The sequence below is a fragment of the Nothoprocta perdicaria genome, unplaced genomic scaffold (assembly GCF_003342845.1).
Source record: "Nothoprocta perdicaria isolate Ctin4 unplaced genomic scaffold, notPer1 scaffold_125, whole genome shotgun sequence".
In the NCBI taxonomy this organism is placed as follows: Eukaryota; Metazoa; Chordata; class Aves; order Tinamiformes; family Tinamidae; genus Nothoprocta; species Nothoprocta perdicaria.
In genome coordinates this window covers 628101-734673 of record NW_020454372.1, presented here as the reverse complement: position 1 = coordinate 734673, position 106573 = coordinate 628101, and the positions used below count along the sequence as shown (strand labels likewise).

General features: G+C 39.7%; 1 protein-coding gene across 1 annotated transcript; it reads left to right on the top strand.

Moving 5' to 3' along the window:
- The first annotated feature begins 18548 nt into the window (after positions 1-18548).
- On the top strand, positions 18549-83603 carry MET (MET proto-oncogene, receptor tyrosine kinase). The gene is made up of 20 exons (XM_026033229.1): positions 18549-19760; positions 31027-31218; positions 42634-42768; positions 44113-44286; positions 50188-50348; positions 51196-51298; positions 51539-51675; positions 52612-52776; positions 53644-53743; positions 62262-62480; positions 69185-69331; positions 71403-71559; positions 72321-72461; positions 74623-74853; positions 77116-77196; positions 77852-78033; positions 79576-79685; positions 81596-81761; positions 82669-82805; positions 82955-83603. The coding sequence occupies exons 1-20, from the start codon at positions 18555-18557 to the stop codon at positions 83163-83165; spliced, it is 4155 nt and encodes a 1384-aa protein (XP_025889014.1). The 5' UTR covers positions 18549-18554; the 3' UTR covers positions 83166-83603.
- The last annotated feature ends 22970 nt before the right edge of the window (positions 83604-106573 follow it).

The window sequence follows — 106573 nt, the reverse complement described above, 5'->3', positions numbered from 1 at the left end:
GCAAGTTCCAACCGCGGGCGGCCGCGGAGCTCCGCGCTGGGCTGCGAGGCCGGCGGCGCGGCGCGGTGCCCGCGCCAACTTCTGCTTTTCGCGCTTGGTGCCTCTTCAGCGTTTATGGCCGTTCTTGCAATCATGTTGCCTTTTTTTTTCTTCTTTTTTTTTTTCATTTTCCCCCCTCTTTTTCTTTTTTTTTTTCTTTCGCATTTTTAAAAGCAGATTTTACTTGAAATGATGAATGATTCCCACCATATAGTGACATTCCACCAGTGTTTCTGTGTCAGTGTTAAAACAAACGGTCTTGGGCTTTATAAATATTGCATGTCCTCCTTAGGAATTGTAAGTTTCATACATACATCCTAAAATGGGGATTAATAATTGAGTGACAGTAGTGCTTAACAACCTGTGCTTTTGTAATCTGCAGGAGGTTATTCGAGCTACCAAGCATTTTCTTTTCCTAAAGAACCTTTGCTGTGTGTGGTAGTTCATTTGCTTTCATCCAGAAGGTACTTCTTGCATTGCCCATCAGTCCACCAGCAAAAATAGGATGGTGCTTTTCTTTTTTTTAGATCTGAGCAGTTGAGATTCATAATCAGACACGATAAAGTGTCTCACATGTTTCTCTAAGAGTTGGGTCAATGTTTACAGACCATACACTGTGAGAGCACAAAGCTGGCCTTTGGCAGGAGCTGCATATTGAAACTTAGAGGGAGAATGACGGTATCACTTGTTCTTTGTGTGCCCAAATCCTCCTTCAGGAATCTATGATTCTTTTCCAACTGTCTCCTGATACAGTCTGAATCGTTTGAAGAAAAAAATTATATTGTAAAACATTCATCTCTATTTCTAGAAGATAGAGTCACTTTCTTTCCCTTGTTGGTGGGAAGTGAATTGTCTTTCTGTATTGTTCTATAGGGTGTTTTCTTTCTCCATAGGATGACCACTGCCTAGCAGTTCTTTATCTGAGGGCAGAGGTGCACTTGCTGTGGGCTGTTCCGTGGCGGTGTTAGTGTTGTTAGCTCAGGGCAGATGGCAGTGCAGCCTGTGGATGGATGAGAGAGGCTCAGGGCAAGGCAGCCAGAACCCAGCAGTCAGCAGAGCTTCKCTGAACAGCTCACAGTTGCAGAGCTGAGTGGCAAATGCTTTCCTCCCACAAATGCCTTCCCCATACTSACTTTCCTGCACTTGGAGTTTTTTCGGCTTCTCGGCTGCTGACCTGCAACCCYCTCCTGCTGGTCCAGTGCAATAGAAGGGGCCAACCCACCTATTCTCGTTCTTCTGTGATCTGCAAGAGCCTGCTCTGTGTTTTCTCAATCCGGAGGAGAAAGCTAGAGCCCTGTGCCTCCCAAATGTGCCCTCCAGGAGTGGGGCGAGCAGCTCGCACYGCAGGCTGCCGGCTGCAGCAGAGCTCCCACCTTCACAGCAGCCAGGGGAGCCTGATGCCAGCAGCCACACACTGCACCAGGTAGCCAGAGAGCCAGCCTCTAGCAGGGGGAGCCCCAGGGGATCAGTCGCTRCATGATCCATTTTGTACCAAGATTCCTTCTGGGTGCTTTGGTGTCCAGGCTGCCCTCACTTCAGATAGAAAATAAAGAGGGGCTGCATCTTCATAGGTGTTTCTGCATTATTTAGTGTCATGGAAATCCTGCTCAGGCTCTGCAGAAGCACACACCACTCCTGATGTGCARGAAGGTGATAGAGTAGCTGGAGAGCATTCTCTGAAACTCCCTGGTCAGGAACATAAAACACCAGAAAGGAGGTCAGGGACCCCAGTCTCAAGATCTGTTTGGTGCAACAGAGAAGRCAGCGTTTGCAGGGTGATAGATCTGTTTTTGGCTTGCACTCGCACCTTTGTGGCCAGTTCCTGTGAAAACCTGGCCACCCTGCTTCCCACCCCCTCCTCCTCGTTATTACCTGTCTGCCTGGCCTTGAAGCCACTGCCACAATTGCATTTTTCATGGCCTGTTACATCAGTGGAGCCGTTGACCGGTGCTTCTTGTCTGCAGTGGCCACAGCCAGTGGTTGCCTCCCACACAGASTTCATAGCCAGTAATTCAACCCATGTAACTCATGGCTGCTGGGTTTGACACTGTGGGTCCTGCCACTGGTCCTGAGCCACCAGCAAGGAGATGGAGCYGTGGCTCCAAGGTGGGCCCTACCCAAAGAGGGTGTCCCCTCTTCGTCCATTCCTCCCTGCATGAACAAGCCAGAAGGGCTTGGGCTGCTCTCACCTTGTAAAAATGTTGTGTTTCTCTTGGCAAAGGTTTTAGCCAACCTCTCTCTCATACATAGCAACTGGTGCAAGCAGAAGCCATTTTTAAATCAGTTTCCTCACCCAGGGGAAATGTAGTATAGACAGGGCCTTCAGGAAACGAATAATTAGGTGACCTTTTTCCCCCCAGAATATCAGGTCTGTTTTATGTAGAGCTGTTTGAAGTCACACAAATTCTCATTACTCTCAAAATCTCTAACCTTGCCTTGTTTAAGATACCTTTTAGGAAATCAAATCAGTGTTTCAATCTAATTTCTAAAGGCATTCAAACACATGGTATGTGTGCTAACTTGTTTCCTCTAGCATTAACAAATCTAGCAAATTGCCAAGCTATTTGCCTTCAGGAAAACTATTATGTTGTATATGAGGATAAAATATTTTTTCTTCCCATTTTAAGCATGAAAAAAAAATAAAGAAAAGGTGGTTATTGGACCATATTATTGTGGAGTATAACTGCTTTGAAGGAAGCAGTGTCACCAAGCAGATCAGAATTTTCAGGTGTCTGCTTTTTGATATGATCTGAGATGTTTTAGTTGCACTGTGATCTTTTTCAGTCACTTAATGTGACTAAGTGATGACCAAGTCCCCTGGGCTCAAGTGGGCCTTTCTTGCATTGGTTGCCATTGCCCACATCAAATGCCAGAGATGGAAACAGAGATGGGGACTGGCAGCCCTAGAATTGATGGTCCCAAAGCCCATTGTGGCAGTGGCATGGACAGAGGAGCGAGGAAGGAGAAGCAACAACCTTGAGAGCCCTCTGCTCTGCCTCTCGCCCCCGGCGTTACCCTCTCCAGGGACATCAGTGCCTGCAAACATTTCATTTTTCAAGAAGATGTCAATAACATAACATGTTTTGTAAGGCTGAGGTGTATAAAGCTCAAAATACTTAACAAAAAGCCTTTTTTTTTTTTTGGTGATTCCTACAGCCATATGATAGTCTCTTCTGCTTGTCCCAAGAAAATTAACACAAAAGACAGCTTTTGTATGGAAGGTAACAGAAGGGATCTTATTTGAATTCATGATAAATTCCATTGCAAATACATGTGAAAGGAAAATTGCCTAGTGCTTTCAGAAGATTTTCATTTTGCTCAAGTGTTCACACCATGGCCATCACCATGGTATTTGATAGCTATCCATTTTATTGTGTATGTTGCAGCTTTAACCTCTGTTTTAAGGGTCACACTGGCATATTTTTTCCCCATAGTCACAGAAGAATAACAATTTCTATGTAAGTTGCTTTTCTGTACCGTAGCTCCTTCATTTTGACGTTCATCCAAGTAAACAGTATTAGAATCTTTTTGACATGGACTAGAATCATTTCTGCTAAGGATCAGTGACCTAGCTTGATAAATTTTAAAAATAAGCAATGTAACTAAATATGTGACATTTATTGAAATTCATTCTTTGCCAKGGAGCTACTTTCTTTCAAAAATATTGAGAATAGTAAGGGATTGCAGATGCAATTTGATTAAATCTACAGTTGTTACCATTTGCCTCCTGAAAATTGATTCCCTCCCCCCTCAGCTTGACAAGCTTATTGATTAAAAACTCTGCCCTGGCCTAAGACAGCATTTGTTTGGGCTTGGGTGCCTCCTATGCAAGTTGCAACAGGCTTCCAACTCTAAGCTCACGATTCTCCTAAGCTATTGGCATGGCAATGTTACTTAGCAATTGTTTTAAACTATATGATGACACATCTTTGAACCCCATTGTATGAAAGAAAAATACCTTCTGAGTGGAGAGAGATTTCCTGTTTATGTGTGTGTTTGCTGGAATTAAGCCTTCCTCTGTGTGTTGGCTGAGTATTTTTTTGTAATCCAAAATGGTAACAGGGCAAGTTACCTACAGAGTTTACTTTTTGGACAGGATATGGGTCTTTTTTTAATTTTGTTTTTTCAAAATAGCATTGCTTTAGAGTTGATGATGAGGCCTAGGGGCCACTCAATTACACTTCTGCAAGCACTCTCATTTAAGTGAAGCTGCATAGTTACAAAGAGAGATTTGGGCAACAAGTAGATATTTTGATATTTCTATGTAATGTAAGTTGATCACTTCCCACACAGAAAATTTTTGACTGTAGGCAGATGTTCTTGCAGCATAGGGATACAAGATTTGCCAAACATATAGTTTATATCATTAAAATAATGGCATTCATAGTTGGTTGTGACTGAAGAGAATCCCTTACGTTCTTTAGGTTCTCTTTTTGTACAGAGAAGGGTATCCCAACTAGTGGCCTCTGTGCAAGAGTCAGAGGGCAGGAGGATTGTGCCCAGTACCTGAGATGTTCTCAGCTGTGCAGGATCGTACAGGCAGGTGCCCACAAGGCAGAGCAGCTATGACAGTCCTGCAAAGCAGCTGTGACACTCCTGCCACCTGCTCCAGGGACCCAAGGTTGGCCATGACCTTGGTGCTCGTCCCTGTACCCTAGAGCCGCAGCCAGACCCCCTTGAGATGCACTGATCTAGATGGGGAAAGAGCTGCTGCCGTGAGACTCAAAATGGACCTTACAGTTGTCCATGGCTGGACCAGMCAGAACCCATGCAGTAAAGTTATGGCTATTTATTAAGCAGCACTCTAAGATTTCTGGTTTACTTSGCATGAAGATTTAAACAGTTGTGCAGGACTGGCAGGGACCTGGGCATGTGAACTGAYTGTGCTGAGGGATTGTGCGGGCTGAGAGCCACCAGCCTGTGAGGGACATGTGGCAGAGCAGACCATGTTTGCCCCAGCAGAAGTCCGCTCCCTGTGACTTCCGCTACAGCGGCAACAACCTACAACACAGACACGTGCTCACTTTAAGCAACTTACTTTTTATTCCCTATTAGTTACAGTAAGAATTCCAGAATTACTCTGGAATTTTATGTTTTTTATTTTTTTTAAATTTATTTTAGGAAGTATTATTTTCTTTGATTTTACCTTTTTTTTTTYAGATTGAACTAGATGTTGAACCTTATATTTGCATTGTTTTTTTCATATTAAAAATATTCTCTCTTATCTATCTTTCAGCCTTAGTATAGAACCATTGTGCATGTGAATTATTAGTGGCATAATCTTTTACTATTTCTTTTCTTTGAATTTGTCATGAATAAAGTGTTTTTTTTGATTACTTGGCCTTACGCTAATCACCACAATTTCAAGATCATTAAAAATATTTGTTGAGAAATTGAGTTTTACTCTTTCCTCCATGAATGATCCTATGAAGATAAAGGTTTCTGAGTAGTCCAGACTTTGAGAAAATTGCTATATCTGTAGGTTGTCCCAAATGCAGGGCTAGAGAAGAACATGTTTTGCTCTGTAAAGCTGAAAAAACTTCACACGCTTTTGCAGGCTTCAGAGGTATGTTGTTGTATCTGAATCTTGGATTCATCTGTATCTTTAAGACCACCTCTGGGAAACAGGGATAAAGAACAGAGAGAAAGTTTTCTTAAAGGCAGTGCTAGGTGTCACTAGTAGAATTCATGTCAGAAGTAGATTAATTTCTCTTTCATAATGTCATTGAAAATGTTAAATGCATTACTGGACTTGCATTCAGTTTTCCTGTCTACTTCTAGAAAGTGATTACTAATTTTAAATATAATTCACTGTCCCTGCAGAGCCTTTGTTAAACTCTTTAGGTTCTTTTCTGTTTGGACTAGAGGTTTTCAATTAATATGCAGTATTTAATGTCATTCTTAGAGATGCCCAAAGCTGTAGTTAAAAAAATAAATAAATAAAAGACCATAATCAAATTATTAATAATGCTTTAGAAAGTAGGTAGAATGCATGCAATATTGGACTCCAGTCAAGCAGTGAGCCAGTGTGGAGCTCACTACGTGATTAAGGACTTCTGCATCAGAGAATATAATTCAAATTTCACCCTTGAAAAATGTGCTTGCCTCTCATCCAAATCACTGAGATGATTGTGCATATCTGAGGATGCAATTTAGCCACAAATTTTATCTTAACTGCTGTTTAACCCTTCTGAGGAAGGCAAAATTTGCAATGGACTTGCAGTTACTTTCCTGTGCACGTTCACGGACAGTGTTATGTGACAGTGGGTTTTGTCCTTGTCTGTGCATGCAGTGCTTCAAACCAGTAAACTGGTGCRTTCATCTCACCAGGATGTAGGTTTCCTTATTTAAATTCAGGGTGCCTGGATACACCCATCCATCACTTTCAGTGCAAATTATGCAAGTGCTGAGACCAAGTAGAAGACCCACACACTTGTATAAATGCTTTATTTCTACATACAGTTTTGCTTTCCCTATTTCTATAAGTTTGTTTTTATCTAGCATTTTTTTCTAGTCAGAATCTGAAYTTCCTGAGTGTCTGTCTTTCCTAGTATTGTAAGTACTGGATTTACAAGGGAATTGCCAGAGAAGACCAGACATAGACAGCATTTCATGTGTCCTTTTGCTTCCTCAGAGGATCCAGCAGCTCTTCCATGGTGGATGTCCACTGCTGTGGTGTCCCCCCGATCCCACCAGGGCTCACCCTTGGCTCATCAGYCAGATTACCATGGTGGGAAATCCCTCGTGAAGCTACTCAAAATGGGAATATTACTCAAGTTATAGGYATCATTTACCTGTATCCTATATAATCCTATATTATATCATCATCATAATACTGAATCCATTCTTGCCTTAGAATTGCAATAGGATAGAAACCCATTAGATTGTGTATCCCATTAAATCCCACAATCCTAATCCTATACGTATGAAGGTGACAGATTGCTGGACATGTCCATTTGTGAGAAAAGAATGATTCGTGYCACGTTCTTGTGAAGTTCAGAAAGACCTGAACAACAGCAACAACTGTCTTTTTTTCCTGGATGACTCTGGCACTTTGTACCAGAGGAGGAGCTCTGGATTCAGAGTATACTCACAGGAGCTGGGAAAGGTGAGGGCCAGACAGGAGGTATGTCAAGTCAGCACAGAGTACATGAAATCACGTAATTCCTAAATGACCTTCTAATTGCAAGACAGAATGCCAGGTTTTTCCTGCAGGGCTAAAATGAAAAAACATGGTGCATTGTCATTATCAGTCCGAAGGACTGTTTCCCAGTTCTGAATGTTCTCAGAGGTTTTGTTCATTCTGAAAACATATTTACAAAAATAAGTATATGTTTGTTCCTTTTAAAATGTAAGCTGCCACGATAAAAACAGCATGTGGATAACTCAGCAACATCTTTGCTGTTTCCTGAAAATTATTGTGTGTTTCTCTGTTTGTTTACAGAATGAGAGGTTTTTGCATAACATGCTCTGAAATAATTATATTTATGCAAATAATACCACATTTCTCTTGTAAATTAAGCCCAAGCAGGGYCAAATTCTGCCTGCAGATAAGCACACACGGCTTCCAAAGTTCCCCTGACTTCAGTGAGGCTCTTCCTGCTTATCTGAGTATTTAGTCTGAAATCCCTTCAGGGCACAAAAAAAGGTAATACAACCAGTGAATTGTTTTCACAGTACAAAAAGCCTTTCAGGAAACGCTGCCGAGTGCTGAGATGGCTGAGGAATAAGGAAGTACCTGTGTTCTTTCTGGGGTGTTGGTGCACCTCTGGYATTTCTTTAAGGAAAATCTCAACATAGATTATTTCTTGAGACCTGCATTGCTTGGTATTATTGGGTGTAAAAGCCTATCAAATAGGGCATCATCAAACAGGCAAAACCAGGCATCATTTATGGATCATTTATAGGGATTTCAAAGACATATGAAAAGATAATGCCCATGTCCATTAGCTAGTTACTTAGAAACACAGTGTCTTTTTGTTTCAGACTTTCTTTAAAGAGTAATGATTTTCTTCATTAACAATATATAAGATTTTTAAAGATTTACTCCTCTGCACCTATCATCCCTGTTAAGTTATGCCTTGTACATCTCAGTATTTATCTTGTATAATCCATTGCTCATTTTAAATGAGGTAATATCGAGATTCTGTCATGTCAACAGTTCTTCTGCCTTTCAGGCTGTTTCAAGCAACCACGTTTTCTAGTTCTTACTCAGCTAAACTATCATAGGAATCAATAAGAATATTGTTTGCAAAGGGGCTGAGAAGTCAAGTCATTGCTACCTGGAAAAGGTGGCAACTTTGCAGTAAAGGAATGTAACTTATCCAGACAAACATTAGTTCCAGAAAAAAAGCTTTTTTTTTGTGAAAATCGAGGTGCATAAAAATTTAGACAACAGCTATATCCTGTTCAAGTTTAAATTGCTCAAGTGAGTAGTTCTTCATCTCATGAGTAGTTCAGTTTTCTTATCTGCACATGGCATACAGGGTACTGGAATATCTTAATGTAATGTCTTAAGCAGGAACAAGGATATAAAAAATAACAATTTTCTTACATGGAAGTGATCTTTGGTCAGTGCCTGAATTTGATGGTGTCAACTAGTTAAGCAAACCTTATGCTCAAGAGTAAATTGTTTTAATATGAATTCCTAAATTAAAAACATGCATTAAAGTGCATTTCCAATTTTGCCACCACCATTTTATTTTCCTTTTGGATAAGCAAACTATTTTTTAAATTATGACAAAGATCCAGAGAGGCTACTTTGGCATCTGAAATGGGGTTTCGAGYGAGTTCAGGGCAGAAGTCCAAGAATGAGATCCAGAAAACTAATGTGCTGTGGCCACAAAGCTCTCAGGTGCTTACATTAACTGGTGTCTGCATTTTGTTCTGAATATTCCCTAGATTTCACCTGAGCTTAAGCTCTGCAGAAGGGGAAAAAAAAAAAAAAAAAGCATGTGGAGCAATAAGAGGCCTTAGTCCTGGCCAAGTTAAAGCTCCAAGTTGAACTCCTTTACAATCCAGACATAGGCAGACTTTTAAACTGCATGATCTGCTTAAGAGGATTCATTCCTCCACCTTCCATTTACTAGATCTTAATGCTGTAAAATTGGAGGAGAGAAACAGAGAGGAAAGATGTGTGGATTGGGACCTCTCCGGTGATGTCTCCCATCTGCAACCACGAATTCATCTCAGAGAAGGCGGCAGTGGGGCGAAGGGTAGAAACCTGTCTGCACCCCTGTAGTAAGAGTATCTAGTTGAGAACTGGGATAGCTAACATATATTCCCATATTTAGTCCTAAGCTGCTCACAAGGGAGTGAAGCTCAAGGTTTTAAACCATATCCTTTACAAAAACTTTCTTAAAGCACCATCTTAAAGCTCAGCATTGCTGTTGGTTGTCACAGATAGCCCGGTTTTGCTGTTGCAAACCTTTGTATTTTCAAGCGACTCTACAAAAATGAGCTAATTTATCCTCATGTCACCTTTATGAGATAGGTAAAYACAACCTGAAGTTTGGAAATAGCCACTTTGCTTATCTTAAAGACTTATGAGACCTGGCTGTCTAGCTCCAGATTTCCACAGGAGACATGCTGGAGTCTAAACAAGGAATCTGAACACATGTGAAACGCAGTCCAAGGCATTTTATAAGTTACCACTGAGAGCAGTGCATGCATCCAAGGGATAAAAAAGGATGAAAGAAAGAGAAGCCTCTGAAAAAAAAAAATCCATTCAGCAGAAAGACCCCTTTAGCAAGGAAAAACTCAGACCACAACCATCCCAGAAAACCCTCTTCACACCACTGAGCTCTTCAACATCTTTTGAAGGYCAGCACAGTATTTCAGAATAAAAGCCATAACGGATGGACCCTCACTGAGGGAGATTTGCCAGAGAGGGACTGAGGCTGCTCCAGATCAACCACTCTGCTGATGGCAGCCGTGACACTGTTGCCTCTGGTGAGAGCTGGTGTGTCAGATAGGCTGGTCCCAGGCCATTTCAGGATTTATGAATACCAGTACTGTGAAGTCCTTGGAARCAGCTCATGAATCACAGGTTCACAGCAAGGCAGCAGTCTAGCCAATGAGCTACCATTAACTCAGTTTCTAAACTGAGTGAAAGTAGGGCATCTGTTAAAGTGCATTGCAATAACATAATCTCATAGTGACAAAAGCGAGGTCAGCATTAAAAAGAAAGGGTCATAACCTCCTAACCAAACACAGATGTGAAATGCACACTACCCTTGACATTGCTCTTGCTTGATTATCAAAAAACTTCTAGAAAGCTAASTAGGCCTTCGAATTACTAACTTTGGTATCAGATAAAGGATGTGCTTGGTAAGTTAAGACATAAATATAGACTTTATTACTGCCATTGGCTGTTTTACAAATATAGTCAATTCAGCTCTCTCTGTAGCTGTTCTGTGGGTTCCATCACATTTTTTTGCATGGGATAAACACCACCAAGCTAATTTTGCATAGAGGCAGTTTGTGTTTGGCAGGGCTACTTATCGCAGATGCAGCATTGCATTACCGTAGCTATACTGCTTTTAGAGCCAGCCTGAGCATCATCGGAGGTCAATCTACTTTATAGCACTGTGATAAATATAATAGATATGATATCAGCAGAAGAGCCCATGCCAGACCAGACTGGTGTCTGGAGCCTTGCAAAAATTCCCAGAATCCAGGARCAGGCTTGGAGGCACCTGAAGGTGCCTGTGCAGCACCAGGACAGGACTATAAGCAGTATTTTTTTTTCCTTTTTTTTTTTTTTTTTCTATGATCAAATAGGCCAGCTCCTGCTAGGGTAGGTAAAGGAAATCTGACTGTCTCATTCCAGCCTTAGGCAAGCTATCTGAATCAGGCGACCAGCCCATTCCTTGAGATGTGCTGATCTCACTGGGACCCTGAACAAAGCTTGACCATGACATCTTGGCTTGCTGAGACATGTATTAAGCAGGATGTCAGCAACCTTGACCCTAGGTTTTGTCTCTAATTTGCCTCAGGGTTCCCTGAGACCCATTGACTGAGAAGGGTGAAGTCATGGTACCCAGTGGCATGCTTTATGGGAGCCYATGGAGCAGAAAAACATCTGCCTGACATTATCCTGCCAGCTCTCTCCGGGAAAAGAACAGAGCCAGCACAATTTCTTTTGCTTTGTATCCTAGATATTTGTATTACACCTTGGAGGAATTCAGGGAATGGTGGGGTTTTGTTGCTATTATTATTATACTTGCTATGACATCAAAAGAAAACATGATTGTTTGATATGCATGTAGTACGCTCTTCAGCTATGATCACTCTTATTGATGCAGAGAACTTTTTATTTTTCCTTTTTACAGATTAATGTTGGCTACAAGAAGTTATGTCTCAGGGACTGCTAAGAACCATTAGCACCAAATGACAACTAAACTGCAGGAAATGCCCTGCATCAAGATCATTTATAATTGCTGTGAGAACATTTAGATCAAATCTGTATGCTGTCTTGGTTACTCATAGCTATCTGCCTTTTAATCTTTTTTCATTTTATGACCCATGCCATTCCTTTAATTATCACACTATGGAAGRCTGTTAGCTTTACTACAAGACAGGAAAAGCTTCCAAAATCTGCTCTGCATTTCAATCCAAGAATTCAGGTAGATGTTATAACCATAAAGTAAAAAATCTAAATAAGTGCGCAGAGTAGTTAAATGAATAAAGATAAAACTGTGCTAACAGCCAGGTTTGCCAACTTGGCTCTTTAAGAAAGGAAGACCTACATTCCAGGAAAATTACACTGTCCCCATTCTTTACAGACAACCGCAAAATGTTTAAACTCATGCAAGAAGTTGATGAGCAGCTCGGAAGTACAAGGAAACACCTTTCTCCTACTGTAAGGTGATTTTATATGTACCAAAAAAGGACTTAAATTTTTATCTGATRTTGTATAACTTCCTTAGTAACCAGGGCATATGTCTATACTTATGTTAACTGCCTAGAGTCAGTAACATCTTTGTTTTCCATAAACAGTAAAAAGACACCGAGAGGTGAATTAATCTATCCAAGCATATGAAAAATTGGGCATGAAACCCCAATTTCTCTACATTCAGTCACCTGAAACTGAAGACCAATCATTGCATCATTATCCATGACACATAAAAGAAGAAGTATAACTTGCTGTGTTGTCTCCCATAGCAGCTCTTTTTCTGTTGGGACTGAACACTTGGACTGAATAAGATGTCTGCATGTCAGTTGTCTCACTGAATTATTTGCTGCAGAGGCAGTTTAAGTCTGTGTTTAGAGATAGATTTATTTTACTGCTGATGATAATGGTAAAGAGCCACAATAGCACCACAGGTATTTTCTTAATGAATGTCCACAAATGCTGAGTCGCATTTCAAATGAATTGAGTGGATCAATAGTGTTATGTTGTTCAAAGTCTACCTTCTGTTTTCCCACTACTGCTGAACAGTAACATCTTCTAAAAAAATCCTCCCATCCTTATGCATCCAGAGGTGGAAAGCTGTTCTCCTTTATTTACAAATCCAAATCCATCTGGAAAYATAAGCATAAATGAACAGTGAAGAACTACCTCATTATGTGTATATCTCCACTGATTTTCAGTTATTTTTGTATATTTTGAACTTCTTTTCTAGGCCCGGTTCCTTGTGGAACTAATTCCTCAGCCTTTAGAGTGAGTGAGACTCCCTCAAATGATGTCATTGAACCCCAACAAATACTATATACCACCTTTTAAATTAGACTTTTTTGAACAATGTATAGCTCTTGATCTGCTCCACTCATTTGTAATATATCAGTGAGTGTTTGCTGAGGTTCATTATGAAAAAGCCTGTAGTGCCATTGTAGCCCATCACAACAAAAAGCAATTAAATAAACCCAATTGTGCTATAGACCCAAGACACAAGTTGGCTTGAGGATGCCAGGATCTGCAGCAGGTTTCAAACAGCAGGTTTTCAAAGAAAACACTACACAGTGTTTCACTGCAGGACACCTACAGGAAATTAATGCTAAATGAGTATAAGAATAACATTTTCTCCATTGCAAAGGATACACTAATGTTCTTCTGTTTTAATGCCTGTTAAAAATAACCCTGGCAGACAATAAAAATGCTTCCATTGTAAGCTGCTKTGAATCACAATAGTATATTGGACCCAAGGATGGGTGTGCATATTAAAGAGTATACTTTATGCACTGAGATTTTAGATTCTTTTTTTATGTTTGAACATTGTAAGAAAGAGCATACAGATCCACTGAGCATGCTAATGAAAGCAATTTCTACTGACACAGGCTACTGCACCAGGGACATAGAAAATTTATTTAACAGTAGATCCTCCAACAATYGGCCAGACTGTGCCCTGCTCACCAGTTCTTCATTGTAATATATACTCTGCCCCATAAGCATGCATCTGCATGCATGCACACACTTAACTACCTCTTAGCATAGGATAGAAACCTCCTAGTTCCCTTGCAAATGTATTTACTACCTAAATCAATGAGATGATGCATAATAGTAGYGTGTATTATACTGCAGAAAAGTTATGTTCTTATCCTGCTCAGGATGAGTGGCCTAAACTGGGAAATATACATTGGAATAGTTCTGAAGACAAGGAAGCATGGGTTTTAACTCATGTTAGCCGTTTGATTTCAATCCAAAGATCCCTCGTATGATTGATCTTGAGTTACAGACCCAAATTTCCTTGTTTTTTTGTGTTTTAACACCAGACAGATAATTCAGGTTAGCAATCCCAAATTAAGAACATTTTTAATTTTGTGGACATAAGTCTGGAAAATAGGTTACTCTCAGTAAGTGTTTTAAATATAACTGATCTTGTCTACAGATGCAATCAGATAATTAAAAAGCCTGATGAAAACAAGTCCACTGTGAGCTCRGTCTGTCGAAGCTGATGCCAAGGCTATGACAAGCTTGTGACAACAGATTCAAATYGAATGGCTGAAGCTGTTATCATCTTCTCCCTCCATTTGCCCTCGTCTGTTAAATGACCCTGCTGTCTCCATGACAGGGTGTCTGATCTACAGAGAATTAGGTCCTGAATTGCCAAGGTTTTCAGTCCAGGATAGTAAGGCAAACCAAACTCTCCAGAGCATTAATTGCTATGGCCGTCCTCTTCAAATCTGCCCTACGAGTCTGTCAGAGGCTGTGTTAATGAGAAGACATACCAGGGTATTGGGAAAAAAAAAAAGGAGAGAACACCACTATCAAATATTTCCTAAAAAAAAAAATGGGAAAAGCTACTATTTGTTGTGCACTTGCTGATCACAGGGCTTGTGAACTATGAATAATATGGCTTTATTGTATCTAACCTGAAATGACCATTCTGAAGCCTAAATATATTCTTGTATAAACATATTGCTGTATACTGCATGTAGTAATGGACAGGACTCTAGCTCCTTTTAGGTAATAAAGTAAGGAAAAAGGAGATTTGCTAGACAACGTGCCAGAGCATTTCTTTTGTGTCTGTGGGCTCTCTCAACCTGTGCTGTTCTGTGGTGTGCTTTGTGGTGAGGCTTTAAGGAAGGACCCATGTTGTCAAACAAGGGCTAGAAAAACAAACATAACTGTATTTTTTGGCTTCCTTGCACACAATATCTTCAACATTATTCCACAATGGGGCTAGGCCTAACTTGTCAGTGCAATGGCAAACAACAACGTGGAGTGACATGATGTTCAGTATTTACAAATTGTTGTGCAGACCACAATTAGGAGAGTGAAACCTGGTTAAAATTTAAAGTTGCCATGAAGAAGTCATTACCAGTTGTTAGCCACTGGTATACAAACACTCAAGACCAAACCTGATGGGCAAGTATCAGCCATAACACTTGAGGCTGCTAGACTCACTTGATTGACACTGGCAATGGCTGGCCAATATCAATTTTCTTATCATACAAGGTAGAGTCTGCTGAGGAATGGAAAAATGAGTGCATCGTGATACAGACTTTGAAAATGCCTCACACAAAAGACATAATCCATTTACAGCTATAGCTTGATAATAGTCATCACAGACCAAAGCTCACAGCTCTTCTTTAGACACATGAAAGAGATAAAGACACACAAGTCAGGAAGGTCACAAAACCAGGAACAGCATCCATCATTCAAATCAAGTAAAGAAACAAAGACATTACTTGTTTTTCTTTAGCAACTGAAAGCTAGCAACTAGTCCTTTGACCTGTATTCAAAAGGAAAAATGTAGTTATAGCTCAGGTATTTTGATTCTAATTCAGCAAAACTCTTAAGTTCTTAAGTTCAACTGAAATTATGCTTGWGTATGTGCTTAGTAGAACTGCAACTATGAGACCTCCAAAGAGACACAGGATTGAATTTTTTATTCTCTAAAGTTTTCAAATGCTTCTTCAAGATACATTCCAGTGAAGTGYTCTGCAATGACCTGGTTTGGATGTTACAAAAAAGCAACTCTGGGCTGGAGGCTGCCACAGTGGAAGAGAGAAAGACTCTGGGTCAAATGCAGATAAAAAGAAGCATTGAACACCACTGGCGCCTCACTGGGCAGTAGTGGTGCTTATATGATTTGAGGACAGTGAAAAAAYGAACACCTCAAAAGAGCAGGGGCACACTGTACTTTTCAGGTAACTACTGTGTCCTCCCTAAGTTATAACCCTACGCTATATATGTCTCCCTGCAGAGCACGTCCTCTGATTGCTCTGATTCCCGACCTCGTAAGGAAGGGTTCCCAGCAGGCTGGAGACACGCACTGTGGAGAATCACCTTCCCTAGCAGCCATCCATAAACACTGAGCCTGAGATTCRCATAGGTGGGAATCAGTAGGTTTCTGTTCCGATGGCTGCTTCACACACAATAAATGCATACAATCGGAGGCACAATGTTATGCTACAGTTAAGACAGCCAAGATGACTTCGTTTTCACTTATGACCTTTTGTTTTAACTTTCTCTGAAAAATGAAATGTGCATATTATTCCTGGCRTCTGTTGCATTATACTGAGTCCTCTCTTACTGTTGATCCAAAGCTCTTCTCTTTGGATTTCATTTGTTAAAACAGTAAGGAGGATTTTTTTCTGTCTCAAGAGCCCAGATTCAGATGAGTGCTCTCTCACCAAGTGAATGCAAGCAGAGTAGTCTACCTGAGGGTACTGGCCTCACATCTCAAGACATCAGTTGTTGAAGAGAATGTCAGTCTCTATTTATGGCTCTGCAGTTCCCACTAGTGCTTAGTCTTGGACAGTTAGGGAACCTGACTGTCAAGTAACCTTGCATCTTTATTCCTGTAATGGTGATCGATCATCCTCATCTTGATCTAACTATTGYCCTGCTTGTTATTTCATCTCTTGACTGTAAAGCTCCTCCGTCATTTGGATTTAAACTCATTGCAGCAGAGAATATACCTGCCTCTGTGTAGTGTCAGAAATAGAGTGCTTCAGGAATTCTGTGCTTAAACTAGTATTTGTCAGAACATGTTGACTTGTCAGAGTTGATTCTTGCAGGAACGTATCAGTTTTAACAAAACTTCTCAGGGTGGAAGTGCTGGCTCTAAGGAGTCAGAGAGGCTGACTTGCTTTGCACTAGTGCAAAGGCTAGGGCACTCACTCAGCTCACTTGAACCTGGTTGACCAGGGACTTGAGAACCTTTGTTGTTAGATGGAGGTATCTTTTGGGTGCTTCACTCACACTTCAGTAAGTGTTGGGTTCATCTCAGTACAGAGCAGGGAAATCTTTGTAAAAGCAAGTTTCTTGGGATGAGAAAACTATCTCCACTCCTATAAGATACAGAAACATTTTTCTATGTTGTGACTATTTTTTGATTGTAACAATAGCTGTGTTTGTTTGGGTTTTGTGTGTGTATGTGTGTGTGTGTGTGTGTGTGTGTTTGTTGGGTTTTTTTTTTGGACTTAAATCCATGTTCTTACTAGGTAATACCTGCAAACAGCCCATGTTCTGATTTTTATCCTTTGGCCTTGTTCATGATTCTTATCAGGTAACTGGAAGACTAACCTTTTGTTTCCAAAATCTATTCTTTTGTGTAGATCACAGAAGTGAGCCACAGAAAGAATTCAGTAGACTCTGAAATAAAAAGTCACCGAGAATGTAGAATTGTCGATGCATTGTTTTAAAAGATTTCACTGATAATATTGAATTTACATAGAATTGTTGCATTACTGGTTTGCAGTTATCCTTTAATGTTGCCTAAAATCTTGCTTATATAAAAAGTTGAAACAGAGTTCCTGATTACTGTTATTCATTTGCATTTTCCAAGGTTGTTTATTTTAAATCCATGTCATCATAAGCATTTCTGTATTAGCAAAAAAATTCTTAAATATAGCCAAACTCTAAGTAGTTTCCCAATGTGATCATATTGCTGTTTGACTGTATAATTGTTTTCTCTGTAAAGAATCTGAATTGAACTTAACAACAACCATGTCATGGCATTAACACAAAATGCATCCTGTGATAGGGCACTGTGTGGACACTGCACCAAAATACTCACAACCACAGATCATTTAATTGATCTTCCAGGGGGGTTAAATATCACACTAGTCATTCACCCTTGGTTTTTAAAGCCACATCAAACAATTGTATGGAAAGGAAAGCACTAGGTTTTTTGATTTCATCAGTTGGTGGTTCAAGGTCACTTAATACCCCTTTGTTTACAATACAGTGATATGTCTGTATCTTCTAAAGGTTCACCAGAGTGACTTATTGCTGTGGTACAAGACCTAAAATTAAACTTGCCAGGCACATGCCAGGCACCACATGATGCATAAAATATTCTAACAATATATTACAAAACTTGTCAACACTGGAGAAAATGACTATTCCAAGAACTGGAGCTGGCCTGAAAAAAAACATTCTTTTTCCAAAATGGGCACTTATGAAGAACAGTGATTTCAGGAGCTAGAGGAAGAGAAAGAGGGGTTTATTCCTTTTTTTTCTTATGGAGGAAAAAGATCTTCCTTGATTAATGAAAATAAAAGACAACAGAATAAAAGAGATGTCAATTTTCAGTTGGAATATTCACTTTTTTCACATCTTTTCCATTTCTCATTTTTGAACAGCTATGCTAAGAACCACTCCAGCCCCTTAGAGTGCCTGCCAAATATCTCATATCTGGACTCTAAAGTGCTAGAACTGTTTTGTTTGTGTTGTGAGAGTGTCCTGAGCGGACTTGCTTTCAGCTCCCTATGCATGATCTTGTTCTAAACCCAGATCAGCCTGAGTGCCAGTGTGGAAGTAGTTTAAAACAGTCTCTCTACTACTGTCATACAATACAACAAGGGGTCTTGCAAAATTCAGCATAATAAAATCCTTCTGTGGTTTGTTCTCCAAGCAGGGAAATCAGAACCCACAAAKAACAGTAATAGTAGCAATTTTTAGCACGAGAGTGTTAAGGACACCAAGCAAGATTACAACACTTCTCAAACTGAAAGAGTTTAGCTAACACATGCAGCCTAGAAACAGATATTTGTCTGATAAATTGATGCTTTTATATCTGAAATATAATAACTCTTTATCTATATTTTGACAGGTTAAATCTATGACAATGAAGCCTATTACTGCATATCCTTCTGGGATTATCATATTCCTATTTGCATTGTTGCAGAGGAGCCACGAACAATGCAAAGAAGCAGCTAAAAAGTCAGAGATGAATCTGAGTGTAAAATATGATCTTCCTAGCTTCATTACAGAAACACCAATTCAGAATGTAGTTTTATACAACCATCATGTTTATATTGGAGCCGTCAACAAAATTTACGTATTAAATGAAGCACTTCAGAACATTTCTGTGTACAAGACAGGGCCCGTGTTGGAGAACCCTGGCTGCACACCATGTGAAGAYTGCAAAGACAAAGCCAATTTATCTAACAGTGTATGGAAGGATAATGTCAACATGGCACTGCTCRTGGAAACCTACTATGATGATCAGCTCATCAGCTGTGGTAGCGTGTCTGGAGGCATTTGCCACCGTCACATCATTCATCCTGACAACCCCGCTGATATAGAAAGCGAGGTGCACTGCATGTATTCTACACAGATGGATGGAGAAGCAAATAATTGTCCTGACTGTGTTGTAAGCACTTTAGGAACCAAAGTCTTGGTGACAGAAAAGGACAGGTTTGTCAACTTCTTTGTTGGAAATACTGTGACATCTGCATTTCAACCACCATACGTACTGCATTCAATATCAGTTCGAAGGCTAAAAGAAACACAGGATGGTTTTGAATTTCTCATGGATCAGTCGTACATTGATGTTCTCCCTCAGTTTCGTGATTCTTATCCAATTAGGTATGTCCATGCCTTCGAAAATAATCAGTTTGTCTATTTTCTGACTGTCCAGAGAGAATCTCTCGACTCCCAGACTTTTCACACCAGAATTATCCGGTTCTGCACTGTCGGTTCGGGGATGCGCTCTTACATGGAAATGCCTCTTGAGTGCATTTTTACGGAAAAGCGGAGGAAAAGATCCATTCGGAAGGAGGTGTTCAATATCTTGCAGGCTGCCTACGTAAGCAAGCCGGGCGCAGCCCTCGCCCATGAAATGGGCCTTGGCTTGAACGACGATATTCTCTACGGCATCTTTGCACAAAGCAAGCCAGATTCCTCTGAGCCAACAAACAGGTCTGCTGTCTGTGCTGTCTCTGTGCGAACTATCAATGAGTTCTTCAACAAGATTGTCGACAAGCAAAACATGAAATGTCTTCAGCACTTTTACGGAAAAGATAGCAAATACTGTGTGAACAGGGTAAGTGACAATTATTTCTGTGGTGTTTGGGGGTGGCCTCTGCATTTTTTCCTTTGCCTACTCCACTGTCAGGTAGCTGTCCCCTCAGTTACACTTATGTAATATAAGTAAGTCCCTAATCATTTCAGATTATTTAGCATTGCTGATGATTCATCCTTGTAAGAACTAGTTCCTGTAAATTGACTGTGAAAATCACTAATGTCCTTATGGTCGTAAGAAAGTACTAACAGAACCAGAAAAAAAAAAATCCATTTTTTCAACAAATAATTGTTTTTCTTTTCTATTGAGAGTCTGTGATGTAGATAAATGGAGCATTTAGAAAGTTATTTCTCTCAATGTCATAAAAAACTGTTTGTTAACATTTGTATCCTTGTGCACAGAGGAGTCCCTGAAAATATCACTCATATTTTAAACTGTTACTGCTGAATCACTGCCCTCTTTAGAAAAATGAAAGAGCTGCTTTGGAGCATGCCATGAAGAGCCAGATTGTAATACAATTACTCATGCTTAACACATAAACGGCCCCACTGAAACCAGTTTTCTTAATGAAAGAGCATCTATTAAAAGTGTCCTGCGAACTAGGATAATGGAAGTTTCAGCTGAGGAGAGTTGCCTCTCTGTACACCACACGTTCAGGTGATAGCTGTTCTCCAGCCACCTGGAATTCTGTTGAGYGGAGGAAGCACAGAAATCACTTCTTCCATCCTGCTCAGTGCCCAAGCGGATGTCAGCACTTGCAAAGGGAATAGAGGATCTGGGAAAGAAGTACTTTCCTAATTTGTTTTGGAACATTAGATAGAATAACTTCGAAATTACCTACTTTTGCCTCAAGGCTTAAGTGTGCTCTCTTTGGAGCCTTTTCTTTTTTTCAAGTAAGGAGCTGGGAGGTGGCTGGCTGCCTGGCTCACAAGGCAGGGCCAGAGCTGCTGTTGGGAGCAGTAGCTCCCCTCACTTTGGRGCTGGAGGGACCTGATGTGATTTTTTGGGGTGTAGGAAGGGCAACTTTCAAGAACTAAAAGCAAGTTAGAAACCACTCATAAAGTAACTTCTTTGTATCCTATCTCACTGCATTATTATTCTCTTCTCTTAATTTTTCATTTCAGGTCTCAAGGCCTTTTTTTTTTCATTTTTCATTTTGTTTTTCACAGTGAACCTTGTTTTTCTCTGAAAGTGTTTTTCTTTTCCTTGTTTTTGTATTTCCTTTGTGAGTGAATATGTTTAAAGCTTGTGGCCTTATCTCACGCTGTTCTTGCTTATAWATTATATATACATTATATCTACTATTTCCTAAGTAGATTTTTTCATAGCAAAGTATACCATTAAAATATTGACAGAATAATTTGCCACTTTTCACGTGCTGGGAAGTACTTTCCTCTTGCAAAAGCCTTCCCAGACTCTKCTGCTGCTTTGCATATCAGAACTGAATGTCTTACGCTGCAGACGGTTTATTATAGCTGTCCATTTGCAAGAAATGTCATCAGAACTCTGATTTCTGCTACTTTAAATTCATATAGGGAAAACATGTTTCTGTGATTTTTATGTGTGTGTGCTTCGTTTAAATGCCATAACAGCAATCAGAAACTTTGTCATGATTGTTTCACACCAAAATATCCAGACTGTCAAGCTTTGCAATTCTATTTTCTTTGCTTTATTCCAGAGGAATCATGAAGAGTCCTCTAAAGTGTCTTGAAAGCTTTTTCTGCTTTCAACAGGCCAAATAGATTGGCAAAAGTTTGTCAGACCTTCTTTATATACCTGTTTTTTTTTCAGATGTGCAAAATAGACCTGCAAGTTTGGAGGACAGAGGGAGCAAAAGAGCAGGCAGAAGTGTATTATTTCTTCTGCTTATGTTTGTGTCAGRGATGTCAAATCCAATCTTCCTTGGAATTACTGTAGATCAAAAATACAGTCCCAGCATCCTGAAGTCTTCTTGTACCCCTTTTTGTACATATTAAAATGTACCTGAGGTCATGACTCGATTTTTCCTATTTGTAATTCACCTTCAACTTGGAAGAAAGCTTCCTATGAATGGCTAGAATTTGTCACAGTTTATTTTGGCAAAATTCAAAAGTTAATTTTTGTAAGGGAGCCAAGATGATCTTCCTCTTTGTTGTTATGAGGGAATGAAACCGCAGATCACTGATGCAAGTGAAAGGTACTGACCGCTGTGGGATTAAGTCATAGGACAGTGAATAGGACAGTGAAAATGGTCCAGCAGTGAATATGGCATGTGGGTAACTTCCTCCTTTTATTTTAAATGAGTTTTAAGCAATATTTTCAAGAGAGTGATATGGTATCTGAGAATTTACAGTTAGAGTCTGATTGATGAAGGCCATTCCATGTTATCAACAGGAGTCACAGCATCAAATTGTTGCATGATTTCATGCAACTTCAGTCTATCTTTTTTTGAGTGAGTGTCCCTCAGTTTAGTCTAAGGCTGATGAAGTTAGGAACAGACTAAAATAAACCAGAATAAGCCCCACAAAACATCAACCACTCCATCTCAGGTTTTGAGCATTTAAATAAAAATATTTCTTCTCATCTTGACAAAAGATGTTAGTTTTCAGCCTTATTTTCTAGAGGAATTGGGTTTCTGTGGTTGTGCTGATGACTACCTGTCTTTCTGTTAGCTCAGCAATGAGATATCTTGTAGCTAGGAATCCAGATGTGAATCTAGAGACAGCTCCAATATCTGCTCAGGCTGTACAAACTGAAGAAGTGTGAAAATGCTCTTTATAATCTTCAGAGAATCCACACAGGCTAAAGCAGGGACCATAGTTACCCATGGRAAGTGTCTTTTTCAAAACTTAACTTGGACAGCTAAGTCAATCGAACGCAACATATAAATCCCAACAACAATGTGTTTTACTCATTCCAGTGCTTGTGAAAAGCCTTATAAAGTTAAAACAAAATATTTCCAGTTGTGTTTAAGTGAAACACTTAAGAAGCCAAAGCCTGGGCTCGTTAAAGCCGGGGTTAGGAAAAGTCAATCAAATGGTACATCTGATTGATCTCAGATGTGCTTCAGTGGAGCTGTGCCCGGTTAGCACTTCCTGAGAATTTCCTTCAGTGAAGCGCTGGCTGTCACTTCAATGGCAATAAGGAGAAAGTTGATTTTTTCTTTTGATTTAAAACCAGAAGAAAAAATGTGGAGTAGTAGAGTTTTATTGCCCAAGTCAGGACAGAGAGGTAGCTGCTGTGAAGGGTTTCGGATCACTCTTCAGGAATCTCTTCACCCGCATCAAAGTGGGAACTGGATATAGGCTTTTAGCAAATTTTATTTGGTGGCAATTACTCACTTTCAGTCATCGTCTTAGAATGGAGGAATACTTAAAGAGGCAAATGCAGCAAAGTTCATTTGCAGAATTGATTTAAATAGAATTTTCCAAGCGAGCAAGGTGGGTTGAGTTTGGCTTTGACAATCCCAACTATGCAGAGTAACCATCTTAGGTAGACTCTGGTCTTATGGGCTTTGTTTTTTTTCCTAAATCTGTGGTCCTTATGCAGCAACAACTGTGTGGCAATTTCTCCTTTGATACCCAGCTTTGATCCCAATTGACTTCCATGGAGAGGTGTCTCTAGAACCACTCTATTGTTTTAGAGTTCCTCTAAAGATCTAGAGTTTCTCTAAAGTTCCTGTGGTTTGGTTCTTTCTGTAAGAAAGTTMGTAAGTCCTCCTTTCCATTTACAGGAAAACAGAGAAACCACAGGCAGGCCTTTGCTACTATATTTCCAACAAGTGTCTTCAGGCAAGACAAACTGATCGCCAGTCCTGTCAAATGAAAGGCTCACACAGATAAAAATCAAATCGGAGAACTATGAAATGAAAACAGAAGATCACCAATACAAAAGATAAAGTGACAGTAAAATAAACACATGGTGATGCTTCTTTATTACCATTACATAGATGATAGATGGATAAAATTGTGTTATGCTTATATTGTAATGGAAGAAAATAATTGCTGCCTTCTATTAGGAAACCACAAAAGCCCTTATTGATCTGTCATCCTAAGGGTATGTCTAGGAATATTTAATAAAATAAATAGAGACAAGTAATTCTTTTGAGACCCTGTAACTATAATCTCCCACACCATTTGCCTTAAAAAATTTTGGCAAGAATAAAAATAACACCACAACTCCTCTGATTATGAAGGTTTGATGTGGCTCATTTAGATAATCTTGCACCATGGAAGAAATGCTTTTTATACTGTGAGTACAATGTGCCTGAATATTTTCCCTCAAAGTCAGGCAACAGAAACCATCTGATTGGTTCAGTCATTTCCTCTGGAAATAGTATATCAAATGGCATAAAGAACTCTGCCTGGGCACGAAGCCTGCTCCCATCCATACAGATTTTGTGAAAGCTTCTGCATGGGTTCTGATATCTCAGAAGAATGCACAGGCAGAAACTGGGCAAGGGGGAATGTGCACCAACTGATTGTAGAGGACTCTAAAGTAGGCTTGAGCCATAGCAGTAAGGTAATAGGCTGCATCTACATTCGTGTTCAGCACTCACTGCCTGTTCTTACTGCAGTCTGAACTCCTGGCAAGCCTCATGGAAGGAAAGGCTGGGTAGGTTCAGCAGTATCGGTGGATGTGGGACCAGGTTGGACCATGTTCAGCAGACAGCTCTAGCAGCAAGGTCTATGTTCTTGTCCTGGGACTTGCCACATGGGCATGATCACAAGGAAGTTCCCAAGGCAAGGGAAGAAAAGACAGATTGGGAGAGTTATTTAGCTGTTATCACAATGCCCTGAGTGGGAGATGTCTTCAGAGACTCCTCTGAGCCCCAAGAGCTACAGAGCTTGGGGGCTAACCGKTCATTCTCTGAGTGCTGCAAGAAACAGAGGCAGTTTTCCATCGCCTGAGCTCCTGCTAGGGGCATGTCTCTGTCCCACAGTTCTGCTTGTTGATGCTTTATCATTTTCTTGACGAAAGCTGTATTTCTCTGTGAAAAAGCGGTACTGTTAAAGTACCATTTTCTGGAAAGGGCACTGCTTTATCAGCGAGAGCTACTAATAATGCTCCATTTCCAGACTTTTAAATCAAATTCCTCCACTTAAGACAGGGTTCCCTATTGGTTATTAGTCTGGGAGACTGACTGTGCTGTATTCTCTGGAATTGCACAGAAATCATTTCAAGCAGAAAATATTTCYTTTTTTCTTTATTATTAATAGCTGGATTATCTGGTCATGTGTTTTTTATTTCTCAGAATATCTGAAGACCCTTAAGTTACTCCAAGTACTCCAAGAACTGGGCAGAGAATAATTTTCTCATCCTGTATAAATTTGCAAAATTTGAAGAACTTTTCTGTCCCAAAACAGGAGAGCTGCAAAATGTAGGCTAGCAGATTAGCAGCTATGAGAACTTTCATTCACAAATGCATAAGGTTCATGTCTGTGACACTGTTCCTGGGTTCAAACTGAAGTCTGTCTCGTTTCAGACCAGTTTAGATTTTGCTCTGCTCTACTCATGGTTTTGTGCAATGGGACTCAGCCCCTCTTGAGAGAACTGTTCAGATTGCTTTTTTATATATAATTCCATTCTCCAGCACTCCATGTAGATCTTCCCAGCTTTRGTAGAGTTGAGAGAGCTGAGACATCTAAGCTAGGAACTGATTTGTCTCAGATTCAGATATAAAATTATAGAGTTATCTCCAGAGGGAGATATCTCCAGAGGGAGATCTCAAACACTGTATTATGTTCAGGGTCTTACAGGCTTTCCTTTTTGGTCAGTGCATGACTCCTTTTCACCCATTTTTTACCCCGATGTAAATCCTGACAAAACTGCCTTTCAGCTCACTCAACACCAACCTAACCTCAGCAGTTTCTTTGCTTACAGTTTGATCTGACTCAGGCCCCTGTCCCACCTTCCTTATTGCTCACTAAAACAACAGCAGGGAATTAGTATCCAAGAGACAGTTGTGCTGCTTGCACTTTCTAGGTGACATGTGGGTTTCTGATCTCATGCTTTTACATCAGAGTGGCATTACTCCTGATTTCCAGGGACAGAATTAAATCCAGAGTCAAATCACATGCTAAATAAAAAATGACGTTAAGAAAGAAGGCCCATGGCATAAATGGTTCAGCAAGTAAATGTAGGTAACAAAAAAAAAATTAAGTAGAGCAACATATGCAACAAGGAAAATAAGGAAAAGGAGGAATGATCTTGGGGAAAGCAAGTGACACCTTAAGGCAGATGTCACTCACCTTGTATATAAAATGATATAAATTAGGGCAAATTACATGATTTCCTCCTACCTTCTGGCCTCCTTTCTATTTCACATGTCTCTTGCACCACTGTTTTGGCTAGACATGCAGCTGTTGTGCAATGTTATCCTGGAATAAGAGTCTCCCCACTTGGCATTATGACACAGCCTCTCTTTTTCCACCACAGCTTCCATGCAAATAAGGACTTCTGTGAAAAAAGTACTTTGTGTACAGTACAACTGTACAGCAAAACTGGTTTATCAGCACCTCCTATGCCTTATTTTATTTCATCAAACTGAATAATTAATCAACACCTCTCCTTTGATAATCTGTACACTGAGTTAAATGTTAAATTAATATAAGGGAAATGGGGAAAATACAAAGATTACTTAGGTCCATTTTATCCACTGAATCAATAGGATTTACTTAGTGCTAATGCACTAACCAGATTATGAAAACTAATGCACCACTGCTCAATGACAAAAGCAAATAACTCTTTGAATCATCTTGACAATAGAACATGTAATCATTTTAATTTGTATTAACTAATTACATTTAACATGGATGTCTTTTACCTTATTACCTTAAGTGAAGTTTCCTCCAGGAGCCTCCTTCCCCACCTCATTTGAGCAGCGAAGTAGATCAAAGCAACAATTAATAGGAGTAAGTGGGATGACACTGTGTSAAATTTTACATCAGTGGAGTTCTTTGAAAGAATTCTATTTCTCTGGGCATCAGAATTGCTCATGGAATCTTTCCGTTGACTTGGAAAGTGAGTTTTGGGCCAAGTCCTTAAAGCTGAAAGSGTAGCTTAAAGCTAATTATTTCCTCAATAATTTCAGCTAATTTCTTCCTTGTTTTGCAACACATACTATTTTGAAGCGTTGGTTTTCCTGTGTCAGACTATGTGCAGGCAGTAGCAACATCTAGTAGGGGCTACTGTGTGATTAGGATTGTCTGACTGTTTCCATCTGAAAGGATTCTTTCTACTGCTTGTTTTTTCTTCAAGTCTTTTACTTTGCAGCTCAGATGTGAAAAGTTTTTTTTTCCTCAAGAGTAAGATATCTAATTCCTCACCTTCACCCAACAGGACACACTCAAGAAAACTGTATTTTATTATTAATACCAATTCAGATCAATATCTCTGCAACAGAAGAGATTAAAAAAAAAACATTCCAGGGATTGCCTAAATGTCTTCTCCATTTTAAATTGGCTTGGAAACCTACCTGATTTGTAGAATCAGCTATTCATTCAGTCTGTGCCACTATCATTCTTTCATAATGGATGTTTGTCATTTGTGGATCTCAGAAACCAGCCCATTTGGCATTAGCTCATGCCCCTGGTGCATTTTATGCCATAGGAGTGCTCAAAGGAGAAGTGTTCTGTGATCTACTTTTTGGGTGTCCATTTGTCTTGAGGGAGTCATGTCTTTGAGCTAGAGCCAGGATCTGTAACAGAAAACAAGAGTGATACTTAGGAATGTGATTCCTGAAAACCTAAGCTAAGAAGAGRATATATGTTGTAAGAAGTGATACTCCTACTTATTCTTGTTTTYACTTGAGTTCTCCCTCCAAACTGGATTATTCTGTTCTTGATATTAGTAAACTCTGTCTAGCTACATTCAGCCTATTTCTTCAATCTGTCAAATCAATTTTAAAATCTAATGCTGTCCTCCAAATTGCTTGCAGGACAGCATAAGATGTAGTGCAGTGATAAGAAGTCATTAATTGCCAGTTTATTCAAGACATTAAACTTAATTTCACTTTCTAATTGAGCATGGCACTTAATTAGAAAGAGCAGTTTTTGGCCAGCTCTGGAAAAAGCAGCCTGGAGGAATGCTTACTGAACTGTTTCTTCAAATTGCAGGCCCTTCAAATATCAGAAAATCTCACCAAAAAATCCTTAGTTAAACTTTCTGATTTTCCCCCAGTGTCTAGTTATTCATACCAGCTATGTTCAGTTCTGACACTTACCTACCTTGGTTTCACTTGAGCTTTTTGTTTTGCATTAAGATTTGCTCCCTGCTTTGCACTTTTGATTTCACCTGTGCAACTCTGTCAGAAATCCTATTTTTCTGCCAACTGAACAGGATGCATCAGTTAACTCCTAAGCCATGACAGCTCCTGATTGAGATACCTCAAACCTCTTTTTTGATATGTTTGTCTTCCATGGACTGGATCCAGGCTAAATCACCACAACTTCCCCTATGAACAAATCCGAGAGCATGTGTTATCTCTGCCCCTTCTTGGCACGGGCAGTCCTTGCCCACACCTCGCTGCATTCCTGTGGCTCACCTGCCCCCGAGCAYGAGCCTCCCCGGTGAATCACCCGCACAACTGGCACCTCGAGTCGCACCAGAGCACCCAGCCCTAGCCCTCACCCATCCTCTCGTTGCCCGTTGCAATATTTGTGTGATTTGTCACTGGAACTTGGCGTAATATCCAGCCTGCATCATCTGACATCAGTTATTTTTCCACACTGACAGCCAAATGGATACTTATGTGTGTACTGGGGTGGAGGGAAGAAGGAAAGAGAGAGAGAGAGAGACTCAGACTTCAAAGAGTTAATTTATAGCAGCTTCTTTTCCCAACTGCTTTCTGTGTTATCAATCTTTCTTTAGTTTTCTGAGTAGCCTTTTAATCTCTGTATTCTTTCTCTTAGATCAAAGCATTCATATTTCTGAGATAACTAACCTTACATTATAGTTAATCCATGAAGCATCAGGTTTTGTAAGAAAGCCATATGTGGAACAGTTTGTGGGTCCTTGGGCAGATACCCAAAATTACAACATCTCTGAGGAAGGCTGCTCTGACTTTGAGGAAGCTGGGAAAGGTGTGAGGGCAAGGAGGATAATCTAGCCACTTACTAGAAAAAGATTGAACGGAGATTCATGATGACTATCAGGATGTTCAAACCATTTTAACATGACTACATAGGAGAAAGTACTTWAAAAAAAAAAAAGTTAAACACAGAAACATGTTTGCTTAYTGGAGAAAAGGACTTAGGGTGAAGAGCAGAGGTCTCAAGTTGGGGGAGGATGAAATGAGAGCTCTGCCTCCTTTCAAAAAGTATGAAAACTGTATATCTTTCTGCACTTGAACTGTACATACTCACTGTATGAGTAATCTTTGTGCAGATGTTTCACAAATACTTTTCGACTGGATAGGATATGAGTGTGAAAGAATAACACTTTGAGCTTGTTTGGTGGCCAAAATGGAGAAAAGCTAAATTTGTGCTCTGTTTATGTGTTAGCCAAATACTGGACTAAGAATATTTCAAGTATATGCAATGATTATTAGTGGGCTTCATGTATAGTACTATGTCAGTTCCTGCCAAGCAAGACATCCATACAGTAACAGTTAATATCAAAACTAATACAGCAACATTTTAGCAGATAGGTAATCACACCATTAAGTCCCTGCTATATGAGTTTTAATATGGTAGCTGTCTTTTTTTTTTTTTTTTTTTTTTTTTTTGTATCAGTAGATAATGTAAAGAGATCTCAGTTGTTCTTGTTAGATCTTATACCACATTCTACCTAAATGACACAGTTGAAGCACTTTGACAGGGCATCAGGACAAAAGCTGGCACCACTGCTGACTTCTAAGGAGCATTTGGCAGAGCTATTGCTGTGCTCAGTTCAGAGGCATTATGATTCAAGAGCAAAGGATTGAGATATTAGGTTGAATATTTTGTTAATAGCGTTTTCAATGTCTCTGATTTTTTTCCAAAGTTCACCAAATTAAAATAGCAAGAACTTCTTTAATTAATTTATTATTTTTATTGCTTTCTCTCTCATACTACTTTGATTATAAGTCATAGAAGGAAAACCAAAATCAGAAAATAAGAAAACAAAAATTTAGTCCTGCTTATTCTTTAAGAGCGTGATCCAGATCTATTGAATTTAATGGAAAGATTATGATTTTCTTCAAAAGGCTTGATTCAAGCTTTTAAAAAKATTTTTTAAAATATATTTATAATAATAATCAATAAAAAGCAGGAAAAAATTAAGCTCTATATTGATTTTGTCAGAGGAAGTCATCATAAGATCCCTTATACCCCTCCCTAYGTATTTATTTATAAAGTGTGTTACAGGGGGAACATACTAGATGACTTCCAAATTTAAACTGGTTARAGACCCTTTAGGGGGTTCCTGGCTATTATCTGTGCAGTCTCACCAAAACAGATGATGTAGTATCAATAGTAATGGAATTATCAATTAATAGATTACTATTGAATCATCAGGACAGCAGGTCATAATCTTCTCTAGGGATAACTTAAAGTGTATTGTTTAAGAACTGTTAAGAATTATTCCAATGAAAATTAAAAACATGTATTTTCTATTCCCAAAATGAAAAAGAAAAACCTGCAAATGCAGCAAATATTAGAGTGCACTCAAAGTACATACAGATTGGCCAAAATAGTGCATAAGCAATAGCTGATCTATATAACAGCCTAATAAATTGCAAAGAGCTAGCTTCCCAATAGTGTCATTAAAATACACATTCAGAAACTTGTATTTTTCTTGTTTTATCTCCCTTTTCTCTTTCTCCATCTTTTTTTTTCCTCTTTTCTCTACTGTCACTGAAAAAAAAAAAAAAAGTGGTGACAAAGAATAGAAAAAAAAGAGGATTGGAAAATTATATTTTTGTGCAAAAAAGGTGAGGGGGAAAAAAAAGCAAGTTTTAGGGAATTGCTTTTCCAAGCACAGGAGCAAAGAGATTGCTGTGCAAGCTTTGAGGTTAAAGAATTCTGAGGCTCTTGGAGGCAAAGCAATACGGAAGTTCCTAAAAATCCCTTATAGGTATATCCTTTGGTTAAGTAAGTTGCTATAGTCTCATTCCTAATGACAGAATAAAAAAGGAAAAAGAAAGCATTCCTRTAACATTAAGAAGTCATTGCCTTATTTTTGGAATATCATAACTGATGAAACAATTAAGTTTGAAACATTTTAAAATACTTTTGGTCGAATGCATTTGTACTAAACGACTTCACTCTGACAAAGATCTATTCCTACTCATAAAGGGATCACTCATCTGTATTTCATTTTCAAACAGGCTTTTTCAAGAAATGCTTCATACTGCAGAGCGCAAGATGATGAATATCGCTTAGAAGTCACAACTCCTTTGCAGCGGGTCGACTTGTTCATGGGCCAGTTCAACAACGTCCTGTTAACTTCGATATCTGTCTTCACCAAAGGGAACCTTACTGTTGCTAATCTGGGAACATCAGAGGGCCGCTTCATGCAGGTAAATGTTACTTGCAATCAGAAACACGCTGTATTTCATCAGAGTGGTGAAAAGTGAGGGGCAGTATAACCTCAGATTAACAGAGCATTGTAAAATCGGAGTTGCTGTGCATGGGGTATTCGAGGTGTTTTCAAAAGCCTTGTGTTTTGAAGCAAAATCCTCTGATCACCACTCGCTGTAGGCTRGTTCTGCTCATAGAGAAGTTTTGGTGAATACAGGCTAGATATTGCCTGCAAAGGAAAMAAAACCGAGTGCTCCATCCTGAGTTCCTATCAAACACCAGCTGGGGCAGACAGGCGACTGCTTCCATAAACAGCTTCAAATATGAGCTTGCTTYGGTAATGATCATATGTCTTGAGAATAATGACTTCTGAGTTAAATAAAAGCTARTCCAAAGTCAAATGTCCAGACAGGTTATAGTGAAGATGCAGAAGCCTCAGCATGAGTTTTTTCTGTCCACTGATCCATTCCTGTGGCACCAAATTRTTTATTAACATACTCGTGTTAAGCTGTGAAATTGAGAAGATCTCCTCCTTATATTTTCTTTTGAATTACTCTAAGTGCATCTTATATCCGACGTCTCTTGCTCATTCTTTTCTCACTCTGTCCTTTCAGATAGCAACTCACTGTCCTCCGACAAGATTTCTGTAGGTGGTTAAATCACACTCTGGAGAAGTTTGTCTCCCCACATTGAGTACACTACTAACTTAGTTAGATTATACTAGATTCTTTCTTTACAGGAGACTAAAGAAATACATCCAACCCATAAGGCCAACAGTCTTTTGAAAATTACGCAGGCAAAAAACAACATTTGAAGATAAAATCTTTTGAAAGCAACAAGGGTTCTTTCTATCCACCCACTGTATTTCAAGCACCGTCATCCTGCAGTGACCTTGGAGGTCCTGGCTTCTCCAGCTGCTGCAGAGACAGGTCTTAGTATATGCCTCAAATTGGATCCCTTGAGCACCCAACAAACTGTGCCCTTTTAAATTCTTTGTCCTTTTTTCTGCCAGTGGGTTCTCTCGAGTTTTGAGCAATCTTTGGCCCTTCCTGGTCTGAAGGCAGCCGAGTTATGAAAATTAGCAGTGTTATCCCTTAACCGTCRTCAGCAGCAACCTGATCAGAAGGCCATCATGAGTTGCTGTGCCCTTCCACGTTTTTCATTTCTGGTAATCCTCCATTAGAAAAACACTTGGCCATATGTATCTTTTCACAGACATCTTTGTATTTTGTAAGTCATCATATAGGAACAGAAAACAAGCTTTCGTTTTTTTTCTTTTCTTACCATCGTTCTCTGTATGTAGGGTATGGGAACATACTGCTGAGTATAGGAGCAACTGATTCTTTGTTCTTGAACGTAGCTGTTTCACACAGTGACTATGAGCAACAYTTTTAATCCTTCTAAAGCCATTTCCTTATCTATGAAATACAGTTAATAACAGTTGCTGTCTTTTTCATAGCATTTGTTCTGAACTGGGACAAAGCTTTCAGAGATCTTTGGTAGAAAGAGCAAGGCAGCATTATTTTTATTAGTAACTTTCTTTGAATTATTCATTCAAGTCCTGCACCAGACGTTTCATTGAGACTTTTGTCCAACTCTTGAAACAATTAAAATATTTCCAGGATACATTTCCCATTCTAGGCTCAGTTACAGATCAAAAGAAAGGCTATTGTGTGAATTGCACATTGCCATTAGCAGAAATATTCTCATCATTGAATTAGATTGGCTTGAGCTACAGAGGGAAGTTAGCATTGGGCTCATATTGTAATAAGTATGAGCCTACTGACTACATTTAATGACATTATTTCCAACTAAAAAACTCTGGAGGGGGATGTCTCCCCTTTTCTTTTTCCTTTTTTTTKGGGGGGGGGGGGGGGGGGGGGGCGGAGGCTCAAAATCACTTTGGAAAAGAYCCTACAGGAGACAACTGACTCCTCCAGAATTTCATATTCACTTATATTAAGTCTTTTTTTTACACTCATCTAGGAAATGCTTTCAAACATGTTCATTAGGAAATGCCCAACTAAAGCAGATTTGCAATAGAGTTTCTATGGAAATACAGCTATTAACTGCAATGAGATGTAGATCATTAAAGATGGAGCTACTAAATTAGCATTACTGAGTTTTAATGGTTTTAAAAAAAATCAGGATAATCTAACGATGACTTAATTTATCAAAACAATATCCCCAACCCCTTCTGCATATTTCTTCACAAAGAAATCTAGTACTGTTTTACTTTGTTTTATTCACAAATTGACTATTGCATAATGCAAAGRAGCCTCAGTTTGTATCCTTTCGAATGCCCAAGTTTTACACAATTCGTTTACACTTGTATTCTTAGCTCATTGTTATTTATACATGGAAAAGGTTGAGTTTTTATGTGCAATCTACTTGTAACTATCCATAGTTGATTATTTCCCTTCAGTGATAGAATTGCTTGCGGAGGTAATTAGTAGCAAAATTATATTCCTCAGGGCCCTCTTTTAAATCCTATTTTATTGTGCTAATATCTTAATAAGACCATATTTTCATAGCAATTATTTAAAAGCAAAATAACAAAATATTCACATATAGATTCATAAAGTTAGAAACTCAGTTTAGCCCTTGAAGTGTATCCAGGTGCCTAGTTCCTCTTGTATTTACACCCTCAGACAGATATATTTGAAAATGTTTCTTATATTCTCCTTGTATACTTGCTTATACTTGTTTAGCAAGCAACTACTTGGTTCCTTCTTTCCTTGTTCTTGCTTTCTTTCCATACCCATTTTTCTTCTGCTTATTAATTGCTGCCTTCCTACCAGTCCCTCGTCTCTGATAAAATCTAGTTTTCTCTGTAAATCACACAGTTACAGCAAAGTCAACAGAAAATTTAATACGTAGTTTTTAAGACCAGAATTTTTTATTCTTTAAATGATGGATAGATTATTTTGGCTTTTGATGTATCTAGAAGTRAATCCCAATGAATAGTCCCTATCTTTACAAGTGATTTCATTGAAGCTCATGGCATACCCATCACAACTGTCATAATGACCCAAATCATATTTGAATATAGCCTGTATTTTGCTTCTTTAATAAAAGCCTTTGAGGAGACAATATTTGGAATGCAAAAGCAGGTATGTTTTATCTGTCCGGTGAATAAATCACCTGTTATTTKCTGCTAGTTCTTTTAGTTAGAATGAATAGAATTATTCATTTTAACAGATCTGGAAAGCACTAACACTGGAAAGAAAACAGAACCTGTTTCACTAAATGCTTATATTTTTCAGCAGAAAATCTAAAACTAATATCATATTGATCTTCCAAATACAGAAGATTCATGAGCTCTTYTAAAGAGGATAATTGGGGCCAGGAGGTAAATTCCAGAGATCTCCTGGAAAGTAATTGCAGCCCATTGACATACTGAGCATGTTTTGGCTGAATCAGAAGTGTTAAACCTGTTTTTGGCCATGAAAAGATTGAAGTTTTCAGTTTACTAAATACTGTGGAGTTTCTGTTACAAAACAGAGCAGTAATCATTTTTCTAAGACAGCTAACATGCATGAGACGGATAAGAAAAATGGTTTTACTTCCTTCCTAACCTAGAGCTTGACAACAAGTTTTTCTCTCTCCCTTTCTTTTTTTTTTTTTTCTGTTGAAAAGTTGCAGCTGTTTCAGCCCTTCTTATTGTGCTCATTTTCAGAGTGTGACTGGGAACATAGGCTAAAAGTACAGCTGTTGGGTGCAAAGTGAATCAGGTATTTCACAGTAATTATTTGACTAGAAAATAGCACATAGTCACACTGCTATAGCTATGGAATCAGATTCTCAGTCAGTGTAAATCAGTGTTACTCCACTCAAGTCAAAAAGGCTGCACTTAGAATATTGTTCATTACTGGTAGACACTTCCATTACCACCYATTATTTTGGAGAAACTATAGTTTATCACAAAAGCCCCATAAAATACTGAGCTAAAATACTTTTTGCTTCTGCTCAATTCCAACATGTAACTTTCTTAAGGTTTTTTTTTTTTTTTTTCAGAGAGTGATTTCTGGGTGATTAAGAAAAGGGCAATGTTCTCCGGGAAGGAGAAATCTTCCTGATGGCTCTGGAGAGAGTGGGAAAACAAGATTTGTTCTGAAAAGCTCATTTGTTTTTCTCTCTATAAGCAAGAGGTTAATGCTTCTAGTGTAAGCAGAAACTAGTTTTTGGTAGAATACTACCAAAATGTGTGAAAGCAGAGTACTGWACATGCTCTCATGACTGAACATGGCCTCAGTAAGGCAAAGTCCAAGCAAATATGTTGCTTGCTGGTGACCTACCTTAGGACAAAGGAAATAGGATTTTTTTCTTTTTAAGTTTTACAATTATTTTAGGCAGATGCTCTCTTCAGATGAAATTTTGCATGAGAGTCCTATCACGCAGAGACCTTGTGACTATACCAGGGAAACTGAGCATGCAGCCCTGGCAGCGCTGTTTTGGGAGCTGCTCGTGGAGTGAGAAGCTGCCCCATGGATCTGCTCATCTTCATGGTGCAGGAGGAGATCCGTTCTGTTGCTCCTGGACAATAGCAGAATCTTTTCCTTAGAGGTATGCAGGCACCCTGAGGCTGAGTCAGCCACATACTGGCTTCAGCCCTGTCCGATCTGCCTGGATATGAGCCAGCTCTAGTTGAGAAGCCAAGAGTTTGCAAAACATGGGCACACACTGTCTTGTCTGAGCTGCTCTTGGACTAAAAATTGCTTGGAGCACAAGGACTGAAGCATGAGCTGGGACACATGATGGCATAGATATGCCTCACTGCCTTGCAGCGTGTCTCACTAAATGGGGCACTCATCCTCCTTGGGACCTCTCTGCACATCTTTGCCCAAAGCTTTATTCACAGTGCTCATTCTATCCCAGTATTTTTAAACAGATTTTTCACATGAAAAGGTGTGTATGGGGTTAGAATTAAGGTTCAAGGAGCCAGATGTGCTATCTGTGGCAGGGGCCAGGCTGGTTAAGGGAGGAACGTGGGCAGRCAAACACAGAGACACTTCTCCCAGTGCCCTTCTGCTTCTGGCACTGTTCAGCCCAGAGATTTCCTGAGCTGGACATTGTATCCACATCTGGTGTTTAATAGACCTTGATGGACTTCATTTCCATGGATTTCGCTTACTGCTTTTTGAAATTATTTGTTCTTTTGTCCTCCACAGTATCCTGTGACAATGAGTCCTATAATTTCATTATGCTCTGAATGATGAAGAGCTTCCTTGGGGGTTTTCTTAGCCTGCTGCCTTATCATTTCATTTGGTCCCCCTACTTCTTTATGACAAGGTATAGGGACTAGACTCTCCCAAATCCGTGATCTGGGAAATTTTCACAGGCGGAACACAAATCTATCAGCTTTCATATTTCAATGGACCCCACACTTAATAGCCACACTGATTTTCCAGGAATACTCGTGATTAAAAACAAACAAAAGCAAGAGCAAACTGTAAGACATACATCTCATTTCCCTGACAAGGGATAAATTAGCATGTGTCATAGCTGCTTTCAGAGGTTAGATTCCAGGGAATATAATACATGTTGCTGAAATGAGTATGGACAAAGATAATCACATCTGCTTTTCATTTGGTAACTGCACTCAGAGCCTGGCAAGCTACGTCCCAGCATCCAGTAAGAAGAGAGCCAACTCTTCAGTGTTGCTCTGCTCTTGCAGACAACTAAGTGGCAAGGCCTTGCTGCTTCAGGAGTGGAGGTTTGTGCCCACAGTGACTGTTAACACCATGAGCTGACTCAGTGCGAAGCAGCACTGAGCTTTGCATCTTTCAGCACAGTAATTCAAACCCAGTTCCTACCACTGCATACTGGAAGTCATTTCTGSCATCAGATTGATCAGGCTCCTTTTGATCTAGTTCATTTCCTACTAGACAAATATAGTCATAACAAAACTCACTAGTGTAAATAGCAAGCCACACTGGAAGCAAGTGCGAGGAAGCCAAGAAATAAATGAGCGTGGTGCTTCATTCTGACAGGGCTGGAAGGAGGAAAGGGCAACGGGGTAATGGTGAAGTCATCAAAAAGGCTTGCAGTGCCTGTTTCTGCCTRCCCTCTGTGGACCAGTTACCAACCTGGCTTTTCAGTACTGGCAGTCTGAGCTATTTATGGCTAAATGCAAAATAAAAACACATGATTTACTGGAATGTGCAATTCTTTCCCCTTTACTATTTTAAACCATCAGATATCAGTGTCAAAATCTACATAAATAACATTTTTGTATATAAGGTTCACTATTGAACATGTTTTAAAATAGCAATTCTTGCCTTTGCAGTAACGAACATGTCTTCACACTCCCAGAATAAAATATCAAATATTGCTTATTGCTAAATCTATAGAGTCAAATTAAAATTAACACTTGGTCCTGAATAACTGTTTTGAAAGCACACACACATTTTAATATTCACTTCCAGCAGAAAAGCTTACACACTTCAGAGCAGATCCCTTGTTCTCTCGATGGATTAGGATGATATACAGTGTTCAGCAAGCTACATATGTGCCCTTTGCAAGGCTATGCTGCATATCCTGAGGCATTTGAGGCGTTACACAATAAAGTTAACCCTGAGCCTATCTCTGCTGGGTAATGGCCTCCACCTGCCAGACATCTAGGGAAAAAAATAACAATATGATACTTAGATGGAATTGCTTTAAGAAGGCCTATCATTTTTGCAGAAGATATTTCAACATGCACACACTAACATTTGTAATTCAATCCTGCCGACTAGCAGGACTGAGCATCAGCATGATTAAAGAAAAAAAAGGTAAGAAAAAGAGCTGTTGCATGCTGCTTTTTAACTGAAATTATTACAGTCTTAATTTGCAAAATTATCTATAAATTAACCTTCAGTCAAGTCTTCTGACTGATGCATCAGATTGACTGATGATAATGAAAGAATATTTAAATTAATTAATGTGATGTTCATGGACCTAAGTGATCACAGACTTCCATTATAAAGAATATATTAATTAATCTGTTTAYTCATGGAAGTGTTCTAAGCTACAGTGAAAGATTTTATATATATATATAYACACACGTGAAAGATGGTATGTGTGTGTTTTTAATATATATGTATATATATGTTTTAGTGCCTATTATGTGCCTTTTTTCTGAGCATCAAGAGTAAACATATGCTAGTAAGTTAAGTCATCTTCTTAGTGTTTGACTTGAGTACCTACATTCTTCTTAGACAGAAGACTTAAATAGTTTCTTGCTTTGGGAATGATGTATGCGGTTGTAGTTACTGATCTTGAATATACTTTTCAGCAAGGTTATTTGTAAGAACATAAGAAGAGTCATACTGGTTCAGATTACGGGTCCATCCAGCTCAATGCTTTSTCTCCAACTGTGGTGACAAGTGGATGCGTAGGGATGAGGGAAAACATATGTAATACTCCTACTCCAAACTCTCAACTATTTTCAGTTCTGGGGATTTCCTAAGCTATTGGGTATTGTCAGTTTTGTAAACTCCAGTGGAGCTCTTCTCCATTTGTGGAGTTTCTCTTGAATATCCAGTCACCTCACATTCACATCCTTTGGCAAGGATTTCCATAGGCCCAGYATATACTGCTAAGGAGTCTTCCCTTTCTGCTTTTAACTTGACTCTCACTTTTGTCTTTTGATGATATTCAGGGTTTTTTTATTATTACCATTATTTATTGGATGAGACACTAGGTGGCCAGTCTGTCCACTACCATTTGGTAGGGAGGTTCTGTATGCTGCATGCTTTTATCATATCCCCTGAATAAAGTCAGCTTTCCTACTCAGTCATTCTTCATGAGGCATCCATTTCAGCATTTCATGACTACTGTTGTCCTTCTCTGAATATTTTCCTGTTTTAACATGTTCTTTGTGTGACGGAGCAACAAGAAAATTCCAAGAGTCCGTAGATTTATCCATGGATTTATACAATGACAGAAGAAATTTTGTGATTTTTTTTCTGTAATTCTTTTCTAATAATGCCTAACTTTTGATTCATCTTTTTTTTTTTTTTTTTTTTTTTTTTTTTTGATTGATGCTGAACAGTGAGATGATACTTTCATGGAACTATCTATCATGTACCACCTTACATTTATCTTCTCTGTCTTCTTTGTTGTATTTCATCTGCCGTTTTCTTGCCTTGACACTTTGTCTTGTAAAGTCTTTCTGCCGCTCTGCATAGTTTGTCTTCTTCACCTTGTATATCTTCAGAACATCAACAAACTTTGTTCCTGGATTGCTCACTCACTTTTTCAACTCAGTTACGAATATATTTAATAGCACAGATCCCAGCACCAACCATTGCAGAAAACACCTCTGGCAACTTTTTTGTTCTCTTTTAGTCAATTATTATCTCCACAAGACCTTACCTCTCTCCTATCTGCTAGAGTTCAGACACACAGGTATCCTTTAACTGATTGTAGGCACTGGAGAGATGACTGAATTCTCACTAGCCTGCAAAACAAAACAAAACAAAACAAAACAAAAAAGGATGATTAGCTTTATAGACTTTGTAAAGAGAAATTCCATGGAATTGCACTTCCATGAACTCCATAGAGTCATGTCACACATCAGACATGCCAGCCCAGCCCCAGGAGATAACAGGTTTCTGAAAACAATACTTGAGTCCTAGGTAGTTGCCTCTTCCTACTGTAGAACTCATCTTAAAATTGCCTTTTCTTCAGAATTACGTCAGATACGTGAATACAGAATTTCAAGGACTAGTCTGATGCGTGCAAAAGCYGCAGAGGTTATATAGGCCAGAGGGAGTATTTCTGCATCTTAGATCTTTTGCTACAACACTGTAGGCTAATATATCAGTTCTAAGCAAACTGTAAAGTCAAAAGACTGTAAAGACAAAAGATTCCACGGTTCCAAGTGAGTTAGGAGTTCTAATTCAAGCTTCCTGTATGTCATGAGGTCAAAGTCTATTCCCTTGGGCTTTGAGCAGGTGACTTTATATCAGCCTCAGTAAAATAAAGGTCAGGCAGTGCTTAAAGCACCAAATAATTCTCCAGAATTGTAGAAGTGGGATCCAAATTTTCAAGTGTTGTTCTGAGGTTGCAACTCAGGCAGGTTTAAAGGGTTAACTCTGTGGCTCAAACAGAAAGAATGTTTGGCAATAAGAGGAAGCCTGGATTAATGATAGAAAAGAATTCTTAGCATTTTATAGCAGTGGGTATTCGAGATGAGACATAGCTAATGATCAACTAAAAAGGTATTTGCAGCTGTGGTACTACCTCTCTCCATAATGCCAACATTAATCAAGCTTTTTCATGCAGCTTTGCAGTTCATTTTATTTTACATTGTCCTGAACATAAAATCTCATTCCCTAATACTGTGTGTCAGAGATCATTCCTCTGTGTCATCAAAAATGATCAGACCCTATTGATTTTTAAAAGCTGTATTTTCTGTAATATAAGACAAACCTATAGTAAATACTTTTATACATCCAGTTTTGTCCTAAAGGAAAAAAAGCCTCTGTAACTTCAAACTAAAAAGACCTCTGGGATGTGAAGCACTTATCACCATGAATTACCTGCTCATATATTTTATTTAAGTTTTGAATTACAGCAAAACATCAGCTGTAATTTCAGCATCCTTAAATCTAGCTTTGGAGTCAGCCATCTTGTTGAAAGACCTTGGCAGTGTGGAAAGCCAGTGAAACTGTGTAAGTCAATGTCCTAGCTGTTCTAATGCTAGTTTAGGAGTCAGAAGAAAAGCTTCATTATAGCAAAAAATTAAACATTAGACATGCAAGTTATTCCCAGAATGACTTCTATCTTTTTAAATAATGAACTCCATTGAATCTCAACTTCTCAACAAATGTTGATTATCTAAATTCCTTAAGTAAACTACACGTGGTGCAGCTTTTGAAACATGAACATGATCTTCTCTTATGTAAACAATCCTCTGCCTTTGTTGCTTGACGCTATCACATTTGGGAGCACGTCCTTCTGGATCACAGACTCAAGCCTATAAAATCTTGCTATCGAATATCCACCCCAATCTGCAGATGCTTTATGCCTATGCTTAACAGCCATGACTCATCCCGTTAAAGTCAACAAAGTTACAGTAGTAAAGTTAAGCATGTGTTCGCCGGAATAGGCCCAAATTCTCAGAAGTATTTAGGTAACTCAAGATGCAGAGAGATGACTAGTGGGGGATTTTCATACTAGTGTGACTAATCTTCCTAAGATCTCTTAAAATCAATAGACAGAGAGAGGGCAGTTGTGAGGGAGCTTCAGGACATCTAAATTAGGCTCCTGTTTTGGAACATCTCCTGAGGGAGCTTCTGGCTCTCCCTGTTGTTGAAGGAGCCCCTGGATGCCCAGTTGTACAGAAATCAGGAAGAGCATCATCCAGAACAGCAAGCTTGCGATATTGTAATACTACCAGCAGCAAAAATCTGCACCTCCTGGCAGCCATAGCTTTGCAGTCCGGTGGCCTCCCTTTACTCATATGGGATCAGAACCGTACGGACACAGAGATGGGGAGGAAGAACAGGGAAGGAAGCAGGAAGCACATCTTAACCTCAGACACATGCATAGGCTTTTTTGGAGGCATCAGATTTGTCTCTGAAAGATCAAACTTTCCAAAATTTCCAAAGAGAAAAGRGGATCTGTCTCCTTTGTAGATATTAGCAATTCCCTTGGAGCTTGTCCTACCAATTAAGCCTCTTTGACTTCATACAGGCAAAAGACTATATAGTATTGAATCCATGACASTGCCTTTTTCTCTCTGGCAGATGCTATTTAGGGCCCTAAAGACAGAGGTGATATTGGCAACTCCTAACTCTTCCTTCCCCCCACCCCGCCCCCCAACTGCTTAAATGTTCATTTCAAAAGCAATTTCATGCTATAAAATTCATAGCACTATAACACTGCAGCAAATCTAGTGGGTACTCCATGCTCCCTGTCTGCCTCTCCCCACCTTGAAATTCATAAGTATCAAACACCCAAGGAAAATTTTACTTCCAGACTGAAGGATCAACATGAAAATAAATGGAAATATCTTTGACCTTCTAAGACCTGGAGTCTAAGATTCTTTAAAATAAACATTGTAGATAAAATTGTTTTTCTCTTAAATGTAGCAAGGTTAACTAAATGACCCAGCTTTATTTTTCACAGATGACTTATAAATTCTTGAAAGTAAAGGACTAGAAAGCATGCAATGATTCCTTCATATTTTTATAATATGATGTATTTTGAAGATCTTCCAACAGACACGACTTTTGCTGTATTAAATAAACTGGATTTTATAAAGGTTTAATCAAATCATGATGGAACACTATACAAAATATTATGCAATGTAATGCAAAGTAATTAATGCAAGCAGAAAAGCAGCAGGCATATAAGAACACTGAGCAGTACGCATGTGCCACACCCTGCCTGCTGATTTTAAGGGTTTCTTTCTTTTTTAGATAGTGATTTCTCGTTCAGAAGCAACAGCTCCACATGTCAATTTTCAGCTAGATTCCCACCCCGTCTCTCCCCAAGTCGTTGTGGAGCAATCGTTAGTAGCAGATGGTTATACGCTGGTAGTGACTGGAAAAAAGGTGAGTGGTTCATAATCTAATCATGTTGTGTGCTATGTAAAGCCCCATTCAGAGCAGCAACTTTCAATAAGAGCAACTATTCAGAAGGTTGCTTTATGCTCTGCAACCTCTCAGCCTTAGCATTCCCTTGGGAATGTTGGAGGGGTTTTCCTTGGACAAACCAACAGATTAATATTAAACAAACCAACAGATAATATTGAGAAATGTTTAAATAATGTGTGAACAGTGCTATAAACCAACAAAAGCCAGGAAATGTAAATTTAAGGCTGAAACCCTGTCCTTAATTCAAGTGCTTGCAAAGAAAAACACACAATGGCATAAGGAAAGAATGGTGTTCAGCATTTCCTGGCTTTTGTCGGTTTGTGTCATAATATTATAACTATTTAAATAGGGATGTATGTGTGCAACTGTATTTAAAGATGGAGTTCATAGTTTTAAGATTACTTTAACATCTAGTTTACAAAGAACTAAAAAAAGATGAAGAGATGTCATAAATATGCTACTATCGTAAATAGGCTGTACGTTATAGATGCTTAGAACATGATTGCATTAGCAGATAATATTATAGATAATCCTGAACTATAACTGTAAGCAATAACTTGACCCCTTGAGTCCTATAAGAATTTATAGAAATACATCAGCCATCAGTAAAGATAGCTTTTACTCATTTACTAGAAATGTGTGAGCTATTTATCAGAATAATCTTGAAACACATTCAGAATACATTTAACAATGGTATTGATATATAGGGAAGTATGATATACTTGCATAGTAACATAACTAATATTAAAATTCTGAGTAAAATAATTATCACATTTTGAAGGTAACTATTATAATCATTATTTTAATACTTTAAGGAATTATTAAATAATAAGGTTACTGATGGTAGTTGTTACAGAACAGCACTTGCAGTCATGTGCTCTAAGTGTGTCATAGACACTAACACAGCTTCTCCATAGCTGAAGTAGCTATCATCCCTATTTTACAGATGCATGAACGAAGAGACACCGACACACACTGTTTGTCCAAGAATTAGTGCAGAATTGGGAGATTCACATTGCTGTTTTCATTTTCCACCAGCCAAAAGTGCTATCTTGCTGTAAACACCAGATGCTGGTAGTAGCTGTATATAACATTAAGATGCCTTTAGGGTTTCTCCCAAGAGAATTTGAAATCATGTCAGTTAAATTACATACAAGATCTTATAATTACTATCTAAGGAGAAGGAGAACCACGACTTACACATTTCAGATCTGAGCAGTATCACAGCATGTTGCATAAATAGAGACTCTCCTTGCCATTTTGTATATGTGTTATCTATGCATCATTTATTTCCATCAACAGATAACTAAGATCCCACTGAACGGACCAGGCTGTGAGCATTTCAAGTCCTGCAGTCAGTGCCTTCTGGCACCTCCCTTCATGCAGTGTGGCTGGTGCAGCACGCGGTGTGCAAGGTCTCAAGAGTGTGTTGAAGGCACATGGACCCAGGAGACATGCTTGCCTAGAGTTTATGAGGTAAAATGATGTGTTTCGCATATTCGTCTCAGACATAAGAATGCATAGATTATTTCATATATATATATGCTATGCAGGAGACTGTAGCAATGCCTCCTGCACCTGCTGGAGGTGTGTGGAGGTTCTCCTGGGAACTGGCCACCCCCTGCAGTCTGCCTTCTTCCTCTCATAAATCCTGAGGTTGCAAAGCCCATCATGAAAAGCAGAGCTCACGTTGTAGTTGTTTGTGATTGCTGCTTTAATCTTGCATTGTGACACTATTGAGATTGGAGGTGACCAATCTCTTGAGGAAAAGGTAACCTCAGATGTTGTCAGTCACCAAGCATAAATGAAACGTGGGAAGCAAAGGAGGGAAATTTCCACACTTGTTCCTTTAGAGGTATTTTCTGTTCATTTTTATGCAATTGAGATAAGTGATGTGTTCCCTCACCTTCCCTTTGGCCTCACTGTCCATAAGTAGCTGCTGGTCTCACCTGACACTTACCCCTCCTCCATAAGGGGTGCCAGCTTAGGCGCTTGCCGCAGACTAGTCCAGCTAACCATTACCCCAGCACTCTRTGGGAAAGCCCAGCTCTGCAAAACTCCACAGTGTGAAAACATACCAGGTCACAGCTAGCTGGGCTAAGGGAAAAGCAGAGTGACAAGAAGGAGCATCCTCCCTGTCAATCCCCTCTCCCAGGGGAGRCTCCTTGTGCCCGTGCCAGGCTGACCTGGTGCTGCCTCCAGCAGCAGGGGAAGGAATCCTGTTTAACCATTTGGGAGAGCCCCCCTTTCCCTTACTCAAGCTCTGCAGCAGAGCTGTCAACCAAAATGTTGCCCTGTTGGAGGTGACATTTCCCCCCATTTGACTCCCCATTCCCTCAGGTCTGATTGCCACAGACACAGCAAGCAGCCTCGAGGAAAGCGGACAACCAAGGGCTTCTCTCAGTTGATAAAAGCCCCTAAAGGATGAAAAACGTGCAAGAAAAAATCTACATAGAGGAGCAAAGACCCAGGCTAGCTCWTTGCTGTTTCCATTTAGCTATGGTTAGTGCAGGATTTGTCCTGGCTGACTGTGCATTTAACCAGATCATTTTATGTTAAGTGTGACATAACGATGAAGGTCTAGCTTTATGGAACAGTTTGTGGACTGGTAAACAGAGAGAAGAACAAACATAAAACTTTCTGGTAGCACTTATATTCATTTGCTTTTATTAATGCATTTAAACTATCCTGTGTAGTTTAAAATACATTTACTGTTTATGGTCATCCATCTTATAAACAGAGATGAAACTTTGAATGTTAAACTCTAGGAGAGAGCCTGAGACAGAAATTCCTTTGAAATAAAATAATGTTTTCCTTAAATGAGGCACATGATTTCATGTACAACAACTTTTTWAAGAATAGCCAGGCAAAACTGCTGAAAGACATTCAGATTATGTTAGTAATCTAAAAACACATGTTAACAGGATTTTGKTTTTTTTCTTTTCATATTCATGTTTCAAATACAAAAATTAGGGCCAACACAGGCCAACTGCAATGAACAAAGAATGAAATGTTAATAKAAATCAAATCAAAACCTAATCAGASCCAAAATGGATRTAAAGATGTGAGTGTGTGTATGTGTGTGTGTGTTTGTCTTGTCTTCTGTTGTCGTTTACAGCTGGGCAAATRACATAAAAATTACTAAACCAGAAAGAGATTAGTTTGCATTTACTTTATGCAAGAACACCGTTCTTCCAAAAAGACTATAATAGTTAAGTAGTCCTTTCTCTTCCTAGCTTTTATGAATCTGTGAATCTCAAATACAAAGGGAAACACTGCCCTGAAACATTTCCCCACACTATTTCTGCAAGACCAAACTACTCACAACTCTATTTCATAGTTTATTCCATTTTTCCTAGAGCACGAGCAGCATTTTTCCTTGGCAAAACTTCAGTGCTGTGGTTATATGTTGCCGTGCATCCAAAAAGATTTCTAAGGCTCTGCTTATTTTCTCATTTTCAGATGTGCTAAGCTCTTGCAGTCCTCTCTAATTTCAATGAGAGGAGTGTGTGTGTGTGTGCTCAGCAGTTTAAAGAGGCAAATGTCTGGACCCCACGTGAGATGCTTGCGCCGAGTGATGCCACCTCGAGGCAGTTGTCCCTCCAGAGTGACTAGAAGGCCTTGCCTGAGGGACCTGTGTCCATGTGCCCAGTATTGGGGAGCAGCGCAGAGCAAGGAGCCGCATCACCCAGGCTTCCCCTTTGCTGCASGCAGCTCAGCCCTGCGTGCTCGGGCTCATGTGTCTCCTGCCCCTGGAACAAATATGGAGCTGTGGCTCTGGCAGATCTCAAAGTGAATCTCCTGCAGTTTTGAATTACAGCATGCCCACGTTTGTGAAAGTTGTTTCTAGAAGGCCTGTAAGGAAAAAAAATGCAGCTGAGTACTTAAATCCCTTTGGATTGCTAGCTGTTAAGACAGATTTCATGCTCTGCTGGACCATGACATTTAACATTATTACTGAAAAAAATATAAAACAGATTATTCATCATCTTCTGATCTGTCTTTAAACCCATATGCATAAAATATGAGGAACAAGCCTGTTTTGTTTCCAACAAACAGAGGATGACCTGCTTCRATGGTGTCTGAAATTCAGCCCTAACCTCCCCTAAATATTCTGTAGATTTYAGAGGGCCAGCTTATTTAATATATGTCATATGATAGCTTTAACCTGAAGGGGATACATGGATTCTGTGAGGGTCTGATCCAAAGGTCTTCAATAAAGTTTCCCAGACTATTACATGGAGTAGTGTTTAACAGTAAAAAAAAATTTAAAAAAGTAAAAAATAAAGAGAGATTTCCTTCTTATGAGGAATACTGGAGAAATCCAGCATGGCCCTGTTGATCCTTCAGTCCTTTTACCTGCTTTAAGCACTTTGGATCCTTGATCATGGCTGCTTGTCCCCTCGCAGGGCTCTACAGGGTGTAGGACTCTACAGGACTCTATAGGGTGTAGGACTCTACACTTGCCCAAGGCCCCACATCCATCTGAGTGCCCACTGCTGGCCAGCAYGATCCCCCTCTATACTGTGGGCAATGTGGCACTTTGGGACCACATCTCCAAGGCCAAGAGGCCTCGTTCCCGTAGAGAACCCCCTGTCCTGCACTCATCCCTGCCCGCTTGGCACGACGGCCCTCTCCGGAGGCCTCGCAATTACGGCCCGCGCCAGCAGCGCCGTGCGCTCTGTCCACCCGCGCGGGCAGCGCTGAAGGGAAGCCGGGCGCTCGCACGAGGCTCATCAGAGCTCGCTCAGTAATGAAACAAATTGCAGTCATCTGCATGTGGAATTCAGGTCACTCCGAAAGGTGAACTGCGTAAAAGGGAAAATAAATTGCTCTGCCGTTTGGTGCTTTATTGTGGTGTTAAAACCTGACATGGTTTGTTGTTGTTTTTAAAAGTGAGTCATTTTAGCTAACTTTTATCTGAGAAATATCAAGAACATCGAGCGTTCTGCTGCCTGTTTAGATTGGAGGTTTTGCTGGAAATTTCAAGTGTGAACATGTTCTGGCCTCTTAATTAAAATGAATGGGCTGTCGAAACTTTAATAAATAGATACTTTCTTCCAACAATTTATAAAGTATGTGAGTAGATGTTAACATAAAAGCTGTCAACATAAACAAAGGAAAAATATATCGTATTAAATTTAAAAAAAAAAAAGATGAAGACAGCTTTGCCTCCTTTAACCTAAAGTGCAGAAAACACAAGGATCAGGCAGAGCTTCAGGTCTTGCAAAAGGACTTACTCCGTGTTATCAGTGGAGATTCCCTGCTATAGAGAATTTTCAAGACAGTTCCAATTTACAGTTCTTGATTTTTGGAGCATTTATAACTGAGTCGGGTCTTGTTTATCCTCTGCCACTGTCTGTAACCTGTGTGCCATGTGCACACTGTATAAAAGACATGGGCACAGATGAACACTTCAGTTCCAAGTTCAGGCCGTTCTCTCTTCRTTCTTGCTCAGCCTTCCATGAAAAAGTCTGGGAAACAAGATTTGACTTTTAGTATTTTCATGGTACAGAACAAATGTAATAAAAATAGTAAAATGAATGAAAACCTTAGCATGGACTTTTTGTGGAGCTTAAAAACAACAGTATAAGAACTCATTTATTTTTCGCCCTCTTCTTGAAAGTCTTACCTCCTACATTTGCTGGCAGAATGCAATAAATGCATTCATTCTCYGTCAGCTAAGGCACATGGGCTGCTATCACAAGTCTCTTTTGGCAGATAAGATCATTTAAAATGAGTTGAGTTCCTCAGTTTATAATTCTGTATGGCTTTGTAAGGCCTGATGTTAATGCCTCTGTTTTGCGAAAGCAGGGACTAAGACTCAGACTCTTCAAACGCCACAGATTAGGGCATTATTGTACAGCTTGTACCCCCACAGAGCGGCTTCAGTTTGTGTTTGGGTGTTGTTACACAAAAATAGATGCTCTCTTACTAAGTAGAGTGGCAAACTGTGATCTGAAAGTCAATGCAGACTTTGAAGATATAAAAATAAAGAAGTACTAGAAATGTAAACTTGGGAATGAGACAGTTTCCCCACAAGGCAGTGCAGCTCCCCACTGCTGGCCACAGCCTTGCATGGGCAGCAGGCTGGGGGGCGTTTCTCCTTTTTATTCTGGGATTTGTGCAAAAAAGGACTATTTCTGCAYAGGTTCCATCTTCTTTGCTCATTGAGAGCTGTTTCAGAGCTCATTAAAGTAGGAAAGATTCCTACTGACTTCAGTACACTTTAGATCAGACTCTTTGTCTGGTTTCTAATGGAGGTAGTAAATTTTCCCATATAGAATATATGGCATAATTCTTTTGAAGTATTCTTCAGCTGCCTTTCTATCCACAATAGTTCATTTGTGAAAGTCTTCAAGTATAGCAGCAGCAAGTTGAAAAGAAATGTGGCTGTCTTACTGGATTTCCAGATGAAATAATAGCCAAGGATCTCTCAAATACTTTCCTTTCAGCTTGAAAAGGAAGTAGGGTCCTTTGAAAGGCACAGCTGTGATGCATTTTAGGGGCAAAATTATTATCACTAAAGCATTAAGTCCAAAACACTAAGACAGTATGATCACATATATAAATTGTCCTCATTCTCTGCTGTTTGCCAGTAGTACTGGTATGTTTTGCAGGTACTGATACTGGCAGTTTTAAAGTCTTAAAAGTCCCCATAAACTGTGTGCCAGCATCTTTTGATTTTTTTTACTGGCAGTACTGACCAGTACTTTTACTGAGTTTTGTAAGACCTCTATAATGTTCCTACATTTTTCCCACCATTGTTATATTTTACAGCACAATTTACAATATACAGAAAAAAAAGCATTTCCTTTGTAGATTGTCTCTGTTTCTGGGGGATGTTTTATTTTTAACTCAGTATTAGAGGTGGCCAAATGTAAAAGATTTAAGGAAAGAATAGCAGAAGTCATATTAACTTTATCACAACCGATGCGGTATCTGATTCTGGTGCCTTTGAAGCTTCTTCACTCTGAACCTGACTTTCATCAAGCTGACAAAAAAATGGTCATTTTGGGGCTCTTTTGTGTCCAGTGTTCAGCTTCTAAAAAAATAAGCACATTGTATGTTTAACATGCTAGAAATAAGATGTGAACGACAAGAACGGCAGGATTTAAAAGACAATTACAATGCACAGCTTGCTCAGTGCCCCTAAACACTGTCCTTCAAAGCTTTCGAGTATGGGTTTTGTTATTTATTGCTACTGTCAGAGAATGCTCATAATGTGACAAATGAAAGGTGAAGAACAATTAAGATGAATGGTAGGATATACCCTACCAGAAGAAATGCTTTTTAAACATTATTCCTTTGCACATTCTTTAGCTCCATTTGAAGTTCTAGAAAGCCTACTGAAACCAATACAATGTTTTCTAACAGATTCTCCCAAGCAGCGCTCCATTAGAAGGTGGTACAAAACTGACAGTCTGTGGATGGGACTTTGGATTCAGCAAAAATAATAGATTTGAATTAAAAAACACGGTAGTCCATATTGGAGGACAAGCTTGTGCACTGGAAGCAAAATCTAGCAACAAGAACAAGTAAGAAACTTGAAGTTCAAAGTTAGCCTTGTACAGATATTCTTTATGTGCTGTGAATTTTTAATGATATAAACAGTTGGTTATTAGTTTATTTTAATTAAGTTTTAATTCTTAATTTTCAGATAGAGAACAGGATAGAGAATAGAGCAAACTCAGGAGCAAAGCTCCACCTAGGAGAGGTGTATAAGACAGAAGAGTAGTAGCTTAAATGACTATTTAAGCTAAGATGACTGTCTAGTAGCAAAGCAATGTGTGAATCATGACCATGGCTATTCTCATTTGTAGCAGCAATAATGTCACTGTCTGAAAGCAGTGAGCTGTCTCCTAGCTGCTGCTCTGAGCAGTTATGATTCAAGCAAAATGACTTAAGGAGAACAGCTCATATATGAGACTGTATACATGTAATGTCAGTCATTGACACATTATAAACATCAATTTTGGTGATATTTAATTGTATTCAATACATTTTTTTTATGATGCATTTTTCCTTATCCTGCTTTTTCTTGCCAAAATTTGGCACTTAAGGAGCATTCCAAAAATCAAGTCAACCATTATATGAATAGGAGGTATTTGTTTTCTTTAGCATGCTTCTTTTTTCAGAAATACATTTGATACATCAAAATTATTTTCTCTGGCTAAGTATAAGCATTATAGTGTTTATATTTGGTATGATAATAGAAGATCACAGTTCTTTTAGCTGTTATTTTTGAAGTGCCCATGAGGCGCACAGATTGATGATATGTTTAGTATGGATCCTTCATTATTATGAGTTAATATGGTTCTATTTTATTACAAAATAACTGAGGCAGAAAAAAATAAAACACATTTTTTATTTTGTTTTTCAAAGGCTGGAGTGTACAGTTCCTGCTGCAAAAAACACAAGTTTTAACATATCCAGTAGTGTTTCTGTTGGACATGGGAAAACGTTGTTCAATACCTTTTCTTACGTGGTAAGCATTATCATTAGAATTTTAATATCTTTATATCAAACTTAGCTTCATTATTTATTAGGAGAAGATACAGAATAGGATCCCATGAGCCTAAACCTGTATGGTAATTCTATGTTCTTGCTTGCTTTACTATTACTTCATCAAAGTGCTAGCAACTGTATTAGAATTTTTCTTTTTCATGTTTTGAAAATATGGAAATGTAATTTAATAATCCACTGTTCTTCTTTTTATTCCCTCCAGAATCCTATAATAACAAGTATTTCTCCCACTTATGGCCCCAAGTCTGGTGGAACATTACTAACTTTAGCTGGAAAATATCTAAACAGTGGAAAATCTCAAAGGATTTTTGTGGGTGAGAAGCCATGCACCTTGAAAAGGTAAAGTGATCACAAGAACTGTTTCCTTCARTATCGAAAGAGCTTGATTAAATATCTTGTGCAAAAGGAAAAAAGAAAAAACAGTAAGAACCAGAGGGGTTCTTCTGTAGGAAAGTGGAGCAAGGGGAAGTGTCGCTGCTCTGGTATTGCCTCTAAACCAGAAGCAGTATCAATCTGGTTCTTTTCTTGGTGTGTGTAATATGTTTTGAAATTGGTGTGTGTAATATGTTTCAAAAATTAATTACTTAATTTCTATACTGGACTCAGCAAACATAGTAGCTCATTCAGGAATCCTTTACATGCTCTGTGTGGTCATAATTTGATTCTTACCTGAGTATAAATGTTAAACAATAAGCACAGATCCTCTGTTCAGCACACAGAGATGTTTGGGATTTGCTAGCCAGTTTCCCACAGCTCAAATCCTGCCTGGTCCTGCTCTTGGTTACGACAGGGTGACACGTCTCCTCACTGCCTGCCCTTCCGCAGGTGCAGAATGCATCCGAAGCGCAAGTGCATCCCCACTTGCCTCCTTCCTTGGGGTTTGCAATGCGGGGGAAAAGCCCGTGTTACAGATAGAGGAGTTACCCTTGGCAGCTGGGGCCCCAAACGCCAGTCCCTAWTCCCAGAGCTGCTCCCATCCTTGCTGGCTGGCAGCTCCCTTTGCTCTATACTGGGGCCGAGGTGGCCGGCCTGGGAGAAACTCCTTCCACTTGGCAAGGTGCAAACAACCCAGATAAGAAGAATCCTGAGCCTGAGCAGCATCCCCACTGCTTCTGCATCCTGCCRTGCTTATTTTGTTCTGTGTATGAGCAAACACCGTGGGACCCGATGACATTTTCCCGAGGGGGCCCATACGCAGGGCTGGGGCTCGCTGCAGGGCTGGCGTTTGGAAGGGAGAAGGTGCTTGCAGTGCTGAGCCCTTGCGTGTGCTTGCAGCGTGGCGGCGGGCTCGGCGCAGTGCTACACGCCGGCGCAGCGCATCCCGCAGCAGTACCGCGTGCGGCTGGCCATCGACGACGCCCTTCGAGACGCCCAGGGCCTTTTCACCTACAGAGAAGACCCCGTTGTTCTGAAAATCCACCCAGCCAAATCTTTCCTCAGGTGAGTAGMGGGTTTCCCGTGGGGATAGAAAAGCGGTGGGTGACGGAAGAGTGGCTGTGCTGCACGCCGAGCTACCAGAAGAAATTGCCTTTTTATCGCTATYTGCCGTAGCAATTGCTTCTATTATGATGGAGTTGCAGAGGGCAGATCATTTCCTTCCAGAGGTGAAGGCAAAGGGGGGAAGGGGCCCTCTGTATTTTACTTCATTTAACTCCTAGCTGCTGCTGAGTGTACCTGCAATGTCCTGCTGAGATCGACCTACTGTAGTGCTCAATGTGTCACTGCTCCCATGTCCGCRTGTTACACTGATTTGTGAGGAAAATCATTTAACATGACAAGGCAGCGGTACTCAGGAGAGCAAATGGATTTTAAAACAGCCTAAATCCAGCATACATAAATATTATGAATATATATGTACGGTCGTATATGCATGTGTGTGTTTTTAAGTGACATATTTATGATCTTATTACCTATAATCCAAACCATCTGCCTTTGCCAAAAAAATGTCAACAGTAAAAAAGACACYTTTTTCAGTACCAGTGAAAGCAAGAAGTTAAATAAGTTAGCAAATGCTGAGGACGAGTTTACGTCATCCTTTTAAAAGTACCCTTTTATATCCAACATGCCATATTTCTTTAATTTTTTATATTGTTGGTTGTTAATTCAAGTGTGAAATTTTTTTGGAAGAAAAATATCAGAAAAAAAAATCCCATTGTTCAGAGCAATGCATTTGGCATTCACCCAATTTTATCCCCAATTTTGCTTTTATATATCCATTTATTCTGAAATATTATTTGTAATTAGCTTATTAGGGAAGCGGTATCGTTATTCTACACTTTTTTAAAATTTATTTTTATTTTTTCCTAGTGGYGGGAGCACAATCACAGCTCAGGGAATCAACTTGAATTCCGTGTGCTTTCCTCAGATGGTGATTACTGTACCTACACTGGGAATGAACTTCTCTGTGGTGAGTCAGCCTTGGAGAAGACAATCTATTATCTTGTCATCTTTGCATCCAGAATGGCACAGAATTTTTGGCGAAAACACTTTGGTTTTGCCTGAAGCTTAGAGTCTTCCACAGACATTTTGCTATTTTCTTCGCAGCCTGTTTCACAGAACARGCGAAACTCAGCAATGAATTAGAAATCGTATTTTACCTGTTGGAGTCTATTCCAAGGAAAACAGGCTTTCACAGAATCAGATAACAATAAAAGAATTGAAATTCAATGAGTAAACAAAGAATAATGCAACATACACGTGCCAGATTTACCAGACGTGGCAAATTCAAGTGGAATATATGTAATAGGAACTGTATGTTGATGGTGACTGTGGCTAYAGAAAGAAGATGGAACAAACATCAAAGAGGAAAAGTATGATGCAAAATTGGAGCAAGTTTTATCTTAAAGAATTGCTTACTGTTAAATTACTTGTCAGGGCAAATCTTTTCTAACTTAGCAAAGTGCAGCAACTAAGTTTTAGGAAAGGCTTGAGCACTTGCTGCTGGGAATCTCTGAGTAAACATAGACTCACGGGACAGACAGGAAACTGCCAGACATCTCCTGCAATGTTTATAGGGCAAAGATGGCATTTATTGGCTCCTCGGGGCTGGAACTGCTTCAGCTTTTGCCTACACCTTTGTCTTGCACCTCTGACATTTCCTGTAAGGTCCGCTTAGTTTAACTGAAGCTAAATTTACCTACACTCCTTATAACATACTATGCTACTGCTCATGTGCTTAGCTAATTACTAATGATATTCATACACGGTTTCCTGTATTATTGAATTCTAAGCATTAGACTAAGGTCTGCTCAAAGCATTTAAATGGTATGTGTACAATTTTGCAGTCTTTTGTAGCTTCAAGGTCATAATATTCTTCACGATCTTATTTTTTATTACGAGTGGTGGGACCTGATTTTCAGATGGATCTGTTCATGGCTTGCAATTTAATGGGTACAGATTTTAATCTGAAAATCAGGGCCCTGCAGTCAGTTTTGGTGTTCAGTGTTACGGCTGGGCAACAAAACATTTTAGTGAAGTCAACCAAACACAGAATTTTTTATTAGATTATTAGATTTCAGCACTGCAGACATGGTACAAAACAATTACAAAGTGACAGATTATTGCTGAAAACAGCTCTCTAGATTGTGTTTTGTCTAGATTTTAGCTTTCTTTCAAAKATTTGTTTTGTTTTTTTGCCCAGGGAGAACATGCAGAATTGCTCCTCTTCAGGTGCTGATTGTTTGCTTAGCAAATGCCATGTCAGTGAATGCAGACAATATTTGGTACTTACTGGAATTCACAACTTAGAATTTGAATCTTATGAATACATATTAGAGAAAACCTAACAACATCATAGTTTTCAAATTCAGTGAAAACATTACATACAGAGGCTTCCTCAAGATTTTCACAGATGAGAAAGGATCTGAATTTTTAAAGAACTAAGTCTGCTGCTCAGAAATGGCTGAAACAATCAGTCAATGCAAACTGTAGAATTTTCTCTCTCTTACCAACTTCTTGCTCCCCAGATACTGGAGAGCAACCTTTCCTTCAAACAGTGATTTGCAGCCATCCTGCCTTTTAATTTGTTCTTGAAAAGTGACATGCCCGTAGATAACCAGAATTATCTTCCTAGTTGTTCTTTGTTTGCATTTCATAGTTCCTTGCAGTGTGCATGATATTTGCCAATACCCAAGAAGAGGCAAGTGTGACCCTYGGTTTCCAGAAGGATATTGGTCGCTATATTCCACAAAGATATCACTGTTGTTCTCACACCTGTAAGAATATGATCTGGTGTAAAAGCACCTGTACACATGTTCGTTCCCYCCCATGAAGGGATAGAATATACCCTTAAGTAGATTATTTTAAAAAATGACTTTATACTTTAACGCTGCCCAAGTAATATATTTGCTGGATTGAATCTAAATGCTTCTGACACTCAGTGGCTTTCCCTGCCTCTGTGGCAGCCSAGATCTACTTGCCATTTTTTCTGTCGTTAGTCTTGACCTCAGGCTTATTTCTCAAGGAAAATTATTTGCTCTGAGAGAGAAGAGGAGGATTCAATAGTGACAAAACAAGATTACACCATATTCCTGAAGCAATTGCTGGTGGAGGCTGCCCATGGTGCAGCGTTCCTCATCCAGCATTGGTGAGACTTGTGCCTAAATGCTAGGACATCCAAAAAGCAGGCTTTCTTCCCATCATTACAAAAATAAACAGTGATGAGAAACTATTGCTCTTTTCTCAATGCATATCCAGAGCAATGCAATGCTCAACCATTACATGAGCAAAGGAGACAAGAGGTTGGGGCCTGGACAGACCAAACCTAGATGAACAAAGCAATACAAAATGATTAAGTCCTGCAGCTGAAGTTACATACCCTTCTCGCCTGCTTAGTTTGTTTTGGGAGAGAAGAGTTAACTGAGTCATATTTTACTGTAATTTAAAGCTCTTTTTCATAGTTTTCTCTCACCAGCGTCATGCAAGAAGCTGCTTTTGTCAGCATTCAGAATCTCTGGCTCTTGGGAAAGCTGAGGCCAGCACTGAAGCACATCCTAGAGCATCAAAGGGAAGTACAGCTGGGAGGAGCACAAAGACTGGCCTGCTTCCCTGTGGCAGGACCAATTGTGCCCACACCATTGCCCAGCAGATATTTGTCTAGGGAGATTTACATGTTTTTAAAGCTTGTTGTGAAAGAATTTTCACAGCCTCCCTTAAGCTTTGGAGAGAGCTGCTCTACCTGCTTACCTAGTGGTTTGGAAAGATTTCTTTTTAATAATTAACCCAAATCCCAGCTGCTAATTAGCCATTTTGTTGTTTAACTTTCACTGGACTCAACAAACTGATCACCTAACCCTCCTGTTAATTTTACATCCTTGCACTAAGTTATGATTCAGCCTTTCTCATTTCCAGCTAAAACAAAACTCCCAATGTGTTATTTCCTAGAGATCTGCCCATTCTTCCTACTGCCTCCATGATCTTCTCCCRTTTGTCTAAACTGAAGTGATGTAAAAGAGCTGACCTCTTTTCCTGTCAGGTCTCAGTCCCCACGCCTCTAATTAGCAAGGTCAGGCTTAATTGGGGCACAGAGCCATGCAAGGGAGGGCTGCTCTCCCAAGCAGCGGGATCCCCAAGCAGGGATCTCATCAGGCTGACAAGCCTTGGAGGGGGTTGCTCTTCTTGGCCTCTTTTCTTCCCATCCTTATAAGAGAAGTTAATGGTAGAATGGGCAAAAGATGTTCTATGGAATGACTCCCCATGAAAAGTGTAGTTGCACTGAAACTGAAGATTTTGGGGCCAACATGCCAGTCTTGTATAGGACAAACGTTTAAACGGATCTTTTCAATTTTCTTGCTTCAAATTCAGCATTTCTGATTTTTAAGGTAAAAGTATCTTGCTTCTACTTTAACATTTTTAGTTCATATTACTTAAATTTCATTAGAATAATAATTTAATGCTGTGCACACATTAATTATATTTATATTGCATTCTGCGTTAGCACTAGCAAAATAATAGATTTTGCCTTATTAAAATTCAGTGGATCAAACATGAGTGAAACAAGATGCTCTAAAGTTACTGAACCGTATGTTTCAATATTTGCCATGTATTTCTTTTTAATTATTTTGTGAGTTCTTCTGACTTTATTTTCTGACATGAACAAAAAATATGAATTTAGGGAGTTCTGCATGAATTCTGCTTCCTGACAGCTCTTGATATTGCCTAAATATACACTCACCCTGTCAATTCCACTCACATGGGCAGTTCTTGTGTGTGGCACACAAGGGGGGAAGCAGCTCTTTCCATCTTTTCACTTTGTATTGTGCTTGTATTAAACCTTTGCACAACTTGGATTGGTATTTGAGTGCAAGTGCCTGTTTGCAAAATAAGTATTTTCTAATCTCTGATGTAAGTCCTGCTAAATGTCTTCTGTCCCCATASCACTTGAGGTCTTTGGAAGCCTATACTTTTCATTGACTCCAAAATTGCAAACAGGTGGTCATTTGGAGATCATTTGTTGCAACAATATTCTAACTATTAATTTGGATATATATTGCCATTGCTTAATGGGAATGCTTAATAGTCCCAAAATGTCCAAGGTTGCAAAATTAGGGAGAAGCACATTTTAAAATATATATGCTCCAACAACTGACCCTATAACTTTACAAGATCTCCTTCCACCAATTTTAAATTGTCTATTCAATGACATAGTCACATGAATAATCCTCAGTATTTTTTAACTCTTCAAATGTTGCAGTTGATTAATTACAGCCTTTACTGCTGTATGTTGAGAGATTTTTTAAATATATCAGTGTTCTTTCAAGATCTAAATTCTGCCAAAAATCCATACACATGATACCCACTAAACTGCTTCAGTTGATTAAATAATGATGAAAGAAAATCCCTAGAAATGGTGAATGGTGAGTGTGTGATTATGAAAGATTTTCCTGACTATGCCTCCAAAGGCACTCAGGGTCGGATCCTCTAGCTGAGTTGTCACAGTGACATAAAGCTGGCACAAAAGCCTAGCAAAGAGTTTGGGTCATGAAGAGGAACTGTGGGCCTTTCCTTTTGTGCTGAATCTGAACATCTCTGGACAGGAAAGGAGCGTTCTGGGTGGTGATCAGGGAAGGCCCATGCTGCTAACTCACCGCTACCACATACGGCCTGCACGGCAATTAATGCCATCTCTCGCACCACCTGCAGTGGTAGCAAAAGCCAATGAGTTCTCTGAGCAATCTTCAAGATACCCTGCTTTGTAACCAGATCTGAGTTTCTCACCCACATTGAAAACCCTTCTGAATGGGCTTTCCTCAGTAGTAACTGAATTCTTATATTTTTCTAGTGAGAAATCATTCCTTGGCAAAGATGCTTAGAAAGTCTCCCAGTCTGCCTTAGAGCTCATCCATCTTTCATTCCTCACAGGAACTCCAAAAGTTTAGACTTTTTATGAAAGGATTAATTGGCTCTTTTCTCCCATCTGACTGCTGCAGATCCTGTAACACACATCAAACTGCCCCAGTCTTATCTGGGTCAGCTGCTGGGGGACCTTTGGAGCTCAGAGATCCTCCCTCATACTTTTCCTGTTGTGCCAGATGAAAAAAAAAAATTGAATTGGGCACCGAAGTTCAGATTCTGTAGGTCAAGTTTGAATTAATTGCCTCAAGGGTCATATTTTACAAATGAAACAAGAATGCATACCTTTAAGTGATGAGTCATATGCATTGTGCAATGGACTATTATTCCCTATGGGGTATATTATTTATTTATGCTTGTGAAATGCTTCATAATTTTGACATCTTTTCTTACTTATTGTCTTCAGATGTAGATTATAGTAAAAAAAAAAGGAGTTCAGCTTTTAAAGTGAATGTATTTTAAAGCCTAATCAAATAAAAGTTAAAGGTGCTGGTTAATAGGCAGTATCTTAATTGAGTAGGCAATAGATTAAATTAGTTTTTTTCTCCTATGGATTCTCAATCCAATATTTCTTGAAAACTAAACCATCATATTCCTCAATTGCTAAAACCAATTTCAAGGTAAAAATGTCATGTCAAATCATGTACCAATAAGGGCATTGCAAATAAGATTTCTCTTGACCTTACCAATCAGTCACATTGCATCCCCTCCAAAGAGTAGTATTAGATTTTTATCATTGTCTGAGAGCATCCTCTTCAGAAACCAGCCTGATAAAGTAAACTATCTGATTCTAATAGATAGCCACAAACAAAGTTATGAATACCACTGCTATTCATTTAAGGGACATCACTACAGTAGATAAAACGTCTAATGAATTTACATTAATCAAATAAGTATAATGATTGCCTAAGACATACTTGGTTTTATGATTAAATATATTTTATGATCCCTTTTTAGAATCAACACAGTGTTATAGGTATCTTTACAWGAAAATTCATATAGTATTGAAAAATATGGCTTGATCATATATTAGACTAATGAGGCATCTTATTACTCTACTGATTCAAATGAATTTTTAGATCCATATTATATAGGAAAACTTAAGATATGATAAATGCCCTGTAACAAGACATTCAGAAGAGCAAGAAGAACAACAGTTCAATACTATGGTCTCGCCAAGGCAAATTCTGCTTTGCTTTGTGTCCCATGGACTGCCTTCTTGCCATGGGGGATGCTCAGACACTCCTTAATTTGTGCTAGGAGCCTAACAGGCTCTTCGTTTCAGGGGTGCACCCTCCACTAGCATCACAGAGAGCTGTGCCCATTTAGCTAAGCACAGACCTTGGCTCATAGCTCACAGATGACTGAACCTTGCAGTGGAACTCTAAAACTCTAATGTTCAGTTTCAGAGCCTTAAAAGTGCTTTTACTGGCAGATTTAAGACTTCCTTATATTATGTATGAAAGCATGATTTGCTGTGATGATTAGAAAAAGTGCTGATTTGGAGATAGATAATTTAATCCCACTTTTCAAGTTAATGTGACTGAATAGCAGATACAGCTCAAACCATTATGTTACTGATTTGAAATACGCAATACATTGAATCAATTTAGCTTATTAGAGACAAATGTAAACTATTTTCACAGCTCCTTCAGACAGCATTTTAAAATGAGAACCAATTTAATTTGAAAGTTCAAAGAAAACAAAAAATATTTTTGCCCTTTTGAGATGCACAAAGATTTTCAATTCAAGCACTATTAGTTTTCCATGGAAAGAAAAATGGGAGCTAGCTAGAAGCTAAGCCCTATTCTTATTGTGCAACATGTCAACCACTCTATTAAAAAATAAAATAAAATAAAATAAAATAAAATAAAATAAAATAAAATAAAATAAAATAAAATAAAATAAAATAAAATAAAATAAAATAANAAAATAAAATAAAATAAAATAAAATAAAATAAAATAAAATAAAATAAAATAAAATAAAATAAAATAAAATAAAATAAAATAAAATAACTATTGTAAGGGATTTGCAGTATACAGGTAACTACTTAGAGAAAGTTTATAGAGAAGTGCTTTTCTGGAATTGAAGCAACTTGATTTGGACCAGAAGTCCTTCAGCCATGTCCACTGTAAGCCGCATAAAGAGGAGGTACATTACGGGAGCGCAGAACAAAAATAAAAAAAACTGAGCTGCTCTGCCATTCTTGTGATGCTGCACCCACCATTCCTCCCATGTGTGTTTGTAGATGTGTCGTTAACTTCTGTAGTCAAAATTAGCTGTTCAGAAACCTTTGTAGTGAGCAGAAAGAAGCAGACACTCCTAGAGCACCATGAATCTAATCAAGGCTGAAGTCTGAAACAGGTTTCCCTCTTTCAACTACAAAGAGAGTTTAGACAACTAGCTCAGATACAGATGTCCAAACTTAGATTGAATTAATTCTTTCTTATAGAATTCATTATAATTCTTATAGAAATACAGACTTACAGAATTAGAATCTTATAGGATTCATATTATCTGAAGTCTAAACTTTGGATTAGGCTGCCTGTAAATCTCAGCTGACCTTGCTGCTTGCAGCACAGAAAKACATTTAGGTCTGTTTTCTTTGTCTCATGCATCCTTGACCCAAGGCCAGATGGATAGATGGAGGCAGCCTGCCTAGACACTGCATACAGGCTCCCAGCCTTACAGCAGGTCCCAGCAGGTCTTCTGGAGGGTGAGAGGTGCTGGAACACTGCTTGGTACGGGGCAGGCTCTGGCAGAGGGTGAAGGTGAAGTGAGGGGCAAACTTGGCTGTATGCTGGTTGAACCTAAGAGATATAGGGTAGAGGATATAATGCAGCAAATACCCAAGATGTGCATATGTTGCATCAGTATACGTAAGCACTGTGCCACGTGCCTGGAACTTACGTGCGTGTTTTCAAAAAGAAGACACTCTTTCCTGAGCGTCCATGGCCCAACGTCCCAGAGTGACTTTGACTTCAAGGTGTTGTTTTKCCTGTAGATTCTGTTTCCATTCCTGGAAACATACTGGATTAGCTACTTTGTGGGTAAATGGTGTTTTTCTTTTGTTTGCCTCTATTTTTAGTTAGATTCATTAGCCCTAGTTTTCACTTATCCTTTGATCCTTTGCTATTGCCTTGRTAGTATGAAGAGAAGAGAAATGCACGTGGCAGTCACTCTGACATAGGCTGAATTGTGRCTGCTTTGTGTCACAGTATAGGCCAGCCAAAGGATAGTATCCTGATGGTCCTTGGCTTTGGAAATAATTTTCCATGAATTATCTGCAAAATATTTACTTTAAAGCTGCTGTGAACAATCAGGCCAGGAAGCTTGTTTACTAGAACATTTCCTCAACAAGAGTGCAAACACCATTGACATGAAGTTTTTACACTTTTCTTCCAGCTCTAAATAAACGTTGTGTAGCACTGATGGGGATTTTGCTTTGGTTGAAGAAGAATAAGACCTCTGGTGTTTATTTTCTCATAATGTGTGTATTGTTAAAGAACAACTATATTCATCGGTTACTTCCCATGCACACTCTCACTCATTTACCTCTTTCTTTCTCTTATAGGCATGTAGCCACCGCTCTAGCTCAGAAATAATCTGCTGTACAACTCCTTCATTGAAAGCCTTCAATCTCCATCCACCCTTTGTAACCAAAGTGTTCTTTATTTTTGATGGTGTAAGCTCCTTGTACTTCGATTTTGATTATGTAAATAATCCTGTATTTAAGCATTTTGAAAAGCCAGTGTTCATCTCAAGAGGCAACCGGAACGTTCTGGAAATTAAGGTAAGAAATGCTGAAGTATATTTTTAAATCATTTTTCTTCTAATTTACTCTACATCAATTAACTAGAAATAGGAATATTTGTAAATGCACTRAAAGCTACCTTAGCAAATAGTCTGTGAAGCACCCATCTACAGTCAAACACTTAAGCATAGGCTGGAACGGACTTTTTTGAAAGAATGAAGACATATAAAGGAAACCTCGTGGTAACAGAGGCAGAAAAAGAGATAGAGAGCACTGTGTTAAATAACATATCCTGCTGAGGCCCCAGTTGTCATGACTTAAAGATGAAGAGCTGAAATCGAAGATTTATCAGGGCAGCTCTTGGCATCAGCTGGTAGCAAAGAGAGGCTTCTTCCTTCTTGCACAAGTCAATGTGGGGACTATGATGCTCCAGCTTTTATCTAACTAGTACAAACTGCTTCATCAGTTTAGGATTAAACATGGCCAACAGCCTGGAATCCGAAATATGTAGTCTGCATGAGTCCTCCATCTCTTTCTGTCATATTTTTTGTGTCCCTTTGCATGCAAGAAGTGGAATTGCTTTTCAAAAGTGGCCCAACAGCTTAGGCTCTCTAGAGCAGGGTGAAATTCTGGTCTGTGCACAAAGTCACTCAAGAGGATCAGTGACCACTGTAGCCTAAAAACTTATGGATCCATGAAAAATGCAAAGCTGATGCTGAGTGCTCATTAAAAGAGCACTGAGAATAACCTACACAGCACAGAGAAACATCTTGCARAAATGGAGGGCCTTTGCAGGCACAKTCTATTTGTATAAAAGTGTACAAAGGAAAGTAAATGAATTTTGCAAAAGARTGATTTTCTGAAATTTACTGCTGCTTTGGTTTAGATTATACAGTACAAAAAGTATATATACACATATTCATAATTTATAGTGAATATTCATGTCAATTTTTTATGCATGTGTAATTCATGCAGAATGTTTATAATTTCTATAGAGTATAATATATAGAAAAAAAGTATTTACAGAAGAAAATCAGCCTTAAACCTGGGGTCATGTTACTGCTGCTCCATACAGACCTGTAAGCCAAAAGTCTTTTACTCTGAGTGATAAAATTTGGAAGTCCTGAGATCTTTGACCCCAAGATGGTCCAGAGGGTCAGCTCCTGAAGTTACTAGAAAATCAGACAGGGTTCCCTCAGAGCTTCCCTCTGTCGGTTATGCTGACTTTCAGTCAAACTCCCTGAAAATTGTACTGCTTCCACAAATGTTTTTGTCAAATTTCGAAGAATAATTAATCGGATATTTTTTCCTCTTGCTTGAAACTCCTTGTTCCACAATCATTCCTTTCTCAAAGGAAGACTCCTTCCTCAAAGTYAGAAATAAGGAAATTCATAAGAATTATAGATTGGAGGGAGTCTCTGATGGTCAGTGTAGGTTAACCCCCTCACTTAAAGCAGAGCTAACTTAAAGATTAGGTCAAGCTGCTTATGGCCTTGTCCAGATGACCTTGGAAATTCTCCAAGGATTAAGATTTCCTGATTTGAACAAATTCAGCYCCCATCCTGTCATTATGCATCATGTGCTTCAGCTCCTGACCCATCTCAGCGGGACTCTGATGTCCCTGATGCCCTYGTTTCCAGTTTGTAATCATCTCAACTGTAGGGACCTCAAAACTTGACACAGTACACCAAATTTGGCCTCAGAAGTGCTGAAGAGAGGACAATAATCACCTCCTTCAAGCTGCTGKCAATGCTGTTGCTCATGCATGTGGTTGGCCTTCCTCACCCCCATGGCACACTGTTGCCTCATTTTACCTTATAGTTCCCATGACCCCTAAATCCTTTTCTACAGAGTTATTTTCTACTCTGCTCTCCCCAGCCTGTGCTGTGGCATGGGATTATTCTATCTCAAGTTTGCCCAACTTTGTTTACAATCAACTTTGTTGATTGTTCTTGATTGCCCAACTTTGCAATTGGCTTTGTTGAGGTTATGAGGCTCTGATGTCCCTCTCCTCTAGCTTATCATGGTCCCTCTAAACATTAGGCATACTTTCCAGCGTATCAGTCTTTTCCACAATAAGATGTCATCTGAAAATCTGATGACCATACTTTCTATCCCATCATCCAGTCTGTTGATGAAGATTTTAAACAGTATTGGTTCCAATATCAGAACTTGAGGAATGCCACTTCTTAGACTTCTACCCCTTTAACTAATGACTCAAATATTTTTTGACTACCTTACTGTCCACCCCTTCAGTCCATATCATTGCAGTTTGTCTTCAAAGATGCTAAGACAGACTGTGTTGCAGGCCTTGCTAACATCAAGGTAAATGTTGTCCACTGCTCTGCCCTCATCTACAGAGCCAATCTTCTCATCATAAAAGGCAATCACGCTGTTTGGGCAAAATTTACCCATAGGAAACCTGTGTTGAATGTTCCCAATCACTTTCTTATCCTTCATGTGCCTGGAAATGGTTTTCATAAGAGCTTTCTTCATAACCTTCCCAAGGGAATGGGAAGCGTGAGGTCAAAAATTAAGTGGTTTCCAATCACTCATCTTTCTTCTAGGCCTTTTATTCACCATTAAGGAGATATTGCTAGTGCCATGTATTTATGTGAAACAACACAGTTGAGAAGAAGCCATTCAGATGGCACAGTCTGGCTGAGGACCATCCCACTGAAGACTTACCATAGTAATAACTTTGTAGCTTTGGTGTCACTTGTAGTCATGGCACCCATGGCAGATGTCTACCCAAGCGCTGATTATTTCCTGGCAACCWACTGGAGAATGACATTAGCGAAAGCTGGTCTCTTAGAACAAAGCATGAACAAGCACCAATTTAATGTCTTCTTCTAAATAGAATTAATTATAGTGGATGCTTCTATCAAAACAGTGTGGCAACTTTCAGAAATTATATTCGTAGCCAAAAGATCATTACAAGCCATATTGGCAACACTTTCCCCTGACCCCATACAAAAACATATGCACACAAGTTTACATGCCTCATGGTCATATTCTGTGCAGTAATTAAGCAAGACCAGCATGAAATTAAATGGCAACTTGCTTCAGTGAACAAACTGTTCTACCAAACCAAAGTTCTTTTATCTTTCCCTTAATTAGTTTTAGAGGGGTGGAAGGAGCTTTTATCACAAGTTTTTCAATCAAACTAATCTAGTGTGACATATTTGGCTACATTAAATGACAGTAGGTACTGATTGAAAGGTTCTGTTTGGTTTTGCCTGATGACCACAACATGTTTTTATAAGAAAATGTTACACAAAAAAACATTAGGTCTTCTATCTAAAACACAGTCAGGGCACTGTGTGCCAGGAATGCCAGTCTCTCTTGTCTTCAGTGACATCCTTGTTGTCTTCCACACTATCGAGTCTGTSAAGGTCCCACATCATCACTGTCTTCCTTTGCCAAGTATGTGACTCTTTGAAGTCTCTCAGTGCCCACCATACCCCAGTCAGAGGGGTCACAGCAGTGACTTGCTGCACTTTCCTGCTCCAGCACCACAAAGACACCACTTCAGAAGTACTCTCATCCCCTGCCAACTTTGGAAGCACTCAGGGTATGAGAAATTCTAGTGTTTCACAGTTACGGACAACCAAACACCGACAACTCAGTCTGCTCAAGGGAACGTATTCCTTGTATCTCATAGGAGCCTGTGACCAGTACCTGTAAACTGACACACTAATAGCCCAATTGCTGTCCTAGATTTTCCCATCCTAAATGAAGAAAAATGAGTAGCCTCTAACCTCAATCTGCCCATAATATTCCCAAATTACAAAAGAAATAGATAGTGTGCCCATAGGACAACATTGTTTTTTGAATTCTTCTGTACTCAGAAAGCTGAAATATTATTTCCACAATACACACACCTGGCAACAGATGTTCTGTCTTCCTGGAAGTACCACCATGGTGTCTGCTACAGCCTAGGATATTCACAGAGAAACTCATGGACAAGTCTCCTTTAGAGCCTCAGTCCAGCCACTTCACATAATTGGGAACTTTCACTGCAGCTTAGGTCGAAGAAAACAGTCTGTTCTTTAGTATGACAAGTGATGATATGCTTCAGGGACAGGATTACCCGTATCAGAAACACTTGGCGGCCTCTMCTTGCAGTGAGGGTGCTTGTCTTACCCTACTGTGACCATCGCTTTGGAGGCTCTTGAAAATGCCCTTCAATGCCTTCTTGGTGCAAAACAGCTCTTTGAAGTGTAGCAGCATCTGTCAGTTTTTGGGACTGTGCACCAAGCTGACTGCCTGACTCTCTCAGAAGCTGCAGCAGCTCTTCCAGCTTCTTCCTTCTGTGAGTCAGAAAGGAGGTCATTACTCCTGTTTTGTCTTTTTCCTTTTTCTTCTGTGGAGTAACCCTCTGCTTTGCAAAGGTAACATACTGCTGGTGGTGTCCCACCACTAGCATAAACTCTTTTTACGTTATCCATGGACTGTTTCCAGTCATTTCCTAAGCGGAGATCCAACTGTATCCCCTACTTTGTCTGATCAGTGGTTGTACATCAGTTGTTTGCACGCCAAACCAGTACTAAATTTCTGTACATTCTTCAAGCAGAAACCTAGATATGAATCTCTACTTGAATTAAATATATTTATAAATATAAATCCTTTCACTAGAGAACTAAGTTATTCCATGTTACACAGTCACATTTGGATCTTCACTGTTCTGTGACATACCGGTCCCAAAACTAAAAGACAAGACGTAAACATATTAAGCTGGATGAGACAAGTCTATTTCTAAAGCAGAAAAACACATTCTTTATAAAATAATCTTAAGGAACTCTCCTTGTCTATTTATAAATGATTCTTTTTTTTCATCTTTTCCACATTACATAGAAAAACATTTACCTTAGCATCTGGGCCCAGACAGTGCCATAGAGAAACCCTAACAGTGGTGAGCAAACTAAAGTGGAGGCTCTATAGCTGCTGTAACCCCTCATTCTTTCCAGATTAATCTCTTCAGACATCTCAGAAATTCTCTTTCCCATATTATCTTTCTATAGGCCCAAATTATCTTTCTATAGCTACTCAGACTAGCAGTTAGTACTCCAACTTGTATGCAAGGGATTCTTCTCAGTAAGTGGAGTATGTAAAATGTATTTGAAAATTGTTTCCCAATTGTCACAATAATTAATTTCCACCTGTTCTTAGAACCAGAGACAAATGCTATTCATAGGGGACCCCACTAAGAGAGTTTTGAAAGTATGTAATATTAATTTGTAAAATTAATATGAATGGTAATATTATTAATGTTAATAACTAAAATGTGTGATCCTCACTGTAACTGGTTAAAGACCAGCTTATAATGACAGAATGTTTTTTTTTTCCTTTGAGAAAGCATCGCTTTGGTGGAAAAAAAWATCTAAGGTTTGCTGTAGAAGGAGAAAGACATTCACCCATAGTTCCCCGAGTAACATATTTATCTTGGAGATGGGAGACACAAATTCAAATTTTTGAAGATACGTGTTTCAAAGGAAAGTTTTGAACGTGACTGTCTCTCAGTTTTCAGTAAATCCTCTTACTAATAAGTAAGAGTAGATCACTCACATGCTCTCTTACCCATTGACTATTTACTTAATGTTAAACAGAGTGGCTCCAAGAAGAGAGAACAGGGCGGACAACACAGACTTTGTTGACCGGTGATTAAAAGTGGCTCCGCTGGGATGCAGGTTTGCTAGGGTCGTGATAGGACATTAAACGGGCTCTCCCGTGTTTTTATGCACATTTTCCCAGGGCTCAGTTTAATTCTGCAGCAAACCTAAAATGTATTCCAAAGTAACAATTTTCGCTTGAAAAGGGATTCTTGTTTGCTTTTCAGCACACAAGGCCTCATGGCCGTGTCAGGCGTTACGTGTTCATCTGTCCTCCCTTCTCATGAAAAGCTCCCAGATCAAGAGCACATAAGGAGCCTGTAGCACTCTGGCACCATCACTCCCCTTCCTCCCTTCTTTCTTTCCTCCCAGCTTAATATGCTCGCTCTTTCATCTTATCTTGCGCGGGACTGTACACTCCTGAGGGCAGAACCACAGCTCCTACAACACTGATACATCCCTGGCACAAACGATCCTGAACTTGGCCTTTGGGCTCTACTCACACTCTAATAATATTTCATCCAAGCCTGCAATGTGAAGGCAGGTCTCTAAGTAAGCAGCGCCCTCCTAACACTGTCACYATTACAAGAGCATCTTCCTCTTGGATCTGTACAACATGATTCCACTTAACAGATCTGTCCATTTTTACGTTTACAGTTCACTTGTTCTCTTTCGAAAGCTTCTCTCCCTTCACCACAAACACTTGCAAAACAAAAATGTTTGAGGTGTCTCTGGATAGCATATGCTAGTTCTGTACAAACTGCAGGGTTGTGTAATGCTTCCTTTCTCATGCAAATTATGCAAAAAATTAAACAAAATCAACAGAATTTATTCCTTGGAAATCTACAGTTTTAGAAGACTTTAGGGACTGTATGGATGCTAATGAGTGTTAGCGACAGCAGACTTTATCCTTAAAAGTTATAATCCCCTCCGACCTTTCTGTCAAACTTCCATTTAAAAGAATAAATAAAAGAATATTCATATTGACGGGGCAACATAATTTTCGGTTATTTCTTGTCTTATTTCACAACTGTTTTTCCATTAAGATAATRTTTTCCAAGGTAATAAAAGGACTTCTCCTTAACTTTTATGAGATGGTTATGTAATGTAAAATTGATTTTTTTTTCCAAGGGAAATTATATTGATTCAGAAGCTGTTAAAGGAGAGGTGCTAAAAGTTGGAAATAAAAGCTGTGAAAACCTCCTCTTGCAGTCAGAATCAATTCTGTGTACGGTTCCAAGAGATCTGCTGAAATCCAACAGGGAGCTAAATATAGAGGTGAGGTGACTACTCTGCACTGTGATATTAAGGTGATTTTTAGTATCAGTCCCAGTGTCACTATGGAGCCCACAAACCTTAAATATAAGCCTAAACCTAAGTTTACATGGATTTTAATATCCTTGTTCATTTGAGATTGATATTCAAAATAATACTAATTATTAACATTATTAATTAATTTTTAATATTGTTGTTGTGATTGTTGTTGTTGTCATCTGTTTGTATGGAGACTTTTTGGATTCTTAAGCACAGAGTAGAACCTACACTAAGCACAGAAATAAAAAGATATTACTTAATCCAAATACAAGAGGCAACATATGGGAAGAATGTGAACTATAATGAGTTAGCTTTGCTTTGAGCTCACAGCTCCTTTTTTCAGAAAAAAAACATATCCGCTGAGGTTCTGATCCTTTCTGATCCTCCTCTTTTTTTTTTTTTTTTTTTTTTTGCACAGATATGTAGGCCAAATTTATGAGATATTGTATCTGTTCCCCTAGATGTGACTTCCGTAGTCATTCAGAATGCTCCTGTAGATTAAGTGGTAGACAATTTTGACTAACCAATTCACAAAATAGAKTAAGTGGTAGACAACTTTGACTAAACAATTCCTAATATATGACAGAAGTCTTTCAAAATCTTTACATATATACATACAAGAATATATATACATATATATACATACAAGAATAGAAAACCACAGAAGGTTGAAATTTTTGTTTTTTATGTTTATGCCAAGTTTGCTGATTACAGACTCTGAATGTGCAATATTGGTAATTTTGCCAGACATCTAAGCGTGAGTCTGTGTAATGATTTTTGGTTCAGATTGTAAACTCTTTGGAGCAGAGACCGTCTTTCTTTTCTGAATCTTTATGACACTCATCTCAGTAGGATCCTGGGCCATAAATGGCCTTTCTATGTGCTGCTGCAGTCTAACGAAATAATAACAACCTATTAACTTTATCCACACAATAGATATTATTTTAATAATTTATGTAAAATAGACTTAATTTGTTCTAAGTAGTACAAATTCCATTTCTTGGATGTATAACTATAAAATTAGACTTAGCCCTGTACATCTCCTTATGGCAAATCTGTTTCCCAAATCCCTAAAACATAGTTTCATATAATATTTGTGCATGCATTATATTTATCCCTGCTCATATTTTTAAATAGGCATGTGGGAGTGGAACTTTATTGAATTGCTATTGCCTTAACCTCTAAGAAGGAGATATGGATGACTATTTCATACAATAAGAGAGAATAAAGGGGTTAAACAAGGTTTCTGCTTGTTTACTGGCAAAGAGACTCAGAAAGTGCAGGCTGCCCAGCGAGGAAGAAAATTTGCTCTTTTGACGGGCAAATCCATCATTACAGTACCCAAAGGAATGAATTCCACAGAAAGAAGAGGAGAGATGGCCAAAAGCATTCCGGCTGACTGGGCCGGCCCACGTGGCCCGAAAGAGCCTTTCCCCGTTAGCCGCTCCGGGTTTGCTTCGCTGTTGGTTTTGGGGCACTTTCGTTGTGTTTTGTTCCTTTAAGCTGTGGACAAGCGAGCGCCTGGCAAGGGACGGCGTCACATGGGCCTGGGAACCCAAACGCAGGCACGCTGTCCGCAGAAAGGGAGCTTGGCATGGCAGCCTGTTTATGCCAAACGGGCGCACGTTAAAAACATTTGGGCTGCTTGCTAGGCAAAGCCTCAGCCCCACTTTGCTTGCGTGATTTGAGTAGAAGGTTTTTATTTAGCCCTGGGAATTAGCAGCCCGGTGGCAGCAGGACCCTGGTGTCCAACGCGCGTGCGAGGGGGTGCTGTGAGCAGGGAGTACATGTGTGTGGCTGTGTCAGCACCAGGGCTCCTGAAAGCCTGTAGTGTCTCAGTTGAAGGTAGATCTGATTTCACATGCAGCAATAAAAACATTGCTCCACGCCARGTTTTGTCTCCCAATGGAGCATTTAGAAATCAAGATTTAACTCACATGGGGCATTTCCAGCCCATTCTTTAGTGCTAAGAGTGTAATTCTTATTTGCCCTTTAAAACCTTCATGATATCTACTTTTTCTTCATTTTTTTCYAGTGGAAGCAAGAGGTTTTGTCAACGGTTATTGGAAAAGTGCTGATTCGGCAAGATCAGAACTTCGCGGGACTGATTGCTGGAGCTGTTTCAACATCAGTTTTAATTTTGGTCTGTTTGGTGGTTTTCCTCTGGAGGAGGAAGAAGCAACAAATTAAAGGTCCATCATAGTCAATTCCATCAAATAATTCAGTTATTATAKTTTGTAGTGTAAAAACTTATCTTAATTCATGCTGTGCTGAAATTGCATGCAACACTCTTCTGCAGTCTGTTAGCCTAAATTTCACAATCTGGTCCAATTTTTAGTTACATTTCAGCAGCTTTGACTGCTGCCTGAGCTGTGTGAAGGGCCACAGTATATATAAATGAGGAAGTAGGAGGAACTCTGAACCAGAAAGTTAATGGCTTCTCTTCCCCAACCAGCCTTGGAAGAGGGAATTAGTAAAATGATGAAGCTGGAACCAAACATTTCTCAGCTTCATCCAGTGGCTCCACAGTCCTTTGGGCTGTAGCTGGACTATGCAAGACGCAGACCCTGTGATGCACCCATCTCATGCTCCCTCTGGCCCCATGTCTGGCTTTCCTCCACACAGGAACCATGCACCAAGCAAGGAAGAAGGAGGAGAGGAACTAGCATAAAACCAGTTCTTTTACAAAGTGGTATCATGTTCAGGTCATCAACCTGGCTCTGGAAGCTTTGAAGCTTTCTTTTATCTTGCCACACAGCCATAGCCCAGCAGCTTGGATAGGGCTTTACCATGAGTTACAGCAAATCTCATGCTGTTTAAATCAGTAAAGCTCGGATTTTGTGCATGTCTATCTTAGCAACTCCCCAAACTTTTCCTTAGCAGAGCAGAAAAGCCTAACTTAAATTAATTCCATGGGAGGGCTTCATAATCTTTCTTTCTTGTCCCCACTCAGACCTGGGAAGCGATCTAGTGCGCTATGATGGCAGAGTCCACACTCCTCACCTGGACAGGCTGGTGAGCGCCCGGAGCGTAAGTCCAACCACTGAAATGGTTTCAAGTGAATCCGTAGACTACAGATCAACTTTCCTAGAAGGTTAGTGTCTTCTATGAATCTATACAGATGAGGCCTTTTTAAACACCCTGCTTTTCAGCTGTCATCAGGGGGTACCTATTTTGACTAAAACTTGATTACAATTTTTTATCTGTGTATTCACTGTTTGGGACATTGATGTTGACAGAACAGTCATGGGTGCTTTCCAAGGTCAAGGTGCAAAGGATTCTTTTTAACTTTTTTTTTTTTTCCTGTTGGAGAAGCTGCTGGATATGAGGAATTTGTATTATTTTTGTATGAGGTCCATACTATGGGCAAATCCAGCCTGCAAAAGTGATTTTAAGGATGGTGACGTGAAGTGGTATCTGATTTAGTGTGTCCCTGCAAGTTCATATACAGTCATTATAAATCTGTTCTGTCAGCCCTCGATGGGAAATGAAGTTGTGTAAACTGCTACCTTCTCTTCTCTTCATGCCTCTCTTAGAAATGCAGCAAAGTAGCATCTGTATGACCCAGAAATATTCATTTTAAAAATTAAACTAATGGGGCTATAAAAACTGTCCCACTTTGGCTGAGGTTTGTGTGTCCTGGGAGGCCTGCTCAGAAAACACATTGTTTCACTTTCAGGTCTTTGAGCATGAGGGAAGAATACTTTTCTGCTGGATATATTTTTATCCTTATTGCACCTTTCTTCTTAGTCTTGGTATAGTCTGTACTATTTCAGGTGCAGTGGTATGTAACTTAATAGAAACCACCCAAATCAGGCCAGTTTCCAGTTTCCTTTATGATTCGTTAATTGCAGCAGTCAGCTTGCACAGGATGTTTCCTGATTGAAGGATTCCCAGTGGAAAAGGGAAGCCTGTGCCAGTGGTTAGAAGGGAAAGTGCTTGAGAAGTTACAAGAGACAAAACTATGCAAAAATCCTTAGTGGAGGGTAAGTCTCCAGTGATCCTGAGGCCACTGTGCACTGCCAAAGTAGAGCAGGGAATGCACCAGAGAAGTGGATTCATTTACTGAATATTCCTGAATGAATATTCACTTTAATTACTGTAAAAGGATAAAATATTAGCAGCATATAGAAAACTTGCAGGCTTACATGTAGCAACTGTAAAAACTGCTTTGCAACCGCAGCTAAAGTATTTTGCTGTACTTATTAAATAGGTGTTTGCCTTTGGTAACATAAATATGGCATGGTAAATGGAGGAGTTTGTATTTTTGCTTCTAGATACAGCAACACTGTGTTTTTCTCAGCACCTGAAGCAAGAGCARTAATGTTATATGAAAACTTCCAAGGTTTTATTCATAAATATATATAAAGCATGTCAGTACAACAACTCTCTGATAAAATATGTGATAATTTATGTTGTTAAATTTCCCCTCACACCTTTTTTTTTGTCCTTCAGCAAAATTCTGCCTCTTAACTCCACTGTAATGATTCAAGATTAAAACTGTGATAATATAAATTTAGCTTCTTAAGCCTACTGCACAAAATATTAGGAAGAAGATTTAAATAAAAGCAATTTAAAATACCTGAAGAACATGTTGTTGACAAAAATAATTTTCTCAGATAAAATGCTCCTTGCTTAACAGAAACAGTTTAATTTCTGCTCTTTTAAATTAGCTGGCTCATGTTATTTGCATGTGTAGCACCAACTGTATTATCTTCAGCAGCTACAGGATATGAATCACCTCGAGGCATTTCCCTGGTTGAATATTTACCATTGGATAAATATAGCTAGTCACCAGCAGTTTGGAAATTTTCATGAAATGTAAGGTTCCCTACYAAATTAGAACCTGCCAATAATAAAAGTTTCATATTTTTAATTGTTTACTACTTCCTCTTCTCATATTGCTGTCATCTTCCATTTGACTCTTGGTACTCCTAATCACTAGAAATCCCACAAGCTACGCTTGGCAAGAGACATCAAGGCCTCATTCCATCCCCTCAGAAAAGCAGAAGTTTTGCCACTTACTTCCATAAAATCAGGGCTGAGATTAGCATAAGTTTCTAGTGACATGCTTTCCCTCGAGTTTGGCAGATTAGTAATGCATTTTTTCATTTTCCCTTTGTGACTGAAACTTYTGCAAAGCCAAGCCACTTCCAAACTGCTAAACTCAAACACTTGATCACCAGTGAAAGAAAGCTGTTTTCCAAGGAGAATTCTGTCTGACAGGATTATAACTGTTTCTGTTTGCCTTGCAGACCAGTTTCCGAGCATGTCGCAGAACGGCTCGTGCCGACCGGCGCAGTATCCTCATTCTGACCTCTCCCCAATTCTGTCCAGTGGGGAYTCAGATTTAGCCAGTCCACTGCTCCAAACTAATGTCCACATTGATATCAGTGCCTTAAATCCAGACTTGGTCAAGGAAGTCCAGCATGTGGTCATCGGGGCTGACAGCCTCATCGTGCACTTCAGCGAAGTAATAGGACGAGGTGGGTACCAGGCCTCTCACCCAGCAAACTTGTGTTCCATTCGCACAACTGTTCATTATAAAATGGTCTGAATATGGTGACTATGTGGAACTTTCTTGYATTTACCTCTTTCAGCATCCCCTCCACCAAATCAAGGGTAGAGTAAAGGTCATGCGGCCTTCTAAGACAGACAAAGAGTTGTGTTGGAGACAACAGCAGAGMGGGGAAGGAGTCTGCTATTTATTGGGACTCCTTTGAACTGAGAGACCTGTAGGTCCCCCTAGGCCACCTCACTCCCATTCCATAGCTTTGTCATTCACTGAAGAGGACGGCCAGGGCCACCACTCCTGGGGGTGCTGGGGAGACTTCAGCAGCATCACAGGAGCCTGAGGCCCTCAAGGCAGAGATCTTGTGAACAGTACGCACGAGAGCCGGGAGGCTACATGACATTGAAACCTCTCCATAAAAGTAAATGAGGGGCAGGTGAAGAGCATGTGCCAGTTCTTTTCTGAAGGTTCCTTCTGTGCTGCTTTGCCCCACTCTAAGGTCAGGAATTTCCTTCACCACAAGCTCTCTGGTGCCTCTCATTCCTCTCTGCAGCTCAAGAACAGTCCAGTGTAACTCCCTATTCTCTTCCCTGCTTTTGTCCCTGGCACAGCAAGTCGCCTTTTTCTTGACCTTATCATCATCCTTATTCCTTTACCTCTCTTTCAGCAGGTTCCTTTCTTTTTTTCCCAACTCAAGCAAATATTTATGTCAGTGGCATTTTCTAAAAGCTATGCTAAGAACCTATCATAACCCAAGTGGGAACTGTGGGTTTCCAGTACTTCTACAGATTACACAGAAGAGGTGTCCTGTTGAATGTTAGRAACATGATTTAAAAATTGGCTGTAAATGATATTCCTAATGCATCTTCTGCAGAAAAAGAGCCACGAATCAAATAAACAATCACTGTTTCCCATCCACATATTACACTTCTTCATCCCCAAAGCAAGGGTGGGCCCTTTTCTTTCTTGTTTGAGAAGGCCAAGCTCTTCCCATTTTTAAATGCTGAAAAAAAAATGACACTAATATAATTAACTTTTTTAAATTTTCTCCTAGAAACTAGAAATGAGCCAAAATCAAAAATATTTCAGACACACCCGATTTAGGATTTGTGCCCAGGTTCCAAATGATCTGTAGTCTGAAGGGATTTTAGCTGCTTTTAAAAAACAAACATTGTGTTAATTTTACCCCAAGCCAAATTCAAAGCCAATTGGGCTCTGACCAATGCTTATGACTGGAACCTAAGTAAAATGATTGAAATAGACTTGTTCTCTGCGCTGAGCTCATACTTTACAAAATTATTTTGCTAACTGCATATATTAATATTTTTAAATGCCCAGTAAATGGTCCGTTTGTGAAGGAAAACAAAATTATTTGTAAATAATTTGATCCAATTAATTCAATGCTTATGCCTGGAGTTCCAATTTCTCTGTGTTTCCCAAAGCGGCCAAAGTAAGCTCCCATATGGAGCTTCCCCACTCTGCAAACTACTCCAATTGCATGACAGGAAAGCACAGTAATGTTAAGGATTTCTCTGTCCCCAATAATTTATTTTTATCAGCAAGAAGGCAAGTTGTCCACGGCATTTTTAGTGYTATTTCCCACTAGGAATGAGACCACCGCAGAGATTTTAGACTCATTGAGACCACAAACTGCCACTTAGTGATGCAGTCAACCTGTGATCAGCCTCAGTGGTTCCCTAAGGTTTTTGACTAGCACGCCACTCAACACTCTCCGTGGCAGATCAAGGAAGACCATAAGTCCACTCTGGCCTCCTTGTATAGCTGAAGACACATAAAGGCTGTACAGTTTTGAGGACCACGTAGCAGAGGCCTGGGAACCATTAGTGCAGTGGTCACAGTCAGTTCCTTATAACTCCTCCCTATGGCCTTCCCATGTCCTCCTGTGACCTATAACCAAGAGGAGAGTATGCTGGGAAGAGGCTGATATGTTTTTTTGTGTGCRTGGTCATTATAAGAATATGAAGCAGTTGTGGCGCCAGCCTTGTCATTATTTATACTTTCCATCTAGGTCAGGAAATCTCAATTATGCTGCAAATAGAGTTTTCATTTTATGTAATGATGGTTTTATGTAATTTTGCTTTTATGTGTGCAAGTGTTGGGAATTGGACAAAAAGTGGAGTGTGATCACTTTGTAAAAGCATAATCATTACACAGAGGAAAATACCAGAAAGCTAATTTTACTCATTAAAGTTAATCTTACTCACTTTTTACACAGGACATTTTGGGTGTGTGTACCATGGGACGTTGCTGGATAACGACGGCAGGAAAATTCATTGTGCTGTGAAGTCACTGAATAGTGAGTTACATGTTTAATAGTGAAACATTACCGTAACTTCAAAAATAACTAGAGTGCCTAATTAATTACAGTAAAGTATACTTTCAAAATAAAAAATCATATTTGCAGATGGATTTATCTCTGGAGCAACTGGCTTTAGATTGACAKGAGGCATTGCTGTATCCTTGTTCTTCAAATGAAATGTCTATGTCTTCTTTCCACAAAGAAAGAGATTGAAGAAAATTAGGGAAAGGTAGTGTAAGAAAATGAAGGAAAGGCAGTGTCATTTCCTTTTTTACTGAGGGCAGCATCATTTCCTATTCTATCAATTATTTAAGTTTATTTTTGTAAGTTGAATTGCTAAACATCAAGCAAAACTGCTGGAAAAGCAGGAAGATACTATATCAGAATTTATTCAAGACTTTCCTCAAGTTTGCTTTTCAATTCTAAATAATTTACACTAAGAAAAGGAGAAAGGGAGTTAACATTACTAACAAACAGTGTATTTGGTCATTGTAAGAAAACCTATGTACATACCGTAGTTGTAACCAGGGAAGTGGGAAGTTTGATTGTAGTTTGTAGCAGTTCTGCTACATTATGATTTGCTCTAAAGAAATGAACTGTAGTTTGAATTTTTTTTCTTAATTTTACTTCATTTTGATTTTGAATTTCTCAGGGATTACAGACCTGGAAGAAGTAGCTCAGTTTCTGAAAGAAGGAATAATCATGAAAGATTTCACTCATCCCAATGTGCTGTCCCTCCTGGGAATCTGCTTGCCCAGTGAAGGATCCCCCCTAGTCGTCCTTCCATACATGAAACACGGCGATCTCCGAAACTTCATTAGGAATGAGACACATGTAAGTACATAGTGAGGTCTACCAAATAGTAATGTAAGTTGAGCCACTCCCTGTTCCAACACCACACAACTCCAATAATTACATTACATATATAACATGTTGCTCTTACTCTCCCTTAACCTTGGGCACTTGCTAGGTTGGCACTSAGCCAGACCACAGCACTGCCACTCCTTCCCTTCCCCCTCCACATTCCTTTCTAGAATGTTTCCCAGAAATTATCAGCAATAAGTATTTTTCATTTCCCATCCATAAACCTCTTTATAAACAAATGTGTTTATTAGGTTTAAGTCAAGGGGCCCAACCATCTGCTAGTGTAAACTGGCATCTCTCTGTTGAMCCCAGTACAGCTATGCCAGGCATCACCATCTGCTCTTCTATCTCTGTACGTCACCTAGATAAGAGATCTTCGTGTCCAGATAAATACTGTTACAACTCCTGTTACTATCAAGATTTTTCTTATTATATTAAAAAACAAAAACAGCAATTGCTGTACAAATTATGAGTACTCTGTTATCAGAGATTTTCCCAATTTCTTTAAAAGACTACGGATTTCTCAAATGTGCCTCACTGCTTCTCCCAAGTATGAAACCACCAGTCTTGCCTCAGGTAGTTGCCTGAGTCCATTTTATGGTATAGACTTTCACCCATTTTCCACTGCTATGATAAAGAGACTTGTGAGTCACTGCAATTTGGCCCCTATCTCTAYGGCAGTCAACAGTAGCAGCAAAGTAGCAACAAAAGCTATGCATGTGTCTGACAAACTGTTGGGAGAGTTGAGTTTTCTGAGGTGGGGACCGATTCCCTTCCCTTTTCTATTTGTTCCATTCCACAAGCAGCAAGTACTATGCACTGCAACTAGTGCCCATGGACTTCCCTCTAATACATGGAATAATAATGTCAGTTGAAGAGGATTGTTTCACTGAAAAAAAATTATATGGAATATGTGAATGACACAAAAATCTGTGCAACCCTACTGCTACAYAACAGGTCATGTTGCTGTATAAAAGAGTCATGGGTTTATATTTATATTTAAGAATTTCAGTAGGTCCTCRCGTATGCCTTGAAAGACACCTAATCGTTTGCCAACCTCTACAAAAATCTACCTCCTTAGGTGACTGCTAAGGTTTCAGTTGTATTTTCCACGACCTAATATTGATGGTAGCTTATATTCACTTGCTTCAAGTAAAATTTCTTTCTTTATTGGTCATTTCTAGCTGATGAGTTCCAACTACATAGTTAGCATCTTCTATTGACTTACTCTAGATTCACAAATGATGAGAGATCCCAACTTACTGTTCCACTTCCCTGGAATCTATTAGTTTTATTGGTTTTTTAAGATGTATTTTCTCACTGGAGGTGTGAACTTGACCTAAATTTATGCCAGTTTTATTATGAGTGCTGGCCTGTCTTGATCATTCTGGTGGTAAAACAGGTGGGTCAAAAGCTGAAAATTGCAGCAAAAAATAAGACAAAGCTATTTGTCCTTCTGCATTCACTCTATCACTGAAAGTATTACAAATRTGAAACATTTATCTTTTATAGAACCCAACAGTAAAAGATTTAATTGGATTTGGCCTCCAAGTTGCAAAAGGGATGAAATACCTTGCAAGCAAAAAGTTTGTCCATAGAGACTTGGCAGCACGAAACTGTATGTAAGTAAATGCCTGTATCTAATTCTAGCCACATTAACACATTCTTTTGTGTAAGACAGTAAATTGAGGTAAATGCAAGCTTCCAGGGCTCTCTTTTTTTAGTCAAAATAGGCTTTTTTCATTGTTCAGCAATTATATTGATGTTTGCATTGCATACTGATGAGCTACTCAGCTTGCTAAGGGCTCACTTCTTACACATAAGCTTTTSTAAGTGTGGGAAATAAGAACAAATGAGGTGAAAGTGTAGGCTCTCAAAATCATTGGTTAGAGAATTTAAAAGGAATCTCCTTAAGGGAAGTTAAGCTGCTGTTGTCTCAACTTGCAGTGCTTCCACCGGCTCTTCAGAAGCCGCACGTCTCGGCTGCTGCACCTAGCAGTGGGGAGAGGAACACGGTGGAACTCTGTGAGAAAAATGGGAACACAAAGAAATAACAAGTCCTCCTGACAGTAATCTTTCATTACATGAGTATGAGCTTAGTTTGGCTCCATTCTACATGAAAGTTAACCCTGAAAATAAAGAGTATGCAAAGAATCTGACTAGTGTCTGTGTGGCCAGACAGTGCAGTTCACACACTTACTGATACAGTAGTTGCAGATATTACTATGTGGATTCACCCTCTAYGTTGTGAACTAATAGGACACAGTATTAAATTTAGAGCTTATTTTTACCCTGTGAAATTAATGTTTACCAATTTGGAACTACAAACGTCTGAAAAAAGATTATTCACCTGTCATACTAGACAATTACCACCTTTGTCTGTGTTTTCTTTTTCAAAGCGTGCACACTTGTGCAGTTCCACAGTCTCTGGAAAAAAAAAAAAACACTTCCTTGCAGGTGCTGTTTTCTGTTTTGTATRAAAAAAAAAAAAAAAAAGTAACGCAATTCTTAGGTTTCCTAAGAAAAATGAATTGGGTTACTAGATARGAGTCCCAACTCATCCAATTCAAGCCCAAGCAATGGTCACAAGACACTTCCATCTGGCCCACCATCTTTTTTATGATGGAAGGGGTAGACACTCTTGGAAGATCTTACTGCAACATGGTTTGCCAGAGAGGTTATGGATTCACCATCCTTGGAGATACTCAAAACCCAGCTGGACATACCTCAGAGCAACTTGCTCATTGACCCTGTTGTGTGCAGGGGGTCGGACAAGGTGATCTCCAGAGGTGCCTAACAACCAAAACCAACCTAAACATGGAGATGTCTCCAAGTAAAACGGAGAGTAGTCTTAAGTATGCCAAGGCCCATGTTCTATTTTCTGCCATTGTTAYTGCTTATTAGTACAAACACTGAGCTTAGGAAGAGCAAAACCAGGGAGATCTCCTGGTATGTCCATTTGTTTGGGCTGTAACCAGTTTAGAATTCTTACGCCTTTCCGATCTTGCCCAGTACCCATTTCACTATGGACACACAACACTTTCTCAGTTAGGAGACTAAGTTATTAGATATGAACAGCCATTAGGATAATGAYAGGTCCTTCCTCGTCCAAATTGAGAGCAAACAGGAAAGTGATACCTTGATTTGTAAATAAAAATGAGAGGTTTCTAAAGATAAGAAGAAACAGCAGTGTAAGTAATCATGTAGCACTCAGTATCAAGATGTATAGGCTATTAGCAAAGATCTTTTTCTACAGAGCTATTGTTTTAAGAGAATGGTAATTTGAACTGCATTATCGAAACAATATTAGTAATTTCCTGAGTTCATTCACTGTGTTAAATGGGTATCAAATATATCTGCTGCACTCTCTCGTTTGTGGCATTAGTTAACTGTGGCATTAGTTAATAGATGCAAGATAAAGGACTRTCTTACGAAGTCATAGTCTCAAAAATGCAAGTCAGTCATTGTAAGCCACCATCATTGTAAATCCCATCTGCTCAGCTACAGATAATACTTTTTGTCATTTCTGTAGGTTGGATGAAAAATTCACCGTCAAGGTTGCTGATTTTGGTCTTGCTAGAGATGTCTATGATAAAGAATACTACAGCGTACACAATAAAACAGGAGCAAAACTGCCAGTGAAATGGATGGCTTTAGAAAGTTTACAAACTCAGAAGTTCACAACAAAGTCAGATGTGGTAATGTACAAACCTATTTGTATCATCTGATAATTTCTCTCCAATCGCCAAAGGCATCTTTCTAGCATTTGATGAATGGACTAATTCCAAACCAGAATTTGTGTTTGAATATAACTTTAGTTTACCTAAGAATAAGAGACCGGTTTTGTAGCCAGAAAGGGTATTTGCCCCAGCCACAAAGCAAGACCTGATTACCTGTTACTGCTCGGGAAAGCATTAGGAGTTAAATCCAAGGGAAACTAAGGATACCTCAAGGAACCAGGYTGCAGCTGAACCCTGCTATAGGAAGGGCTTGGGAAAGCTCGACAAAACAGGTTAGCTTTAATACTCTTAAAATTTAATAGGTCTCAAGAAGACTTTATTTGCTTTATAAGTGCTTACTGACTGCCCATGGCAATCTAAATATTACCTGGCAGTTYATGAAGAAATATATATATATTATATATGTATATAAAAACCTGAAGTTATTAGTTGGCTAGATCAYTTTATATTTTAGCCATCCTTTCAATACAGATTCAGATTAGCTCACGGTGCCCAGAATTTTCACCAGGTATCTTTGCTTCAGTATGTATTTACACAGAGTTAATCAGATCACCGGCTCATGTACATTGGCCGAGCTCCATTAACCTCGAAAGAGGCCAGCCAATTTATACCAGTTAAGTAGCAGGCCTATAGGCTTTTATTTTGCTTTCATTTACTTAGCTGAGTTTCTCTGGCTCTTATTTAAGTGGTTCCCTAAGTCCCTACAGCATTTATTAGTCCACTTAAAAGAAAACTGAATACAGTAAAGTAACTTTTCAAAGGGAAAATCCATGCATTTGAATGCTTAAATCTGTCAAACTATACTCTGAAAGTGGAGTGTAAAGCTCTCCAACCCAATGATTTATTATTTTTCTTTGTTTTCTAGTGGTCCTTTGGTGTGTTGTTATGGGAACTTATGACAAGAGGGGCACCACCTTATCCTGATGTAAATTCTTTTGATATAACTGTTTACTTATTACAAGGAAGAAGGCTACTACAACCTGAATACTGCCCTGACCCACTGTAAGTAAATAGTTTGCAAAACCTACTGCAAATGCCACTGATCTGGTGTTTCAGCAAGTGAGACTGTGATCGAAGGGAGGGTTTTTTAATGTTTTTTTTCTCCCCCTTTTTACATGATTTCATATTTTTCACTTTTATTTGAATGGCAGGTATGAAGTCATGCTGAAGTGCTGGCATCCAAAACCTGAGATGCGCCCTGCATTTTCTGAACTTGTTTCAAAAATATCAACGATCTTCTCCACTTTTGTTGGGGAACACTACGTTCATGTCAATGCTACTTATGTCAACGTGAAGTGCATTGCTCCCTATCCTTCTCTTTTATCATCACAAGACAACACAGACATGGATGTAGACACATGACGGGTATGTCTGAAGCAGAGGAAAATGCATTCTTAGTAGTATGAACAAAAAGCAAAATATTTTGTCCACTACTTTTCACTGCCCGGTCTTTGTGAGAACACCATTGCACATGCTTATGTTGTTGCCCAAGTTGCACTAGTACAAGGTCATGATGTTGTGTTGTTTAAGTCTAATGGATTCAATAAACCATCACAGCAATTTCCAACTGTTTGGACAACTGCATCACTTTACCAAATGGAAATTCTTGTGTGCTGCCATCCAGTGCTAGTGCCCACAGTTCTCATTAATTTGTGCTCAGACCCAAGCACAAGGATTAGTCATCAGTGCCATGAAGGAGAATGTAGAATACCAACCACTGAGGCTGGAAGGACTATCATTGTTGCATGTGCTTTAGGAAAATGAGCAGTGCAGACAGAAATGGTTTTTACACAAAAGGCTAAGACAAACAAGAAGAGTTACAAGACTGCAAAACATATTTTTCTCCTACACAGTCCAAAATTTGGCTCTTTTTTTTTTTTTTTTTTTTTTTTTTTTTTTTTTTTTTTGCACTATATCAACCAGATTCTTGGAAGACAGGCAGCCAGGAGAGCCAGCCTCATGGCAAATGTCTAACTACAGAAGTCAGCATTAAAAAATGGCATGCCATAACATATGCGTGCCAGCCTTGCCAGTCCTCTGCTGTAGTCAGGCGGTACATAACATGAAACAAAAAGCACCTAGCTTAAAGCATTCCTAGCGCCAACCTCCATCTACTTCAACATCTGTTCCAACATTCATCTACTTATTTTAGTAACACCCTGTATTGACAGATCTCTTATTGAAGAACTTGAAGCCTCCGTTTCCCTCAGTAATGAGCTCTCCGAGAAAGAAAACACAAAGGCACCCAAAACAAGTACCCAGTAGAGGCTGCACGGTGCTAGAAAGAGGAGCAGGGCAGGTTGGCAGCCCTCGGAGCTGCTGCCCGTGAGTCGTGCAACGTGCAGCTGGAGCTCGGCCACCCACCGGCCCGGAGAGCCGCCCACCGAGGTGAGGAAGACCATGGTGCCGCAGCCGCCCCCGGCCCAGAACACCCTCTGTGCCCTAGCAGGAATGTTATTAACTCTTCACGCCAACCCTAAGGACCTTAGGAGGAGTCATCAAAAGAAGAAACAGCGTTGGGCCYGCAATGCAGTGAACTGTGACATCCATTTTAACTTCAAATTAGGACCGAAACAACAACGTTGAAGAGAGAGTAAATAAAACTTGCATTCGTTAGGGAAGAGTACTGTAGCTTTAGGGCAAGCATCACATGTCGTTTCTGTTCCTGTGGAATTCTGTGCATACTACTGTATAGCTCCTTTAGTATAGGATAGAACTGGGTTTGTTGGTGTAAACACATAAAGTATTCTATTTTTATATTAAAAAAAAACTTTATTTTTAATGACATTTACAAGGTTTGGTTAGGCCACAAAAATACTGCACTGTGAACATTTCAGAAAATGTATGTCAACATACATGATTCATAAATCGTAGCAACCTTAAAAAAATACTGTGTAAATATTAAAAAGGAAAAGAACTGACTGCAAACACACTCCACCCTAAGTATAATATCTCCGTTGCTGCAAGCCAACCATTTTAACATATTCAAAGAGAGATACTGCAGATAAAGAACTGAWACAGGGGAGATTTATTGTCCTTAGGAGACATTGTTGTAACTGCAAGATTTATAATGAGGGCAGAGTGTGTAGGCAAACGGCGAGCAGATACTATTGTATTTTACTTCATCACCACTTTCATTTCAGAAAAACTTTCATGTCTGCTGAGAGCAATGCTAATTGCAGATTGCTCAAGGACAAAAGGCTTTGCTGCAGGCAAAAAAATCATCTCTACGGTTGTTGAAACAGCTAAGGAAGTTTATGACACACAGATTTGGAGAAGATACTCCAGACTTGTACATACATGCTTGAGGAACGCTGCAATGTGAAACAGAGGACGTTTTTACTATTTATGAACTTTGCTTAATAAAGTTAATGTTGTGTCTGGGACACCTGTAAGAATATGTGATTCTGGTAAAGATTTGATGTTAGTAAGTTCATATATCTGCAGAAGAGCTGAATGGTACTTATGTTTATAGTTGTTGTTATGATCTAATAAACATATTAAAATGAATTATTGTAATACTTCATGCTCTGAGTGCTGTTATTACTGTTAATACCTGACCATTAAGCTGATCGAAGTCTGTTTGCTTTTGTCGACTAACCTGGGAAGAGCAACCTGTGGGGCGGCCCCAAAGAGGGCTAAAGCACTAAACTTAGAAGCATAAAAATACGGAGATTGCTCTAATAGATCAAAATGACAGTTCATCACTTCATAACTGCATGCTTTAGAGTGAAAAGCAGAATATTCTGTAACAAACAATTATGGCCTAGTCTGTCTGATTAGAAAGTCTCCTCTCCAACGAGAGACCTCCATGTGGAGCCTTRAAATTCTCTATGTACTTTCCATCAAGGGTGAGCTTTGTAGCTCATAATTTAGGTACTGTGAAGAGTAGTTTCTTGTCCTAACAGGGATGCTGCTCCTTGCATGCAGTGTCCAGGCTCCCTATTCAGTCATCCGAAAAGGTCCTTTCAAATGGCCATTAAGAGCATATATCCTTCCCTACCGTCTATATASGGGCCTCTGCCTTTCTAATAGCCAACACACTTCTTAGGAGCATKGGGGTTTCTCTTAGGCTAACATACAGGAAAGTTTAGGTGCAAATGTGCACTTGAATCTACGCTCTTCCTGGCTATCCATCACGTATTTCTTTCCCAGGAAATGCTCTAGATCCGAGACTCCCAAAGCAGCTCAGTTTCTGAGGTCTCGTTTTATCTAAGGGAAATAGGAGCCAGCCCTGCTGGACTTTTGTGTTTCCAGCTGGAACAAGCGTCTCTGCTCCACGTGCTCCGTGCTGCGCGCTGCGTTGCAGCGAGTGCCCCACAAACACCGCGGCGCTCGGCGCGGCTCTGCCGCGGGCAGCAGGACAAGCCGGCTCCCCCAGCRCCCGGCCTCGGGCTGGCACGCCGCATTCGAACCTTTGTGAGCAATTTAAACTCAGAATCGCAACAAATCTTGCACAGAGTCTCAACTGATTAAAAACACCATTTATAGGCTCTTGTAATTTCAAAATATCAAGGAGAGCAACATCAAAACACATTTTCTCCGGGCTAATTTATGTCTTGATAGAAAATGGATACGCTCAGTTTTGACTCAGAATGTAATCTGGGGGAAAAGGCATTCAAAGCAGCAGCTGAGGCAAAAAATATCCTCTGTTGTGTCACAAACCCAATCCAGCTAAAAGGCCTGACACTTTTTAATTCTAATTGTTTCTATCTATTTATTTTCCAATACATTTTCAGGATTTCTCTGAAAAGTCAGATAAAAACCTCCAACAGCGGTCGCAGTCAGATGTTAATACCAGAGTCTTCAATATAAAATGGCATAACACACAGCAAAACGATGGGCTGCATCTAAATGCCAGATTTGTAACGCGTTCTTCTGATTGCTTCTCATGATTTTTAAGGGCTGCTATATATTGTATATTTAAAGGCTCAACAGAATCTCAAGCTTCACATGCTCAGTTATACATACCAGTAAYTGTATTTAGCTCAGGTACGCTGGGTCAGATCTTCAGCTGACTAAAACAGACATTAATATTAGCAGTGGATGTGCCCAAAAAGTAGAATACAACATACCTTGTGGGGAGAAAAAAAAAAAAAAGGAATTCTTCTTCTTCATCACACTGCAGTTAACAGAAAATTTGCTCGTGATTAAGCCCAAACTTCCTAAGTGCAATATTAACTTATCCATTTTAAATAACTTGCACATTTTACAGAAGATTTCTAAAATATCCAACAATAATATCAAAAGGTGTCCAAAAGAACAAAAATTACATGTTGTACCATAGGGGTTGCTAAGCTTTTGCATATTATTAATTTTCTGTCACTACTCTTAAATTTAATCATCAAAAATGAAATGAACTTAAATGCCTTACGTAAATAATGAAAAGGTATGTTATAATTTTTGTTATAGCTTCAGAAGCAGTTTGGGCAAGGAACCGTAAATGGCATCAAAAAAAAATTACCTTATGAATTAAACTGTCCTTTAAGAAATGTAATTTCTGCAATTTATCCATAACACCAAAGCTCAGAAAAAAAGTAACAGCAAATAAATTGCATCCGAATGAGTTCTTTGCTTGCTAAATAAAACGTATCCCCGAGAAATTCCACATTCCATTATTTTTAACAAACAGGTCATGAACCAAGTATTCCGAGCATCGAAGAAAGACGCAGGAAATCTTCGTATTTTGCCAGCTCTGCTAGTACAAACATTTACAAGAAGTTCTGATCTCATAAACAGCACAGAGATTTCAGAGCAACTTGATTGATTCCACTGACACTGGGACAAATGAGCTCAGTAGCTSACTCTGGAACTGGGACCATGCGCTCTGATTTTAAAAGAGAATTTGCCTTTTGAAATCCCCATCCACCTGCTAATGCTAAAGGTGAAATCACTTTTAATGAGCCTGCTGAGAGACTCTTTTTCTGATTAAGGTCAGGCACTTGCTGCCTCTCCATGACCTCCTGCAGGACAGAGAGAAAAGGTTTCTATCCGTGTTTCTAAGGAACAACACCTCTCTGGCTGATACCACCCTTAAGGTAGGTGCTCTCCTTTCCTGAGGCTCCTCACGGCTCCATCTGCCCCTGCRGAGGCTTCAGCGGAGCCGAGGGAGGGAAGCGCCTGCCGAGGTGGGCCCGGGAAGGCCTCCCCGCAGAAAGGCAGCTCCGCTGAATCAGCCTTCAGAGCGCGGCTCGGATACGCAGAGCAGGCTGGGCTTTTATTTTTCACTTGTTAGTTTATTCGGGGTTAGAGGGAGAGGCATGTCCAGATTTTTTTCCTCCTGTGCCTTCGTACTTTCCTCCCCAGGATGAARTCCACACAGAGAGCTATCAGGGTGATGGATTTGCAGAGCCTGCACCCAATATTCCAGAATTTAGCAAAGGGTTTATCCTTCATCCAAGGATTTAAGTGAAAGTAGCCAGAAACTTTCTGTAGTAGGTTGGATTTGCTACAATTTTGTTTGTGCGATGCAAACCAGAATGCCCATCAAGGGTGGCCTCGCTCTTGTGCTCCTCTCCCTCAGCAGCCAGTATTAGTGTTTTGATGCAAGCTGGTGCTGTTAGGATGTCCCTCTGTTCATGCAGAACATCCCCTTGCATTCACGATGGCAATCTGAGGGAAGAGCCACCCTTGCTCAGGCCTCTGTGGCTTTCTGCAAATACCCTGTGTTAATACTTGCCAGACTTGGAATTACCCATCTCTGGTATAAATGACATCTGAATATCCTCCTCTGGATACRGGGAGCGTCGCTGCCAAGGACTTTAGGGTGCATGACCAAACAAGGACACCTCTGCCATCGTGTGTTTGCAGCAAACTGTGGCTGCTGGCATGCTTGCAGAAAGGAAAAAAAAAAATGTGAATCTCAATTAGCTATGGAAAAAATAAAGGAACTTCAGACAACAGTGATATATTTCTGTCTGCCTTGTGCAGTGCAGTTCAGTAAAAAACAAAAACAATCTAAGAAAGGCGGTTGAGTGAGTGCCTGGTGGRGCTTATAAATACAGAGATAGTTGGGAACTCATGGCAAACACACACAGTATTAGGAAAACATGTATACCCTAGTCAGCAAATGGRTCGTAATAAGGAATGAGTCACAACAGCCCCAATTGTATGCTAATGGTTTTCTTAAGCACAGAAGACTGTTGCTGCAGGAAGAATAACCAGCTTCACAAGTTAAGGAGACTATAACCATGTTACCTGTGCATTTTGTAGAGAAACATAATTACCTGAATAGCCTTTTCATTCACTTGCCRTCACTGTAAACAGATTTATTGAAATCAGGCTGGCTATTAAATTACTAGCCAGACCTGCTACCTGGCCACAAGTATCATAATAGGATTCCAAGTATTTCCTTCTAAGGTCAATAGCTCAATAATTTTAAAAATGTTCCAGCAATGTTTGTGTCCCAATACACCTTAGAAACCACCCAAATGTTACAGCTCTTGCCAGCAATTTTGAAGAGCAGCTCTGAATCAGATGGAAGATGGGAAGAGGAGAGGAGTTTTTCAGACCCACACAGTCCCCATGAGAGCTGAATCACGCCACCAAAGTGGCAAAAACAAACTTACCCTGTTGACAAGCATAAACTTGGGCTGTTGTACAAAATGCAAGTAAATAAAGGGCATCTATTCCAAGACTATTTCTACTTCTTTTTGTGACTATTAAATGTACTTGAGAATATCCTGGAAAAGTTTTTGTACATTTGCAACATATAAAATAATCAAACGTGTTTTCTAGGTATCTTCATATGAATTTATAGCACAAGAGATTTTTCAAGATCATCACAAAAATACAAATAAAATGATTTTAAATTATGTTTATGCCTTTGTCATATGTATGAGAGCATCATGTTCCTTCACGATATATCTGCCTGCATATTTAGATAAATGAAGTAATTTCTCCTATAATAGCAAACCTGAGCTAGTAAGGGAAGGTTCAGACAAATTAGTTTTGGATTATTTGGCAGAAGCTATAGAAGTCTCTGCAGGATTTGAGTGTTCTCTCTACTGGAACCAAACTACCAAGTACCTCCTGCTTTTTCATGTCTCCAGTATCTTTACACCACCAGAAGGCATCAGAACATGAAGGTTCCATGTGCAAATGTGTGTGTTGTTTTTGGTGGTGTTTTTTTGTGGACAACATTATTTTTGTGGGCAGTTCTCAATAGGAAGATAATGAAGGATGGTGACAGTCAATATTACATAACTCCTTACCTTTGTGCTGAAAAACATATACCACTTTTCCCATTCATCCCCTTCCAAAGTACTTACCACCTTCCCTACAGTGCTTACCAGCACTATATAAAAAATTATGTAGTCCRATTTTTTACTGCATAAAACCTTAAATGGTGTTAAAATAGCAACTTCATTGCAGGGAGATTGGTGGCCATCAAGGTTAACAGCCTATACTAAAAGCCACTAACAAATATCCTTCCTTAATGAAATACTTGGTTTGGATCATACTTGTCATACCATATTTATGCATTTGCCTGCCAAGCAGATATTATAAAACAGACTCATTCATAAGGTAGAACATACATGAGCAGCATGACAAGCCTGGTATTTTTCAGCCTAAATTCAGACTATTGAGTTCTCATTTTAGACAAAAAGAAAAAAAGAAAASAAAACAAAACTCTTCCTTTCCCACCTGAATGACAATACAGGAACTTTGTTCATTGTTCATACATGCAGTCACAATCAGGAAATTACAGAGAGTGATGAGATCAACGGATTTGACTGCTCGAGGTAGCCAGCCCTATTTTCTGCAAGTTTAATATCACTTCATCCCCCTTCCTCCCCCTCTGTATTTAGTTATTTACTACCCCTAACTGCTAGGTCAAATTTTACGAGCTGCATTTCTGTAGCTGGAAGAGCTGTCTCTGGAAAGAAGCCACTTTTTGGAATGTGCAGCTCCTTTAAGGTCTGAAACACTGCTCAATATCTTTTCAATTCCCAGATGCATCACAAATCCTGTGTATCTAAGAAATAAGGTGATAGACTCACGCATCAGAAGGGCACCTCTTTTTAGCAGTAAAGCACAACGCAGAGGTAAGCTGAGGCAGTCAGGCAGCACAGCTAAATGCCAAAGCACTGTTGCTTTGGCCTACTTGCATTTTCCAACGCCAGTGTTGTATTTTTCACATATGTGAAAAGTGTCCACAACTTACAGTACATATCTACAATGTGGAGTGAGGGAGAGTGTAGATATAATAAATCTCACCAAGCAAAACTATGCTAGAAAACATGATTGATCTTTCTGCAATAAAAATTTACATTCTAGGGTAAAGGAAAACTGAACAAAGGCTAGAAATAGATAAAGCCATCCTAGCTCTCTGATGAGCCTACCTAACAGCAGTACATTGTCCACCATGAACTTACTACCCATATACAGGGGTAACAATAWGCAGCTCAAAAATCAGTCATTCTGGGAAGGACTGGTTAAGGAGATTAATACCAACATCATGTGTGAGCTGAAAATATTTTAATGATAGGAGAATTCTTAAATGGGAATGTCCCCATAAAAACCTGCCTCCTTTCCTTTCTTGATGTTTCTAATCAAGTACTCTTTATTTAAGCAGCTAATAGCAATTCTACCCTGCTACGATAATGAGCACCTAACACCAAGGAGTGCTGAGGACAGCTGATCAGAAAATGAGCAGAGAGAACCAGATTTTTAGAGATAATGAGTCTTCCTTTGTAACTACATTGAGAGGACAAAGTATAACAAATAGTACTACCAAATCTGGTACCAAATTTCATCAGCAGATTTCAAAGAATTTGCATGAGTATGTAGACCCTGAAGAAATCTCAGGATCATCTGGTCCATCCCTCTTCATTAAGATAGAGTGAATACACCTCACCTATCCTGGCAAATGTTTGACTAATAATTTTTCTTAAGTGAACTGTACAAGCTCCCAGGATTACAAGACTTCACTATCTGCAGAATGCAAAAATTCCCCTTGATTTCTTATCTAAATTTTCCTTGCTGTACCATAAACCCTCCCTTATTTTTGCCCTACCCCAGGGGATATTAGGAACAAATAACTCAAATTCCTTATGGAAAAAAATTAACCAAAGATGTCCCACCCGAGTCCCATTTCTATCCTGAAAAGTTTTCTTCAGTCTTCACTAATATACTGCATTTTTAAACAATTTAACTTTCTTCTTGCTGGTTCTTCATAGTTTGTCCACATCTCTTAAGTGTGGGGYTAGGGCTAAACTCAGTACTATCAAATTTTCATACTACTTTATAATGCAATGSGGTCAGAAGTTCTGTTGTCCATGGCTAAAGGAAGACATCACAGATATAATCCAAATTGCCTGGAAATACAAGGTGCTGGAGCCCTTCAATTGCCTGGTTGTATTGTTTGCCTTTAAACGAAGTCTGAGAATCACAGACCTAGGCACTAACGAGGCAAATTAGTAACTTGTCTGACGATCTTTCCACAAATTAGGTGGGAGTCACTCCCTCAACCCCCTCTTTTTTTTTTGAGTATAWACCCTACCTTTGTCCTGGGACAATATCCCTTTCCCAGCTAAAACTACTGGGATTACCTTAGTTGAACTACTCAAAGAGCGGACAGCTTTCACACAGAGAGCATCGACAAGACCAGAGCAGAAATTCAAACAGTTGCAGCCCAAATCCAGCACTGCCCAATGATTTTCACTTAAAAACACTAAAACTCCATGWTCTTCATTGCCTATATGTTCTGTTGTTTCCCACTTTGTCTCCATTTCCATTAACCTTGGATAGTTTGCATAACTCAGCCAGCCAATGCCAGAGAACTTAGATGCTCTAGCTTCAAAGGGGGATATAAATCAAATAATTTCTTGAGATTAAACGCTTTTTCATGAGAGGGAGCAGGCAGAACCCAGGCCAGAGAGCTAAGAATACAAAGCAGATATTTAGAGTGCAAGTCATACAAAGTTACAAGTTCCTAAAAGATGGAAATATCGGACTTTGGTAGGCAAGGGAGGAAGTGTGCTGGGGCTTAATGTTTGCAGTGTTTTATTGGCTTTCTTGCCAGTCACTCCCTCATATCAAACCTGGCACATGAGAAAACCGTGCACGAGGCCCTGCTGGTGTCTCTTGCAGACAAGTGCTCTCCAAGGCCGCTCGCAGCACAGATGCAGCTGGATCCAGGGCACTAGGGAGGCACGGATCAGCTTTGTGCCAGGATGGCCATGACGTCAATGAATCTCATCTCCAAGAGTGGCACCGCAGGAAAGAAAAGCCCTACACTCACTGAACATCAGCTCCCTCTACTGTAAATACATTTGTATACGTTGCTCTCCCATCCCAACACCTCTCAAGCAGTCAATTTTAGCAATTGCTCCCTGCAAGCGCTGCCCTAAAGCACTAAGATCATTAGAAAAATGTGTCCAGAGGAACAGACCGAAAGACAGCATGGATTTTTCTTTTCATTTCTTGTGGTTATGATGATTGGGTTTAAAATCTTCCTGTATGCTGCAAATATCCATCTCTAGTTTGGCTCAAAACTAGGATAAATTTCATGATGTTAATCTAATATCTTACAAACAACTGCAGATTACAGTCTACAGAGCAGTCTGCTGCAAWCACTGCGGCCCTGCCTTTATTAGCCACAATATCCATTTGTGATAAAACACACAACGGTGCCAATCCTAAGCTCTGCCCAAGCATCACCCTCTTTCGGATGTTTTGTCTTCCTGATAAGGTTAAAAATCTGACAGGTCTCCATAGCTGATGAACATCCCCATCCTTCTCGAGGGCAGCTGCTGGTTTCAGCAGAAATCAGAGATGATTATAGCGCAGCTTAGTAACATTAACTGATAAGAGTTCCTCAAAAGTATGACTCAAAAGGGCAGAAATTGTTGTTCAATCCAGCATGCATTCAATTAATAGTTTAAGCCAAAAAAACATGAGGGTGGGTTATTTCAGAGAAAAATGAAACATTTTTGTTTTGAAATTGACCTTTTTTAATGTTAGACTAAACAAAAAGTTTAATTTCATATYGAATTAGTGCAAAGACTTTCACTCAGAATGAAATTCAATTAAACGATCAAAGTATCAAAAACTGGTCATGAAATCAAAGGAGATGAAGGGAGCAGAGGCTCTGAGTCTTTCCCCAAAATGGATAACAAGAGGTCCTACTGAAATTTGAATGTAACAGAAAGCACAGACACAAGATCATAAGGATCCAGGCAACTGGAGAAGTGATCAATAATCAATTCATGCAAATAGCTCCTTTATTGATTACAAAGTGAAGCAGGAAGAAGATACTCAAATAGTAAGAGAGGGATGGAGAGAAAACTTGGAAAATTTGTTTGAATGTTGCATTTGTTCTCCAAAGAAGAAGACAAAAGCAAGAGAAAAGATGAAAATATGAAGAAGAAAGGTGAGTTGAGGGGCAGGAGGGCAGGCTTGAAGCACAGGGCTAGCAAAGACCACAACATAAGGAACCTGGGAGACGCCAGAGCTGCACAGGCCAGAGGATAAAGGGAAAGGAGAAGAGGACCAGGCTGGCAGCACATCCCGCTCCCACCTGGACAGGGAGTCCCCTTGCCGTGTCACACGATTGCATCTCCTCCTGCTCTATGGAGGCTCACCAGCCCGTCCTTGCTTGTGGGACCTCTGGAGTCCTGGGAGTTGTAATATGGATGAAAAGCAAAAAGCGAGTTTATCAATTTAAAGTTGACTTAGTACCATTCCTTTGATAGAAACTAAACAGCCGCAGTAAGCAAGGCTGCTTTGAAATTCTGCTTTTTTTTTTTTAATTCTGATAAAACTTCTCTCACGCACTTGCTRTATTTGTCCTTTATCGGAATTACGCCACAAGTCATTAATCTGCACCGCAGTAATAATGTTACTTTCAAGTTAAGAGCAGTATTTCAAAGCAGAGATCTCCCGGACCTCTCGCCACCAGCTCCGAACCCTTTACAGCTAATCAGGATCAGGGCTTCAAAAGAGATTAAACCGTCTCCACCCAGTGCCTCCGCTGGCATTTGATCTGCAATTGGCTTGAAGTTAAAAATTAATTACCCTGCCAGCATATTGATTACACGACTATAAACATAAAAGCCAAAGCCCAGAACAACGGTGCGCCCYGGCCCTCTGATGAGACAGCCTGTTYGTTGTCAGAAGGAAGCTCGTTAAGGCGGGCGCGCTAGAGGACAGCAGTAAAACTAAAACCAACAGTGCCATCTAGTGCCTCGACCCGCTGGTTAGGCTCTTCCCTGGGGCTCCCTAAGCGGGGCTGGCAGGCGACAAGCCCGCTCAACGCGCCTGAAGCCTCCTCGGTCCGGCCWTCGGAGAGGACAGGACTCCCAGGCTCACAAAGCCCGACTTCCTGTTTACATTGGGATAATCCATAAAGCTATAAAGATAAATCTGATTAGGGCTGTTGCTGTGGATTAAACATTAATTAAAAGTTTTGCTCTGAGAATAATCGTCAGGCTTCTAGATTTTTTTTTTTTTTTTGGAAAGAAACAAAAACATTGAAATATCTCTTTGTTGCCTTTAGATGGCATCTTTATAATAACATACTCTAGATTAGAATCTTTGCACATCCTTTTTTTCCCTTAAGCATACATTTACATATATACATACATATACATACATATATATATCAGTGAGCAAAAGCAAGAAGGAAGAAAGGAAGAAAGGAGGATAGAAAAGGATCGTTTTATTTTCTGTAGTGTCTGTTTAGAACCTTTAGATATCTCCTGTGAATGAAAATACACAGATCCAATTGTTTTCTTCGGGAAAAGAAAAAGAAAGAAAAAGTCATTAATTTTTTGTGCCGGTATGTCACTGGAAAAAAAAAAAAAAAAAAAAAAAAAAAAAGTAGGACTGTGTTCTCAATCTTTAATCTGCACAGTCAGCGTCCATGTGAAGAGCCCTTGCAGCAGTGGGAATTCCAGAGCTTTGCTCCCCGATTTTGCTGTCGCCCCTGTTCTTGCCTCATTTAAGATGCCCTGTCTCTGTGGGTAGTCCAAGGTGCCCTGCTAGCAGCCCGTGGTGCCTCCCAGGCTCGCTGCGCACCRCCTGGGCTCCCTTTCCCCACATCTCTGCAGTTCTCACCGAGCACGTGGCCTCATGGTCCACCAGCTCTCAACCCAGATTGCCTTATTCTACAATGGAGTGCCTAAAATAAAAGCTGTGTATCCTGCCACAGGGAAAGAAAGATGAGCATCCTGATGCCGATTGCCTCAGTTTCCTTTCTGCTCAGAGGAGTCATAATTCACTCTGCTTTTCTGTACCACAAYTTGCTATCATAATCTTTAATCCAAAGGAAATAATGTCATCTCAGATGCCATTTAGCATACAGATGTATCCACTATTCCCAGAAGTCCAGCACCTTCCCTTCAGAGTTTGCAATYCAGTCAGGACAGAAGTTGTTCTCTACTGTTCATTAGTGTCTTCCCTGGTATGAGACAAACTATTCCCTCCACACCCACAAAAACAGCCTCGCTACGTGTTTGGTTTCCCTTTTATAATTTTTGTTTGTTTGTTTGTTTGTTTTTGATTTTTTTGAGGGCTGAAGCAGGTGACACCACTGGCCTCTCCATCACACACACTACAAAATACCAATGTTGCCAAGAGGACTGCAACGTTTCTTAATGCCAAGAGACAGAGCTTATTAACAGCCCACATGAAGAAAACCCCTCCTGAAATACTGYCTACGAGCAGAGACAAGCTCTATTGCACAGAAACTGTAAAGAGCAGCGTGATATAAATGAAAGAAAATGACATGAGGCCTGTTTCCATCTCACAGAATCACAGAATGGTTGAGGTAGGAAGGGACCCCTAGAGATCATCTAGTCCAACCCCGCTGGGGCTGGGRGGCGTTGGTCTTCAAATCCAGGCGGGTTTGGAAGACCTCCAGGGAARGAGACTCCACAACCTCCCTGAGCAGCCTGCGCCAGGGCTCTGTCACCCTCACAGGAAAGTTTTCCCTAACATTCCTGTGTCTCAGTTTGTACCTGTTGCCCCTTGTCCTATTGCTGGCTTCTCATTCCTACCCTCCCATTTTCCCATTCCTTTCCCAGTTCAGTTCTGTCTTTGTTTTGCTTTTTTCTTTTTCCCCAAGTATCAGGAAAAGTGCCAGCAAACGAGGCAGGAACAATGGTGGCAGCAGCAATAGCGTGACTCAGAGCAAAGAAAAGATTATGACTGAGAAGAATGTAAGACACAAGTTAGAAAAGGGAAAAAAATATACCATAAATCAAAAAAATATTGGTCCACTCCTCACAAGCTACACAAGACAACAGCCAGGAAAACAATATCCAATGCTGCACTATGAGGCAGGTCACATAAGGAAGCTGTATTCAATAAGAGCACGTCCATGTAAGCGCAATTAAGTTTGGAAACAGCTTTTCACGTCACATGTCAGCAAGCAGTACCTGAAACAGTGGTTCTCATATCTGCATCACCCCCTCCTGCTTATCATCACTCCTTCCACATGTTTGCTGGGTTATCAGTCTCAAATGCTGTCACCGACTAACCACCATTAGATATTCAAGAAAACTCTTTGTCTTCTCCTGCACTACACTTTAAATATCCGCAAAGGCTCCCTGCTGCCCTTCTATTCCTACTTCCCTAAAAATTATTTTTACGTGAAGGCCACAAAAACTCGATCGAGAGTAGGTAAAATAGATGCCTCTCAGTCATCTTCATCTCCATGTTACTCCTCATTATCTTTGGATATCCCACTTCTCTTCGTATCTTGTGACATCTCATCTCAGTGGTCCCAGGAGGGAAAAGACCCCTCTTTGTGTTGTGTGTCCTGCTGTGACGTGACAGCAAAAACAGAAGTTCAGAATCTTCTGGTGAGGAAGGAAGCAGAGCGCTGTATTTGCACTAACTTTCCACACATTACAAAGGCCTCAGCTTACCCTCTGGAAATAAATTATATGAAGCTTTCTGACAGACTAATGATCTGTATCCATCAGGAAAACCATTATGTCAGCAACAGCTGGAGTTAAAACAGGCAATAACAAATGTTAATCACTAAAAATTAGAAAACTGGTTAAACRTCATATGGAAAACAATAGTATTCCTTTTAGAGACTTAAAAGCATTTTATTTAGTTCAAAATAGTTCACTTGAATATTCATATTATTTACTGTGTTTACAAACTACTTCCAAAATACAGTTCTGGTCCTAATATATTCCACCCCCAAACAGTTCACATAAAATACTTGTTTGATATGAAAATAGGATAAAAAGAGAAAAGCTGTAGTAGTTTTACCAAAGTAATCTTAATGTTTACTCTGATATGTTATTGTATGAGTAGGGAGAAATGAAAGCAGTAAAATGTGACTTTTAATCTTTGTGTTACTTCTGTTCTGAGTTGTTCTTCTTACCCAAACAAATATTTCTTGGGAGCTTTATGACTAGGTGAATTTCCTTTTTTGCATTAGATTTCTGCCAATTTTCTTTCATTCCAGTTAAGAGTCAGAGAGAATTTGAGTAACTATCCCTACACCCCAAATTACTATAAGAAGAAAAACGTAATTGTTCTCTTATTAGAAGCTCCTCAGGAACAGACTTACTACCCTACTAAAAATCCCATCCCCAGGAAGCTAATCAATAGTAGAAATACCTTTGGGGATTTTTATATCTTGTAAACTACTGAATAAACGATTCTCATTACAAAGCCTCTGAAGCAGATCACAGCAGAGTACAAAACAAGCATGAAATACAACTGTGGATAATTCCTGCAGTTAGTTCTGTAATGCCTCTGATATTAGCTTTGCTCTTTGCAGCAGACCTCTGTAGCATGATGTAGCTAAATTCAGTGGAAAAAACAATAAGAAAAGAAGCAAATAAGATAAACATTAGCTTAAGATAATGATCAGACATACAAAACTTGGCACTTGCTGCTGCACGCGTGCTGCTCATTTGCCTGTAGACTCCTCACTTGGATTCCAATCATTTGCTCTTACATGAAATGGCCTATGGGGATCATCCACTCCAAAATCCCAGCCTTGGATGAAGGTGAAAACCTTGCTCTCCTACAGTCAGGGAAAGATCCTCTGCTGATTTCCAGAGAGACAGAAAATGGAGCACAAAGTGACTACTACAGTCACACTGTGGCTAATGGAGAACATTAGATAAAGTCCTCAGTTTATTTTACACACCAGCTGTTTTCACCACTTCCAGGTGTAGAGATAAGAAAGGGCAGATCTCCCAGTTAAGCAGATCTTGTGCCCTAGGGCAACAGGTGAGTTTTATGGAGCAGAGGCTGGTGTAGAGAACGGTATTGCAGGCCACTTACACCACTCTCTGTCAGGCTTCCATAAAACATTTAGTAGAATAATGTTATTTTCAATACAAAACACAGCAATTCCTTTCAAGGAGTCTTTGTTTCTTTTCTTAGCTGACTGGGGTAACCAACGAGAGACTGCTATGAGTTTCTTGTTTGAAGACAAGTAGTTCTGCTGTAACAGCAGAAGAGAACAAATCCTTCTCATGGGAGGCAATCTCACCTACAAATACTCTTTGCTGACTAGGGGAGATGAAAAGAGTCATCTTCATTTGATATTCTGCCTTTATRTAATACTTGAATTATGGCAGAAAATATGTAGGTATCACAGAGGCAACTGCTACACAAAATCTAAGARTGCGAGAAAAAAAAAAACCTTTTCAAAATCTATTTTCATGCAAAGCTCAATCTTAAGGTCTTTGAAAAGAGAGAAATTCTGTTTATTGGGAAGCACATCCTGAAACAAAGAAAATGAAGTTGGATGAGCTGCTGTGCTCCCTCCTCAGACTGACCTCCTACACTGGGATCTCTGTGCCTACATTGGGACYTTCACTACCATCTACTGTAATCCTGGTCCAGATGAGACCTACAGAATTAGATATGAAAACAGCAGTTAAACTGTGAAAACAGAATATTGCCAACAAAGAGCAGCACAGAATCCCATACTATCTTATCAATACAAATCTTTTAACTTTTCTTCTAATACGTGAAAATACTGTAATAAGCCAAAACCTCCACAAGTTTCATCTCACAGAATCACAGAATGGTTGAGGTTGGAAGGGACCTCTAGAGATCATCCAGTCCAACCCCCCTGCTCCAGCAGGGACACCCAGAGCACGGGGCACAGGGYGGCATCCAGGCAGGTTTGGAAGACCACCAGAGAAGGAGACTCCACAACCTCCCTGGGCAGCCTGTTCCAGGGCTCTGCCACCCTCACATACTTTACAACTCACTTTCTGGGCAAGTCTAGTCTGTGAGTATCACACAAGTCACAGAGGAGCTGTCAAATAGTCAGTCAAATAGCAGGCACTCATTTAGTGAAGTCACTCTGAACCAGAGTGCATGTGCCCTGCATCTTCCACTATCAGTTCACMCAGACACTGATGAGTTGGACTGATGACTGTTACTCCTCTTTATCGAGTTCAGGCCTCATCCTATCTGCATCTACACTGAATACATTAAGCAGCATCCACAAGACATTAAGAGAACATGACCATTACTTTCAAAATATTAGTATTATTATTGACTGAGGTAGAAATGTTCTTGTTCTCCCAAGAACAGCAATGAAAGGGCTCATTTATTTTCAAATAAACAATGACTTTGTCTCCACAATTTTGGGTGAACTGCCTTAAAGAGACCCTTTGTCACAAATGGCTGAATACTGATATTTACCAGAARCATAATAGTGTCTCAAACTGAGTGAGTCAGGATCACAGGTCAAGTCTGAAACTGTAAACAGAATTTCAAGAGAAGCYTAAAGTCATGTTCCTACATTAACGCTTGGACATTGTCCTGTTTTTTCAGATATATTTAGCACTCAGCACTTTTACTGATATGAGAAACGTCTCAAGTAGAACCATTGGATATCATTCAGAGGCCAAAATATCCCAAATAAATGTATATTCCTTTATCTCTAAATCCTACTTCCTTTTCTCTTTTTTTTTTTCCTTCCTCTTACAATATGCAGCACTTAAAGATCAGAAGTTCAGGATCACACCACTTTTGTGCAGTATTGGGTTACRGGACTTCCGACACATGTGCATCTACCCAGACTCAGAAATTCCCGGTCCTTCGGTTACATCTGCATGCACAATTTACATTTATTAGATGTTATCTTCATAAGAAATTCRGTTCTACAGAGAGCAAAAGAAAAAGGAATTTGGACTCCTTCGGTGAATCTCAACTTCATTATACAAATCAGCACATTTGCCATTTCCTGTTGAAAAATAAAATTGGCAAATAATGTCCCCTTCAAAATGAAAGCAAATAAATCCAGCTAGAAAACTACGCTTTCCCTTTCAAAAACGAGCAACTAAAAATATAAACAGGATGCAGGCTCAGTGAGAGGGATGGAAAGGAATTTTTGTGTTTTCTCATGGAGCTTTATGAAGTCAGGTGCCTATTCTATTGTCTTCTAACAAATTAATGACTAGGGAGAGCGAATCTTCCAGCTCCCTTTTTTYCCTTGGTTTTAATTCCTATCTTCTGCACCATTTTTGCTTTCTTTTGCTCTTCCCTTCTCTTATCAACCTATTCTGGCACAGAGGAAAGGCAAATTAATGTCCTATACCAAAGAAGAGCTAAATCAATTCAGCTTAGAGACATCCCAGAGCTGTCTTAAATTACAAGTAACCTTTAAGCTCTCCTCAGTGGCTATGAGATGCACAACTCTTATACTTTGATCATCCCACCTCACAACGTCCAGTCTGTTCCATCTCTTTGCTAATGCTAATCCAGCTCTGCCTGTGTATTATCGATGGCCATTTATACAGCGTTCCTGTCGTCAGAGCAGGAGCTACAATAGAAAGAGTACAAAAATACAGCCCTCTTGATATAAAGGTCCCCTGGGGATAAATATATGAGTTATCTCCCTGAGTGCAAGTTCCTGCTGAGCACAGAGCAATGCTGAGAGAGAACATTTCTCTCTTCCACCAGCCCTGCAAGTGCAGCATTTCTTTTAGCCCTGATCCCCTCTCCTTGGTCCATCATCTTCTGCCCTTCTTCGACCTTTTAACACTGAAAAGGGATTTGCTGTCATAACACAGATACCAAATATTTAGATAGCCAGTTCTGAACTAGCCAGCTCATTGCAGTGAGCCAATAATCTCTTCCTAAGACAGACATCTAAACTAGGTCAGATGAATCTCACCCTTGGAGTGCTCATTTCTCTTTGTTGATATAACAGGAGTAGAGGATGAGCAGCTCAGTCCCAAATGTTTAGAAGCTAAGCATCTAAAATACCGCCAAATAATCCCATCTTAAATACTTGGTTAAATCATAGACCTGCAAAATGACCCTTGCCTTCCCTGAYGCTTCTTCTTCACTCCTTTTAACAGTAGGTCTCCCTCTTCCAGCCACCCCTACTGCATCAAGATGTCCTTTCACTCCAACTACACTCTCCCTTCTTTGCCTCTCCCATGGATCCATTTCCATTCTCACTTCAGTTTCTCTCCATCAGTTGCTAAAAAAAAAAAAAAAAAAAAAAAAAAAGGAAAAGGAAAAAAAAAAGAGAACAGTTACTAGAAGGAACATGCCATATAAGGCCAGTAGGAATTGCTTTAGGATCTGCTTTGCTACCTTTTTCTGCAATACAAGCTCTAAGACCTGCTGATCTACAGAAAACAACTTTTAGAAAAGCAATTGCTAGTGTCAGTGCTGAGTTGGCAAAATGTTCCAGTAATTAACTATCTGGTAATTAAAATGTAAGCTTAATTGTGGCCTGAATTTGTCCTGTTTCAGCTTCCAATCACAGATATTATAACTGGACTAGACTGTTAATATGAAAACAGTCTACTAAAAACTTTCTGATTTCCCAGTATGTACTCATAAACCCCTAAGATTTTTTGCTACTAAACCAACCAGAATGGTTTTCAACATTTTGCAGTCCCTTATTTTTCTTTGAATCCTTTGCAATTAATCAATGTTCTTCTTGAAACCCCATGGCTGTACATACTGCCTGTACAGCTGTACATAAAGATTACTCTGTGTCTCTTTGAAAAACAAGCTTAAAAATAGACATGCTAATGCTCTGCTTTCCAAAGCACTGTCATAGCAAAGGGCTGGGAGATCATTTATTAAAAAACATTTATCACAGGCAAATCTTTAAGCTAGCACTTTTTCAAACTGCAAATTTTGCTAGAACAAAACTTCCTAATCGTCCTGCTGCCCTTAGGTGCACGTGCTTCTTTGGGCTGCTTGGTTTCATAGTGCTCAACACTTGCCCCGTTTCACACCCTTTTGGGCATTTCCACTCCCAGACAAGCAATTCTCTCTCACAAAAAATAAACTTATTTCCTGAATGCTTCCATTACCCTCCGTTGATGGGGGAATTAAATCTTATTGCAACTAGTGAAATAAACTACTAGATTTAAGACAAATCTAAGAAAGAAGAGCCTCCAATTCCTAAAACATGGGTACCTGTCAAAAGAAAGGCAAATGCAAGGCAGTGGATTTGAATTATATAARGCAAGAGACACAGCTGACTACGCACGGAGGGGGTGGGGTAGAGACAGGAGCTGAGAAAACTCCCAGGAATAGAAACAGAGTAGGAAGCTCCAGAGCGAGTCTGAACAAGATCTGAATKCAACCCTAGGAGAAACAGAGAAAGAGCTTCCAGGGCTAACGTGACAACACTACAAATCAAAAAATCCACCCTCAATAACAAATTAGTACTCTAAGTAGTTATGACATGCAGAGTCTTCGAAAAACACAGAATTCAAAAATAGTCAAATGGTTATAAAAATATTATTGTGCAATCTTATTGTTATAAAACCTACAGGATATTTTGACAATCTTAAAAATGTCAGAATCATTAGGAAGGTCATGAACTTGCTGAGTAAAGAACATAATAGGACAGTAAGTTTTAAGATATCAAGAAACGGGCCTCCCATAGAAGATGAACAGCCCTTCGTTATTCTGCTGACTCTGTCTGCCAAGGCCTAAAATACATCCTGCAAGACATCTAAGTAGAAATCTCAGTCAATTTATTACCAGTTTATTATAGGTTGCTTCTTGTTATTGCCCGGTTTCCAACAGTATTGTAAGGATTTAATATTTTGCTTTTCTAGAACAAACTAACTTGCTTTCACTGTTAAGCTTCTGAACAGCAAGATTTGCAAACACCAGGTGTCAGTTAAATACACACTGCTCAGCAGGTAGATTTGGTAGCCCCCAGTGAGCTTCAAATAGGGACTGGACATCTACTAAGACACGAGACACCTAGTTAAGAGTAGTGGGGTGTTTTGCTGTACTGCACATGATGATACTTTAAACAAACAGCTGAGGTGGGTGAACTTTGTTGCAAAAGGAAGCTCCACTGTTCGAAGGTAGGCAAAAGAAAGACGTTTTCAGTTCAGAACAGCAAGTAAGGAATGATTTCATATAACATGTAGATATATTTGAAGCTAACTGAGGTATCACTRCTTTATCCCGCAGTCACTGAAAGAAATCATTTCCAAAACCACCTCTTCATCGTTTTGATTGATAATCTCCTCAACTGGACCWCCGCAGGCCTCGCATTCTGAAACTGTTGTGCATCCTCGGGGTATTTGGCCTTCCTTCACATTCACTCCCAAATTTCCTCATTCTTTCTGGAACCAGCCCACCACAAAAACATCACTCACAAATTGAAAGCAGTACTTAATCTTTCTAAATTACTCATTTCCCATTAAGTCCTAAAGTCACATTAGAGCCATGTGGCCACATTGAAGATTCCCTTTTATATGTATCACAACTCCTCAGTTCTTCTGAGTCATTCACACACCRTCAGTGACTGCAGCAGATTTCAAGAAAAAGCTTCGTACATCCAACAGATAGCTCATATAACCAGAAAACTTYGTGTTTGCATGACAACGTCTACCTTCTCAAATGATCCTTTTTATGCATTTTAAACATAGCCTTTTCTTTGGTATATCATACAAGTAACTGGTAAGTTCCTAGTTCAGTTAAAAATTTACATTAGGATTTCACAGAGCTTCTCAGCTATTTACGCAAAGACCCCAGGGCAGAAGTTATCGATTCCTGTTGTTTTGAAGTGTTCATTTAAGAGAAGATGCCCAATGTCTCCCCCCGCTGCAGACCCTYGATTTATTGAGTCTAAGCTATACGAAATGTTTCAATACCAAACTACCCATGGACCTTTCCTGCACTGTTCTTCAGCACCTTGCACCTAGCAATGGCCTTATCAAAAATAAAGTTTGTTTGCCCCTTATTTTATTCCYAACATGTTAGGAATCCTCAGTATTTGTCCTCAGTAGCTAGGTATTTTATCTCTTCAACTTTCCTGAATAAATCATATTGTCCAATTTGAATATTCACTGTTTTCTACTTATACCTTTACTTTTTTTCTTTATATATTAATTCATGGTGTCATCATAATTTCCATATATCCTTTTGATTGCAGTAATCTCTTGTCCAATATCACTTCCTTTCACCTCCCTTAAAATGATCWTTCTAAAGCACTTTGAGTGGTAGTCTTGAAATATTCTACAGATTTGGGGAATATTTGCTATATTGCATGTGACTACTATTCTTTACGGATACTCATGCAAGAGAAAACAGATGATATGAATGAACTTTATAGCACAACAAGATCTCTTGGATAGAAGTTGGCTACATTCATACCTCTAAGCATTATTTGTTTAGAAGTATCTTTGCATCTCTGAATATTCAAGTCAATGATCAGCTCTTCTATGCTCACCTTCAAGTAACCAGGCTTGGCATTAAGAAACTAATATTTTATAAATATTAACAGTTTTATTAGTGGACATACAATCCTCCCACCATACGTTTTTCAGTCTAAAACAGGAGGGTGCTGCAGAGCTGCCGAGGGCACTAGCGGAGCAGGGCAAACACTCCCCAGGAGCAGCCTTGGGAACCTGCCTTGCGCTCCCGCCGCTCCGTGCGCACCCGCGGCCCGGCATCCTGCTGGCGGAGGATACAGATCCCATCCGCCCAGCTCCATGGCCGGAGCTGCACAAATGCCCCTTTCCGTGGTGCTGCCCTTGCTCCAGTGCCATCCTACGAGCCCTTCCTTCAGCCGGCTCGTCCTCGGGGCACATCTTCAGCAACAAAGATGATTAAGGGATTGGAGCGTCTATYGTACRAGAGACTGAGTGAGTTGGGCCTGTTCTCCTGTTGGCCCTGGAGATGGGAAGGTTASGGGGGATCTGATCAACRTGTACAAGTACCTGAGGGGAGAATGTAGGGAGAAAGGGGCCAAGCTCTTCTCAGCGGTGGCCAGTGACAGGACATGGGGCAATGGATGAAAGTTGCAGCACAGGCAGTTCCATTTCCATGTGAGGAGRAACTTCTTCACTGTGAGGGTGACAGAGCCCTGGAACAGGCTGCCCAGGGAGGTTGTGGAGTCTCCTTCTCTGGAGATCTTCCAAACCCACCTGGATGCCGCCCTGTGCCCYGTGCTCTGGGTGTCCCTGCTGGAGCAGGGGGTTCGACTGGATGATCTCTAGAGGTCCCTTCCAACCTCAACCATTCTGTGATGCTGTGATGTGGCTCTAAGAGAGCACAAGGAATTTTTCCAAGTTCCTTATTTTGGTGGTAAGAAACTCCCGGTCTATTTAACGCTGTTTCCCRTAGCTAACTTCAAAACTCGCCCTTTCCTTGCCCAACGCGACTGCTGTGCACGGCACATTTTATCCTTCCTTGTTGTGGGCATTGAGCTTGCTGACGCTTCYCCCAGCAAAACCGGCATTGCGAAGGGAACGCAAGGTGAAATGCCCAAGCGCGCCGTCGTTTGCACCTGCACCCGTTCCCGTTCCCATTCCCATTCCCATTCCCGTTCCCGC